Genomic DNA, 144179 nt, shown 5'->3' on the forward strand with positions numbered 1-144179 from the left:
TTGAATGATGCAAAAAGAAAATATTATGTTTATGATTAGGAAGTTTATGCTATAGTTCAAGCATTGAAGAAGTGGAGACACTATCTCCTTCCCAAGGAGTTTGTTTTGTATACTGATCATCAAGCTTTGCAATATTTGAATATTCAAGGAAAATTAAACCAAAGGCACTTAAAGTGGGTTGAGTTTTTGTAGAGTTATAATTTTTTTTTGAAACATAGGAGTGGAAGTTGAAAAAAGTTGCAGATGCTCTTAGTAGAAGACAACTTTTGCTGACAGAAATGTAGATAGAAGTGGTTGGGTTCAAGTAACTCAATACTTTGTATCTAGATGATCCTAATTTTGGTGAAGCGTGGAAGGCTTGTACAAAACCTATTACACTTGAGAGGACAAAGTGGTTGGATTTCATAATCTAGGATAAAATGTTGTTCAAAGGAAGCCAGTAGTGCATTTCCAAAAGTTCAATGAGAGAATCTCATCAAGGAGAAGCATAGTGGAGGATTGGTTGGAGATTTTGGTAGAGATAAAACCATAGCTTTGGTTACTAAAAAGTACTATTGGCCATAGTTACAGCAAGATGTGATGAAGTTTGTACAAAGTTGTAGAGTATGTTAGATGGCGAAAGGAGTGCAGCAGAATACAGGGTTGTCTCACCCATTACCTGTACCAAAGAAGTCATGGGAGGATATCAGCATGGATTTTGTTCTTGGAGTACCAAGGACACAGCATGGGCATGATTCTATTTTTGTGGTGGTTGACAGGTTTTCAAAGATGGCACATTTTATTCCTTGCAAGAAGACTAGTGATGTTGTTCATGTAGCAGAGTTGTTTTTCAGAGAAGTGGTGAGATTACATGGTCTACCAAAGAGTATGCTTTTAGATTGAGATACCAAATTTTTTGGGTATTTCTAGCATACATTGTGGAAAAAGTTGAAGAGAAATTTGAAGTTTAGTTCATCACACCATCCATAGACTGATAGATAGACAAAAGCTATGAATTGCAGTTTGGAAAATTTGCTAACATGTTTGGTTGGAGATAACCAAAAGGATGGGATATGATTTTACCACAAGTGAAATTTTCATATAATAATTCTATCAATAGGAGTACTAGTATATCACCATTCCATATTGTATATGGGAGTAGTCTCAAAAATTCTTCTGAACTGAGGCACTTAGATAAAGGAGAGATAAGTAGTGCTGAAGCAGAAGATTTTTTTGAACATTTGAAGAACATCCATGAGGAGGTGAGGAAGCACATCATAAAGATGAATACACAGTATAAGGCTAAGGAAACTATTAAAAGAAGATATAAGGAATTTCAAATTGGAGATGAAGCCATGGTTCATTTGAGAAAGGAGCATTTTCCAATGGGTACATATAATAACTTGAAGATGAAGAAGTTTGGACCATGCAAGATAGTGAATAGGCATGATTCTGGCAATGCGTATGAAGTGGAGTTTCCTACTAAATTGAATATTTAACTAGTATTTAATATTTTAGATTTGATGGAGTATTATGAAGGAGGTGATGGAGATGAAGTTGCAGAAGTACAGTGGAGCATTCCATCAGCTAGTTTGGTTACAAAGGAGATTGAGGAGATACTAGACAAGTGTGTTGGAAAAATTACCAAAAACAAAACCTATGAGGAATATCTAGTCAAATGGAAAGGGAGACTGGTTGAGAATTCATCATGGCTAGCAAAGGAGGACGTTAACCATCTTATTTTTTCTCTGAACACCTAATATGTGACAGGGTCACTTCTCAAATTACCTCGAATGTCTGATGCAGGAGCATCCTGGGTGTAAGAGCAATCTTGCATCACCCAAAAATATTTTAATTTCAGTCTTTTCTATTTTAATAAGGATTAGTAGACAAGGTGGTTACTATTTAAGGAAACTTACTATTTTTAGTAATGTTTTCATACAAGGTCAGAATGTTCTTATTTTCTATAGGAAGGTTCATTTTAGAGTTGTAAGCCTACCATAAAAATCTCATTTCTCAAGCATTAGTATCAAAGAAGTTATTACAGATTTTAGGTCAAAAAAATTGCAAAAAAATCTTGGCTCATCGTTGGAGGCCTTAGAGTGCCTAGATGAGGTCCAAAAACTTGACCAAAGGGCACTAGCGCAGTTCCAAGCCTATAGATCAAGAGTTGGCATTTCTAAAAAGTGGTTATAATAGCTAATCGGAGAAATGGTTCGTGAGTTATGGCCTTTCAAAGTTGGGCTACCCAAAATATCTAAAATAATTGTCAAAGATGTATTTAGCCGACTCTATATGTATTGTTAGGGTCTGTCAACCCTAGGTATTAAGTTTTAATGTCTAGAACCTTCTCGTGGGGCATAAAATTTCCTATTTAAGAAAGGCTTGAATATTGTCTAGGATAGCTCTGGGTGATAGTTTACAACACTGTCTTGTAGAGTACTATAATGAAGGTGCCCATTTGGGTTAGCGTATTGTAATTGAGAATTTTGTAATTCAGCATTTGTGGTGATAATAAGAAGTCCATATTTTGTTCTCACATTTTTTGTTGTTTCTTTGTTTCTATTATGAGTTTATAGTATTAAGGGGAATCCCCTACATCATAAGCCATGTTGCGAACCTCGAAGGGGGTGCTGACGACCAAGTTAACAATCTCCCCCTCAACACCAATGAAGAGTTCCACACTGATGGAATGAAGGAGACCTCCTGAGATTTGAACTCGTGACCCAAGGCTTTGATACCAATTGTTGGTATGTTTTCCATTGTGCCAAATGCTTGAGCTATCAATGAACATCACAAACACCAGACTTACCTAGATCTACGAGAGGTAGTTAAGCCATGTCATGAACCCCAAAGGAGGTGCTGACCACCAAGTCAACATGTTTAGTTGGAGATAAGTCAAGTAATTGGGAGATGGTATTAGCACAAGATGAGTTTGCTTATAATAATTTTGTGAATATGAGTACAAGAAAGACACCTTTTGAGGTTGTTACAAGAATGCATCCTAGAGGAGTATCAGATTTGAGGGATGTTGCCAAAGAAGAGAAGAGAAGTGTTGCAAGGGAAGAATTTGCTGATTTTATGGATTCTTTGCATATGAAAGTGAAGTTAAGGTTGGAACAAAGTGATCAAAAGTATAAGGAGAATGTTGATAAGTCTAGATGACATAATATTTTTGGAGTTGGTGATGAGGTGATGATTCATTTAAAGAAAGGAAGATTTCCTATTGGAACATATAGTAAGCTAAAAATGAAGAAATTTGGACCTTGTAAGATCTTGAGGAAGTTTGACAGTGGTAATGATTATGAAGTTGAGTTACCTGATTACATGGATATATCTCCTATAGTCAATGTTGTTGAATACAAATATCATGATTCAGAAGATGAAATGGATATATTAGATGAGTATCCTAAGAAGAAGGTTGAGAAAGTTGAACAGATATTGGAGCAAAGAGTTGGTAAGAGCATGAGGGGAAAAGACTACTATGAGTATTTGGTAAAATGGGAAAACAGACCTAGTGAAGATGCCACATGGATTTCTCAATCTGAGTTGAATTTAGCTCGGGTTGTGACACTTGAATGACTTAGGAGAATCATTTTTTCCAACCCCAGTTGTTTGATGCAAGAGCATCTTGGGCTGTAATGCTATCCTACATGTTTTTAGTTTTCTTAGTTTCTACCAAGTTTTAATTTCTTACATTGTTGAGTTCTTAGTGGATGCCAAGCGTTAGTGGATATCGAGCTTCTTGGTTGATGTCAAGTTCACGGTTGCTACCAAGTTTTCTTTGGTTTCTAAGTCATCCTTTGGATGTTGAGTTCATGTGGTTTCTGAGTTCATTTGGTTGCCAAGTTTGTTTGGATGCTAAGTTTGTGTGGATGTTGAGTTCATTTTGATGTTGAGTTCATGTGGATGCCGAGTTCATTTGGATGTCGATTTCGTGTGGATGTTGAGTTCATTTGGATGTTGGTTGTTAGTATTTTGTGGAGCCTTTGTTTGTTGGGTTTTCTATGTATGATTTCTTGTTGAGGTTGACCTTTGCATTTAATTTAGTGTTAGCTATCTGTTACAAGCTAACTTGTGGCTTAGCCTAGAATTTAATATGAGAGTTTATTTAGTTGGATTTTCAACAAGCTAACTTATGGTTGTGCATGTATTTAAGAGGTCTTGGTTTGAGTCTTAAGACAAGACTGAGAGAGAGAGAGAGAGAGAGAGAGAGAGAGAGAGAGAGAGAGAGAGAGAGAGAGAGAGAGAGAATAGTAGAATGCAAAGTAGGATAATTGAAGATGGTAATTGAGTTGATATATTTGTATGGTTACAACCTAGAAGGCCTTAAAGCTAGGCATGTAATAGATCTTTGGATGAATATATAAATGAAGTTATTTTCTTCCTCTATCTCCCATGTTGTTTTTTTTGTTGTTATTTCCATTGTGTTGACTCTATGTAGGTGGTTTGGATAGCTTGGTGTGTCTTTGGTCCTATTTATTTAGCCTCCCTGCATCATCTTTATAGGCATCTCCATTTCTTCCTTCATTGACCATATCAAATATAAGTGGATGTCCTTGTCCTTGGGCAAACTATCAAGGAATTTTTATAACATGCAAATAATTCTCTCTTAGCTTTTCAAATATGTTGGTCTATGATGCATATACACTCTCCCACTATACTGGTGTGTGCTACCTATGAGTATTCACATAGATTTCTATAAAAATTGATTATAGCTATGAGAAAACATGGGTACTTTTCAAGTACATATTATAATTGTAAAAAAACTATTCATCAATTTATTTATTATTGTCTAAAACCATTTGTAGGATGTAATCTAAGTATTGATAATCTTGATCTTTGTCAAATGTATATGTGATGACAATTCAATATTTAAAAATACTTAATATTATTTTTTAGTTTGAATCTAATATTTGTTATACCTTAACTCTAAGAGGTAGGGCATTAATTGATTTCAATGTCTTCTTTTGGGATCAAGTCTGCATTATACAAGGTTTGTGGAGACATGTCCCATAAGTGGACATGTCTCCACAAATTGAAGACATTCCCATTCATGAGATGTCCCATGAAAGTACCTTTTTTATTTTAGTTGTATGCCTAATCTTGCGCAAACAATTTAAATGTTTGATTTGAATATCATCACCAACCATAACGATCGAGTGGGATTTGATATGGAAAATCAAACAACACTAATCTCTAATTAATAATATCAAAATGTAGATGGATAATACACTTGGAATATATGGTGTTTCAATAAGATACAAGAATGATAATTGGTTCCTCAAAACATATACAAAATAATGGTGTAACTAAATACAATTAAATATGCATGTGTGTATGTATGTTGAAATACATAGAGTGTTGATATACATATACACACATATATCTACATTATTAAATCAATCACTATTCCTATATCTAACTAAAGCTATCATTTAATATTTAACATTTATGTCTTAAAGGAATATAAATTTTAGATCATGAATTGAGCTTTCGCTAATTTCAAACAATGAGACTTTCCATATTGCAACTACATATAGAGGCATTGACATCATCTATTTCAATTTTTACAACCTTTCAAAATTAGTTGGAATAATTTGGACACATATATAGTGTTGGTCCTAAATGGTACTGAGAGGGGGATGAATTAGTATAGACACTTAAACCAATTACTTCCTTAATAGCTCTAAAAAAATTGATTAATAACCACTTAACAACTAAATAAATGATAAATGTAGTGAGATAAAAACATATAAAGGTATTCATCAAATGGCATAGCAATTGATCTATGGAAACCCTTAGTTAGAGGATGAAAACCATGGTAGGGATAATATATCCACTTGTCTTTATAATGCATGTAAAGGGTTTCCTAGTTAAGAGCAACAATTGTTTCTTTTAGAAACACATCATGTTAAGAATATCTACAACCTATTAGGATTACACAAGCTTGTGAAAGATACCTTGTTAAAGGATTTAAAAATATTCTTCTAAGAGACACCTTTTTCAAGGATTTACAAAAGATTGTTAATGAGTCTTACACTATTAAGAGATACAACTAGATGCAATGGTAAGAAAATGATCAAATGTACGATATAAATATGTCATTGTCTTGCCTTATAGATCTTTATTGCATATCCTCAAAGATTGACTAATATCTTTGTTTATTCCATGAGCTTCTTTAGTCTTTCCTTTTCCCTCGATTGCTCAAAACAACTTATCACTATGTCACTCCCTCTCTATAACTACTTCTCTTGCTAGATTGAACTTCAAAAAAATCTATCGTATTACCCTTTTGGTAATCTCTCTTTCACAAAAATTGTGTTAGCAATAGTCTCTCTTCATTCTCCCATGCACTATCTTCTCTCTTCACTTCACACATTCAAAATGCAATCTGAGTGCCTATAAGCATTTTGTGATGTCAAGGAAAAATTACACATGAAAAAATATCCTACTTGATTTTAAATTCAATTTCTAACCTATTCATGAAAAATCATTTACCCCTACTCCTAGGGTCTAGACTAGTAGCCCTACCAATCCATCTGTGAGCCTACATATAGCCTTTGTCCTTGCATACTTCCATTGTTTCACTCTTTTCTTTAGTCACATCCATAGTGACTCACTTCATAGATGATCTATGATCAACTACCCTTTTCACTTGTCTGTTGGTGGTGGTGTGGCATATATGTGCATATCGGTTTACACTTCTACCCTTGACCATGTTACCTTGTAACTTCTCCTTCCTTCGACCATTTCTCAATCAATGACAACACCATTTCAAAATCTCCATGCAATAAGACTTATGGGATCAATATTTTCAAGGTTGAATCCATCATTGATTATAGTTGGGGATTGTGAAGAACATATTTTGGGAAATAAAACTTAATAACTATTAATATTTTCCCCCATTCATGACGATGATCTACATTTTCATTGGGAATGATGAATTGCTTCATTTTTTTACTAAAAAATAAGTAGATAAATTAATGTATCATCTGTTGAAATCAAAGAAGAAGAGATGATCAATTCCAAGAGGGATAGATGGTGATGGTTCATTTGAACAAAGATAGACTACCCAAGGGGAGTTACAATAAGTTGAAAATGACAAGGATAGGTCCTTGTAGGATAATCAATAAGTATGGAACCAATGCATACAAATTGTATTTACCATAAGATATAGCCCTATCCCCAATATTTAATGTAGCAAATTTGATACTCTTCAAAGGCTAAATACCTAATGCAGAGGATAATATTGAAGTAGAAGATGCAAAATAAAATTGGATTACAAAACTATCTATAACCATTGAACCTGTGCTGGAATGCATTATTGAGAGTAGGGAAGCCAAGAGGATGAGACAAAAGGTGTATAGGTAATACTTGGTAAAATGGAATGGCAATCCATCTCTAGAGGCAACATGGATGACTGAATAAAAATTGTGTAGAAGGGGGGTGATTTGGATTAGTTCATCTCTAAGAGGACTAAAGACTTTTATGCCTAGGGGAGTATGGTGTAGGACCACCTTGAAAAAGGAGCAAGGCCCTATTTAACAGGTGATACAATTTTGTATCTAATTAGTCTATAAGACCATATGGGTCATTGGATCTAAGCATATAATAAGAAATCTAAAATTGAAGTCAAGTTTTGGACCTAAATGACCTTTAGGGACATTTAGTGCCATATTGCTTAAATAAGTCCAATAAGTTCATTGGGATATAACTTGATGTAAAATGGTCTAATATAATAATTTGGAGGGTTTTGGATAGGTAGTTTTTTTAGTTTTTTTTGAGTAAATAAACACAATGTTGCAAAGTGGACAAAAAGAGTTATCAATGTTTTTCCAAGTTTTCTCTCCTAATGGATAAAAAATTAAAATATTGGTTGGAGTGGTTGTAATAATACCATATAAGACCTTTGGAGGCATCCTACATGTAGTGAAAGTATTTTAGAGATTGTGAAAGTAATAAAACTCAGAGATTTTCCTATTTCCCCTATTATGTATAAGTTCTTTGCATGAAAATAGATTGATCTTGAATTCATTGTAGTATGGTTAGATACTATATTTCTTTAACTTTCCATTCCTTTTATTTTGATTCAATTTGGTGAAGTTTGAAGCATTCTAGAAGAAATTTAATGAAACTAGCCTGAGAAATAGGATCAAACTAGGGTTAATATCAAAATGCCTCTAGTTTCGAGTTCAACAATTGAAAAATTATGGTCATGGGTGAAATTAAAGCCAATAGGATGTATTTTAAGTTTATTTTGGTTTTAGACTAGGTTGCATGGGTATACATACCCACACCCCTAGTACACATACTCATGCACCCAAGTAGCAAGTACACATATCCCAAGTATCAGGTACTCAGAGGAGACCATCATAGTTAAGGACCTTGATTAATATTTATAATTATATATTTTTTAAAAAAAAAATTTGTGTATCAACTTGTCATTCATCAAGCTTAATTCAATTCATAATCAGTTTGAAACTTTGATACAATACTAATTAAAACTAAACTTTATCACTATTCAACTCATAAGTTTATCATGAGCAATATATCATTATTATATGATTTATCATCTTCGTGTTCATGTTTTAAGTTTTCTTTCTTTTTAATACATCTAAAAATTTATCATATATTATTATTACAGATATATAGAAAATATGAAACTAAAAATAAAACATTACATTCACAAATTTCAACACTATTCTTGTTTTGAAAAATCATTATCATGACTCATAATTCAGATTTTGTATAAATATTAAATTATAATTTTAAAAAAGTTTGACATGCCCAATTACCCTTGTGCCCTATTTTGAAATATACTCACACTTACACCTGTATTAGTACCCTTGTGCTTATGCAACCTTGGTTTTAAACAAGAAGATTAAAGTAGTTGAAAAAATACTAAGCCCTAGCCCAACATATCTATGTGCTTGGGTTACAAAAGAGTAATAATCTAACTGTATAATGAAGTCTGGAGTGGTTTTAGTAAAAAAAATGATGACATTGGTGTTTGTACATGTCCCTTAAGGTGTTTAAATAGTTATATTAGTTGTAGAGTTTGAAAACAAGGTAGGTGCTTTGTAAAATATACCTAATTAGGCATATTTCCTATATTAACCCTACATGCATTAAGTGGTTCATTGAAGGAGTCAGAGACTAAGATTTTGGGGATTGATAGAAGTCCCAAAAGGATGTTAGGAAATGTGTTTTCTTGTAGGGACTTCGATGGGGTTTTCTATTTTTATTGCAGGGGAGTAGGCCAATATGATCTTAATGAGGTGAAAAGCTTTGCATTTGGCATTCATCTGGCTTCCCTCTACATGTGTGTCTCCCTTTTATCACTTCATTATAGACCAAATCTATCTGATCTGAGCCACAAATCTAAGCCTAAGCCATATTTTGTCTCTCCCTATGGTGCAATTGGTCAAGAGCTAGTTCGTATGTGGGGTTGGCTCATAGGGGAGTTTTCCACCCATAGTTATCACCCTACAAAATAATGGCAGTGTTCATGGGAATTATAGCTATAGTATTGGGTAGCCCTATTGCCTCCCACCACCCCAGGGGGGAAGGCAAGGTAGGGAGAGTTTTTTTTAGTCTAGCCTTATTGAATAGAATAGTTTAGAGTTAATTCCCTAAAATAGGGAAGAAAAACCTACTAAGATTAGACCTTCTTATTAGGTATCTTGAAGCCACATTTGTAATTGGAGAGTTTTAAGGGATAAAACTTATTCAAAGTGATTTGCATAGCTATAGAAAGGTGTGAGAGGACCATTCCACCCCTTCTAAGTGTTGAGAGCCCATAGTGATGATTTTCCATGTTTGATAGGGAAGAAGTCTTGTGGGAGTATGTTGATTTTATCGTGATCAGTGGGTGGGAAAAATTTGGAATCTATGGTGGTTTTGGATAACTTATATTAGATTCATGGAGTCTGTCTCTAGGCCATTGCTAAAACCTAGGTTCATTTACTCATTAGGAAATATTAGTTTTAATTGTCTATTTGACTCATCCAAACCAGATATTGTTGTGAATATTTTTAATTTATTGGTCTTTCCCCATAATATGGTCTATCAAAATATACAGATAGCATGTACATCTAGAAGAAAGTGGATTGAAAAAGTAACTATTTTAGAAGAGGAAAGTTGCAACATCTAGAGTTCTTATAAAATATAATATTTCTATTAGAAATTTATAACTATCTCTAACAAAACTTTAGTAAATTGATAAAATGGCATAATAAACCTCATATTAGGTGTTATAACATGTGCTCACAAGTTATTAAATATACCCATAAAATTTCTCTTAGTATAAACAATAGATTTGTGCTAGTTAAATAGAACAACAAAAACTCTCATGACATTTGTGTACATAAGTCAACTATGAAAAAATCACATTTGAAAGATAATCAGGGCATAGAGAAAAACAATTTTAAAAAAAACCCTGAGGGAGGTATGCATATCACTGAAATAGCTCTTACAAATATCACCAAGAATTCTACAACAAGTGATAAGATAAAGATGCCATGATGACAGTCACAAAGATAACAAATTTCACATGATATGGTGGATTAATTTATTTTTTAAAAATCATTCTCAAATATGCATGGTGAATACCTGAGATTCATCAAAATTCAAAAGAAAATGCCCTTTCTCATTCTTAGAAATACTTGGAGTTTCTATATAATTCTTTGTAATAAAGATGAATGTCATAAAGATTAGGTGCAAAAGGAATAAAGGGTACATGTGAAGAAAATATGATTGTAGAAACACTAAATAAGGAATGTGCAAGGAATTATCACACACAAAAACCCTTAGGAAGTCCATAATAGAGCATCTTAAACAAGAGATGCCCAATAGGGAAAAAAAAGTAGAGGGTCTATAAAAGAACCCCTATCCTGAGAAATCCTCACTGAATTCCATATGCCATCAAGGGGAAATGAAGGAGGTCTAGAGTATGTATTCATGTAGAGAAAAAATGGGAATATTTTGGAGACAACAAATCTATAGTCAATAGTAGCATAGTAAAAGGAAGACCCATATATATTGTTGCAGTGAAATACTCATAATGCATAAGAAGAATCCAAACAAACCCTAACCAAGACCCTTCAAGAGAAAATATGAGAATAATAAATAGATAGATAAATCCCTTGGCACCATTTTTTCTAGTTATGATGTAATGAGAGAAAGAGGTAACAAGAAAAGATTACAAAAATGTGTAGTTCCAACAAAAAGAGATTAATTATTTCAATAAGAGGACAAACACCCAGAAGGGTCTTTAAAAAATAAGTGAAACCCTTTGATCCAATAACCAACAAAATCACATCATAAAGATGGAAATGTATATAATTGAGAGATTTAAGAGGAAATGTATTAACCATGCAGTTTTACCCTTAGAACCCCTTACAAGAAGCCCTTGTAACCATTTTCTTGGGTTTGAGCCTCTATAGTTTTGTGCACTCCATTCTTTACTTCCATAAAAATGATTTGGGGTATTTTATTTATTTGTATTATGTTAGTTGACCCCATCATAAATGTGATGGGGTTGAAGATATACAATCAAAATTCTAACAAATGCTGGCTGAATTTTTTTTTAAACTACATTCACAAAATATGTCTCCACATCTAAAAATGTCATTGGGAAAATATCCCAAAATGTGTTAGTGTCTCCTTGTGACAAATTCATTTTCACCTCCCCTATAAACTAGTGGATATTCAAGCCACCTCACTTCATCAAGGGTGACCCATGGGATAAGTATACCAAGATTCCCCATGCAAATTGAGTGTCACTACCCTTCTTTCAAAGATCTTTGTGAGACGTGGCACATGTCTCTCCATTCTACATCAAAATCTTTTGTGTCAATGTAAGAGGAACTTAACCCTTATCCTTCTCTCACATTCCACTAACTTCCTCTTTTGTCTCCATTCCCCAACCAAGTCAGTCTCAACCCTCCAATTGTCCAACTTTCTCTCACAATTTTTGGAGTGTGCCACATAGAATAGGGTCTCCCAAAAGTCTATAAAAGGAGTCCCATTCCTCCCTTTTTGGGACAGTTAGAATTTGTACAATATTGGAGAAATTAGAAAACTTTGAGAAATCAAACAATTTTATAGAATAATAATATTTTTTATATTAAGTATAAATCTAGATGGCTTTTATATCACCATTAGGACCATTTTCCACCCATCATTTCATATTCATCATTCTAGTTTTGTATTAGATTCAACAAATCTCAAAACTCTTGAAGCATCTTGAAGGAGTTGGTTGAGTCTGAGAGCTCAATAATCAAAAAACTCAAAGGCAAGGAAGATAATATAGATAAGATGTATGTTGTAAATGAAGATGATTATGAGCTTGCATTCACTTTACATTTGTATTCTCCATTAGATGTGCATTTTAGGCTTGAGTTGAGTAATTTATAGATTTTATGCATCAACATGGTAAATTTGCATACAATTAGTATCTTTGATATCCTTTAAGTTTTATACATTCCTTTAGAACTTTTACCTAATGTAACTATCTTTTCTAAGTTCAACTTAATCTAACAACCACAATTATCAAACATAATCTCATAACCATTATCACAAATATTACTAACACTTAGGATATTGTACTTTAAGAATTAAACATAATACACACCATAGATAGGTATTATGTCATTTAGGATTAAAAATACCTAAGCCTTTAATATATCTAGAAGATTTATCACCAAAAATCACACAATCACCCTTATATATTACTATATTAGTGAATATTTTCTTATCACTTAGCATATGATTAGAGAAGCCAATATCTATATGGTAGCCCCAACTTATAATAATGAAGATAAGGGAGATAATGTATGAAGAGTCAAATCAGCTGTTACATTGCCATTGATGTCAAGCCTAAATTAGTAAGATAGTATGCTAATTTGATAAAGTGGAAAATATGTTAGAAAGTAAAATCTACCAAGATAATTGAGTTGGGGGGGGGGGGGGAGACGGTGAATCAATTATGCAATTAAAAAAATCTCATATCTTTATTAATTTGAAAACATGTAAATAATATATGCATTAACCATAGAAAGATCACCATACATAATAACATCAGATACATTAACTAGGGAAAACCTTCATTAGAGGGCAAACATTAGTGGGGATGGTACCCACAAAATGATTTACTAATACAAATGTTCCTTGTAAGAGGATGAACCCTATTAGGAGTCAATAAGATACATTCATTACATATTCGTCCCTATAAGGAGACTTTGAATCCCTGTTAGGAGATTCCAACCATGTTTGAAGTTGTGTTAACTCTGTTAGGAGTTATTTAAGGAAGATAGATGAACCCACTATCCAAAAAACTTTAGGGAAAGACCACTAAACTCATTGTCTAGTTAGGCTTAGTACTATCCTTCTTAGAATAATACAAGTATACACCTTTCTAACATTAACTTCTTGCCAATACAATCACTTAGTTTTTGTACTTTGCCTCACTACACGAAACACTTCTCTGATCAAAAATCTATCACAATCAAGGTTCATTAGATCTCTCATACAACTTTGCATACTTGTATTACACAAATTATCCACACTGGATGATTACAACCAAGGAAATCATTCTTTCTTTATACCAAGTCCTAAAAAAAATATTGAGTAAGCCTTGAGGCTTTCTCAATTTATAGTTTTAATATAGGACCAACTTAAGATGTTACATTTACTCATTACATTACATCTTTACACTTTTCACAAGTACAAATAGGTGTCAGCTCATAGTCTTCATAACTCTTCACTCAATGCTTATCTAAATGTGTGTGTTTGACCACTACATCTTCATCATGTCTTCTACCTCTATCCAAGTCTGAATTACTAGATTCCATATCTATTAGGAGATACAATCAAAAAAATAGTAACTACTGTAAGGGAACTCTATCTAAATGTTGCCTTCACTAAATCTTCAATAACTCTATACTATCTTCATCTTTATGTACATGCTATTAACTATAGCATAAAAAACTCTATAAAACATTATCCAAAGTTTGCATAAGATCAACTACATTCCTTAAACCTCATGAAGCCAAACTTTGTCTAGTGTACTTGTAGTCTTCACATAATAAATAGTATGTTGACATCAATGAGAAACTCTATCATGAATGCAATACAAAACTTGTGTATCATGTCTCCAACAATTCTAGGATACTCCCCCATAGGAATACCATCAACATTCAAGCTTAACAATCTCTCCCTTTTGCATTGATGGCCACATGAATGAAAAACATCTAAGTTCCATAAATACCAAATATTTCTGCTCCAAATGCTCCCCCATTCATGTTATCCATGAATGTCCATTATATTGTAACAATCATGCACAAGGAAGATGTTAATCTCCCCCATATATCAATATCTTTTCAAATCCTCTTGATCAATCAAATCTTTCTCTCAAGAACATCTCTCCCCCATTGTCATTAATCAATATACAAGGATTTTTTCATGCACTATTCTCTCCCCCATTAAAATCAATAACAAAGATAATATTATGTCAATTTACTTCATTAGATATGAAATAAGCTCAAGTGTCTAGAGACATTGTTAAGTACCAATACCAATAGTCTTCAATGACTTAGCTCAAACACATATACTTCCCCATAAAGGAAGCATCAAGAATCTAGTCCAGATAAAATAGTGTTATGTTATTACTATATTGATGCAATCTCTGCATCAACTACTCAAAAGTAGATTGGGGCATAAACCCAAGCATAACTCTCAAGTACTCAAAAGTATCATTTGGCAAAGGTTTCTTGAATATGTCTGTTATCTTCTCCTTTGTGCTAATATAATCTAATCTGGTCCCTTTCTCTACAACTTTCTCTCTCTAAAAGTGATACATAATAGATATATGCTTTGTCTTTGAATGTAAAATAGGATTCTTTGACATACTAACTGTACTTATGTTATCATAATGTATGATAATAGGCTCTATAAGCTCAATCCCAATATCTTTCAACATTTGTTTCATCCAAATTATTTGATTACAATTGTTTTCTTTTGCAACATACTTTTCTTCTATTATACTCTAAGATATACAATCCTATTTCTTTCTTAGAAAAGAAACCAATCTTCCTCCTAAGAAAAACTCTCCACCACTAGTGTTCTTTTTGTCATCTACACTTCCTGCCCAATGTGCATCAATGTATGCATGTAAGATAAAATCATTTGATATGTCATACCATAACCCAAAATTAGGTGTACCCTTCAAATATCTAAAAATTATCTTTATTGTTTTATAATGTCACTCTTTAGGATTAGCTTGAAATCTTGCCACACTACCAACTACATTAGATATATCAAGTCTAATGAGTGTTAGATATCCAATCATAGATCTATACTTTTTGTTGACAACTGGATGATACTAATATATAATTATTGTCATTTATGGCAACACATGATGTACATTTTCATAGGAAACCTCAAAAATAAAGATACTTAGTGTTTGGTAATCAGAAAATTGTCTAAGTATAGAATTTGGTTTACAATAGTTTATTATTATTTTTATAACTTTTTGCTACATCATATTATGACTAGAAAAGTTACATGGAGACAGTATACATGTTGGTGATGATGTGTATAACCTCAGAAGTAAATACAGACTATATGGAATAGAGATAATCATGTTTGAAGCAAAATAGGATAGTGGAATTGAAGGAAAGAATTGTTTAGTTTACAAAATAATTACTTTTCCAGTTAGAGCCAACATCCTAGATGTTTACCCTAGGTTGGAAAAGTGTATTGTGGTCTTAGTTGACCTAGCATCATTTTTTGTAAAGGCATGGTATTTATGCAAAGGACATCTTGCGATAAGAAGAGTAATTGTGATGTAAATTGTGTGAATATTGTGATGTGCAAACTTATTGTGAAAGTGATAAATGTGAAGCTTTATATGATCTATTTGGTGATCCAAGATCAATCTAAAGATCAAAGATCATTCAAGGAAGAGGATAATAATAAATTAATTGTTTGATTAGTGAGCTCTTCTTGTAGTTTAAATTACATGTTTGGGCAGTGGGCTCTTTTTGCATACATTGTACCACAACTCCTAACAGGGTTGGAATCTCCTAACTATTGGAAATGATTGAAAAGATCATGAATTAAGAATGATGGAATTGGTAAAGAATGTTTTCAATCATTATTTTTTCATTGATGTCAAACTTTCTACTTGCAAGAATGACAATTTCTTAAGTGATCCAAATACTATCAATTGGTTGATTGACAAGGAGGAGGCAATCAATTAGATGTAACTAGAGCACCTAGAGAAAGGTTGAAGTTATAATGTTGTAATGAAGTATAAAGATCAGCTAAGCCATTGATGAAATAGTGTATTGATGACATACTCTAACACACATCAAAGATGTAAGGTTTAACTAAGTCATTTGTAGAACCTAACTAAGTTCATTTGTAAATGCTGAGCAAGTTCAACTTTAGCGTGTGCCGAGCAATCCTTCAGGTGTCGAGCATAAGAAAAAGGTAATCGATGCTGAGAAAATTAAGAATCATTAAAGTACCAAGTGACCCAAAAAATTGTATATGCCATGTAATAGAGATGTTCATATGCTGAGCTATACAGAATTCAACATGTGCCGAGTAACTCAGGATCCAACAAGAGCTGAGCACTATGAAGTAAATAGAAGCTGAGTGATTCAAGAAAACAATAGAAGCCAAGCAATATAGGAAAGCTTCAAGTGTCGAGTAAATTAGAAACTATAGAGGATGCCAAGCAATCCAGAGCTAGATGGTGCCAAGCATCAGTAAATAGCAATAGAAGAAAAGCAAGCCAGTTAATGTCGAGCATCAGTAAACAAATGATGTCGAGTTGCTGCATTATTTGTTAAGTCAAAAGATTCACCAGATCAGTAATGATAAGTTTGTTACATTGAATTTTGTGAATTAGTTGGATGATAAGGATGATGAGTAGATGTCATAGAATTTTATGTAAACCATGCAAACCAATTCAAGGTGAATACTGATGGACATATCATGAAGTTTCTGAAAGAAACAATTTGGAGGGAAAACAATATCATTCTCTCAGATCAAATCAAAATAATGAGTGAGAAGATTTGAGTGGGAAATGAAGAACATAACTTCTTTATAAGGAGTTATGGGTTAGAGATTAAAATAATGAAAGAGTGAGTTAGTCACAAGTGTGGTCATACGAAGAAGCCAAGAGAAGGCTAGTGTGAAGTGTCAAAAGGAGGACACAGTGGGGAGTAAGTAAAGAGGATTAAGACTCTAAGTTGATCAAGTGACCATAGAGTGCATTGGAACAATAAGTCAAAGAACTCAAGGAGACAGATCTTGAAGGGTGAACAAGCTATCAGCACTGCAAGGAAGAAAAGCCAAGCAAAGAAAAGAACTGAAGAGTGATCTAAAATCTGCAAGGTTAGAGTTGCAATCTTTATCAGGTCAAAATCTGTCTAATACTTTCTTACCATTGTATTAGACATTGAAATCCTACATTGCTAGGTTAGCTTAACAGCTAGGTGGATAAGCCTCAGGAAAAGGATAAAAGATCCCCAGGAGAAGGATAAGAGATCCTCAAGAGAAGGATAGGAGATCCTTAAGAGAGGGATAAAAGATTCTTTTGAGAAGGTGACTTTAAATCCCATGGACTTGGGCGGGCCTAACAGTTCTATGTAAATCCTTTAACAGGGTAACATTGTAAGTTGAATGTTCTTTAGTCCTCTAACAGGGCACACTCCTAATAGGGTGTAGAAATCCTTTAACAGGGTCACATCTAACAGTGTGTAAAGCCTTTAATAGGGAAAACCTTCAAAAGTGGTTGAATTCTATTGCGTAGTAATTTTGTCGATATCATCCCCACCCCAATTTGACCTTCTTATTCCTGGAGGGTTTTTGGGTCACCAAAATCCTTAGTGTTATGTGGAGGTGCATGTTTACTTTTCATGAGTGTTTAATGTTTAATTGCATGCATGATAATTTCAATTATATGCCATTATGGATTTGAAAATTTGTATTGGACATTATTGGACCTTGAATAACTGATTCACCCCCCCCCCCCCCCCCCCCCCCCCCCGCCTCAGTTATTCTAAAAGAATTCTAAAAATTGGTATTAGAGCCCATTGCTGATTTGTTTCAAGGTACTAGCAACAGGAAGATCAAGATGTCCAAGAGAGAAGTTCCCAAGCTAAACAAAGACAACTTTGTTGCATGGAAAAGTCTGATGAAGTTGCACCTTGGATAAATAGGTGACTATGCATAGACCTCAATCATAGTTGATCATGTAGACCCTACAGGACCCCTCACTGCAGAAGACATGAGCAAGAAGAAAGAGCACAATCAAGCTATGTTAGATATTGCTTCAACACTAAGCTATGCTGAGTATGATGACATCAAAGAATGTGATACTACACATCAGATGTGGAAAACATTATCAAACATCTATGGAGGAGATGATAATGTCAAGAAAGCCAAAAGAGAGAGCCTAAGAGGAAAGTTTGATGACATGAAAATGGAAGGAGAGAATGTTGCTCAATACAGTGCAAGAATGAAAGAAGTGGTAAGTGCCATAAGAAGCCTAGGAGGATAGTTATCAGAAGAAATAGTATGTATCAAATACTTGAGAACTTTGCTTCCTATCTATGCTATAAGAGTATCAGCCATCTAGGAGCTAAGGTGTGTACCAAGCAACACATTGTCATTTGAAGGAATAATTGGAATACCCACTGCCTTTGAGCTATCCAACTTTGACAACTACAATTCAAAAAACTTTGAATTTGCATTAAAAGCCAAGATGATAGTAAAAGACAACGAGGAGGTGCAAACAAAGAAAAAGAGTGGAAAAGGAAAGTATGTATCTTGTGATAGTAGCACTGATGAAGATGATGTAGACCAATTGGAGGCATTACTAGCAAGAAGATTTCACATAGGAAGAGGCAAATTCAAAGGTAAGATGCCAATTATTTTTTTCAATTGTAATGAAGTTGGTCACATTGCAGCCAAATGCCCACAAAAGAAAAATTACAAGGATGGAGGCAACCTCAAGAACAAGAAAGAGGACAACAAGGACTACAAAGGTAAAGGCAAAAGATGCTACATTATTGAAGAAGACTCTGACGAGAATGATGATGAAGTAGTCTATGTGGCTATAAAAGATGAATCAGATGAAGATGAAGCAACTACCTTCATAACCTACATGAACAAGAATAACAAATGGATCATTGACAGTGGATGCTCTCATCACATGACTGGAGATAAAAGTAATTTCATTACCTTTATTCAATATGAAAGAAATAGTGTTAGATTTGGTAAAAATGCACCATGTCAGATCAAAGGGAAAGGTAGTATCAAGCTTACTAAAAAGATATCATGTGATAATGCATACTATGTTGAAGGCTTGAATTGTAACTTGTTAAGTGTCTCATAGTTAGGCAACATAAGATGCAAGGTTGAATTTGAAAATGGAGTTGCCAAGATCTATGATTCTCAAGGAAGTCTAATAGGAAAAGGTTATTAGACTAAGAGTAATTTGTTCTACCTAGACATGGATGATGCTTTTTGTCTCATTGTTTAAGCTGATGATGTATGGTTATGGCACAAGACGCTATGTCATGTAAATTTTGACAATCTGATAAGCATCAGCAAAATGAAGAAAGTCAGAGGTCTACCAAAGTTGAAGAAGCCTGATAAAACCATGTGCAAACAATGCAAACTAGGGAAGATGACCAAGTCAAATTTCAAAAGCAAGGCTTATACTTCTAATGAAGTATTAGAGCTAGTTCATACTGACTTATGTGGTCCTATTGGAGTACAAAGCTACAAAGGTGACAAATACATAATGATATTTGTGGATGACTATTCAAGGATGATGATAGTCATGTTCCTCAAACAAAAATTAGATTCATTCCAAATGTTCAAATGGTACTTGGCCAGAGTTGAGAAAGAGACTGGGAAGAGCCTAAAATGTCTCAGATCTAATAGAGGAGGTGAATTCACATGAAGAGAATTTGAAGAATTCTGTAATGAAAGAGGAATCAAAACGTAGACATTAGCACCTAGGACTCCACCTCAGAATGGTATAGCAAAAAGAAAGAATAGATTAGTTATTGACTATACCAAAACCTTAATGATGGAGAAAAATGTTGCACCCAAGTACTAGAGAGAAGCTATAAGTACTACAGTCTACACACTCAACAGAGTTCAAGTCAAGAAAGGTACAAATGCAACACCTTTTGAATTATGGTATGGGCATTCTCCTAATGCAAAGAGTGAGGAAGGCACATTTCTTGGTTATTCTACTAGAAGAAAAGCTTATAAGTGCTTGAATGTTAACACTAAAAAAAGTAGTAGAAAGCACAAATGTGAAATTTGATGAGCTTCTATAAGTTCAAAGTGTTGAGGGCACCAAGAAAGAAAAAGAATACAAGACCTTTGTATACTTTTATGAAGGTATACTTAATAATGGTGAAGTTGCAACTTAGAATGACAATCAACAACAAAATCCAGTATCTGTCGAGTCACAGGCAGTGAATGCTGAGCAGTAGACACATTCAAAAGTTGAGCTACAGAATATAGAGAATATTCATTCAGACTCTAAGAACTATCAAAATGAAGGAAATGAAGAAATATCTAATGAAAATACGCATGAAGATTTAGATTCTGAAAGAGACAACATGCAAACAAGGAAAGAACCAGTATTGGAAAAGTATGTAAGAAGACATCATCCTGCAGATCAAATTATTGGAAACAAAGAAGTAGGACCAATGACAAGGAATAGACTCAGAAGTGAGACATGTCTACTCAGCAAAATGGAACCAAAAATAGTAAGTGAAGTCATAAAAGATGATGACTAGTATAATGCTATGAAAGAAGAAATAGAACAAATTGAAAAGAACAAGACATGGACCTTAGTCTCAAGACCAGCTAAAAAGAATATAATTGGAACCAAGTGGGTGTTTAGAAACAAGTTAGATGAGAATGGTGAAATCATAAGGAACAAGGAAAGACTAGTCTGTAAAGGGTATGCACAAGAAGAAGGAATAGACTATAGAGAAACTTTTGCTCCAGTTGCTAGAATGGAAGGAGTAAGGACCTTACTAGCATATGTAGCCTTCAAAAGATTTAAAGTCTATCAAATGGATGTTAAGTCTGCATTTCTGAATGGTATACTTGAAGAGGAAGTCTACATAGAGCAACTAGAAGGATTTGTTGATGAAAATAACAAAAACAAGGTATGCAAATTACATAAGGCTCTATATGGATTAAAGCAAGCCCCTAGAGCTTGGTATGAGAGACTTCACAAGTATCTAGTGCAAATAGGATTTGAAAGAACTAATGATAATAGCAACATGTACATCAAATCAGAAGAAGGTAAGGATATCCTTGTTTTTGAAATCTTTGTGGATGACATAATTTTTGGAGGAAAGGAAGCGCCTTGCAAAAGTTTTGCTGACAAAATGAAACATGAGTTTGATATGTCTATGTTTGGAGAAATCAAGTTCTTTGTTGGATTGCAAGTAGATCAACTAAAACATGGTATATTCATGACACAATCAAAGTACATCAAAGAGATACTCAAGATGAATTAGCTGAAGTCAATCAAACAATGTACATATCCATGATTGGAAAATTACAATATGTTGTACATAGTAGACTAGACATAGCATTAGCAGTTGGAATAGTGGCTAGATTATCTATTAATCTTAGAGAAAATCATCTCATGGAAGTAAAAAGGATAATGAGGTATCTCAAAGGAACTGATGATTTTGGCCTATACTAAAAAAAGAATGAGAAGTTTGAGCTCAATGCATACATAGACATAGATTGGGGAGGCAACATTGATGACAGGAAAAGCACAAGTGGAGGAGCATTATTCTTAGCTAAAAGGCTAGTTACTTGGACTAGCAAGAAACAAACATGCACATCTCAGTCCAGCAATCAATTGCACAAACATTGTGTGGCTCAAACATCTATTGAAAGGAATGAAAGAAGAGGTAACCAAACCTATGATACTGTATTGCGATAATACAAGTCTTATAAACATATCCAAGAATCCAGTAATGCATGCAAAACCCAAGCATATTGCAATCAAGTATCACTATGTTAGAGAATTGGTGGAAGACAAACAAGTGAAGATGGAGTACATTCACACAAAGGAAAAAATTGTAGATATCTTCACCAAACCATTGCCCAAGGATACTTATGAATATCTTAGAGGCAAGTTGGGGGTAAAGCCCCTAACTGAAGAAATCTAAAGAAACAAAGAAGCTACCCTGCATCAACAGGAGTAGATCATTGAAATATCAGAAGAATGATGCAGAGGATGACAATAGGAATAGAAATTCCAAATCAATCACAAGCATGGTGACAGAATAAATAGACATAAGATGCAAAGCTTACACCAAGCATGTTGAAGATGCTACACCTTTGGCATTTATGTCAAAGAGGGAGATTTATAAGAAATTGATCAATAAAAGGTAAGAGGGAGATGTATGAGAATTTATGAGATGATGAAAGAGGGAGATTCAGAAGAGATAAGAAACAAATTAGCAAGCAGCTATGAAGGATCAAGAATACAGAGCAAGGATGCAGTAGTCAAGAGGGAGAAGCAGAACAAAGGACAAAACATGGAGACGTGATACAAAAAGGAAGATATGTAATGACAAGTTTTCTATTTGGTATATAATTTTGGTGGTAACTAAGTTGATCAGCTTAATCAATTGATCAGTTTGGTTTTCCATCAATGCCAAAAAGGGAGATTGTTGGAAATGATTGAAAAGATCATGAATAAAGAATGATGGAACTGGTAAATAATGATTTCAATCATTGTTTTGTCATTGATATCAAACTTGCTACTTGCAGGAATGACAATTTCTTAAGTGATCCAAATACTATCAATTGGTTGATTGACAAGGAGGAGGCAATCAATTAGATGTAACTAGAGCACCTAGAGAAAGGTTGAAGTTATAATTCTATAATGAAGTATAAAGATCAGCTAAGCCATTGATGAAATAGTGTATTGATGACGTACTCTAAGACACAAGGAATGGACACACTAAAACACATCAAAGATGTAAGGTTTAACTAAGTCATTTGTAGAACATGACTAAGTTAATTTGTAAGTGTCAAGTAAGTTAAACTTCAGTGTGTGTCGAGCAATCCTTTAGGTGCTGAGCATAAGAAAAAGGTAATGGATGCTGAGAAAATCAAGAATCATTCAGGTACCAAGTGATCCAGAAAATTGTATATGTCAAGTATAGATATGTTCATATGTTGAGAGATACAAAATTCAACATGTGTCGAGTAACTCAGGATCCAATAGGAGCTGAGCACTATGAAGTAAATAGAAGCCGAGTGATTCAAAAAAATAATAGAAGCTAAGAAATACAGGAAAGCTTCAAGTGCCGAGTAAAGCAAAAACTATAGAGGATGCCGAGCAATCCAGAGCTAGATGGTGTCGAGCAACCCAGTTAATGTCGAGCATTAGTAAACCAATGATGTTGAGTTGTTGAATTATTTATTAAGTCAAAATATTTTCCAAATCAGTAATGATAAGTTTGTTACATTTAATTTTGTGAATTAGTTGGATGATAAGGATGATGAGTAGATGTCATAGAACTTTATGTAAACCACGCAAACCAATTCAAGGAAAATATTGATGGACTTATCATGAAGTTTTTGGAAGAAATTTTTTGGAGGGAAAATAATATCGTTCTCTCAGATCAAATCAAATTGATGAACGAGAAGATTTGAGCAGGAAATGAAGAACATGGCTTCTTTATAAGGAGTTATAGGTCAAAGATCAAAAGAGTGAGAGAGTGAGTTGGTCACAAGTGTGGTCGTGTGAAGAAGCCAAGAGAAGGCTAGTGTGAAGTGTCAAAAGGAGGACATAGTGGGGAGTAAGTAAAGAGGATTAAGACTCTAAGTTGATCAAGTGACCATAGAGTGCATTGGAAAAATGAGTGGAAGAACCCAAGGAGACAAATCTTGAAGGGTGAACAAGCTATCAGCACTACAAGAAAGAAAATCCAAGCAAAGAAAAGAATTGAAGAGTGATATGAAATCTACAAGGTTAGAGTTGCAATCTTTATCAGGTCAAAACCTTTCTAATACTTTCTTACCATTGTATTAGACATTGAAATCCTATATTTCTAGGTTAGCTTAATAGCTAGGTGGATAAACCTGAAGAAAAGGATAGAAGATCCCCAGGAGAAGGATAAGAGATCCTCAGGAGAAGGATAAGAGATCCTTAGAGAGGGATAAAACATTCTTTTGAGAAGGTGACTTTAAATCCCATGGACTTGGGTGGGCCTAATAGCTCTATGTAAATCCTTTAATAGGGTGACATTGTAAGTTGAATGTTCTTTAGTTCTCCAATAGGGCACACTCCTAACAAGGTGTAGAAATCCTTTAACAGGGTCACATCTAACAGTGTGTAAAGCCTTTAACATGGCAGGCCTTTAATAGGGAAAACCATTAGAAGTGGTTGAAATCTATTGCACAATAATTTTGTGGGTATCATCCTAACCCCAATTTTACCTTCTTATTCCTCTAGGGTTTCTGGGTCACCAAAATCCTTAGTGTTATGTGGAGGTGCATGTTTACTTTTCATGATTGTTTAATGTTTAATTGCATGCATGATAATTTCAATTATATGCCATTAAGGATTTGAAAATTTGTATTAGACATTATTGGACCTTGAATAACTGATTCACCCCCCCTCTCAGTTATTCTAAAAGAATTCTAACACTAATAGGGACTGCTTACACTAAAATTTCTCATTGACTCCTAATAGGGTCCATCCTCTAACAAGGAACTTATATATCAGTATATTATCTAGTGGGTATCATCTCCATCGGGGTTTTCCCTTGGCCAGGGTTTCCCTAGTTAACAAAATATGGTGTAATGAGTTATCTTTGTGCATTGTTACTATTACTAATTAGCATTATTTTATTGCTTTTTTATGCATGGTTTAAAGTAAGTAATAATATCCAGTTGGTGACTAATGTTTGTAGATTATTTATTCACCCCTCCTCTTAGTAATCCCTATTTCTAATAATTGGTATTAGGGAACAGTTACTTTGAAGAGGCTTAACAGCTTGAGTAAGATCCCTATGCATATGGAACATTTGATGAAGAACCTTGAAGAAGCTCTTGAATAGATTGATATCCTTACTAAAGAAAGAGATAAGCTGAAGGATAGATATGAAGAATCCAAAGTATACATTGATCAATTGAAGGAAAAGACTGAACATCTAAAATCTAAGCCCGAATCTACTGAATCTGGAACAAGTGATCATGATTATTCAAAATTGAAGACAAAATACAATATCTTGAAGCATGAATTGAAGATTAAAATTTGAATTTGACTTTGAGAAATGATCCTAGCAAAGTTGAATCTGATTTGAAGACTGGAAATGTAGATCTAAGAGAAATTCTGGCAAAGAAAACATTTGAGTTTGAAACATTGAAAGAAGATCATGAAGAACTCCATAAGTATAATAATATTGAAAGGTGAATTAACATAGTGCAAGTAGCAACTTGAGAAGCTTTATTCTAGTAGAGAAAAGATTGATGACTCAATGTCAATGCAGAGACCTACTTATGATAAGACTAGTCTTGGTTATCTAATTAACATGTCTACAAAGAAACTTGAGATTAGATCAGATCAAAAGAAAAAGATAAATCTAATGATAAGATTGAATCCATTCAATCCTCTAAAAAATCCAAGTAAATTAAGCAAAACAAGGAAGTTGAAATCTTAGATGAACCAAAGCAAGTGGAATCTCCTAAGGCAATTAGGTACGAATTTAGAGGTAAGTGTTTTTTATGTAATAGTCATTTAATCATGTTAAGAAATTTTATTGTCATAATTGTCATGGTATGGGTCATAATGCAATTGATTGTAGAAAACCTTAGTATGATAATAATAGAAGAAATAATAGAATGTCTAGAAATATTAACCTTGTAGATAGGAGAAGATCTAATGAAAGGACATTGAGAGAAGGAATATCTTATGAAGATAGAAGAAAGATTGTGTGTTAAAAGTGTAACAACTTAGGATGCAATTCTCTAAATTTTCATGCACCTGATGATCAGCAAAATTTTAGAAGCCGAGCACCCGTATGTTAGATATGCAATAACTTTGGACACACAGCGAATTATTGTATAATGGACAGAAACTTTAGAGATAGAAGTAAAAATGGAAGAAAATTTGGGAACAAAAGGAATGATGGAAAGAATGTCAAAAAAGATAGAAGGAACCATGAAAGGAACTTCAAAACTAACAGAGACAATGAAGAAAATAGAAACATTGATAGTGAACTTCGAGAAGAACTTAATGAAGCATTTGTGAAAGGAATAGATATCTCAAAAGAAAAGTTAGATGATTATGAGATAGGAAGATCAAAGTCAGTTGTTGAGTTTGATTCAATTGAGTTGAATTAAGCTTTTTCATAGCATTAGAATTCAAGAACTTCAATCAAAAGCTAAACTAGAGGTAGCAAATTTGGGAAAAGGTGTATTGAGTTATGTTTAGATGGTACCTAAGCTTTCTTGTAATTTGGAGCTCATCTAAACAAGTTGTGAAGGAATTCAGAGTTACTACTATTACAAAAAAGGTTAATTCTATAGCAGAAGATGAAATGTATGTTTTTGCATAGAATTTCATGATGTGAAGTTTAGTAGATTTTTTTCATGATGAAAGGAGACCATAGTAAAACTCAAGTGACACTTGAAGATCAGATAGATGATCTTGAGCAGTTAATTGATTACAAAACACAATTAACAACTTTTCATATTTGCAAAGTACACAATTAATGCAAGTTCAAGTTGATGAAATAAATGGAGTACATAATTGATTTTCACTTCATTCCAAACACATATGAAGTGAAGAGCATTTAGAAGTAACTTGTCAAAGTGATTTTGAAGAAAACCCTATTTTTGGAAAGAGGTATTTTATCATTTTTTTGCAAATTTGTTTGGTAAAAGTTCTTGTTTGATAAAATCATGGATATGTTAGTAGTGCATAGTGTTGAGAATGAAGATAGAACTAAGTTAAAGATTAGTTTCGTAAAACCTACTAAAGGAAACCCTAACTCAACATTGTCTATCACTCCAAACAACATAGTATATCTTGGAGATGTGGGAAGTTATTTGAATAGTAAGTTTGATTCTATTGGTAGTGAATTCATGAACAAAGATATGGAATTGGTTTTCAACCACAATATGACTATGAAGCCTAGATTTGAACATCTGAAGGAATTAGACTCATTTAAGTATCACTTCTACCATGAGTTAGATGCAGATAAATGGACATAGATTATAATGAGTAGGATACATAATGGTAAATTATGGATGCAAGACAATGTATTTGATATTTTTGTCCACCTTATTTATGAGGTAACTAGTCTTAGTAAACAAGGTAGTGTACCTATAGGTGAGAAATTAGTCAAGAAGAAAGTTGAAAGTTATACTAAAGCTGTATACAACAAAAAGGCTATGGTGATCAGCACCATCAAGCAAGATGATGTGAGATTTTTAAGTAGAATTATTGCCTATTTTATTTGTGCAAGTTCTAAGATTGATTAACTCTCAGTAGGATTCATTTATGCAACATATAAGATATGTGTTGGGAAAGATCAAGTGAATCTTAGGGAAATTCTTAGAATGCAAATCCTAGAGAATCTAGAAAAGATCAAGAGGACAAAGAATGGTGTGTTTAGATTCTAGTCATTAATAAATCACATATTCTTTCATATAATTAAAATATTTCCTTATTAGTTACAAACATCATGAGTAGTGACAGATGCACAATGGAAAAGATTACAAAGGTATGTAGAAGGTACCCTGCAGACAAGATATTGGACAATGGCAACCTAATAATGACAACACTTTAGAATGAAATGAAACTAAGATTTAGAATTGCACCTACAATTGTGGATAGATTTAGGGAAGACATTTTTATTTTGGTTGATACATATCATACTTATATTCAAGCAGTGGAACCTCGAGAAACATTTCTTGATCCCTTGAGCTATGAACTAAATGATGATTTAGTAGTTGGTTATATTTATTTGTTGTTGAATTTAGACAAAGATAAAGCAGAATATAGATTTGGTACATATGATGAGATCACACAATCAATTCATCAAGCAACCTTAGAGAAGGCATCACACAAGAAAGTTGAGTCTATAATGAAGAAGGCACTATCAAAGGTTGGAATGACAAAGAGTGAATTTGAGGCTGTAAGACAAATGATGAAGCAAGGTATAGTGAATATTCAACCTTTGTTAGTATCAGTTGTAGAGACATCTTTGGAACAGAGCATTCCATATGCAGTAGTGTCTGATGTTCATCCTAGAGAATTGAAAAGAAAATCTAAGAGATTGGTGGAAGCAGTGTCTACTAAGATAGAGAGTCAAAAAATAGGCCACCAAACTAGGAAAAAGATAGAAAACATTGTTGACAATTGATTCTAGTGATGAAGAAGATGAGGAACAAGAAACCAATCAACCAGAAAAAGTGACTCCATCTAAGCAAGTAGCAAGAAAAGCTTGACAACCTTGGAAGTTGAAGATAGAGAAGATCAATGTAGTTATTGCTATTGAGGTAAACTTTTTTCAAATGAACAAGTTTTGTGATTTGTATAACAATTTTGAGGACCAGATCGATATATTGACTGTGAGATATATTATAGCAAACAATCTAAAATTGAAGGATCTTGAGAGCATAATAAACCAAAAATTCTATGAGAGACTCATTCAGAAGAAGGTTCCTACAAGGGAAGAAGATCTTGAACTTTAGAAGTCTATGCTTAGGACTATTTGCAAGAGTAATTATGAAGAAGAAATCAAGAGATTGTTGAATAACCTTGCACCATATTTGAGGAATAAATTAAGACCATTTCTATTTATGGTTGGTGAAAAGGACAAACTGAGGAATGAGACCACAACAACCATTAGTAAAATGATGTTAAGATCAAAGACAACATCTTCTTTAGCATCTAAAACCTCAAAAGTGTCAATGAGTAGTGACACTATGCAAATTGATCAAACCAATGTTACCATTTACATTGATGATACCAATCCATTTGGTGGTTCTGAACCTAATGAACCATACACTAAGGATATTGAGGACAAGTTGAGACAAATTGAAGAAGAGAAGAGGCTACTTGAAGTAGAGATGAAGAAAATAGAGGAAGCTAAGTAGAATTGCTTAAGGGAGAAAAGAGAAGAATGTTAGAAGAATAGATGAGAAAGAGAACTAAGGAAGATGAAAAGAAGAGATTAGAAGAGAAGAGAGAAAGAGAGGAAAGAGAAAAGAAAGAAGAGGAAGAGAGAAGAACAAAAGAAATAGCAAAGAAAAAAAAGGGAGGATGATACTAAACCATCTAGTTCATCCACTCCACTCTCTTGCCAATTTATCTATTGATGATGATGATCAAATAGATCTGATCTCATCCTTGACAAACCTTATTGAGAAGAACAGGAAAGTGAAAAGCTTACAAAGAACTTTGATGGAAGTTATAGATGGACTGCATAGTACCTTGGCAGTATAGCACAAAGAACCAAATCCTGAACAAAGGGCACAAGTAGTGATGAAATCATTTGATGAAGATTTACCAATTTGTTGAATGTTGCAAAGGCAGAGACACATATTTTCCATTATGCTAACTTGTTTAGTACCATCTATTAGAATATCAAGAATGACTTGGTTAATCTTGATACTTGTATAAAAGAACTTCAAAAATGCCAAGAAGATGGGAAAACTTTGTATGTTAAATGTACCTTATCATACAAACTGACTAAAGATATTGATAGTTAGATAGAGATAAAGATGAGTGACCTAGAGGCTTTATCCAACCATATCCAACATCCATCTTGCAAAGTAGATGATTTTGAAGGACAAGTGGCCAGTACTCACAGTGACATCAGGAAACTGGAACTTTGGAAGGAATAGATTTTGGAAAGGATATCTAATTTTGGAGAATCTATTGCTCTAAAATTATCTTTTGTTGAGAAGTAGTTATAGGAATTTTTCAAGGCCAAAGACACATTTTCCAACTTTTTGTATTCATATCTTAATGCAGTTGAGATTGCGTCATGTGCTTTATGTGCAATTCTTACATCAATTGAATCTACCAAGGAAACATGGACTAAGTTTATGGATGGTTTGAAGGTTAATTTGTATGATTGCATGTAGATCATATCAACATAAGGAAGAACAACATTTTTGGACAATTTTTGGACAGGTTCTTGACATTTTGACCTTTTTCATTGATGTCAAAGGGGGAGTAGTAGTTGCAAAAAATTGGAAAGAATTGGAAAGTAGAAAATTTTGGAATAGTAAAAGGGGAGAGATACAATGTGAAAATTGTAAATCAGGTAAAGAGAAGATAAAAGTGTAAAGTATATTGTAAGGGGGAGCATATATAAAGATGAACAAGTTGTAATAGATGAAATGTCTATATGTTGTCACTTGGCCAATTTTCCCTATTTTGTTACCATCAATGCCAAAGGGGGACATTATTGACAATTGGCTAATTTAGTGATATTTAATTATTTTCATTTATGGAAAAACATGATTTACATGTTCACAAGAAACCTTAGAAATAAAGATACTTAGCGTTTGGTAATCAAAAAATTGTCTAAGTATAGAATTTGGTTTACAACAGTGTATTGTTTTGTTCTTGTTACTGATGTCATATTATGACTAGAAAAGTTACATGGAGATAGTATACATGTTGGTGATGACATGTTTAACCTTGGAAGTTAGTACGGACTGTATGGAACAAAGATAATCATTTTTGAAGTGAAACAAGATGGTAGAATTGAAGGAAATAATTGTTTTGTTTACAAAATAATTACTTGTCCAATTAGGGCCAATATCCTAGATGTTTACCCTATGTAGGAAAAGTGGATTGTGGTCTTAGCCCACCTAGGAAAAATTTGTGTAAAGGCATGGTATTTATGCAAAGGACATCTTGAGATAAGAAGAGCAATTGTGATGTAAATTGTACAAATATTGTTATGTGTGAACTTATTGTGAAAGTGATATATGCAAAGTTTTATATGAGCTATTTGGTTATTTGAGATTGAGCTAAAGATTAGATATCATTCAAGGAAGAAGATAATAGTAAATTACTTTTTTGAGTCGTGAGCTCTTCTTTTAGTCGAAATTACATGTTTGGGCAGTGGACTCTTCTTGCATACATTGTACCACAACTCATAATAGGGTTAGAATCTCTGAATAGGGATTCAAAGTCTCCTAATAGGGACTTCTTATATTTAATTTTCTCATTGACTTCGAACAAGGTCCATGCTTTAACAAGGAACTTATATATCAGTATATTATCTAGTGGGTATCATCCCCACCAGAGTTTTCCCTTGGCCAAGGTTTCCTTAGTTAACAAAATATGGTGTTATGGATTATCTTTGTGCATTGTTACTATTACTATTCAACATTACTTTATTGCTTTTTTATGCATGGTTTAAAGTAAGTAATAATATCTAGTTGGAGACTAAATTTTGTAGATTACTTATTCACACCCCCACCCTTCAATAAACCCTACTTCTAACACTTTATTTGTTCAATGATAGGTGTTTCATCTTTTCTAGACAACTTACATCTAGTTATTACAGGTGTTCCAAAATGTTTATAACTTTCTAAACCAAATAATTTTAATAATTATTTGAGATAATTAGATTGTGCTATGAAGATATCATCTTTGTTCTGAACAATATGCAATCCCAAGAAATACTTCATCTCACTAGTCATACTCGTCTCAAATTCCTTCTTCATTTCTGCTACAAATGCTGTACTTGCTTCATTACCATTTCCACAAATTATGTCATCCATAAATACCTCAATAATTAGTAAAATATTATCAATATTCAAATATAAATTACTATCAAAATTACATTTTACAAATCCCAAACTTATCAAATACTTATCCAATTTTGCATACCAAGCTATAGGTGCTTGTTTTAATCCATATAATGCTTTCTTCAACTTACAACCATATCTCCTTGATCTTTTTGAGAGATTTTTGGAAACATGAATGTTGATGATATTTCTATGGTAGAGTATTGTAGATATATTACTATGATGATAGGTTACATTCATGACTGAGTTTGTCATTAGTGTCAACATAGCAATCTTCTATGGTATTTCACAAAAGAACAATGGAAAGATCAAGTGGGTATGGATGGCTAGTTGAATATTCTCACTATTTGAGCTTATGAGAGATACTTATGAGTATCTAGTATATGCAATTAATGTCAAATGAAGAAATGATAAGTCTAGAAGAAGTTATGTAAGTTATGGTGATGTTTGTTCTGGGATAGAGTTTACAAAGGTATGTTCTGGTAAACTTTTTATATCTCTTAGCAAAATTATTATCCTAAGAATCGAGTTTGAGGATATGAAGAAGACATGTTGATGATGACATGGCTAAGTTTTTTCATCATAATATTGTGTGTACAAAAATTTATTCAAGTTGCAAGGTGGAAGATTGATGTTATTGATAAGTGTAACATATTCTTAATGTGGACCCATAATGATTAATTGAGAAGGTCTAACAGCTGACTCAGGGAATTCGTTTATGAACTCTGTATAAAGGAAGGACATTTTACTTTATTAGGTGCATTAATGGGAAGTGATTGTAAGAATTAAAGAGAGTGGAATGCAAAGTTGAGAAGAGAAGAGTGGAAATGAAGGAAACTTAACTTTTGAGGTTCTATTATCTGATATGAGGTTTTATATTTGGATCTAAGGTTTGTGACCTAGTCTACAAGGTTTGAAAATTTTTGGTTTGGTTAATCAAACAAAGAAAAAAAAACATAATGGTAAATTGCATGTTTGAGTTGTGAGCTCTTCCTATAGTTGAAATTGCATGTTGGGGCAGTGGGTCTTCTTGCATACATTGTACTACAACTCCTAACAAGGTTGGAAAAACTCCTAATAGGGTTGGAATCTCCTAACAGGGATTTAAATTCTCCTAACAAGGACTCTATGCACTAAATGTTGTAATAGACTCCTAACAGGTTCCATCCTCTAACAAGGAATATTTATATTAGTACATCATCTTGTGAGCATCATTCTCATCGAGGTTTTCCCTCTGATCAAGGGTTTCCCTAGTTAACATATCTAGTGTAGTTGTCTATGTGCATCTTATTATGGTTTCTATTTACTTTGGTTGAATGGTTAAGTTTATTTAAAGAAGATAAATTTTTTAATTCTCAGATAATTGACTCACCCCCCTATTATCTTGGTGGACTATTGTTTCTAAAAATTGGTATCAGAGTATTAGGTCCTTGAAGATAAAGTTAAAAAACTTTGAGAGAACCATGGTGAGCATGTTTAGGAAAAATAGTCCAAATTTTGATGGAACAGATTATGACAGCTGGAAGGAAAAGATGAAGACACATCTACTGTGTATGGGTCTAGGATATTCAATCTTGACAAAATCAGTGAAGAAAATCATTGTTGAAAAGGATTTGGAAAATTGTACCAAGGATGAAAGAGATCCTTCTATGTGTGACAAGAGAGCTAGAGAAGCACTATTGACTGCACTTCCTAAAATTGAATATAATCAGGTAAAATCACTTGCTACTTCACATTTGATTTGGAAAGCTTTGGAAACCAATTTTGAAGGTGATGCACATTCTAAGAAGTTGAGGTTAAAAAGTTAGATTTGTGCATTTCAAGATGCTAAAATGATGGAAGATGACTTTGTAAGAACATATGTACGCAGGATATCAAAAATTACGACAGGTCTCAAGGAGGAACCAAAGATGATGATGAGGTTATATGGAAGATATTGAAGACTTTAACACCACCATTTAAGTCAGTAGTTCAAATGATATAGTTGTGATATCTTGTACCAAATATTTCACAAAGGAGACATTTCTTGGAAGACTTGAAGCAGTTGAGAATGAGTTTAGACAATCTGGAGAATTGACAAGAATAGAGACATCTTTTAGTGCCTTGAATATTCAACATACTTTATCAAGTAGCACAAGTGCTAGAGGATATTTTTCGAGCAACAACAAAGCTGATTAGGATAGAAAGATTAAAGAAGGAGTAACCCTTCTGATAAGAAGAGAAAAAGATGGTAAGAAAATATTTAAATGTTGGACTTGTGATGAATATGGTCATTATGCATCTAAATATCCTAAAAGAGAGAAAAAGTATAAAGGAAATTATAAACCTAGAAGAAATAGAGAGTGTTTTTATGCAAAAGAAGAAAATGATTCTGATGAACAAGTAGTATGTGCTAGTGATGATGAAATTGGATTTGTATCAATTAAAGAAGAAAGTCTAGAGAAAGTAGCTTTGGTGTCATAGGTTGAAAAGAAATCTAATTGGATAATTGATAGTGGTTGTTCACATCATATGATAGGTGATATGAACAAATTTGTTGACTTCAAAAGTCAAGATGGAGGCATTGTCAGAGTTGGAAATAATGCAGCATTCCAAGTTAAAGGTATTGGATCTATAACTCTTGATGGTAAAACTAATACTAAGGATGTATATTTTTTTGGTGGTTTGAAGCACAATCTTTTGAGTGTTGGAAAACTAGTGGACAAAGGTTATTAGTTGTAGTTCACATAAAAGACATGCATGATCAAAGATAAATATGGAAAGGTAATTGGAATCAGAACTAGATCTAGAGGTAATTTATTTCAGTTGAATCCTACTAAAATGACATGTTTGGTTGCTAAGGTAGATGATAGTTGGTTATGCACTAGAAATTTTTTCATATAAACTTTGACAGTATTGTGAAGACTAGTAGTATGTTTGCAATCAAAGATTTGGAAGGAGTGTGTTTTGGCAAAGCATAACAAAACTTCTTGTCCCTGGAAGAAGTAGTCTACTACCGTAAAATTGGAGATTGTACACACTGATCTTAGTGGTCCTACAAAGATTAAATAATTCTATGGTGAAAGGTATTTTATGATTCTAGTTGATGAATTTTCTAGAATGATGTGGGTTGCATTTATTAAAGAGAAATCTAAGGCATTTGATAAGTTCAAGATATTCAAGAATAGAGTTGAGAATGAATCTAGTATGAAGATTAAATGTTTAAGATCAGATAGAGGGGGAGAATTTACTTCAAATGAGTTTAATATGTTTTGTGAGTAAAATGGAATCAAAAGACAATTATTAGCTCTGAGAACCCCTAAACAGAATGGCATTGCAGAGAGGACGAACGGGTCAGTTACAGAAGCAACAAGAGCTATGTTAGTTGAGAATGATTTATCCAAGATGTTTTGGAGAGAAGCTATGAATATAACAATCTGCACTATGAACAAAGTGCAAGTTAGGAAAGACACAAACAAGACCCCTTATGAATTGTGGTTTGGTCACTCACTTACAGTTAAGTATTTCAAAAAATTTGGTAGTAAGTGTTATATCAAAAGAGATGATGATATTGGTAAGTTTGATGCTAGAAGTGATGAAGGTATGTTTCTTGGTTATTCATTGAGAAGAAAGGCTTATAGATGCTATAATTTGAGAACTAAGACTATTATGGAAAGTGCAAATGTGAGAATTGATGAAAAATTTAGGATACAAGAGAGAATGGTTGATTACACTTTAGATGATGATTTTGTTACTAAACTAAGGGATGATGAAGTATTTTTTGACACTAACAATGATTTGTAGAATAAGGAGAGCCAAGGCAAGAACCAAGCTCAAAACCTTTAGTAGAGCCAAGAGTTGAGATAACAACACCTTCTTTGGGAAAGAATATGATAAAGAATCACCCATCTGAACATATCATCAGAAGAAAAGATAAAGGTGTGATGAAAAGAAGAAGAGTCAATGAAGAACTATCCTTGATATCTCAAGTTGAACCTAAGAATGCAAATGAAGCATGTAAAGATTATTATTGGAAACAAGCTACGAAAGAGGAATTGGGTTAAATTGTAAAGAATGAGACATGGGAATTGGTCCCTAGACCCATAGACAAGAATGTGATAGGAACTAAATGGGTATTCAGGAACAAAATGAATGACCAAGGTGAATTTGTAAGGAACAAGGCAAGATTGGTATGTAAAGGTTACTCACAGTAAGAAGGAATAGACTATGATGAGACCTATGTTGCAGTGGCTAGAATAGAAGAAATAAGATTATTCTTAGCCTATGCAACACAAAATAAATTCAAAGTATATCAGATGGATGCCAAGTCAGCATTTTTTAATGGAGAACTTGAAGAAAAGACATGGTATGGAAATTGAAGAAAGCATTGAATGGCTTGAAGCAAGCACCTAAAACCTAGTATGCAAGGTTGGACAAGAATTTGACAAAGCTTGGATATAGAAAAGGTGTTGCAGATAGTAATCTATATTGGAAAGAAATTAATGATGATTTGATGATTTTGGTGATATTTGTTAATGATATCATATTTGGAGGAAATGATGAAGAAAGTGAAAAGTTTGCTAAAGAGATGAAGAAAGAATTTGAGATGAGTATGATAGGAGAAATGAAATATTTTATAGGATTACAAATTGTATAGAATAAAGAAGGGATATTTATTTTTTAGACTAATTATTTAAAGGATTTATTGAAAAGGTTTGGTTTGGAAACATGTAAACCCATTGGAACACCTATGGTAATTGGACATAAGTTATCTAAAAAAAGATGAGACACCTACTATTGAGTAGAAGAAGTACAAATATGTCATTGGAGGTTTGTAATATCTCACTCACACAAGGCCAGATATAGAAACTGTAGTTGGAATTTTTGCAAGATTACAAGTTAATTTTAGAGAAGCACATTATGCAACAGTCAAAAGGATACTTAGATATCTAAAAGGAACATCAGAGTTTGGATTATGGTATGATAGATCTAATGATTTTACTTTAAGTGCTTATACTGATGTTGATTGGGTAAGCAGTATGGATGACAGAAAGAGCACCATTGGTGGAGCCTTCTTTCCTAGAGGAAGATTGGTGTCTTGGCTAAGCAAGAAGTAGGATTGTACCTCACAAAGTATAGAAAAAGTAGAATATGTTGCAGCAGCAAACAATTATAATCAAGTTGTTTGGATAAAATAGATGTTGAAGGATATAAGGATAGAAATTAGTGAACCTATTTTCATACATTGTGACAACAAAAGAATAATAAATATGTCTAAGAATCCAGTGTTGCATTTAAGGACTAAGCACATTTCTATTAAGTATCACATGTTGAGAGAGAAAGCTATAGAAAAAGAAATTAGCTTGGAGTATGTGAGCACTAAAGATCATATTGCAGATATATTCACTAAGCCTCTTCCCAGAGAGACTTTAGAGTATTTGTGAGGTATGCTAGGGGTTATGCCCCTTTCTACATTAGAGTAGATGATGCAAGAGTGCATTAGTCCAGTGTAACAGAGCACCATTGTTTGTCTAGACTAAATGTTGATGCTTCCTGTATGGGGGAGTATTTGTGATGGACAAAGTCATCTAGGACTCTTATTGGATGTTGTTTTTGAATAGTCCCTTTGGACACTTGATCTAAGCAAGAGTCATTTGTTGCAGAGTTTGATGTAGTGAAGTTGGTTGTTGAAACCATTGACATTAATGTCAATGGGGGAGAAGTATGGCATGAAAAACATAATAAGGAAAAACATCATGGGGAGAAAGCAAGAAAAGCAAGAAGAAGTATGGTATGAAATGATAGATTGATGGAAAGTACATTGAGGTATATCAATGGGGGAGAATGACTGATGAAGAGGATTTGAAAAGAGAGATTAAGAGTCTTTTGTTGGTATTCTTAGAACTAGACGTTTTTCATCTATGTTGCCATCAATGCCAAAGGGGGAGATTATTGAGAGATTTTTAGAAGCATGAATGTTGATGATATTCCTATGGGGGAGTATTTTAGATATGTTACTATGATGATATGTTACATTCATGATTGAGTTTGCATTGATGTCAACATAGCAGTCTTCTATGGTATCTGACAGAAGAATAGTGGAAAGATCAAATTGGTACAGATGGCTAGTTGAGTATTCTCAATATCCAAGGTTATGAGAGATACTTCTGAGTATCTAGTATATGAATTTAATGTCAAATGAAGAAATGATAAGTCTAGAAGAAGTTATGTATGTTTTTGGCGATGTTTTTTCTAAGGTAGATTTTAGAGAGGCATGTTTTGGTAAACTTGTTATAAATCTTAGTAGAATTGTTATTCTAAGAATCAAGGTTGAGGATATAAAGAAGACATGTTGGTGACAATGTGGCTAAGTTTTCTCATCATAATATTTGTGTTTATGGAAAGTTATTCAAGTTGCAAGGAAAAATATTTATGTTATCGCTAAGTGTAACGTGTTCTTAATGTTGTTCTATAATGATTAATTGAGAAGGTCTAACAACCAACTCAAGGAATTATTTTATGGACTCAATATAAAGGAAGGATATTTGCCTTTATTAGGTGTATTGATGAGAAGTGATTTTAAGCAATAGAGAGAGTGGAATGCGAAGTTGAGCAGAGCATAGTGGTAGTGAAGGAAACTTCATTGTTGAGGTTCTATTGTGTGATCCAAGGTTTGATATTTGGATTCGAGATTTGTGACCTGGTTTACAAGGTCTGAAATTGTTTGGTTTGATTAATAGAACAAAGGAAAGACAAACATAATAGTAAATTGCATGTTTGAGTAGTGAGCTCTTCTTATAGTTGAAAATTACATGTTTGGGCAGTGGGCTCTATTGGACTAACCGCCAACCTTCCCCTTTGGTATTCATGACACGGCTTAACCACCTCCTATCTTCTATAACTCTAGTGCTTGTATTGGGCATTAATAGGTTGATCTTTTTGTGCAACAACAACTCTAGCTTGTAACATGTGGTAAACAAAGGTTGGTCATAGGTTTGAATCTCCTCAAGTAATGTTGAGGGGGGAATTGTTGGGCTAACTGCCAGCCTTCCCCATTGGGATTCATGACATGGCTTAACCACCTCCTATGTTCTATAAGTCTAGTGGTTGTATTGGGCATTAACAAGTCGATCTTTTGGTGCAACGGTAACTCTAGCTTGTAACAGGCTCTTCTTGCATACATTGTACTACAACTCCTAACAAGGTTGGCACAACTCCTAACAAGGATGGAATCTCCTAATAGAGATTTAAAGTCTCCTAATAGGGACTCTATTTATTAAATGTTGTAATAGACTCCTAATAGGGTCCATCCTCTAACAAGGAATATTTATATTAGTACATCATCTTGTGTGCATCATTCCCACCAGGGTTTTCCCTCTCATCAAAGGTTTCCCTAGTTAACATATCTAGTGTAATTGTCTATGTACATCCTATTATGGTTGTTTTTTACTTTGGTTGAATGGTTAATTTTGTTTAAAGAAGATAAATTTTTTAATTATTGGATAGTTAATTCACCCCCCACCAACCACCCCCCTCGCCTTTTATTTATCTTGGATGACTATTGTTTCTAGCATATTTATCAAAGAGAAACCTTAAGGATGCTCAATGTATACCTCTTCTTCTAGTTCTCCATTTAGAAAAATTGATTTAACATCCATCATATAAACTTTGAAATTTGTGTTAGTTGCATATGCCAAAAACATTCTTACTTCCTCTATTCTAGCAACAGGTGCAAATGTTTCCTCAAAATTAATAACTTCTACTATGAATGACCTTTACATACCATTTTTTCTTTATTCCTCACAACTTCACCTTGTTCATTCATCTTTTTTTTAATACACACTTAGGTCCAATAACATTCTTTTTCTTAGGTCTAGGAACCAATTCTCATGTATTGTTCTTTTCATTTTGCTCTAGTTCTTCTTTCATAACTTTAATCCAAAAATCATCTGTACTAGCTTAATTAGTATTTTTAGGTTCAATTTGAGAAATCAAACATAATTTTTCTTGTACCTTATTTCTTTTCATAACTCCTTTGTCCTTGCTTCCAATAATCTAATCAGTTGGGTGATTCTTTATTAAGTTTATGTAAGGTGTTACCACTTCAATTTTGTCTTCAACTCTAGGTTCAAATCTTGGTGCTCTTATTTTTTCTTTTCTCTCTTCTTATTTCCAAATTTCATTTTGCAAATCAGTTCTAGTCTCATAGAATAGTTCTTGATCAACATTCTCTCTATTGGGCCTTGGATTAGTCTCTTCATCAAGTTTAATAGATCCTTTTTTTATATATTACAGGTTTCATTATTTCCAACTCTAAAAATTCCTCCATCATAGAAATTTAATTCATAAAAATTATTCATATCTCCAGTCATGTGATGGTAACAACCACTGTTAATAATCTAGTCAAATTTATTCTTTTCAACTTGTGATGCTAATGATTTTTCCTCTCTAATTTCTTCTTTTTCAAGGATTTCTTCCTTAATAGAAATAAATCCTATTTCATCATCACTTTTAGTAAAAATTTCTTCTACCTTAGCATTTAGATCCTCCTCATCATTTGCAAAAAGGAATTCTTTAAGTTTTCTTGATTTGAAGTGATTTCTAGTCTTTCTTAATCTCTTAGGAAACTTAGAAGAATAATGACCATGTTCATTACAAGTCCAATATTTAAATATTTTGTTACTATTAGATTATCTCTTCATAAGAAAGGCAAGTCCATTCTCAATCTTATTTTCTTCTTCCACTTGTATTCAGTTGTTACTATCTTAATCTCCACTAGTGCTTGCACTCCTTGATCTTTGCACACAAGAAAAGAACTCTAAATTGGGAAATTTGATGTTTTGTTCTGCACATAATTTAGAAAACTCAAAAAGGTACTTCTATTGAAAGCATGAATGCTAATGATATTCTTATGGGGGAGTATTATAGATATGTTACTATGATGATATGTTACATTCATGACTAAGTTTGTCATTGATGTCAACATAGCAGTTTTCTGTGGTATTTCACAAAAGAACAACGAAAAAATCAAGTTGGTATGGATGGCTAGTTGAGTATTATAACTATCCAAGGTTATGGGAGACACTTCTGAGTATTTGGTATATGTAGTTAGCATTAGAAGAACAAATGATAAGTCCAGAAGAAGTTATGTAAGTTTTGGTGATGTTTGTTTTGAGATAGAGCTTACAAAGGCATGTTTTGGTAAACTTGTTATATCTCTTAGTAGAGTTGATATTCTAAGGATTGAGGTTGAGGACATGAAGAAGACATGTTGATGATGATGTGGCTAAGTTCTCTTGTCATAATATTGTGTGTATAGAAATTTATTCAAGTTACAAGGTGGAAGATTAATGTCATCGCTAGGTGTAACGTGTTCTTAATGTGGTCCTATAATAATTAATTGTGAAGATCTAACAGTCAACTCATGGAATTATTTTATGGACTTAGTATAAAGGAGAGACATTTTCCTTTATCAAGGATGACACATGAATGACATGAATAGTATTGATGAGAAGTAATTGTAAGAAAAGAGAGAGCTAAATGTGAAGTTGAGAAGAGTAGTACGAAAGTGAAGGAAACTACATTGCTAAGCTTTTTTTGAGTGAACTGAGGTTTGATATTTATATCCAAGGTTCATAACCTAGTCTACAAGGTCGGACAGTGATTGGTTCATTTGACATAAAAAAGGAAAGAAGAACATAATAGTAAATTGCATGTTTGAATTGTGGGCTCTTCTTGTAGTTGAAATTGCATATTTGGTCAATGGGCTTATCTTGCATACATTATACTACAATTCCTAACATAGTTGGCACAACTCCTAATAGGGTTGGAATCTCCTAATAGGGATTCAAAGTCTCTTAATAGAGAATCTATGTACTAAATGTTGTAATAGACTCCTAATAGGGTCCATCCTCTAACAAGGAATATTTAAATTAGTACATCATCTTGAGGACATCATTCCCACTAGAGTTTTCCCTCTGATCAATGGTTTCCCTAATTAACATATCTAGTGTAATTGTCTATGTACATCTTATTATGGTTTTTATTTACTTTGGTGGAATGGTTAATCTTTTTTAAAGAAGATAAATGTTTTAATTCTCAGATAACTAATTCACCCCTCTCTCTCTCCCCCCCCCCCCCCCTCTTAGTTATCTTGGTGGACTGTTGTTTCTAACAATTGGTATCAGAACATTAGGTCCTTGAAGATATAGTTTAACAACTTTGGGAGATCCATGGTGAACATGTTCAAGAAAGATAGTCTAAAGTTTGATGGAACAAATTATGGAAGCTGGAAGAAAAAGATGAAGACACATCTATTGTGTATGGGTCTGGGATATTGGATCTTGACAAAATTAGTGAAGAAAATCATTACTAAAAAGGATTTGGAAACTTGTACTGATGTAGAAAGAGATATTTTTATGTGCAAAATGAGAGCTAGAGAAGCACTATTGATTGCACTTCCTAGAATTGAATACAATTAGGTAAAATCACTTGCTACTTCACATTTCATTTGGAAAGCTATGGAAACTAGTTTTGAAGGTGACACATGTTGTAAGAAGTTGAGGCTACATAGTTGGATTTGTGAATTTCAAGATGCTAAAATGATGGAAGATGAATCTATAAGAACATATATATGTAGGATATCAGAAATTACTATAGGTATTAAATCTCAAGGAGGAACCAAACAAGATGATGAGGTTATATGGAAGATATTGAAGATATCAACAATTCAGATGATACAGTTGTTGATATCTTGTACCAAATATTTCTCAAAGGAATCATTGTTTGGAAGACTTGAAGTAGTTGAGAATGAGCATAAATAGTTTGGAGAATTGACGAGAATAGAGACAACTTTTAGTGCCCTAAATATTCAACCTAGTCTATCAAGGAGCACAAGTGTTGGAGGGGATTTTTCTAGTAGCAGCAGATCTAAGGAGGATAGAAAGATTGAAGAAAGAGTAGCGCTTTTAGTAAAAAGAGAAAAAGGAGGTAAGAAAATCTTTAAATGTTGGACTTATGATGAATATGGTCATTATGCATCTAAGTGTCCTAAAAGAGAGAAAAAGTATAAGGGAAATTACAAATCTAGAAAAGATAGAGAGTGTTTGTATGCAAAAGAAGATAATGATTCTAATGAACAATCAGTAAGTGCTAGTGATGATGAAATAAGATTTGTGGCAATTAAAGAAGAAAGTCTAGAGAAAGTAGCTTTGGTGTCATAGGTTGAGAAGAAATCTAATTTGATAATTGATAGTGGTTGTTCACATCATATGACTAGTGATATGAACAGGTTTGTTGACTTCAAAATTTAGGATGGAGGCATTGTTAGAGTTAGAAATAATGCAGCATGCCAAGTTAAAGGTATTGGATCTATAACTCTTGAAGGTAAAACTAACACTGAGGATGAATACTTTTTTGATGGTTTGAAACACAATCTTTTGAGTGTTGGAAAACTAGTGGACAAAGGTTATTAGTTGCATTTCATAGAGAAGACATGCATGATCAAAGACAAAGATGGAAAGGTAATTGAAATAGGAACTAGATCTAGAGGTAATGTGTTTCAATTGAATCCTAATAAAATGACATGTTTGATTACAAAGGTAGATGATAGTTGGTTATGGAATTAGAGATTTTGTCATATAAACTTTGACAACATTGTGAAGACTAGTATTATGTTTGCACTTAGAGATTTGCCAAAGATTTTAAATCCTACTAACACAATTTGTAAGGAGTGTGTTTTCACAAAGCATAACATAACTTCATTTCCAAGCAAGAAGTTTACCACTACAACAAAGTTGGAGATTGTACACACAGATCTCAATAGTTCTCCAAAGACTAAAGGATTCTACGGTGAAAGGTATTTTATGATTCTAGCTGATGACTTTTCTAGAATGATGTGGGTTGCATTCCTTAAAGAGAAATCTAAGGTAGTTGATAAGTTTAAGATATTCAAGAATAGAGTTGACAATGAATCTGGTATGAAGATTAAATCTTTAAGATTAGATAGAGGAAGAGAATTTACTTCAAATGAGCTTAACATATTTTGTGAAGAAAATGGAATCAAAAAGTAGTTATCAACTTCAAGAACCCTTGAATAGAATGGCATTGCAGAGAGAAGGAACGAGTTAGTTACACAAGTTGCAAAAGATATGTTAGCAGAGAATAATGTTTCCAAGATGTTTTGGAGAGAACCTATGAATACAATCGTCTATAGTATGAAAATAATGCAAGTTAGGAAAGACACAAACAAGACCCCTTATGTACTATGGTTTGGTCACTCACCTACAGTTAAGTATTTCAAAAATTTTGGGAGTAAATGTTATATCAAGGGAGATGATGATATTGGTAAGTTTGATGCTAGAAGTGATGAAGGTATGTTTCTTGGTTATTCATTGAAAAGAAAGGCTTATAGATGTTATAATCATAGAACTAAAATTATTATGGAAAGTGAAAAAGTGAGAATTGATGAGAAATGTAGGATACAAGAGAGAATAGTTGATTACAATTTAGATGATGATGTTGTTACTAAGCCAAGAAATGATGAGGTATTTCTTGAGACTAACAATGATTTGTAGACTGAAAGAGAGACAAGGTAGGAACAAAGCTCAAAACCTTCAGTACAACCAAGAGTTGAGATAGAAACTACTTTAGGAAAGAAGATGATAAAAAATCACCCGTCTGAGCAGATCATTGGAAGCAAAGACAAAGGTGTGATGACAAGAAGCAGAGTCAATGAAGAACTATCCTTGATATCTCAAGTTGAGCCTAAGAATGTAGATGAAGCATGTAAAGCTGATTATTGGAAATAAGCTATGAAAGAGGAATTGAATCTGATAGTAAAGGATGAGACATAGGAATTGGTTCCTTGTCTAGTAGGCAAGAATGTAATAGGAACTAAATGGGTATTCAGAGACAAGATGAATGAACAAGGCGAAGTTGTAAGAAAAAAAGAAAGATTATTATGTAAATTTTACTCACAGCAAGAAGTAATAGATTATGATGAGATTTATGCTCCAATGGCTAGAATAGAAGTAGTAAGATTATTCTTAACCTATGCAGCATAGAAGAAATTCAAAGTGTATCAGATGGATGTCAAAGCAGCATTTTTGAATGAAGAACTTGAAGAAGAAGTATACATTGAGCAACCTGAAGAATGTCCTTTGATAGATGACAAGGACATAGTATGCAAATTTAGGAAAGCATTGTATGGCTTGAAGCAAGCACCTAGAACCTAGTATGCAACGTTGGACAAGAATTTTAAAAATCTTGGATATAGAAAAGGTATGGTAGATAGTAATCTCTATTGGAAAGAAATTAATAATGTTTTGATGATTATGGTAATATTTGTTGATGATATCATTTTTGGGGAAAGTTGATGAAGAAAGTGATAAGTTTGCTGAGGAGATGAAGAAAGAATTTGAAATGAGTATGATAGGAGAGACGAAATATTTTCTAGGATTGCAGATTGTACAGAATAAAGAAGGAATTTTTATTTCTTAGACTAAGTACTCCAAGGATTTACTAAAAAGGTTCGGTTTGGAAACATGCAAACCCATTGGAACACCTATGATAACTAGACACGGGTTATCTACAAAGGATGAGACACCTACAATTGAGCAAAAAATGTACAGATCTATGATTGGAGGATTGCAATATCTGACTCACAAAAGATGGGATATAGCAAACATGGTTGGAATTGTTGCAAGATTCCAAGCTAATCCTAGAGAAGCACATTATGTAGCAATCTAAAGGATATTTAGATATTTGAAGGCAACATCTGAGTTTGGATTATGGTATGATAGATCTAATGATTTCACTCTAAGTGCTTATACTAATGCAAATTGGGCAGGCACTATGGATGATAGAAAGAGCACCAATGGTCGAGCCTTCTTTCTTGGAGGAAGATTGGTTTCTTGGCTAAGCAAGAAGTAGGATTGCACATCACAAAGTATAATGGAAGCAGATTATGTTGTAGTAGTAAAAAATTACAATCAAGTCATTTGGATGAAGCAAATGTTGAAGGATATAAGGATAGAAATTAATGAACCTATTGTTATGCATTGTGACAACTCAAGCATGGTAAATATGTCTAAGAATCTAGTATTGCATTATAATACCAACACATTTCTATTAAGTATCATATGTTGAGAGAGAAAGTTGCAATAAAGGAAATTAGATTGGAGTATGTGAGCACTAAAGAGAAGATTGTAGATATATTCACTAAGCCTCTTCCCAAAGAGACTTTTTAGTATTTTTGAGGTCTGCTTGGGGTTATGCCCCTTCCTACATTAGAGTAGAAGATGCAAGAGTGCATTAGTCTAGTGTGACAGAGCACAATTTTTGTCTAGACTTAATGTTGATGCTTCTTGTATGGGGAGTATCTGTGATGGATAGAGTCATCTAGGACTCTTGTTGGATATCATTTTGAACAATGTCTTTAGATACTTGAGCAAAGTAAGAATCAGTTGTAAATTTTGACGCAATAAAATTAGTTGTTGAAACCTTTGACATTAATGTCAATGGGCGAGAAGTTTGGCATGAAAAATAGTATGCATAATAGTTGGAGAAGTTTAGCATGAGTACAATATGTTCAAAAGAAGTAAATCATGGAATGATAGTTTGATAGAAAGCACATTGAGGTATATCAATGGGGGAGAATGTTTGATGAAGAGTATTTGAAAAGATAAATAGTCTTTTGTTGATGTTTGTTCTAAGATAGAGTTTACAAATGCATGTTCTAGTAAACTTGTTATTTCTCTTAGTAGAGTTGATAGTCTAAGAATCAAGGTTGAGGACATGAAGAAGACATGTTTATGATGATGTGACTATTTTTTTTCATCATAATATTGCATGTATAGAAAGTTATTCAAGTTGCAAGGCAGAAGCTTAATGTTATCACTAAGTATAATGTGTTCTTAATGTGGTCCTATAATAATTAATTGAGAAGGTCTAATAGCTGAAAAAAGGAACTGATTTATGGACTCTATTTAAAGGAAGGACATTTTCTTTTATCAATGATGACACATGAATGACATGAATTATATTGATGTGAAGTAATTGTAAGAAGAGAGAGTTGACTGAAAAGTTGAGAAGAGCAATGTAGAAGTGAAGGAAACTTCATTGCCGAGGTGTTGTTGAGTGATCTGAGGTTTGATAGTTGGATTTGAGGTTTGTGACTTGGTATAAAAGGTCTAACAGTGATTGGTTCAGTTGACATAATAGAGGAAAGAAGAACATAACAATAAATTGCATGTTTGAGCAGTGAGATCTTCTTGTAGTTGAAATTTCACATTTGGGCATTGGGCTCATCTTGCATACATTATACTACAACTCCAAATAGGGTTAGCACAACTCCTAATAGGGTTTGAATCTCCTAATAGGGATTCAAAGTCTCCTAATAGGGACTCTATTTACTAAATGTTGTAATAGACTCCTAAAAGGGTCCATCCTCTAATAAGGAATATTTATATTAGTACATCATCTTGTGGGCATCATTCCCACTAGGGTTTTCCCTCTGATCAAGGGTTTCCCTAGTTAACATATCTGGAGTAATCGTCTATGTGCATCTTATTATAGTTTCTATTTACTTTGGTTGAATAGTTAAGTTTTTTTAAAGAAGATAAATGTTTTAATTCTCAGATAATTGACTCACCCCCCCCTCCCCCCCTTAGTTATCTTGGTAGGCTATTGTTTCTAATAACTCCACCTCCATTCTCTTACTAACTATATCAAACTTTAGATTCTCTTTCCTAAACTAAGCCATAGATCTCTTTATGTTGTTAAGCTTTTTCTCCAAGGACCTAATACTCTGATACCAATTATTAGAAAGTAAAGTCCACCAAGATAACTGAGAGTGGGGGAGGGGTGAATCATTTATGCAATTGAAAGAACTCTCAATATCCTTATTACCAAAACATGTAAATAGTACATGTAACAATCATAGAAATATTCCTAATGTTTTATCTCCTTCTACTATTTGGGGAGCTATGTAGGGAGCTAAAAATATTTTAATTAAAGGTTGTTCTTGGAAAGTGGGCAATGGGAAAAATATTAGGTTCTAGGATGATGTTTGGATTCTGGATCATCCTCTAATTGAGGATTTTGAGGATAGAACTTAGATTGATAGATTTAAACAAATGTTTGGTACTCTTGTGGAACATTACTAGATTAATAAAAAATGGGTAAACCTTACTGAAAGTAATTAGGCTTTTCATAATACTCAGCTAATCTTGAATGCCTTTAGCCTTTATCCCCATATTGAAGATAAAATAATTTGGGGTGTTAATGCAAGTGGTTGTTTTAAAGTCTCCTCTATTTTTAGAACTAAGGAAAAATGTCCTCAACCTTTGTGGAAAAAAGCTTGGATAAAAGGTCTCACTCCAAAAATTAATATTTTCTTCTGGACCTTGCTTCAAAACAAAATTCTAACCTTGGATAATTTGCCAAAAAGAGGAATCAATGTGGTAAATAGATTTAGCTTATGCAAAGAGGGCTATGAAGATAGAAATCATCTATTCTTAAATTGTAGCTACAGCCAAAAAGTGTGGAGTTACATTCTACACTATTGGAATTTAGATTGGGTTCAACACAACAAAATTGATCATTGCTTCCAGAGCTAGACATGTCCGTCTAAGGAATGCAATACTGGTTTTTTGTGGAAAACAACCTTGCCCCATCTTTGGTGGGGAATCTAGAAAGAAATAAATAATAGAATATTTAGAGACAAAGAAATGCCTAATTGGGTTCTTGGTCATAACATAATCAGGGCTATCAATGAAAACTTCAATTCTCATGGGAAATTAAGTGATGAATTCCAAATTAATAATCCTATGCAAACTAAAGGCTTTAAAATTAAGATAGATGATCAAAGACAGAATGTCAAATGGAAGTCTCCACCTATGGGATGGATTAAAGGAAAGTTTGACAGTACTACTAAAGGTAATCCTCGCAAAGCTAGTTGTGAATGGGTGTTGAGGAATGAGACTTGTAGAATTGTTGATGCTATTACTATTCCTATTGGGATCTCTACTAGCCATAAAGCCGAGGCAATGGCAGCATTGTATATTATGAGGCTGGTTGTGGAAATTGGTTATTGAAACCTTTTTATGGAAGGAGATTCACTAAATATCATGAATATGCTCAATAACAAGAGCCCGATCACTTGGCCTATTGAAGACAGTTGAACAGAAATCAAAAACTTAATGAAGGAATTTGATAATGTTATATTTTCCCATATTTTTTGAGAGGGAAATTCTATTGCTAACTAGATTGCTAACCAAGTTGTATATCAAGAAAGTAATTTGACATGGCATGCTAATCTAAGCAAGAGTGTGGAGCTGACAGTGATTGTTAATAATGATAGGACACACGCGAGAGAAGGAAATATTTTCTAAGATTGGAAAATTTATGAAGAAGAGTGGTGGGTTTACGAAGGGCAGAGTGTTTGGCATGTAAGTATAGTTATTAGCTCCTCAGTAATATTCAATACTTTACTTCATTTTCTAGGTTGTGCTACTTTGGTTCTCTACAGAGATTTTCAAGTTTTTGAGATGGGTAGAGAACCAAGGAAGCAAGAGCCGAGCAATTGCAGGGCTTGGAAGGCCAAGGCTTTTATATGGAAAATTTTACAAAAAGGTAATGTGACAACCTATCTAGAGCATCTCCATGGTTATAAACCTCATATTATGAAAGCATTCTTCAAAAATTGGCTTGAAGACTAGGTAACTTTGCATGGGGTCACGGTGAATTTGACTAAAGATTTTATTACTAAGGTTATGGGGCTACCAAATGAAAGGTTGAAATTCAGTAAGGAGGTAGCATTTCCAATGCAACCTTCAAGAAATTTCCAAAGACAGAAGCTAAAGAGAAGAATCTAGAGAAAAATGGGCATTTCTGTGAACTAAAACAAATTAAAGTGATCTAGAGGGATGTGCTATCTTGTATCCATGAGTATTTTATTCTTGATGGTAGGGCTAAAAGGGTCCATAAATTTCACTTTATTTTCCTAAATCATTTTAGGCACAAAGATAGGATTTCCTTCCCATTTTTTCTAAAATACTCTCTGCTTCTTAGCATTTATGCACATAGAAAAAAAAGAGTATCATCCTCTGTTGCATGAAGGTTTAATTTTACTTATTGAAAACTATTGTAAAAGTAAGGCTATAAAGCCCTCTCTGGTCTATGAGAAAAGAAAGGGATGGGAAGTAATTAAGGTTGAAGAAGGGGCAAGTGTTAACAAAAAGGTTTTAAAATAGGAAAGGACTAAGAAACATGTTGAGGAAACCATAGAGTTTGAGAATTTAGACAATAATGAGAAGAAGGATACATACAATGATGAGAAAATGGAAATGGGCGATTTTAGCTCTAAACTAGATGGGTACTTGGGGAGTAAAGGGGTAGATTATGTGGAGGGAAGTCATGATAGAAATATGGGGTCGAATACCCATGGAGAGGAGGATGATAAACTGGGTGATCACCCTTCACATAATGCCAATGAGGAGAAAATGGAGGAGGAAATGGGAATGGAGAATGAAGACAAAGACCTTGTTGGTAAGGATGATAGCTAGAGTAAAGGGGTGAAAGAGGAAAGTATGGAGAATATGGACATAAACATTGATACCCAGATTAACACTATTACTTCCTTGCAGCCCAAGAATGTGGATGATGCTAAGCTCTCCTTTCTTCACACTGCAAAGCTCAAGGTAGAGACTTCTCTTTAGGGTGATTCATGGATGTATAATGAATTAATGGCTCTCAAAAAGAAAATGGGGATAATACAAAGAGATTTGGATGATGAACAGACTAAGATTACCTAGCTAGAAGTGCATATCGGTAACATTCCTAATAAGCTAAAAGATTATGAATAGGAACTTCATCAACTTATTAAGGAAAGTGGTCTAAAAATGGAACAAGTTACTTCTAGTCTTTTTGTAGTGGTGACTAGCCTAGGAAAGAAAAGCAATGAAGAAATTATGTCACCTAGTAATACTAGAGTGAGGAGTCCTAGTGGGCCTAATAAGAGAACAAGGTAGAGCACAAGGAAAAAGGTTGCTCAAGCTCTTGGGGCTCTTGTTCCTTTGACTACTAATATCATCCAGAGTACTACAAAACTAGGTAAAGAGGTGGCAAATATAATCAAGGAGCTATTGTAGGTACGAGTTGTAGATTGGGTGTGTTGGTTTTTAGTGGGGGTGGTTTTGCTAGTTTTTTCCTTTTTCTTTCCCGTTTGTTTTAAAACTTTAGGTTCTAGGTTTGTGTAAAACCTGGTTGTTTTGTTTGGTTTAAACTCTTGATTTCAGGTCCTTGTAAAACTTGGTTTGTATGTTTTTCTTTTAACTTTAAGTTTCAAGTCCTTGTAAAACCTGGTAGTGCTTTAATTGTTTACCTTTAGTTTTTTGTAAAGGGTTCCAAGTCCCTTCAAAACTACTTTTATCATAATCTAAAACAACCATAGAAATATCTCCATATACAATATCACTAGATATGTTAACTAGGGAAACCCTTGATCAGAGGGAAACCCTTGCTAGTGATGGTACCCACAAAATGATGCACTAATATAAATGTTCCTTGTAAGAGGATGAGCCCTGTAAGGAGTCAATGAAATACATTTAGTATATATAAGTCCCTTTTAGGAGACTTTGAATCCTTGTTAGGAGATTCCAACCCTATTAGGAGTTGTGCCAATCTTGTTAGGAGTTGTTTAAGGAAGACAGATGGACCCACTATCCAAACATCTTTAAGGAAAGACCACCAAACTCATTGTACAACTAGTCTTAGTACTATCCTTCTCAAAATAATACAAGTATACTATTTTCCAACAACAACTTCTTTCCAAATATAATCACTTAGTTTTCTCTTCATGCCTCATTACACTAAACACTTCTCTAATCAAAATATATTCACTATCAGGTTCACTGGATCTTTCATATGAGTTTTCATACTCACATTACAAAAATTATCCACTTTGGATTATTAGAACCAAGGAAATAATTCTTCCTTTATACTAAGTCCTAAAATAAAATATTGATTTATCCTTGAGCCTTTCTCGATATGCAATTATAATATAGGACCAACTTAAAATATTATAGTTACATGTTATATTATATATTTATACTTTTCACAATTACAAATAACTTTTGGCTCATAGTGTTCATAACACTCCACTTGATGACCATCTAGATGTGCACATTTTCCCACTATATATTCATCATGTCTTCTACCTCTGTCCAAGTCTGCATGACTAGATTCCATCTCTGTTAGGAGATACAATCCAAACAACTATAATTGCTACATAAGAACTCTGTATGAATGTTGCCTCACTAAATCTTCAATAACTTTTTATTATCTTCATGTTTATGTATGTGCTCTTAATTGTAGCATCAAAAAATCTCTATAGAAGAACTAAACACTCAGTTGATACTATGACTTCTTCATTGCCTAAGCACTTAGTCAATATTAATCTCCTTTGATGCCTGACCATGCGATCAATACAGATCTCCTTTAATGCTCAACCACTTGGTCAATACTACAAGAAAATATCCTTTTATTAACCAACTACTCAGTTAATACTGAAAAGTCTTCATTACCTGACTACTTGGTTAATACTAAGATATACAAGCTTAATACTTCAAACTTTGTGTTGCTTGGTTAATACTAATATTTGTGTAAACATCAATGACAATATACAATTGAAGAATTATTTCCAACAAACACCCTCTTTGGCACTGATGGTAGCACATGTTAACATAAGTTGATAAAAGTATGAGAAATTTTATAATATCCTTAGTTTCATTTTGATTCACATCCATACTAGCTCCCTCTAAGATTCTACTAGGATTTGTCTTTGTTGCTTTCCTACCACTACTCTTCTATCATTTTCTCCCTCTTAGTTGTACACTTCATCATCAAGAATTTCCCTCAATATCATTAATATTGAACTATTCAAAATCTTCCATGTTGACACTAAAATCTCCCTCTTTGACATCAATTTCCAAAGGATACAGACATTTGAAATTAGAATGTACCTTTTGTACTACTAATTCATATACAATATTATATGCATTTCATTGCATCAATTTGATTGATCTTCAATGGGCTTGGTAATTGTCACACTATATTTTTCTTAAGTGAGCATCAGATAGGGGAATAACCCCTAGTTTACCTCATAGATACATAAATGCATCCTTAGTTAAAGATTTGGTAAATATTTGTTATTTTCTCCTTGGTGTTCACATAATCAAATCTCACCTCTTTTTCTTGAACCAATTCCCTTAGGAAATGATATTTTATTGCAATGTGTTTTGTCTTTGAGTGCATCACTGGGTTTTTGGATATAGTGGTTGCACTTGTGTTATCACAATAGATAACCATTGCCCCCTTGATTTCTTCCTTTATTCCTAACATTAATTGTTTTATCCACATTATGTTAGAACAATTAAATATTGCATCAACATACTTTGCTTCTACTGTGGATTGAGAAATACAATTCTACTTACTTTTCCAAGACATTAGCCTCTTTATAAGAAAGAATTCTCCTCCACTAGTACTTTTTCTATCACCAATGCTTCCTACCCAATCTGCATCAGTAAAGGCTCTTAACTCAAGATTCCCTCCTTTCTTGTGCCATAACTCATAGTCTTTAGTTCCTTTTAGATATCTCAAAATTCTTTTGACTGTCATCATGTGATTTTCTTTAGGGTTAGAAGAAAATCTTGCAACTATGCCAACTACCAATGCAATTTCAAGTCTTGTGTGAACCACATGCTAAATTTTCCCAATCGTTGATTTATAAGTAGTCTTATTTACCTCCTTTGAATCATGATTCTTTGAGAGCTTATGTCTAGTAGACATAGTTGTTCCAACTGGTTTAGAATCTTCCATTCCAAATATTTTCAATGTTTCCCTAATGTATTTTGATTGAGTGATGAATATCCCATCCTTCATATGATTAACTTGTAGACCCACAAAAAAAAATATTTTTCCAGTCATAGACATTTCAAATTCTTTCATCATTTATTCAAAGAATGATTTAAATAAGTTATCATGTCTTGTAATTAAGATATCATCAACAAATATTTTTTTAAGAAATATCTTGTCTTGTGGCCCTTCCTTGATACACAAATTGCTATTATCATTTGTCTTCTCAAAACCAATTTTTACTAGATATCCACGAAGTCTTTCATACCATGCTCTAGGATAGCTTTAATCCATATAAGGCTTTATGAAGTTTACATACCATGTTTCTTTGGCTTGGATATATGAAACCTTCAAGTTGTTCAATATAAACGTATACCTCTAGGACTCTATTCAAGAAATCTGATTTGGCATCCATCTAATATACTTTGAATCCCTTTTGTGCTACATATGATAGAAGTGTTTTGACTCCTTCAAGTTTTACAACAGGGGGAAATGTTTCCCCATAATCAATACCTCCTTCTTGAGCATAACCTTTTCATACAAGTCTTTCTTGTTCCTTGTCACTTCTCCTTTCTCATTCATTTTATTTCTGAATATCCATTTTGTACCAATCACATTTTTATCCTTGGGTCTAGGAACAAAAGACCAGGTTTTATTCTTTTCTATTTTCTCAACCTCTTCATTGATAGCTTCTATCCAACTTTCATTTTCTAAAGAATCTTTTATAGATCTAGGCTCAACTTCACTTCATAAACATGTACCTTTTAATTTGTTCCTTGTCAATATGCCTTCTATCTCTCCTCCAATTACTTGATTAGGAGTATGATCCCTTTTGAAAAATTTTGCAAGCCTTGGATCTTTCTTACTTGATTCTGAACTTGGTTCACTTGATTTTTCAAGGTCTTCATAATTTAGCTTGGGTTCCTTTGGTTGATCTAGTTGTAACTTCAGTAGTACTACTTGTGACTTGGGTGCCTTTGTCTAGGACTTGAGCTAAATTGTAGTGAATTGCTAGGTGCACTTGGTTGCTGATTGGTTTCAACCTTCTGAGGTAAGGTTTTAGGTTCCTCTTCATAATATACAAACTTTTTGTAATCTTCGGGCTCTTTCTTGCTTTGTTCTTCACTTCTTTCTATAAACTCATAAATTTTCATATGTTCGCTTTCTATGACTTTATGAGTAGTAAGATTCAGACATTTGTATGCCTTACTTTTATTGGAGTACACTAGGAATATTTCGTCATCACTTTTTGCATCAAGATTTCCTTTCGTTACATATTTTAAGATATAGCATTTGCTTCCAAATACTCTAAGATAAAAAAACATTAGGGTTATACCCATGCCACAATTCATATGGTGTTTTTTTGTACCTTTCTTCAATTAAACCCAGTTTAGTGTATGAATTATTGTGTTGATTACTTCTCTCCAGTATTTTGGTGCAATATTCTTCTCTATCAATAATGTTATTGCAAATTCCATGATGGATCTATTCCTTCTCTCTGCCATTTCATTACGTTCTAGAGTTCTAGGTGTTGAAACATGTCTTATGATTCCTCTTTCATTGTAGAATTCATTGAATTCATTTGAGATTAACTCTCATCCTCTATCTAATCTTAGGCTTTCCAGATTCTTCCATATTTCTTTCTCAACTCTAGCCAAATACCATTTGAACTTTTAAAAATCATCATATTTATCCTTCAAAAATATTACAGTCACCCTTCTAGAATAATCATCAACAAATAAAATGAAATATATATCTCCACGGTAACTTTCAACACCAACTGGCCCACAAAGATCTATGTGAACTAGTTCCAAAACTTCTTCAGAATTGTAGGACTTGATTTTAAAACTCCTTTCATCGATTTTGCCAATTTGTCACTATTTGTACATGCCCACCTCAAGTTTCTTCAAATAAGGTATGCCTCTTACTCTGTTGTTCTTTCTTATGGTGATGAGGTTATCAAAGTTAACATGATACATGATTTTGTTCCATAGCCAAATTTCTTCAACTTTTTCCACATGTTTAAATTGAAGTAGGACAATCCTTGCCTTCATCAAATTTAGAATAGTTCATAGAGGATTCAATATCAATCATCATAATATTGCAATCCTTTGCTTCTTTTATTTTCTCCATAGTCATAGGCTTGGGTGGTGACACATATTTGTTCTCTAGGTAGAATACACAAACATCATTGATGCTTGATATATGAAGCTTCATCAACTCCTGCCATGCTAAAAAAAAATCTCTGTTAAGTTTAGGAATCTTTCTTCTATAAGATATCTTGATCTTTAGCTTAGGTCTTTGAAACCTTTTTCTACAAGCACCAGCTGCTCTGATACCAATTATTAGAAATGTGAGAGGAGTAATTAAGATGGGAGGGGTGAATCAGTTACCAAAAAAACAAATCATTTTCCCTTAGATGTCAATACAAACTTTCACTGATTATATAAAATTGGATAGCTGGGTTAACACTATAATAATATTGATGCTCATTTACCAAAGAAATCTTAAGATTTATTAAACTATTTTATCCTTTAGTAACTTGGTTGAAGAAACATAAAGCACAAGTAAATTGAAAGAAAATAGATAACACCAAGATTTAACGTGGAAACCTAATTTGGTAAAATCCACCTTGCAACTAGTGACAATAATTTTAACTCTTATGAAGTGAGCCTTGATAGAAGCCAACCCTATTAAAGGTTTAAAAACATATTGTTAAGTATGACCCTATTAGAGGATTTAGATCATCATGTTAGGAATGGCGGGGTTAGAGGTCTTCAAACACTTCAATTATGAAATGTTAGCTTGTTGAAGGATTTTACAAAATGACTATTAAGTCAACTCTATTAAGAGATTTCTTTACTACTACAAGGGTTAGAAAGAAACAAAAAATTGACATGATTTATGAACCAATTATTTTTTCAGATTCAAATCTCTATTCTAGCTTGATCTCTAGATCCTTTCTAATCAAATGTTTCTTTGCAGCTTATCTTCCACACTTTCCTGCTCTACCTTTTTCCTTTGCTCACATATCCATCTTTTTCATATTCTTCTTATTACACTTTATCCTCACAACTTGACCTTGTTTATATATCATAAGCTAGGAAAATTCATCTTGAATACCCTTTCAAAACATCAATAAAAATGAAATAGTTGGCCTTAAATAATAAAACATTTTATAATTTCAATTCATTGCCACTTGATCAACACTAGAATTGAACACTCTATTGACACTATGACTTCTTCATTGCCTGACCACTCAATCAATACTAATCTCCTTTGATGCTCGACCACTTGGTCAATACTAAAAGCAAGTATCCTTTCATTAACCAACTACTCACCTAATACTAGAAAGTCTTCATTACCTGACTGCTTAATTAATACTACAAACTCTATATTGCTCAGTTAATACTAACATTTTTGTAAACATCAATGATAATATATAATTGAAGAATTTTTTCTAATAGATATTTGGTGAAAATCCCCTAACAAGGTCACATTACAATGTGTATGTAACCTTTAACCAGGTTGGATCCTAACCAAGCTCATTTCAAAAGAGTGAAAAATATGGGTTGTTGGTTCTCGGGTAGTTTTTCCCTTTATAGGGTTCCCACATTGAAAATACTTGTGTCAACATCTATGGATGTTGATTGTGTTGCATGGTTATTGTTTCATTCTACAACTTAGTATACAAATGAAGTTTACTTTGATATGCAGTATGTAAGTTGGTAGTTTACTAACAAAGATTGAATAAGTTATAATTGTGAATTTTGATCTATTTGTCGAGCTTGTTTATTGGAAAGTAAAATTTATAAGTTCTTGAAAAGTGTATTAAGGACCGATGGATAAGTGATCCCCCCTCTACTCAATTATCAAAAAATTGGTATCAATTCTTGTAGGAGAAAGTTTAAAGGGACTTAAGCTAAAGATCCAAAAAGCTATAAGAGAGAGGTTCCTAAGTTGAACAAAGAGAAATTTGCATCATGGAAAAGAAGGATGATATTTTAGCTATTAGGAATTAGAGAGTATGTATTGTAATATCTATGTGACTAGCATAGTTCACCACCACTTACAGTTGAGCGGATGAAATAAAAGCAAGAATACATTATCCTAGTGATAGATATTGTTTCCTCTCTGAATGATGTTGAATTTGATGATGTCAAGGACTATACTACTACTAAAGAGATGTGGGATAAGCTTTCACTTGTTTATGGAGGAGATAAAAATATGCTAAGGGAAAAACATGAGAGTCTAAGAGGAAACTTTGATGACATGAGGATGAAAGAAGGATAGAACATTACACAATACAACAACCGAATGAAGGAGGTTAGTGTCATCAAAGCTATTCGATGAATCATAAGTGATGAAGATGTTGTAATTAAAGTACTAAGAAATTTTTTGCCTATTTATGCTATTAGATTTTTAGCTATTCAAGAATTTGAAGATATTCATGGTAATATCCTTACTCTTGATGCTTTGGTCAGTAGATTGACTACTTTTGAGTTGAGTAACTTTGATAATAGTTTACCTAAGGCATAAAATTATTTCAATATATCACTAATTATTAGAGGTTAAAGGAAAGATAAGAGTAGAAAAGATGAAAGTGACTAATTCAGATGAGAGAGAACAAGATGAGCTAAGAGCACTATTGGTTAGGAGGCTACCAAGAGGAAAAGGAGATTTCAAAGGTAAAATAGTCCTAATTTTTTTCAAATGTAATGAAGTTGGTCATATTGCATCTATATGTCCTAACAAGAGAAAGTATATCAATAATGACAAAATAAATAACAAATAGCCAAGGAATAAAGACTATAAGGACAAGGGAAAGAAGCTAGTAGAGGAAGAACACTACAAGTTAGAATATGATGATGAAAATAAAGGTGAGGAAGTTGTATATGTTTTGAAAGAAAACTCTAAGGAGGAAAGGTATAAAGAAAAAAAAGCCCTAATATCTCATGTTAGTAAGAATTATTCTTGGATTACTGATAGTGCTTATTGACATCACATGATCGGTGATATTGATAAGTTTGATAAATGAGAAGAGTATGATGGTGGATTTGTTAAGATTGGAAATGATGTTCCATGTCTTGTGAAAGGAAGAGATTCACTAATGTTTAATGATAAGATTATATGTGGTGTTTCTTATTGGGTTCAAGGTTTGAAATACAATTTTTTGGTAGTGCACAACTAAATAATGTAGGCCACCGACTAGAGTTTCATAATAGAAAGGAGAAAATCCTTGATGTTGATGGAGAATTGATTGGAACTAGTGAACAAGCAAGAGGTAAACTATTTTATAACCTAGATCCTACTATAATTATATGAATGTTGGCTAAATTTGAAGATGTTTGGCTATGGAATAAGAGACTTTATCATGTAAACTTTGATAATATGGTTAAAGTGAGTAGGAAGAAGAAAGTGAAAGGTTTACTGAATTTTGAGAAGCCTAATAATGTTATGAGTAAAGAATGTCAAATCGGTAAGATGAAAAAGTCAAGTTTCTCAAGAAAATCACATTCACCTAATGGTATATTGGAGTTGGTTCCTATTGATCTTTGTGGTCCTATGAAAGTTGAAAGTTATTATGGTGATAAATACTTCATTCTATTTGTTGATGATTATTCAAGAATGATGACTGTGATATTTCTAAAGTTTAAATCATATGCATTTGATATATTAAAATGGTACAAGGAAAGAGTTGAAAAGGAAACTAGTAAGTAATTGAAATATTTGAGATCTAATAGAGGAGGTGAATTCATGTCTGATGAGTTCACTAACTTTTGTATTCAGCATGGAATTAAAAGCCAAGTATATGCACCTAGAACATCACAACAGAATAACATTGCATAAAGGAGGAACAATTCCATTGTTAATTATACTAAAACATTGTTGATTGAGATAGGAGTTGCACAAATATTTTGGAGACAAACTATCAGTACTTTTATTTACACTCTTAACTGAGTACATTTAAAGAAAGGTACCAACAAAAAACCTTATGAACTCTAGTATGGACATACATCGAATGTAAGTTATTTGAAAATATTTGGAAGTGGGTTTTATATTCATTAGGATGCTAGAAACAAAAAGTTTGAATCAAAAGGAGATGAAGGAATATTCCTAGGTTACTCTATTAGGAATAAAGCATATAAGTGTATGAATAAAGTGACTCACACTATGGTTGAAAGTGAAAATGAGAGAATTTATGAGTTGATAGATAAGAATGATGAGGAAAGAAAAAAAGAACCTAAAGACTATAATAGATTTGTCTATGTACAAGAAGGAGCACATGACACTTTACCCGAGAAACAAACTAAGTCACAACAAATGATTATCAAACAACAACAAAAAACCATTAAGCCACAACCAGAGTACACTGAGAAAAATGTTGAAGAATGAAAAATTGAGTCTGTCTTAGCAAAATATGTCAGAAGGCACCATTCATAGAATCGGGTGATTGGAGATAAGAATGTTGGATTTGTGACAAGAAGTAAGTTAAAAGATAATACATGCTTGATTTCTAAGTTTGAGCCTAGAATAGTAAAATATTCACTTGAAGATGATAATTGGATAAATGCAATGAATGAAGAGATAGATCATAGTAAAAATAATAACACATGGACACTAGTACTGAGACCTAAGAACAAGAATGTGATTGGAATAAAATAGATTTTTAGGAACAAGTTGAATGGAAAAGGAGAAGTTGTGGGGAAAAAAGTAAGAATGGTATGTGAAGGTTATGCACATGAAGAAGGAATTGACTATGGTATGTAAACTACACAAAGCTTTGTGTGGATTGAAGTGGGTGCCCTGAGCATGGTATGAAAGACTACATTCTTATTTGATCATAATTGGTTTTGTTAGAACTAGTGACAAAAATAATCTATACTTGAAGAGTGAAGTTGAAGATGAGGTCCTAATTGTAGAGATATTTGTTAATGATATTAAATTAGGAGGAAATGAGTTGTTGTGCAAGTCATTTTCTAATCAGATGAGTAAAAAGTTTGAAATGTCTATGTTTGGTGAGATAAAATTCTTTATTGGTCTATAAGTTCATCAAGCTAAATGGGGAATATATGTTACTCAGTCCAAATACATAAAGGAGATACTGAAAATATTTGGTATGGATGAGTTAAGACCAACATCTACACCTATGGTTACTAGATGTAAATTTTCTAAGGAAGACAACTTGGCATAAGTGAATGAGACATTGTACAAATCCATGATTAGAAAGTTGCAATATATAGTTGATAGTAGAGTTGATATTGCACATGTAGTTGGAGTAGTAGCAAGATTTTCAGCCAATCCTAAGGGGACACATATGATTGTAGTGAAAAAAATCTTTAGATATCTAAAGTTAACTGAAGATAATGGGCTACGATATAAGAAAGATGGAGATTTTGAGTTAAGAGTCCACACCGATGCTGACTAAGAAAGAAATTTTATTGACAAAAAGAGTACAAGTGGAGGAGCTTTATTTTTAGGAGAAATATTGGTGACATGAATTAGTAATAAGTAGAGTTGTATATCACAGTCTATTGTTCAAGTTGAGTATGTAGCTATTGCAATCAATTGTTCAAATATTGTATGGATCAAACAACTATTGGAAGGTATGCAAGAGGAAGTCACATAACCTATAACTATCTATTGTGACAATACTACTGCTATTAACAAATCAAAAAATCCAATGATGTATGCAAAAACAAAGAACATATCTATTAAGTATCATTGCTTGAGAGATAAAGTTCAAGAAAAATAAGTGAGATTGAGTATGTGAAGTCTAAAGAGAAAATAGTAGATGTATTCACCAAGCCTAAGGATGATTTTAAGTATCTAAGAGGTAAATTAGGGGTCCTTCCCCTATCCAATGTTCACTAAGTGAAGATGCATGTTGCATTAAATTATGGTTGATCTAAATATATTTATGGAGTTGATGTAGGAGTTCACTCTTTAGGAACTGTCCTAGAGTTGTGAAAATGATTGTGATGCAAATAATGTAATCAATATATGAAAGGTACAATGTATAACTACAAGGTTTTATAAGTTTCTAATTGAAGCTTATAATTACCTTTGGCTTTGCTGTCAAAGTGGGAATGATATAGTGAATGAGAAAAATGGGAGAGTACTGAATGCGAGTGATGTAGAGAATTAGTAAGAAGGAGATGATGTATGATGATGATCATAGAATATGTGTACAACCAAAGGGGGGAGATGAGTAAAGGAGAATGAGTGTGATGAAGTTAGATATTGCTAAATAGTGAAGTATGTCCCAATGGGGAGCATACAAAGAATACGAATGGAGTAAGTTGTTGAATTTGTAGAGAACTTGAGGGAGTCAGAACTGAAGATGTTGAACTCTAGTATTAGATGGTTTTTTTAATAATGTGATAATATGTTTCCATAAATGCTAAAGTGGGAGATTGTTAGCCCCAAAAAATAATTTTGAAGATAAGGGAGATAATGTATGTGGAAGAGTCATAATAATTGTTATGTTGGCATTGATGTCAAGCTTGAATTGGTAAGACATTATGCTAATTCAATAAAGTTCTAAATCATATGAACGATGTAGTGTTGATTGATGAAGAGGATTTGAAGAAAGTAGAAAGGAAGAAAGTATTGATAATGTGGATTTCAATAGGTAATTGGTGAGTTAGACTTTGAAAATATAATTTTGATTTTTTTTGTTTTCATGATTTGATTAAGTGTTGAGATCGTGTATAAGCAAGATATGTTGGTTGAAAAAGAATAAAAGAAGTCATGAAGTGCAAAGATAAAGAAATAATAAGATGCACCAAGCTAGTCAATAAGGTTGGTAATTGAAGGACTAATGGTTAGCGAGCTATAATAGTAGTCATCAAGTGTAGATAAACAAAATGAACAATGAACAATGTTAACTGAGCAATAATAGTTTTAACCAAGCTTAATATTGATAGAGTGAATGTAGTGTTAACTAAGCACATAAAAGAAGAAGAATTTTGAGAATATTCAATTGAAAGCCAATATTCGATGAAAATATGGATTTTTAGAGAAGTTTCTAAGACGAGGATGACATTTTTTTATGAGATATATAGCTAGAGAAATTCAAAGAAGATCTGATGATGGAGATTTAATGATTTGAAGTGAAGCTCAAATTTTAAGGAGAAAGTGTGATACTTGAGAGTCTAGATTCAATGTATCTAAGTTGGATAATGATCAGACGATTATGATTAAGAAACAAAAATGTTGGAGAATCTGGTGAAGTGGTAATAACATGTCTATTATGAGACAAGTGAGATGTTCATTATTGTTGATCAATTCATTTGTGAAGGAGAAGATAGAAGGTGAAATCGAGAAAAACAATATTATAAAATTTATCAAGTAAAGTGAGAAGTTGATGTGTATGTGAGTGGATTAGCTAGAAGGAAGAAAGAGGAATGATAAAGAAGATGGAATGAGAAAAATGGAGATCTTAAATAATAAAAGTAGTTGCAGTTCTTGATTAGATCATTTCACTGTTACTTCATTGTAGCAAAAAATCTCTTAATTTAGTGGACTTAACAATCTTATTTGTAAATCCTTTTATGGTGACATTCTTTTGAATTTTTGTAAGTCCTTTAGAGGAATCCACTCAAATTGAGGAGTGATAAGGTCTAGATGATCTTTGGTAAAAATTCCCTAACATCGTCACATTAACAATGTGTATGTATTGTTAACTAAGTTGTCTCCTAATTGAGCTCACTTTAGAAGAGTGAAATATTTTGGTTGTTGGTTCCCAGATGGATTTTCCCTTTATAGGGTTTCCGCATTAAAATACTAGTATCTAAATGTTTGGATTTTGATTGTGTTGCATGTTTATTTCATGTTTACTATTTGATGTTGCAATGCAATATACATATGAAGTTTACTCTAATACTCTTTATATAAGTTAATAGTTTACTAGAAATTATTGAATAAGTTATAATTGTGAAGTTTGATCTATTTACCAAGTTTTTTTATTGGAAGGTGAATTTTCTAAGTGTTGAAAAATGTATTAAGGACATTTTGATAACTCATTTATCCACCATCCCCCCCCCCCACCCCAACTCCTTAGTTATCTAACACTATGTTCCACAAGTATTTATTTTCTAAATGTAAAGACACTAGCACAAACATAGATTTAATTTATAAAGTTTCTTACTAATTTTAGGCTTCCATTCCTTAACCAATTTGAATTCTTATTTTTATAATTGTTTATTTCTATTTGGATTTGGATCAACATATGATTTATTTATTTGAAAGTGCATAGTTCTCAAATTTTCCTTGATATGACCAAAAATATTACATTTATAATATCTTATAAATTTCATTCTAGGAAGAGTATAACTAAATTGAAATTGTAGGAAATATGGCTAAGTTAATAAGGTTAAGGGTTGTCATTTATGGCAACATATAATTTTGGAATAGAAGGCTGAACTTTCAGCTAAAGATTCCATGATTAGAGACAGGAATTTGTTTAAGTGTTAGACAATTTTGATATCAGTTCAGAGGTAACTTCAGTATTGTAAAGTTTACAATGAGAAATAGTAAAGTTTACAATGACAAATAGCAGTTCAGAGGTAACTTCAGTATTATAAAGTTTACAATGACAAATAGCATGTGTGCACTTAAGGATAGGTAGAACAGAGTGTCATGATGACATATCTAAGTGCACAGAGCACTACATACAAAATTATAGGCTAAACACTAGTAAAGGCAAAAACAAGATAGAATAGAGTATATCAGAAAAGGGTTAATTATAGGTTAAGGAATTATTTTATTCACAAAATAATTACTTAATTATGTAGGAATGACATCCTAGATGTTTACCCTAAGTTAGCATAATGTGTGAAAGCATCAAGCCGACTGTACAAGAGTTTTTGTGAAAGAAAAGGGTATAAGTAAAAGGATCACTACTTGCAAAGTATGCAAAGTGTATGTTATGTGAATGCAAAGTATATGGTGTATATGTGAACTAAGTATGTGACATGCAAAATTATGTGAGATACCTATGATGTGAATTCTGATGTAAGATTAGAGATATGTGAAGTATGACAATTAGTAGATAAGAGGTTATTATATCTATCTTATTTTGTTTAAGGCACTGAATTGTATAATTGCTTTTCTTGGGTAGTGGGCTCTTCTTGAATACATATGTATTTTTAATACCAACTCCTAATAGGGTTGAGTCTTTTAATAGGGCCCAGCCCTCTAACAAGGACCAAGACACTATATTTAATTCATAGATATTAACAAGATTATTTTGTTTAGTGGATCATTTTTTGGGTACCATCCCCACTAGGGTTTTCCCTTGGCTAGGGTTACCCTATTTAACAAAATATGTTGTTATGAGTTCTTGTGTATGAATTTATTTATTTTTTAGCATTGTTGGTTTACTTTCATATGCATTTTGTAAAGTAATTAATAATATATAGTTGTGGGAAAAAGTTTGTAGAATATTGGTTCCCCCCCCCCCCCCCCCATCCCCTCTCAATATTATATATTTCTAACAATTGATATCAAAGCCCAATTACTCAGAAGAGGCTTAATAACTTGAGTAAGATCCCTATAGATATGGAATATTTGAAGAGGAATCTTGAAGAAGCCCTTGAGAAAATTAATCTTCTTACAGAAGAAAGAGACAACCTAAAAGAAAGGTATGAAGATGAAAATGATTACATTGGTAAACTAAAAGATAAGATTGATTATCTCAAATCTAGAAAAGATCCTAAAGAGAAGACTAGTGATAGTGATGAGGTACCAACCCTTAAGAAAGAAAATGAGATTTTGCAATATGATTTAAAGATTGTTGAACTAAAGTTGAGTCTAAATAAAGATGTGTTGAAAATAGATTGATACAAGTATGAGAGTGTATTTCAATCATTAATTTTATCATTGATGTGAAACCTACTACTTGTTGGTAAGAAAACTACTTAATTTATTTGAGTACTATCATTTTTTTTATTGATGAGAAGGATTTGATCAAATGAGATAACAAATGCACCTAGAGAAAAGGTTGAGTTATGGTATGAAAAAAAAGAGTACAAAGATAAGTTAAGACAGTGATAATATAATGTAGTGATTATCTACTTAAGGTTGCAAAGGTTGGATACACTAACAAAGTCTAGAAGAACAAGTAAGAAGAATTGAGTCTGCCAAGCTCAACCAAGTAGATAGTAGGTGTCGAGCAAAGTTAGTGTAATCTGAGTAGAAAAATTTGTTGGAGCCAAGAAAAGTCAAATTTCAATATTTTTCGAGTGATACAGTGTAAGCCGAGTAAAGTTTAGTTGATGTTGAGCACCAGTAAAGATGTAGTGTCTGCCCCTGGTTCAAATTTTGCTAACATTGTCAAACTCTTTTGGGGCTAGTTTTATGTTGATGGTTAGTAGAATTGTTTTGAGACTATCAGATATTGTGCTATGGATTCAGTGGATATGTGATGAGATTACTTAGACTTTATATTTCATGGTTGCATGGTGATTATTGAGTGATTTAATTTATTGAAGATGATTAGTTAGATAATTTATTATCACATGTGTTTTCTTATGGATACTTACCCCATACTTGCATGTGTATGGTGTGCGTGTTTGCTCTTATGTATGGCATGTCTGATGTGGTTAAGGAAGGGAATCGTAGTCACCTGCTAGTCGGGATCTACATGATGCACCACTTCATGCCATTGCCTATTTAGTTTAGTATATATTGTGCTTGTACATGCATAGTTTTTATGCAAGTTGCAAGTACTGGGTATTGACTTTTCTGAATTGCCAAGATGATCCCACCCTATCACATTATCTCAATGGTAAGAGAGGAGAGATAAATTCTCAAGTCCAAATCCCAACCCTTTAAGCCATAGTTGAGTTGAGTATCCTCTGAATACATTGGATGATGTAATTCATGATATTAACCCTTTTGGTTTGATTTTGTATGTGTTTTGTTATAGTGGGTTTTTCGTATTTTATTTTATGAGTCTTTGGGGTTTATTTTCTATTAATTAAGCCTAATTAAAAGATTTAATTAATGGTTTAATTTAATGGAAATTAATATGATATTTTAATATTTATTTTATTTAATTAATTAGGAAATTAATTAAATAAAATAATTAAATTTGAAGATAAAAGTTATAATTTTAAAGTTGGAATGTGATAATATTTATTTAAGTTAATAAATATTTTAGCAATTAAGTTTTCGAAATGAATTTAAAAGTGGAAAAGATATTAAATTATTAAAAGATTCTAAATTGCATGATGTGTACATGTGATTAAAATATAAATATATTAAGAAAAAACAAGTGGAATTATTAAAGTTAGTGCATGAGATTTAATAAATAAATAAATTAAATTGAAAATAAATAAAGTGAATATTAAATTAATTATTGTGCATTATTTTAATATTTGATCACGCAGGAGTTTGCACTCTAAGTATGCACAAGTTGTCTACACTTAGGAGTTAGCATATTATTTGAGCACATGGTGTCTACAACCTTATGACTCATCTAGAAGGTTGGAGTAGACTCATGCTTAGTTGTCATGCTTATCTTCTAGTTGTTTCTAGACACATTCTAGATGCATCCTAGAGGCCTTTAAATAGAGGCTCTCCTAGTGTTTTTGGACAAGCTTCAAAGCTTACATGCATTTGAGAAGCTCATATGCTTCTATGTACTCATATGTTTCTACATGCTCTTACGCTTCTTCAAGCACTTCTAGTCATGTGGGAATTTCGGTTGGCTTGGATCTTGGAGGAATTGTGAATGTTGGAGAAGGAAGGGATTATTTTCTATGGACTTTTGAGGCATGACAAATTAGCATCAGTGTCCAGGTGCACTCGTGATTTTTGCTTATTCTGTTTGCACTCTTTCTCTTCATGTCTTCATCGTGTCTGTTATATGTGTCTGAATATAGTCCATGAATGAATCTTCAATCTTGAAATTGGAATCTAGATGTGTATGTTAATTCTTATTTGGTTGCAAAGAAACATTAGGAGACCCTAGTTTTATTTATAAAATAAATTCATCATAAACTGCCCTATCCCTGCCCCTTACATAGACCCAAACTCAGACATTCATAACTTTTTATCTAAACTAAATTTATTCAATCGCTCCAGTCAGCTCTGACACAACTTGGCCCTCTCCAACATATTTCAAATTCGGCTCGATCCAATGGTTCATTAGGGAGATATGGCTCCCATACCGGGACTATTTTATTCAATGACAATCAATCCTCTATTTTCCATAACCAAGAGTTCTTTGTGCTTAAACTTCACAAAAATAATTGATCAAAGCATGGAATGAATTAAAAACTAAACCAACATAGATCTAAGACATTTATAATCAAGATTTAGAAATTGATTCGGGTTTGAGTTTGAATTAAAATAGAATCTTATTATTATGCATTAGTTTTATATGATTTATTAACTAATCTAATTTAATTAAATTTAATTAAATTTAATTAAGATTAGTTAATAGTAGAAGAAGTGTAATTAATTATTAATCAATTTAAGTAAATGGATTTTTAAATGAGGGCAAAAAAAAGAGATATTAATAAGTATTTAGTAAAATTAAATAATTATTGAATTATTAATGAGATTGATTTTGCTTAAAATCAATGAAGATTATTTTAAATTAATGCTTGTCTTTGAAGTGTTTTAAGGAAATTGTAAACTAATTATTTGAAAGTTGATAAGTATTATTTTTATTATTTAAATAATGGGAGACGCTTCTTGGAATTATTAGTAACATTGATTTTTAATGAAATAATGCAAATAATTTTATCTAAAAGCCAATGGGAACTAGTTCAATAATTTAAATAAGTAAATAATTATCTTATGATTATTTTAGAGAATTGTTTTAAAATAATGGAGGGATAATTCTATGCTTTATTCAAAGAAATAAATGGGTTGACTTGTAGAAGAATCTTATACTCTTGAAATATACTTGAAACAAACTCGGAAACTTCATATTTGGCTTAATCATGTGATTGCAAAAGCAAACCAAAACATGTGTTTGTATCTTGTTTCTCTATGCTATATGTGTTTTGGGGTTTTGATGGGGACACAACCCAAGCACAAAATGGACACAACAGGAAAAGGGAAATTGTATTAACTATGAAAATAAGCTAGTACATTCAGTATAGAGAAAATAGACTTCAAAACATGCCCTAAGGGCTTACAATAGCACAAAACTGGAGATAATTTCTCCTTTTGGTACCTCCTCTCAATTTCCACTCCGAACTACCTTTTACAATGCCAAAAATGTCCTTAAATAGACCCCGAAGGGTTAAGGACTGGGAGTACATTCTAAAAAGTGCTAGTAGACATCCACCGACCAAGTAGAAGGCTCCAGAAGCCGCGTTAGAAGTTGGTCCAAATCTAGAAGAATCTAAAAACGGTAATCAAACTTCCAAGAGGCATAACTTTTGAACCGTAGCTCCGATTGACAAATCGTTTACATTTATGGAAAGCTCTCGAAGTGCTCTATAGCCCTATGGACCGACTTTTCCCATCCCCCATTTTTCAGCTTTTTTTGAGGTCATTTAATGCCCCTAACCTAACTTTGAAGCATTCTTAGGAGGTTTACAAAAATTGAAAAACTGCAATAACTTTCAAATTGTGGAGCCTTTTGATCTGATTCTTTTTTTGGAATGCTCTAAATTGCAATTACATTCATCTGACCAATTTACACCTCCTAGTTCACCAAAATGATGGCTCAATTACATACTCCTTTTTTTTTTTGCATTTACACGTATCCCAAGGTGTTCAAATACTCTATCCTAGAACACTGATAGTGGAACTGTGAGAGTTGGAACCTTTATTTGACCCAAATGGGTATCCAAAAATGAAAACACATGAAATAGAAACTAAGTCTAAGTACATTTTTTTTGGGTGACACAGGATTGCCCTTATACCTCTGGATGCTCCTGCATCAAACACCCAGGGTAGATTGAAAAGTGACCCTGTCACTTTATGAATGGTAGAGGAAATCCCAAATGGGAAACCTTAGCTACTGAAATCGAGGTTGAGTCCTCTATCAACCATCCTTTCCACTTGACCAAATACTCTTCATACTGCCTATTTCTAGTGCTCCTACCCACACGATGATCTAGAAAGTCTTCTATCTCCTCCTTCTTAGAAGCAGGAATTGGACATGGCTCTAACATCAGTTCCTCATCTGCACCATCATCATGATACTCCGTTAAGTCTACAATGTTGAAAATAGGAGAAATGTGAATACCATCTGGAAACTCCACCTCATATGCATTTCCTGAGTCATGTTTCTTCAGAATTTTGCAAGGGCCTAATTTCTTCATTTTTAGCTTGTTGTAAGTACCGGTTGCAAATCTTTCTTTTCGTAAGTGTACCATGACTAGATCCCCTACTTGGAATTCCTTATGTCTTCTCCTTTGATCAGCCCTAGCTTTATACTCTTGATTCATCTTAGTAGTGTGTGCTTGAACCTCCTCATGTAGACACTTCATATGTTAAGCAATTTTTTTAGCTTCAGCACTTGTCCTTTCCCCTTGCTCTATCTTCCTCAATTCTGGCGCAATCCTTGGGCTGCTTCCATATACAATGTGGAATGGTGATCTACCAGTACTCCTATTTATAGAGTTATTGTAAGAAAACTCGGCTTGTGGTAGAATCAAATCCCACCCCTTGGGCTTATCCCCAACTAAACATCTCAACAAATTGCCCAGACTTTTTTTTACCACTTCTGTTTGGCCGTCAATCTATGGGTGATGTGTGGAACTAAATTTCAAGTCTGTTCTCAACTTTTTCCACAATGCTCTCTAGAAATACCCCACAAATTTAGTGTCTCTGTCAGAAACTATACTCCTTGGAAGACCATGTAGTCTTACCACTTCTCTGAAAAACAAGTCTGCAATATGGACAACATCATGAGTTTTGTGGCATGGAATGAAATGTGCCATTTTGGAGAACCTATCAACCACCACAAATACTGAGTCATTACCCCTTGGTGTCCTTGGCAATCCAAGAAAAAAATCCATACTTATGTCATCCCATGGCTTTGATGGAATGGGCAATGGCTGATATAGTCCAGTATTGTGGCTAAATCCCTTGGCAACTTGACAAACCTGGAAACTATGTACAAACTTCTTCACATCTTGTGAAATATGAGGCAAAAAATAATGTTCTCTAAGAATGGAAATAGTCTTATCTCGACCAAAATGTCCTACCATCCCTCCACTGTGTTTCTCTTTAATCAAATTTTCCCTCACGGAACTCCTTGGAATGCACAATTGGCTACCCTTGAATAATATACCATCCTGAATCAGATAGTCTAACCACCTAGTTCTATCTACAACAACAGGCTCTTTACAAGCCTTCCACACTTCAGCAAAATCAGGATCTTCAGGGTACAGATTCTTGAGATCATCAAACCCAACTACTTCAACCTGCATTACTGTAAGAAACAACTATCTCCTACTCAGTGCATCTACAACCCTATTAAATTTTCCACTTCTATGTTTCAACACAAATGTATAGCTCTGTAAGAACTCTACCCACTTCATATGCCTCTGATTCAATTTACCTTGGCTATTTAGGTATTGTAATGCATGGTGATTAGTATACAAAACAAATTCCTTTGGCAATAAAAAATGCCTCCATTAAGGCCTGAACTATTGCATAGAACTCTTGATCATATACAGAATACTTCTTCTTTGCATCATTCAATTTTTCACTAAAATATGCAATAGGCTTAACTTCTTGGCTCAATACAGCCCCAATAGCACTGCCAATAGCATCACAATCCACCTGGAACACCTTTCTAAAATCTAGAAGTGCCAACACAGGTTGTTCTATCACCTTCTTCTTCAGCAATTCAAAATTTCTCACAGCTACTGCAGTCCATTTGAACTCTTTACTATCCCCTCTTATTGTGTCAGTTAGGGGTGCACATATGCCACTAAAATTCTTAATAAACTTCCTGTAGAAACTAACCAAACCATGAAATGATCTTACCTCAGTAGCAGACCTTGGAGTAGGCCATTCCAAGATGGCTTTTACCTTCTCTGGATCCATTTTGAGACCTTCAGGTGATATAACAAACCCCAAATAGAATAACTCCCTTTTTGCAAAGATACATTTCTTCAAATTAATTAACAGTTTCTCTTCCCTTAACCTTTCAAAGACACTACGAATATGCAATAAATGTTCTTCCAAAGTCTTGCTGAAAATTAAAATATCATCCAAATAGACAATAACAATTTTTTCCAAGAAATTCTTAAGTACCTCATTCATAAGCCACATGAAGGTGCTTGGGGTGTTCGTCAATCCAAAGGGCATGACTAACCACTCATAAAAACCCTCCTTAGCCTTGAAGTTTGTTTTCCACTCATCTCCTTCTCGAATCTGTATCTGGTGATAACCACTCTTGAGATCTATCTTTGTGAATTACTAAGCTCCACTCAAGCAGTCCATAAGATCATCCATTCTTGGCAAAGGAAACCAATATTTGATGGTTATCGTATTTATAGCTCGAGAGTCTATACACATCCTCCACTCTCCATCCTTCTTTGGTGCCAATACTATAGGTACTACACATGGATTCAGGCTCTCCTGAATCAGGCCCTTCCTCAATAGCTCATGAACCCATCTATTTAGCTCCTCTGTTTCAGTAGGAGTCATCCTGTGAGCAGCCTTGTTAGGCAAACTAGCTCCTGGAATTAGATCTATCTAATGACTAATTTGCCTTACTTGTGGCAATCCTTCTGGAACATTATCAGAGATAATATCTCCAAAGTCACCTAGTAAATTTGAAACTTCAAGTGGTATTTCACTACTACCTTCTTTATCTTTCCTAGGAATCAAAGCATAGCACATACGCTGATGTTTCATTTCATCTAAAAACTTTCTTCCATCAATAAGACAAATCCTAGCACTACTACATACCTTTTCACCTTCCTTTTTCATGGGCTTCAGTTTGTAGCGAACTCCATTCTTTGTTAGAGAGTATGTGTTTGCATGACCATCATGTACTGCATGTCTATCAAACTGCCATGGTCTACCCAACAATAGATGGCAAACATCCATTGGAATAACATCATAGAGAACTTCATCATGGTAACTCCCAATTTTGAATTTCACAAGACATTGTTCACTTACTAGGACCTTATGATCATCTTTCACCCAAGCAATCCGATAGGGATGGGGATGTTTCTCCCTCTTGAGCTTAAGCTTAGAGACCATCTCCTCTGACACCAAGTTGTCAGTGCTACCACCATCAATGATCACATCACAACATTTTTCCTCACATTTGCACCTGGTACGAAACAAACTCCTTCTTTGTCCTGGTTCAATCTCACCACTTAATAGGACCCTTTCATTTACCAAGCTCTCTCTTCTTTCTGCATCCTCTAAATGTGATGACTGTGCATCCTCATCCACATGAGCAACCCTAGCTTGACCCTTAGCTCTCCTATCTGTCCTTCCTTGTCATGGAGGGAATTCAAAGGCACGATGACCTTCTTCATTGCAATGGAAATAGGTCCCACAGAAGCCTCCTCTTCCTCTCTGATTTCCAAAGTCTTGATCACGGGAGCGGTTGAAACCCTCATTCCTCTGGTTCTTGCTAGTACCCATATCTTCATTTTTCTTTTGGGTTTCATTTCGACCTCCAAATGACCTACGACTTCCCCTTCCTTCTTGACCACACCCTCTTTGTCTCCCTTCAAACCTCTTATTCAGCTTCTCTTCAATGTGTAGGGCAAACTGGTATGCCTCTTCAATGCTGGTCATTCTTACCAAACTTAATTCCTCCTGGATGCTAGGTCGCAACCCACTAATATAACGAGCAACCTTCTCCTTATTTGCTTCTACATGCCCTACTCTAATCAAAAGTCGATAAAAATCCTCTGTATATTCTTGGACTGATCTTCCTGCTTGCTTTAGCCCATGCATCTTCTTAAACAAATCAAGCTCGTAGTCCACAAGAATGAACTACTTCTTTAATTTGTCCACCATTCGATCCCACCTTGTGATCTTCTCCTTTCCTCTTATGGTTCTTTCCAATTGAACCTCTTGCCACCAAATTTTTGCATGGCGTTTCAGTTTGGCCTTTACAAACTTAACCCTATCTGGGTCCTTGATATCCTCATACTCAAATTATTCTTCTAGTTCATTGATCCAGTCAATCAACTCATCTGGTTTCAGATTTCCTGAAAATTCACCCACATCAATTGTAGGTCTTTTCCCAAATTTAGTAATGGCCCTAAAAAGCCTTTCCTCTGCCTGATTCAAAACTTCCCCATCAAGTTCCCCTTCTAGTCCAATTTCTTCTTCTTCATTGTCATCCTCACTGTCGTCACCTGCGGCAACATTTGTTCCTCTACGGAGCTCCTCCTACAATGCTTGTACCTGCCTTTAGAGGGCTCTAACCTCCTCAGGATTAATAGCTTTGGCCCTTCCACCATGCTCTCTTCATGGAGGTATTTTCTTAACTCAAACCCACAACCACACAGTCCTGGTGCAAACTGCCTCACAGTTGGTGATTTGTCTACACACTCAAGAAAACTAGCTCTGATACCACTTGATGGGGACACAACCCAAGCACAGAATGGACACAATAGGAAAAGATAAATTGTATTAACTGTGAAAATAAGCTAGTACATTCAGTACAGAGAAAATAGACTTCAAAACATGCCCGAAGGGCTTACAATAGCACAAAACTAGAGATAATTTCTCCTTTTGGTACCTCCTCTTAATTTCCACTCCGAACTGCCTTTTACAATGCCAAAAATGTCCTTAAATAGACCCTGAAGGGTTAAGGACTAGGAGTACATTCTAGAAAGTGCTAGTAGGCATCCACCGACCAAGTAGAAGGCTCCAAAAGCTGCGTTAGAAGTTGGTGCAAATATAGAAGAATCCAAAAATGGTAACCGAACTTCTAGGAGGCATAACTTTTGAACCATAGCTCCGATTGACGAACTGTTTACATTTTTGAAAAGCTCTCGAAGCACTCTATAGTCCTATGGACTAGATTCACTTGTCTTCCATTTTTTGGCCCTTTTTGATGTCATTTAATGCCCCTAACCTAACTTTGAAGCATTCTTAGGAGGTCTCCAAAAATTGAAAAACTACGATAACTTTCAAACCGTGGGGCCTTTTGACCTGATTCTTTTTTTGGAATGCTCTAAATTGCAATTACATTCATCTGGCCAATTTACACCTCCTAGTTTACCAAAATGATGGCTCAATTACATACTCCTTTTTTTTGACATTTACACATATCCCAAATTGTTCAAATACTCTATCCTAGAACACTAATAGTGGAACTATGAGAGTTGAAACTTTTATTTGACCCAAATGGGTATCCAAAAATGAAAACACATGAAACAGAAACTAAGTCTATGTACATTTTTTTTTGGGTGACACAGGATTGCCCTTATACCTCTGGATGCTCTTGCATCAAGTTTGTCTTAGCTTTGACCAGTCCTAGGTTGTTACCAGAGGCTCAGGGGTTTATGAGATGTGATGGCATGATGATCTTATTTGGTCTCGATCTTTCTAAACCCAACCATGGTTATGTGATGGTATGCTCTATGAGATGTTTGTATTTACTAATTGTTATTGCTCATGAGTGGAGCTGAGATGTATTTGTATGAGACACTTGACTTAACCATTTTTGAGTCATCGATCAGTTATCCTTGGATTATTTTTCGGTCGCCATGATGGGACTGAAATGTTGATTTATTTCTTAATGATGTCATGTTGTGACATGTTTTGACTCAACCATTTTGGAGTCTTTGATTAGTATGTTCTTGAGATATATTTTGGTTATTGAGAACCAATAGATACTTTTAATTATCAGTGATACCTTCAGTTGCCAATAGAGAACTGTTGTGGTCATGATTAATTATGGATGCTTTTTAGTTGCTCATGGAGATTTGATTTTTTTTTATCATGGAGATTTGATGCTTTTATTATGGATATTTGATGATTCTTATTGTGGATTATCTTTTGGTATTTCTTTCCAGTCGCTTGTATAGGACTGGGGTGATTTATGATTCCATGAGCTTAGGGTAGGTTATCTTCTTGTAGTGTCAGGAAGTGGCTTGCAATGGGGGCCAGGGCCCTAAGTGGCTTCCAGGGTAACTCATTGTAAGTTTTGTTAATAAGTGATAACATTTACACTAAATGGGGATTAAATAAACCTAAAAAGATAATTGTTTTGGTTCTCGCCCATGCCTTGAGTGCTAGTACAGACTAGGATGGGAGTAGAGAGAATGCTTGGTTGCGACCTTGCATTCCATAATATGCCTTGTCAGTATGAGAGGATACTAGTGGCCGCATGAGGATTAGTAGGGACCCGTAGAGTTTAGCTAACTGCCAGGGTAACTTCTACATGATATATGTGATGACACTTTTCCACTTGCATAGTAGGTTCCTACTTGTCATTGTTGTGCCCCTAGGATTAGATGTCAGTTTGTGATTGGAATCTTTGAGTTAGTATACTTTTAGGATTCCTAGACTTAGAGAGTATTTATGTTATGTGTTTTGGATAGCCTATTTAGGACTTGAGATTATCTCCTCAGCACAGTGGGAGTGGATCACTTAGGTTCCACACGGTCGGGTGGTAGTGTTTTTTTCCACTCTTATCATTTGAGATCCGTTCGAGACATCGTGGCTGGAGCATTCTTGATTGGTATTCATCTTCATTCTATTCTTGGATCATTATGATAGATGATATAGCTTATGATAGATGTGTTTACTAGTATGTTTCTTACATTGATGATTTGCATATGTTAGATGATGATATCTTATGCATTACTTTGTATGTTAAATTAGTTTTTGCATATGATGTAGTATGACTTAGGAGTGACATTCCTACTATGTTAATACCGATGATCTCTTTGGTGATTTGGAATATTACGCACGGAGGGATGGCTAGGATCCACGATGGTCTAATGATGCTATTTACGGTTGGGAGGAACCATGCATTTAGATTAGATGTGTTTTATGATCATGGCTATCTTTTATGATGGATGTTTATATCTTTTGTGATGATGTATCATGTATGATATGTGGTTTTATTTACTTTAATTGCATCATGGATTAATATTGGATGATGATGTACTTTATTTACATGGATGTTTACTCTTTTAAGCCTTTCATACCCTGTGTCATGTACAGTGGATGATTGAGCAATCTAAAATGTAATCACTTATAGGACACTTGTATATTGTTTAAGAATGTAGGACTTTTCATTATGTGGATGTAGTATTAGATGGAAACATAATTAGTTATGATTAGATGTGATTCAACGTTAAGGGATCTTTAAAGAATGCAACCTGTTAAGTATGTTATGTTTACTTATATTTGGATTGTTGCTATTGCTTCCGTTATTAAGTATAAATTGTAAATGGTTTATCTTTCTTGTTAAATTTTTTTTTTTTTAAATGCTACCAAACTTAGTGAAATTATAGATTAATTCTTTGGATCCCTTGGCAAGGCATTACAAAACTTTAGTGTTTGCTGAGTAATCTAGTTGATGACAAGTGGAAGAATGGTATGGATGTTGAGTGATAGCATATTGATGCCAAATACCAATATTCATGTTAAATTATAGATTTGACAAATCTGAGTCAACTATTTTTTTCTTGAATTTTGTGAAGCATGTGGAAGATAACTATGATGAGTTGGTGGCATAGAAGTCATTGTAAACCATTTTGAGGATAATGCAAAGAGGATTAAAGGAGAAGTTTCTAGAAGGGACTAAAATAAAAAGATGGGTAGATTCATTGAATCCTACCTAATCCTGTCTAACCCTAAAATGGATGATAGAGGATGAATGACAAAATATCTTAATTTTCTATTTATAGAGATGGTTGGTTAGAAGCAAGGTTGATCAATGTTGGAGAACCTAAGCTAGACAAGAGATCTAAGGTATTGCTTCATTCAAAGACCGAACAGAAGAGACTCCTATTGGAAAGCAAAGCAAGAAAGCTTAAGGGTATGGATGCTTGAAGGGTGAACAAGTTATCAAAGTTGAAGTGTGTGAAAGACAAGCAGAATGGAGGACTAAAACAAAGATCTTTAATCTACAAGTGAGTTATAACTTGTTATCAAATCAAGCCATATTGTTACTTTTTAATCCTTATACCAGTCTAGGGTAAATCCTTTTACTTAAGATTGACCTGATAGTCATTTATAAATCCTTTAATTTGGTGACATTCCAAGTGAATGATCTAAAGTCCTCTAATAAGGATCACTCCTAATAGGGTGATTGAAAACCTCTAACCAAGTCACATTTAATAGTGTGTATTGTAATATTTAATAGGGTTGGTCTTTAGCAAGGCATCACTTTAAAAGAGTGAGAATTAGTAGCATGTTACAGGTGGTTTTTTTCCAAATTGGGTTTCTACATAAAATCATTGTGTCAAATGTGTTATTGAATCTGTTATGTTTCATTCTTACATTTTTACAAAGTTGATTTGATAGTAACCTAAGAAGTTTAAGTGATTGTATGATCTAATGGATGCATGCATGATGAATATGTTTTATAAATATGGGTTCACTAAGCTGTGAAAAGTTTTATTTGTACATCTAGACCTTGGATAGCTGATTCAGCCCCCCCCCCCCTCTCAATTATTCTAAAGAATTCCAATAAGATGATGGCAAGTTTGATTCAAATGTGAAATCTAAGAATGCAGATCTAAGATCTCATCTGATGAAAGTGACATCAAAACTAGATTCTATCAAAATAGAGTATGCAAAATTAGAAAAGTACAATATCATTATGAAAGCATAATTAACCCATACTAAGAAATAATTAGAGAAACTTTATTCCAGTATTGAGAAAACTAATGAACAGTTATTCTATCAAAGATCTTAGAATAAGACAAGTCTTGGATATCTTATTGGAGAAAAATCACCCAAGAAACTAAAGTTAGGAAGGAACTAGATCTAATTATTGAAACTCCTGAACCTAAAGAAATTTTGAACCAAGCAAGTCTACCAAAGAAGTTGAGCAAGAAAATCAACCTAAGAAATGTGATGAACCAAAACAAACAGAGAAAGTAGAACCATCTAAGGAGGCTAGACATGAATTCAAAGTTAGATGTTTTATATGCACTGAAGTTGGTCATATGAAGAAAGATTGCATATGTAATTATTTTAAACCTATTACTAATTTCTATTGTTATAATTGTCATGGTTTTGGACATAAAGTAGTAGATTGTAAGAAACCTAAGTTTGATAGTAATAATAGAAATAGTAGGATGTTAAGGGATACTAACCCTGTAGGTAATGAAAGAAGGAGATCACAAAGAAAATCCAATTATGGAGAAAGACCTAATGGATAAAGGAACTAGATTGTATGTTACAAGTGTAACAACCTTAGACACATTGCAAGGAACTACAGAGCACCAAACAATCAGAATGGACCTAATCAAAGAAGGAATACACATGTATACCAGTTATGCAATGACTTTGGACACTTAACAAGATTTTGTAGAATGGATAGAAGTTACTTCAATAGGAATCCAAACTATAGAAGGAATAATAATAGAAATGATAGAAGAAATGATAACATGCTACAAGGAGGAAAATAAATAAATAGGGCCAAGGGCACACCCAGCTATTCCAACCACCTTACAGAGTAAAAAAAATGGAAGCAAACAATAGGGGACAACATCAATGAGAGAGAGAACAAAATATTTTATTGATTCATTAATTAATCAATATACATTTCTAGCTTCTAGATCCATGATCCAGCTTCAAATTTGCATTTCCAGACACATGCATTCCCCTTTCAAAACCCTCTAATTTTCCCTCTTTTTTAACCTAAGCCTAAGCACTCTATTTATACTTGTCAAAATGGCTTACAAAAGATTCTAGAACATTACATAATAGAAAGGCCAACCTCAAAATAGTCAACACTTATCCCTAAATAAGATCCTATCATTAAATTCATGTCCGAAATTAAATATGCAAGTTGACTCCCAAAATATAGACAACTCGACAAAATGTTGTCACTCAGCATCAAAAATTTCACTCATCACCTAAAGGATCACTTGGCACATGAAGGATCACTCAGCACATATTGTGGAACCTGGAACATACTATAGAATTACTAGTACTTGGCAATTGTTGCAACTCGGCAATGACTAGAACTCGGCAACAACTGGCATAATGAACACAAATGAGCAAGATAACACGTCAACCCAAGATGCTCCTGCATCATAACAGTAGCAATAGTAGTTAGAAGGAGGAACTTAAAGAGCATGTTGAAGAATTTAAGGAAGTATTAGTGAAATAAAATGATCCAGAAAGTTCACATACTATTTTAGAAGAATAATTTTTCAATGCACCTGATGGAAGATTGAAATCAGATTTAGTATGTGTTTCATCTTATTTGAATTAATCACCTTTTTATTGAAGGTAGACTATCAAAAAAGTGGAACAGAAGTTATATATCAAATTAGACGTTGTAAAATTATCTTAAATTAGAATAGATCATAAGAAATTTGTGGTTAAGAGTGTAAGTCATTTGGTAATCGCATGAAGGAGAATGAAAGCAATTAAGTTTATTAATTAATAGGGAAAAAATTTGCAAATTTTGATGGATGCATAATTAATGTGAAGTTAAATTTAAAATATTTAATGGATGCGAACAATATTTTGAGTACCATTTGATCGCTTGAAGAATTAAGAAGCAATTGAAATTTGATATCAAGTAAAGGTAGATTTGAAGTGTTCATAGTGCAAAGTGAGAAAAGCCCTAGTTATGCAGAATTCAGGTATTTTACAAAGCTTTTGAAGTATTTGAATCTATTGAGATGGAGAATCCCACTGTTAGTGATGTTAGTGAGATGCCAAGTTATGTGTTTAAGAAGCACCCATTCATATCTCAAGTAGATGATCTTCTAGGATCATTTTCACGAGTTTTAGAAAACATTTTGTGCATGGAAGATATTAGGACATACATGCATTACAAATTTGAGAGTATTGGAGATAATGACATTCACAAGGAATTAGACCTAGTGTGCCATAGATACTTATCATTGAAAGAAGAGTTTGAACACTTGAAAGAATTGAATATAGTAAATTATATGTTATATATGGATTTTGACAACCATGAATGGAACATAATCAATCTAAGCCAAATTCATGAAGAAATGTTTTAATTTGGAGATATGCCTATCATGATTGATAGTGACATGATTCATAAGTTAATAAGATTGTGCAATGAAGGAAGAAATCCTATCAATGAGAAAAATGTGAAGAAGCTGGTAGAGACCAATCTAAAGACCAAATTAGATGGTAGGAATATGAGGATTGACCTCATAAACAAAATTGATGTGAGAGTGATCAACAAGATCATTGGGTACAAAATGAATCATAGTTCAAGGTTGAACTCAATACCTATTGGATTTTTACATGTAGCATACTTGATGAGAACAAAGAAGGAGAAGGTTAATATGTGTCACATTGTGAGGCATCAACTATTGGGCAACATAGAGAAACTAAAGAAAACAAGAAGTGCGGTGTTCGGGTTTGACGCACTACTAATATGCCTATTTTTCCAAGTTATTAGGAAATTTCTTGGAATTCCTAGTAGGGAATGGGATATTGATCAGTGCACCATGAACTTGGTGACATACTACTATAGAAAAAAGTCTGAGGAGAGGATTATAGAGGATATAAACAAAATGATGAAAATATTTCAAACTACAATTAAACAAAGATATCAAATTCCACCCTCATTGGTGAAGAAGTATAAAGAGGACATATTTTTCATGGTTGAAACAAATGTAACCTATATGGAGGAAGTTGTGCCAAGGGTTAAGTTCATATACCATATGGGCTATAAAATGAGTGAAGATATAATTGAAGGGTATGCAAAGATCATATTAGAATCTAAGAAGGACAAAGACAATCCCATATGGGGAACCTATGTAGAGAAGATCAGAGAAGTAGAGAGAAAGCTCTACAGCAAGGAAATAAAGAAAGATGTTGAAAAGAAAATTGAAACAATTCTCAGGGAATTTGGCATGACAAGACATCAATATGAAGAAGTGAAGGGCATAGCCTTGGAGATGAAGAGTAGTGGACAAAAAGAAGTATTCATGGCCACATCTGTAGAAGTAGAAGGACCCTCTAAGGGATTCGCCATAGCATATTCATCTTCAAAAATACATGTTGTTCCCTATGCCATAGTTGTACAAGTGCAACCTACTCAAGTCAAAAGGAAGAAGTTTAAAGAAGAAGTCTAAATTGATGAGGATATATCTGTTACTCCTCCAAGCACAAGAAAGTCAGAGAGACTCACAAAGGTCAAATTTGAACCTAAATAGTGCCCAAGAAGGAAGCGAGTCAAGCAGCAAGCAAGTGGACCTAGTAAGAGAATAAAATCTCTTAAAATAGTTGAAACAGAATCAAAAGAATCAAAAGAAAAAGAGGAAACTAAGGACAAGCCTATAGAGTAGGTGGTAGGTGAAGCCAGAACTTTGGTAGGAAAGAAGACCTGGAAAACTAAGGTAGAAAACTTAAATGTATAGATTATTGATAGTAACAATTTCATTCACTTGAATAAGTATTACAGTATGTATATCAATATGGATGGATTACAACTAGAGAATGTAGTTGTGAGAAACATGATTTTGGAGAATAAAAGGTTTAAAGATGTACAAAGACATATAACAGAGGACTTGTATAATAGATTGATAAATAGAAGAAGAAGCGTCATAGATGAAGATTAGAAAATAAGGAAAAATATTATAGCGAAGTTAATACTAATGATGAGATAATTAAAATAATGAATGGCATTAAGCCCTTGTTAAGAAATAAAAGAAGAGAAATTATTTTGATGGGCGATGACTACAAAGAGGTTAACAAGGAAATAGATAGAACCATCATTATGTTCATGCCTCTATGCCTAAGGTCACAGACCAAAGCACAAAGATAGGGGGAGAAATCTCAATAACTATTGAATAAACTACTTTGATAACAATAGAAGAAAAAGTTAAGGACACCAAGATGACATATCTATCTTCACATATGTCAATTGGGCCCAACACCATGAAAATTGGTGCCACGAAAGTAACAACAAACATTGTAGAAGATCCTGTCAAGGATCTTGGGCTAAACATTATTGGTAATATTATTAATTATACCAACTCTGATGAAGAAAAGGAGAAAAGAAAAAGTGAATTTGAAGAAAAGAAGAAGAAAGGAGGAAGAAGGAAAAAGCATAAATTCAAAAGAAACAAAGAGAAGAGGAAAGAAAGAAGAAAGAAGAAGAAGAGAAAAATAAAAGAGAAGAGGAAGAAAAGCAAAGCAAAGAAGAGGCAGAAAAGAAGCAAAAAGAGGAGGAAGAAAAGAAAAGGAAAGAAGAGGGAGAAAAGAAGCAAAGAGAAGAAGAAGAAAATAAGAAGAGAGAAGAGGAAGAGAAGAGAAAGAAGGAAGAAGAAGAGGAAAAGAGAAAAGAGGAAGAAGAAAAGATAGAATAAGAGAAGAAGGTAAAAGAAGAGGAACAAGGAAAGAAGACAGAAACAAGTGCACCTAGCACTGCTCTTACCCTTGTAGCACTCACTGGCGTAGATTATCATGATCAATCCTAATTGGTATCATCACTTAGCAAAATTATTAGCAAGAACAGACAAGTAAAGAGTTTGCAAAAAACTCTCATGGATGTAACTGATAAGATACAAGGAGATTTGACTATGAAGTCACTTGATTCTAACCCTAAAGTTAGAGCCAAAGATGTGATTCAAGCATTTGATGTTGAATTCAAAATTTTGTCAGAAGTTGTAGCAGCACAAGCTTAGGCCAAGCATGATATGTAGATGTTTGACACTGTCTATTAGAACATCAAAAATGATTTATTGACTCTTGATACTTGTATCAAGATAATAAGGAAATATGAGCTTGAAGGCAAAAGCATGTATGAAAAGTGTGCAATATCTTTCATTTTTACAAAAGACATTGATGATGAAATCAAGAATAAGAATGTAGAAGTAAAAGCACTAAAAAATTAGGTATGTCAACCTGGTGTAATGATTAAAAAAATTGAAGCATAGGTTAGCAAGGCATATGATGAAATCAGTCTATTGGAAGATAGGAAGACACGGATTACAAAGAGGTTCTCACTTTCAAGAAAACACCTATCAGTAAAGTTCAACACAATTGAACATTAGTTGGAAGAATTTTTGTTAGCCAAGACATCCTTTGACAACTTTATTTACCCATATTTGAATGTGGTGGAGATTGCATCGTATGGATTATGCTCTTTCCTCAACATCTCAAAAGGAGTAAAGGATTCATGGGAGAAGAACATGAAGAGTCTAACAGTTAGCTTTGGAGACAGTATTTCTTGCCTATTAGCCTAATAAGGATGTAATTCACTAAAATTTTGACATGTAAATAAATTTTGACACCTTTTTCATTGATGTCAAAGGGGGAGAAGTATATAGGAAAATTGTATAAAGTATAATGAAAGGGGGAGTAGCATTATTAAGAGGTATATGAAAAAGATGGTAATATGTAATGATCCACAATTTTGTAATTTTAATTTTAAAGGCCAACTTTGAGGGAAAAAAAATAAAAAATGAAGTAATATTTTGGGAACTTAGCTATTTTCCCCATATGTTGTCATCAATGCCAAAGGGGGAAATTTTTGGAAATATGACTAAGTTATTAAGGTTAAGGGTTGTCATTTATGACAACATATAATTCTAGAATAGAAAGCAGAACTTACAGCTAAAGATTCCATGATTAGAGACAAAAAAAAATTGTCTAAGTGTTAGACAGTTTTGGTATTAGTTTAGAGGTAACTTCAGTATTGTGAAGCTTACAGTGACAACTAGCATGTGCAAAGTTAAGGATAGGTATAACAGAGTGTCATGATGATGTACCTAAGTGCACAAATCAATACGATTAGTACAAATGAAGTTACGAGTTAAACACTAGTAAAGGTAGAGAACATAATAGAACATAGTTAATCAAAAAAGGGTTAATTACAAGTTAAGGATTTATTTTGGTCATGAAATAATTACTTAATTATGTAGGGATGGCATCCTATATGTTTACCCTAAGTTAGCATAATGTGTGAAAGCATCAAGCCGACTGCACAAGATGGTATAAGTAAAAGGATAACTACTTACAAAGTATGTGAAGTGTATGTTATGTGAATGTGAAGTATATGGTGAATATATTTAAACTAAGTATGTGACATGCAAAATTATGTGAGATACCTATGATGTGAATCTTGATATAAGATCATAGATATGCGAAGTACAACTGTCTATAGATAAGAGGTTATCATATCTATCTTATTTTGTTTAAGGCACTAAATTATATAATTACTTATTTAGGTAGTGGGCTCTTCTTGCATACATATGTATTTGTAATACCAACTCCTAATAGGGTTGAGGCTTTTAACATGGCCTGTTCCTCTAACAAGGACTGAGACATTATATGTAATTCATAGAGTCCTAATAGGGTCAATATCCTTAACATGATTATTTTGTTTAGTGGATCATTTTGTGGGTACCAACCCCACCAGTGTTTTTCCTTGGCCAGGGTTTCCCTATTTAAAAAATATGGTATTATGAGTTCTCTTTGTGTATGGATTTATTTACTATTCAACATTTTTGGTTTACTTTCATATGCATGTTTTAAAGTAAGTAATAATATCTAGTTGTGGGCAAAAGTTTGTAGAATATTGATTCACCCCCTCCCCCCACCTTCCTCTCTCAGTATTATCTATTTCTAATAGAAATATAGAATTTCTTCTTGATGCAAATATGCAATTACTTAGTCTATGTCCATATTGATCACATAAGAAACATTATCCATCAAAGAGAAAAGTAAATATGATTTGAGATATTTACCCAAGAATGAAGAGCTTGTAACACTTGTTTGTTACCCTTATCGATTTGACTTAAATATTCACTTTTAGGATTTTATTTGGAACCATGATGAAGAATATTATTATCCATAATTTTTCCATTTGTTTATGTACTTTTATTTCAGATTTAAACACATCATAAAGAGACTTATTATTTTTGTTATTAGAACATTGTCCAAGCTCATATCCTAATCCAGTTAGATTGTTAGACCTTCTTTATTTTCTCAACATGTCTTTCAAAAGTACTATTCTTATATCTTCCAAGATTATTTTTATACATTACTACTCTACATTCTAACTTTTTACATTTCTCATATTTTGAACTTAATTCACTCTTAGTAACAAATACAATCCTCTTTTGTTTCTTTGCTTGCAACTTTAAATCAACAAGTTGTTTTTCTAAGCTCTTAGTTTAATTGTGAAGAATTTATTTATCCTTTAATGATTGTTCTTTTTTAAAGTGTAAATATTTTTTCAATTCCTTAATCTTTTAAGTGCATACAACAAACTCACACTAAAGATCAACATCTAAAAATTCTATATAATTATCCAACTCACTTTCAGATTATTGACAAGTAGTTTAAATATCCATAAAAAAAAACCTCGCTATCATCGCAATCTAAACTACTTGATTCTCTATATGATATATCAACAAATAAAATTTTCTTCTTTTTAGACACAAACATCCTTTTATCATAAAACTTCTTCTTACTAGGTTTTTCATTATCATCACTTTCTTCATTATGATTGCCAAAAGGACATTTAGATGCAAAGTGACCTATATTACCATAATTAATGTATTTTGAAGGAAGTTTACCTTTATATTTATCTAAGCCCTTTCTCATCCTTCATGAAATATGTGCATCAAAGCTTCAAGATCCTTCGATTTTGATGATGTTGTTTTGAATTTCTTTTCAGCCTTAAATACACCTTTTCTTGAAGATTTGTACTTTTTAGACTTCCTCACTTTGTATGCTAAGAGTTATCCATTAACATCTTCCATAGCATACTTGTCAATATATGTGGCCTCTTTTATAACAAATATCTTTGAGTCAAAATCTTCTAGCAATGATCTTAAACATTTCTTCACAACTTGAATTCCATCAACCTCTTCTCCAATTCCTTGTTTACTATTTTCTGTTTCATTTATCTTGAGTAGATAGTCTTATACCTTTTCATTATTACCTATTTTCAATTCTTCAAGCCTTTCTTTTATTTTTTATTATTTTTCTTTTTTTATCTATGTGATTTTCATGATACACATTCTTTAACTTGTCCCACATTTATATGGTTGAAGACTTACAATGCATTACATTTACAAAACCATCTTTAGAAAAACTGTTAAGAGTTATAAATTTTCCCTTCATATCAGCTTCATATTCCTTCTTATGATTAAGGTCTTTAGGTAATGTATTAGGAACATTATAACCATTAAAAATCAAAATTCAAACATCAACATTGATTGACAAGAAATATGTTTTCATCACAACTTCCAAAAAAGCATAATTTAATTCATTAAATATGGGTTCCTTATTGAACCATTATAAATAAGTATTCCACCGATAAAGACCTACCCAATGTTATTAAACATGACATAGGGAAGCTTTCTCTGATAACACTTGTTGGAAGACAAGATCCACTATAGGGGATGGGGGGGTGAATCAATGGTACATAGAAAATTAGATTACTTGAACCAATTATAATATGGAAAATATTTTGAAGTAATAAAATGGACAAGATACACAGTCCACAATAATATGACACATGTTTTATGGTGGAAAATCCCGTAGGATAAAATACCACTTTCAATCATGTCTTTAAATATTCCTTCAAGGCAATCAATTTTAGAGCTATGACTCTGTGAAGCACTAACACCCTTTACATTTAAGATCATCAACCCCAAGGAACACCCTTCCCTTACATCTAAAGCACCCACTTTAGAAAAGAATAAATAGAAGAATGCACTTCCCTTATACAACACAAAGAATATTATGATCAAAAGGTTTCTCTATGATAATTCAAAACATTGAATACAACTTTGATTCACAAATAATCCATCCAAATATTTTGCATATGTCATCTTCATAGTTTTTGTAGAAAGAAAAGTTTCATAGTAAATTATTTGCAATAATAAACATCAACAATTCCAAATCTACATATGAACTCAATTCCGGTCAACGTGCAATTTTGTTAATAATCATTACCAAATCTATACCAATTAGCAATGTCAAATATAAACAAGTAACCACAGACATTATTTATGCAAAACTAATTGTTTCTTTTCTCTAAATTATAATAAGCAGTCTTCAATATGGCATTTCAAAATAATGAAAGCATCAAATTTCCAAATGATATGTATTACAAAATGTTTAAAAATAGAATCTCGTAATATAGTAATTAAGAATGATGAATTGGAATAAATTTATACTATTACTGATCAATGTTGAATCTTTTTTACAAGTCCTATTATAGTCCCCTATCTTTGGAATGAGACTCCTCTATTAATCTCTTTAACACTTTATAAAATGATTAAATGAGAGATGCTCACACTATGAAATAATCTTTACACGGTATAGCATGTACTTAGTAACATTTTTCAATCTTCATATAATAAAGAGAACTTTAATGTTCTTTAAATTAATTGATATAACAATTCTAATGCCATTCATTTCCAGATAAACAACCTTTTTATACAAAGAAGATAACTTTTATAAGCAACCATATAAATTGGTTTCTTGATAACTATAATCTGAATCTAATAAACATTATACACGATGTCTTACTTGAATTGGTTCTTTACAATTATTAACAAGAGCTTTGGTTGAGCTAGAGTCTTTGCCTTTTGTTCAAGAATAATAATATATCTAGGAGACACATTTTCTATAGTTTATGATGTAAAATAAAACCATTGTTCATAATTTGATTTGTGTGCTCCATGAGAACACTAATTTAGAACATACCTTGCACCATGATCTCACTCTATGTTTCCAGATGTTTGGTATATTTTTAGGTCTATGAACACTTATGCTTCTATATAGCTAATGAGGTAGAGAGAATATTATTTCATTGAAGCAACTTGGAAGTTGATGTAGGAGCATCTAGAGGCATAAGGGCTATCCTGTGTCACCCAAAAAAAATGTACTTAGACTTAGTTTATGTTTCATGTGTTTTCATTTTTGGATACCCATTTGGGTCAAATAAAGGTTCCAACTCTCACAGTTCAACTATTAGTGTTCTTAGTTAGAGTTTTTAATCACCTTGGGATACGTGTAAATGTCAAAAAAATAGGAGTATGTAATTGAGCCATCATTTTGGTGAACTAGAAGGTGTAAATTGGTCAGATGATGGTAATTGTAATTTAGAGCATTCCAAAAAAAGAATCAGGTCAAAAGGCCCCACGGTTTGAAAGTTATTGCAATTTTTCAATTTTTGGAGACCTCCTAAGAATGCTTCAAAGTTACGTTAGGGCATTAAATGACCTCGAACAAGGCCAAAAAATGGGGGACGAGCGAAGTGCTACGGTTCAAAAGTTATGCCTCCCAAAAGTTTGGTTACTATTTTTGGATTTTTCTAGATTTGCGTCGACTTCTAATGCGACTTCTAGAGCCTTCTATTTGGTCGTTGGATGCCAACTAGCACTTTCTAGAATGTATTCCTAATCCTTAACCCTCTGGGGTCTATTTAAGAACATTTCTGGCATTGTAAAAGGTAGTTTGGAGTGGAGTTTGAGAGAAGGTACTGGGAGAAGAAATTATCTCGAGTTTTATGGTATTGTAAGCCCTTAGGGCATGTTTTGGAGTCTGTTTCTCTGCACTAAGTGTACTAGCATATTTTTACAGTAAATAAAATTTTCCCTTTCCTATTGTGTCCATTCTGTACTTGGGTTGTGTCCCCATCAAGTGGTATTAGAGCTAGTTTTCCTGAGTGTGTAGACAGAGCGCCGACTGTGAGGCAGTTTGCACCAGGACTGTGTGGTTGTGGGTTTGAGTTAAGAAGATGCCTCCACGAAGAGAGCGTGGTGGAAGGGTTAGAGCTATTAATCTTGAGGAGGTTAGAGCCCTCCAAAGGAAGGTACAAGCATTGCAGGACGAGCTCCATAGAGGAACAAATGTTGCCGCAGGCGACAAAAGTGAGGATGACAATGAACAAGAAGAAATTGGACCAGAAGGGGAATTTGACGAGGAAGTTTTTAATCAGGCAAAGGAAAGGCTTTTTAGGGCCATTACTAAGTTTGGGAAAAGACCTACAATTGATGTGGGTGTATTTTCAGGAAATTTGAAACCAGATGAGTTGATCAATTGGATTAATGAACTGGAAGAATACTTTGAGTATGAGGATATCAGGGACCCAGATAGGGTTAAGTTTGCAAAGGCCAAACTGAAAGGACATGCAAACATCTGGTGGCAAGAGGTTCAATCGGAAAGAAATAGAAGAGGAAAGAATAAGATCACAAGGTGGGATCACATGGTAGACAAACTAAAGAAGCAGTTCATTCCTGTTGATTATGAGCTTGATTTGTTTAAGAAGATGCATGGGTTAAAGCAAGCAGGAAAATCAGTCCAAGAATATACAGAGGAGTTTTACCGACTTCTTATTAGAGCAGGGCATGCAGAAGAAAATAAGGAGAAGGTTGCTCATTATATCAATGGGTTGCAACCTAGCATCCAGGAGGAATTAAGTCTGGTAAGAATGACCAGCGTTGAAGAGGCATACCAGTTTTCCCTACAAGTTGAAGAGAAGCTAAATAAGAGGTTTGAAGGGAGACAAAGAGGGTGTGGTCAAGGAGGAAGGGGTTGTGGTAGGTCATCTGGAGGCCGAAATGAAACCCAAAAGAAAAATGAAGATATGGGTACTAGCAGGAACCAGAGGAACGAGGGTTTCAACCGCTCTCGTGATCAAGAGTTTGGAAATCAGAGAGGAAGAGGTAGAGGACATGGACAAGGAAGAGGAGGCTTTCATGGTACCTATTTCCATTGCAATGAAGAAGGTCATTGTGCATTTTAATGCCCTCAATGACAAGGAAGGACAGATAGGAGAGCTGAGGGTCAAGCTAGGGTTGCTCATGTGGATGAGGATGCATAATCATCACATTCAGAGGATGCAGAAAGATGAGAGACTTTAGTGAATGAAAGGGTCCTACTAAGTGGTGAGATTGAACCAAGACAAAGGAGGAGTTTATTCCGTACTAGGTGCAAGTGTGAGGATAAGTGTTGTGATGTAATCATTGATGGTGGTAGCACTGATAACTTGGTATCAGAGGAGATGGTTTCTAAGCTGAAGCTCAAGAGGGAGAAACACCCCCAGCCCTATCGGATTGCTTGGGTGAAAGATGATCATAAGGTCCTGGTAAGTGAACAATGTTTAGTGAAGTTCAAAATTGGGATTTACCATGATGAAGTTCTCTATGATGTTATTCCAATGGATGTTTTCCATCTATTGTTGGGTAGACCGTGGTAGTTTGATAGGTATGTAGTACATGATGGTCATGCAAACACATACTCTTTAACAAAGGATGGAGTCGCCACAAATTGAAGCCCATGAAAAAGGAAGGTGAAAAGGTATGTAGCAGTGCTAGGATTTGTCTTGTTGATGGAAGGACGTTTTTAGATGGCATGAAACATCAATGTATGTGCTATGCTTTGATCCCTAGGAAAGATAAAGAAGATAGTAGTGAAATACCACTTGAAGTTTTAGATTTACTAGGTGATTTTGGAGATATCATCTTTGACAATGTTTCAGAAGGATTGCCACCAGTAAGGCAAATTAGTCATCAAATAGATTTAATTCTAGGAGCTAGTTTTTCTAACAAGGTTGTTCACAGGATGACTCCTATTGAAACTGAGGAGCTAAATAGACATGTTCAGGAGCTATTGAGGAAGGGCTTGATTTAGGAGAGCCTCAGTCCATGTGCAGTACCTGCAGTACTTGCACCAAAGAAGGATGGAGAGTGGAGGATGTGTACAGACTCTCGAGCTATAAATAGGATAACCATCAAGTATCGATTTCCTTTTCCAAGAATGGATGATCTTATGGACTGCTTGAGTGGAGCTCAGTACTTCACAAAGATAGATCTTAAGAGTGGCTATCATCAGATATGGATACGAGAAGGAGATGAGTGGAAAACAACCTTCAAGACCAAGGAAGGTCTTTATGAGTGGTTAGTCATGCCCTTTGGATTGATGAATGCCCCAAGCACCTTCATGTGGCTTATGAATGAGGTACTTAAGAAGTTCTTGGGAAAATTTGTTATTGTCTATTTGGATGATATTTTAATTTTCAGCAAGACTTTGGAAGAACATTTATTGCATATTCGTAGTGTCCTTGAAAGATTAAGGGAAGAGAAACTATTAATTAATCTAAAGAAGTGTATCTTTGCAAAAGGGAGTTAGTCTACTTGGGGTTTGTTATATCACCTGAAGGTCTCAAAATGGATCCAGAGAAGGTAAAAGCCATCTTGGAATGGCCTACTCCAAGGTCTGCTATTGAGGTAAGATCATTTCATGTTTTGGTTAGTTTTTATAGGAAGTTCATTAAGAATTTCAGTGGCATATGTGCACCCCTAATTGACACAATAAGAGGGGATAGAAAAGAGTTCAAATGGACTACGGCAGCTGTGAGAAGTTTTGAATTGTTGAAGAAGAAAGTGATAGAACAACCTGTGTTGGTACTTCCAGATTTTAGAAAGGTGTTCCAGGTGGATTGTGATGCTAGTGGTAGTGCTATTGGGGCTGTATTAAGCCAAGAAGGTAAGCCTATTGCATATTTTAGTGAAAAATTGAATGATGCGAAAAAGAAGTATTATGTTTATGATCAAGAGTTCTATGCAATAGTTCAAGCCTTAAAGAAATGGAGGCATTATTTATTGCCAAAGGAATTTGTTTTATATACTGATCACCAGGCATTACAGTACCTAAATAGCCAAGGTAAATTGAATCAAAGGCATATGAAGTGGGTAGAGTTCTTCCAGAGCTATACATTTGTGTTGAAGCATAGAAGTGGAAAATCTAACAGGGTTGCAGATGCACTAAGTAGGAAACAGATGTTGCTTACAGTAATGCAGGTTGAATTAGTTGGGTTTGATGAACTCAAGAATCTGTACCCTAAAGATCCTAATTTTGCTGAAGCGTGGAAAGCTTGTAAAGAGCATGTTATTGTAGAAAGAACTAAGTGGTTAGACTATCTGATTCAGGATGGTATGTTATTCAAGGGAAGTCAATTATGCATTCCAAGGAGTTCCATGAGGGAAAATTTGATTAAGGAGAAACACCGTGGAGGGATGGCAGGACATTTTGTTCAAGATAAGACCATTACCATTCTTAGAGACATTATTTTTCGCCTCAGATTTCACAGGATGTGAAGAAGTTTGTATAGAGTTTTCAGATTTGTCAAGTTGCCAAGGGATTTAGTCACAATACTGGACTATATCAGCCATTGCATGTTCCATCAAAGCCATGGGAGGACATAAGTATGGATTTTGTTCTTGGATTGTTGAGAACACAAAGGGGTAATGACTCAGTATTTGTGGTGGTTGATAGGTTCTCCAAAATGACACATTTCATTCCATGCCACAAAACTCATGATGCTATCCATATTGCAAACTTGTTTTTCAAAGAGGTGGTAAGACTACATGGTCTCCCAAGGAGTATAGTTTCTGACAGAGATACTAAATTTATGGGGTATTTTTGGAGAACATTGTGGAAGAAGTTGAGAACAGACTTGAAATTTAGTTCCACACATCACCCGTAGACTGACGGCCAAACAGAAGTGGTAAATAGAAGTCTGGGCAATTTGCTGAGATGTTTATTTGGGGATAAGCCCAAGGGATGGGATTTGATTCTACCACAAGCAAAATTTGCTTACAGTAACTCTATAAACAGGAGTACTGGTAGATCACCATTCCAAATTGTATATGGAAGTAGCCCAAGGACTGCACTAGAATTGACGAAGATAGAGCAAGGGGAGAGGACAAGTGTTGAAGCTGAAGAATTTGCTGAACATATCAAGCATCCACATGAGGAGGTCCAGGCACACATTACCAAGATGAATCAAGAGTATAAAGCTAGGGCTGATCAAAGGAGAAGACATAAAGAATTCCAAGTAGGGGATCTAGTCATGGTACACTTATGAAAAGAAATATTTCCAACCGGTACTTACAACAAGCTAAAAATGAAGAAATTTGGCCCCTTCAAAATTCTGAAGAAACATGACTCGAGAAATGCATATGAGGTGGAGTTGCCAGATGGTATTCACATTTCTCCTATTTTCAACATTGCAGACTTAACAGAGTATCATGATGATGGTGCAGATGAGGAGCCGATGTTAGAGCCATGTCCAATTCCTGCTTCTAAGAAGGAGGAGATAGAAGACATTCTAGATCATCGTGTGGGCAGGAGTACCAGAAATAGGCAGTATGAAGAGTATCTGGTCAAGTGGAAAGGACGGCTAATAGAGGACTCAACTTGGATTTGAGCAGCTGAGGTTTCCCATTTGGGATTTTCTCTACCATTCATAAAGTGACAGGGTCACTTTTCAATCTACCCTGGGTGTTTGATGCAAGAGCATCCAGAGGCATAAGGGCAATCCTATGTCACCCAAAAAAAATGTACTTAGACTTAGTTTATGTTTCATGTGTTTTCATTTTTGGATACCCATTTGGGTCAAATAAAGGTTCCAACTCTCACAGTTCCACTATTAGTGTTCTGGGTTAGAGTTTTTAATCACCTTGGGATACGTGTAAATGCCAAAAAAATAGGAGTATGTAATTGAGCCATCATTTTGGTGAACTAGAAGGTGTAAATTGGTCGGATGATGGTAATTGTAATTTAGAGCATTCCAGAAAAAGAATTAGGTCAAAATGCCCCACGGTTTGAAAGTTATTGCAATTTTTCAATTTTTGGAGACCTCTTAAGAATGCTTCAAAGTCAGGTTAGGGGCATTAAATGACCTCGAACAGGGCCAAAAAATGGGGGACGAGCAAAGTGCTACGGTTCAAAAGTTATGCCTCCCAGAAGTTCGGTTATTGTTTTTGGATTCTTCTAGATTTGCGTCGACTTCTAATGCGACTTCTAGAGCCTTCTATTTGGTCGGTGGATGCCAACTAGCACTTTCTAGAATGAATTCCTAATCCTTAACCCTCTGGGGTCTATTTAAGAACATTTTTGGCATTGTAAAAGGAAGTTTGGAGTGGAGTTTGAGAGAAAGTACTGGGAGAAGAAATTATCTCCAATTTTATGCTATTGTAAGCCCTTAGGGCATGTTTTGGAGTCTGTTTCTCTGCACTAAGTGTATTAGTATATTTTTACAGTTAATAAAATTTTCCCTTTCCTATTGTGTCCATTTTGTACTTGGGTTGTGTCCCCATCAGAAGTAATAAAATAACTTTAGACAAACACATTCATAATTTGAATTATGTGTTCCATGGTAATAGTAATTGAGAAGGTACCTTGCACCATGATATCACTCTATGTTTCTAGATGTTTGGTATATTATTAGTTCTATGAACAGATATGCTTCTATATAACTAATGATATAGAGAAAATACCATTTCATTGAAGCAACCTAAGAAAATAATTATGGACAAACAAAAATCTCATATAACAAAAGGTGCTTTATAAAACAAGACAAGAGCACATGAGTTGTTTATTACAACATATAGTATAAAATAAATGGAAAATATCTTATTAAATTTTAGTAAACTAAAATTTAAAATTAGAGAAAATTGTTGAGTCCACTATCTCTAGAGATGTGGAAGAATGGGAACTTGAGAGGAAATTTATTGGAAAAGGAGGGTAATGGAACACCACCTTTTCCACAAACTCGTGCCAGCTTGGGAGATGCATATTTTGGATCGTATTGTGTGTCATATTTTTGCATCAATGTTTTGAATCACACTCCATAATCCATCATTGGGATGAGAAGAGTTAAAGGAGATAGATGATCAGTTGCAAACCAGTTAGATAATATATATACCCATGTCAAGATGTGAGAAGAAAAAGCTCACAAAGATCGAGGCAACACAAGGTCAACCAAGAGAAAGAAGAAAGGTCAACACCAAGGGAAAAAAAAGAGGTTAGAAGTTGGTGGGACCACAACAAAAAAAAAGGGGATAAAAAATTAGATAGCCAAAAAGAAAAATGATGATAAAGAAAAAGATAAGAAGATAATAATAAAAATAAAATGCTAATAATAATAAAAATAAGAATAATAACAAAATGATAATAATAAAGGAGAACCAAGATAACAAAGAAATACAAGAGGAAGTAAGGAGAGAAGGATAAAAATATTTTTAAATATTTTTAAAATGATAGATGAAAAGAAAGAAAGATGAAAGAACCAATCATTTAAAAAATAAAAATAAAAATTAGAAATAAATAAATAAATAATAATTTATAAAAAAATAAAATTTTAAAAATAAATAAATTAAAATTAAAATTAAATAATAAATAATAAATAATATATATAATAAAAATAATGAAAATTAATTAATTAATTAATTAAATAAATAAAGAGAAGGCCAAAAAAGAATTATAAGGAATAACGTTATTTTTTCGCCTTCTCTTTATTTATTTATTTGTTTTTATTTATTTATTTATTATGTTTGTTTATTTTTATTTTCATTATTATATTATTATTTATTTATTATTTTTTTTATTTTTATTTTTATTAAAATAAATAAATTATTATTTATTTATTTATTTCTTTTTTTTTTTTTTTTTAAATTATTGGTTCTTTCATCTTTCTTTCTTTTCATCTTTTTATATTTTTTAAATATTTTTATTCTTCTCTCCTTCCCCTTTGGGTTCTCTCATTCACTTATTTTCATCTTTTTTATATTTCAATCCCTCTCCTTCCTTCCTCTTGTATTTCTTTGATATCTCAATTCTCCTGTATTATTATCATTTTATTATTATTCTTATTTTTATTATTATTAGCATTTTATTTTTTATTATTATCTTCTTATCTTTTTCCTTGCCATTATTTTTCTTTTTGGCTATCCAAATTTTTATCCCCTTTTTCTTTTTTTTGTTGCGGTCCTGCCAACTTCTAACCTCTCCTTTTTTTCCTTGGTGTTGACCTTTCTTCTTTCTCTTGGTTGACCTCGTGTTGCCTCGATTTTTGTGACCTTTTTCTTCTCACATCTTGACATGGGTATATGTATTGTTTGACTAGTCTGCAACTAATAGTTTATCTCCTTTAGCTCTTCTCATCTTGATGACGCATCACAGAGTGTGATTCAAAATGTTGATGCAAAAATATGGCACACAATTGAATCCAAAATATGCATCTCTCTACTATGAACGATTATGGAAATTTGTTCTTGTTAATCATGCTAGCTTGTTAGAATAGGAGTTATATTTCCTCCTTGATTTTCAGAAATCTCTAGTTGACTTCTTTGAAATTTAAAATTTACAATGTTGAAAAGGATAAATACACTAGAACATTAGACAATATTATTCAAAATCTCTTATCTATAATAGAAAATTGATTTTATTGTGTGGCTGGAAATCTATGAAAGTGTTGGCAGCTTGTTTGTTGATGTATTACTCTTGTCTTAACAATTCATTCAAACTTTGGAACATGATCTCATTTGAAAATTATTTTAGATGAATGATTACTCATCGTACTTATTTATATATGGATTTATTGCAAATTTTCTATCTTTATACAATGTCATGTTCAAAAGGCTGATTCAAATCACCTTGATTTAACTTTTACGATAAAAAGTATTGTACTGTTAAGTAAAATATGGTGGATAATCACAATTTTCTCATCAATGAAGTCAGAAGTATATCAAAGAACTAAATATTAGCTGAAATTTATCAATGCATATATAATATGTAAACTAACAAACACTAATATGAAGTCGAGTCTTAATAACAAAATTAAATAATTATTTTAGTAAAATATCTATTGATTTAAAGATGAAATGGATAATAATTCATAAAGAAGATGAAATATTTCCAAAGATGTGATCAAATAGTTTGAAACAATAGCTTCCTTTGATGAATTGATTAAATCATTCAATAACTTCCATTCATTTATTTAATATATCCTTATCCAACTAACACCATTTACCCTATTCCATTATATTTTAGATACATTCCAATTAATCTATATTGAAATATTTAATTTATATAAATAGTCTTATATAAGACATTACTAAAATCTCATCACATAATTTTCAACTAATATTTATTTAATTTTTTAATCTAATTGTCCAACAATAAACAATTGAAATTTTAAAAAAATACAACACAATTACATTTTAGATTTAGACATTTCTAAAGAAAAATGAAATACCTATTTAATTATAATTAATAGATCATTGCACTTTCCTAATTACCACATTGTGATTGAAAAAAGGAAAAATTTATTATAATTACTCACCTCCACATATTTACTTCTCACTACAATGCAATAAAAATAAAAATAAAAACAAGCCCCAATCCTCAATTCGAATCCAACGACCATGTTATTAAAACATTTGTAATGGTGGCGTTTAGATTTCTAGGGCTTCTCAAAACGAGTTGACAGATTCACCCGATGTAGAATATCTTAATAGAGAATCTCGATAATATTGAAAAATGTTATTTTGTGTAAATCTAGCAAAAATAAATATGTGTAAATCCAGTTGAGTTTAGTGCAAGCTTAAATCATGCTACTATTTCACTTGCTTCCAAAAAAACCTTAGCTAACTGATTTGTAGATTAAAATTGTGTACTTGCATAGGGAGACATGTCAAACTACTAACAACTATTATAGATATAATAAATGCATTTAATGATGTATATCTTTTTTTCTTATTTTTCAAATCAAGAAAATAATTTAAACCCTAGCAAAAATGGAAAGGGCCAGTTAAAAAAAAAAAAATTAATGAACATAAATTAATTTTAAATTTTAAAAAACCTTTCAAACTTAAGAAATTAAGATTTTTATGGTTGCACAAATTAATAGAGTAGAGCAACTGAAAATATTAGTTCCCTGCCTATATATAGGCGGGGACTAGTAAAAACATATTGATATCTATATGTTTTTTTAATTTTAAATAGAATTGATTTATGATAGTTGATATCAATTTTTGTTGTTCAAATCTCTTACAAAAGAGATTATAAAGATTTCATCCTATAAAAAATAATTACTATGAACTAATTTGGATATTCTTCTTCATTCAAACAATATCTTTCAACATTTTCTTATGGATGGGTTATGGTAAAAAAATGCCATTATGTATATTGTATGTATGTATGTATGCATGCATGTATGGGTTCTAATTAAGAAATTGATATCTTCATGGTGTTAAACCATTTTAATCACAATTTTCATCTTTTACAAGTTAGTTGTAAACATTATAATCATATTTATTATCTAAAATTGTAATCTCTAAGTTCTTCTTTGTAAATAGTATTCTTATGGGTGACATGAAGTATACCAACCTCCTATAGCAATTGATGAAACAAAAATGTGATAATATATTAATCATATAAAGGTCAAATTCAAAGAAACCATATAATCAATTCAGTTTGCAAACAAACACCAATATATCATCAATGACAAATACCAAAACCAACAATTCAACAAAACATACATCATTGATGAAAGTATTTCTAGAAAAAAAAACCATCTCAATGCTACCCACCCTTATAGACATATTTTTTCATCCACCAAAAGACTTTGAAGACAATCCATCAACCACCCAACTGTAACCATGCTACCATCAATCCGTTCTACAATTACATAATATTTTAATTTATAATTCATACGCTTTCAAAAACCCAATAAGAATTTATATATACATCATTACATTCACTATAGTGTGACCAATCATTACAACAACAAAATAAAATTCAAAAATTTACAACAAAGAGCATCAGAAACATTTGGATTTTCTATACTTTCCTCTTTAATCTATGTCTCCTTTGTTTACCTCTTCCACCACTACCTATTCATGGCCCCTAGATTTTGTGTCCTCTTATTCCTCACCCTCCTTTTCTTTGGCACCCTTGTGTCACATTTTTGTCACCTTCTCCAACCTCAACAACTCTCCTTCAATGTGGACACATTGTCCCTCTCAAAGCCCTAACAACATTAAGTCTTTCCACTTGCTCAAAGCCACAATTTTCCTAGCTAACTGATTTTTTTATCACCACACACAACACAACCACCCATCTCACTTTTGCTTCATTTAACCTCATGCCTCTTCCTAGCCTCAAACTTCCTTAGAAAGGGCATAAACTTTGTGTCATCAATAAATTCTTCATTTATAGGCTCATCCACAAAATTCATTCCAAACACTGGAGTCACTCTAGCTAGTAGCATTTCTAAACCCCCAAGAAATCCTCTGACATGATCTCTGGCATCACTTGTCTTACCACCTCCAATGAAAACCCCAACTACAAACCTCATGTCATTATCATGGAATAAATATCTATGTTCATGTAGTAATTTTTCTTTATCTAGTTAAAGGTACTCCCTAGTAGAATTAACACACTTTCACTCAATCTCAAATCGTTAATTCTGAACAAACATAAAGGCTAGCCTCATAAACGAGTTCTACTACTTTGTGGTTGTCAATGTAAAATATTTCTCTATCTAATTATGCCACAACTCCTACACAAAATAGTTACCCCTAATTCAAAAAATGAATTCAACAAGTAAATTTTGGAGAATAAATCCTATTTAAAGCCCACTCAATCAACCACCATCCTATGTTTCCAAAATTCTCTCTACATTTATTGAACTCCATCATACTACAATGCCACCCTTCTTTCCACCTTATTTCTTTTTCATTTTAATTTTCTTTAAATTTACTCAATGAGGGTAGATAAATTCAATTCTTCATCAATTTAGGTTGATAAATCTCTAAAATCTTCAAACTTAATTTCGTCAATTCTAAAAGAAAGAGCCCAATTAGATAGAATATCCACCTCCTTATTCTCTTGTCTTTGTTAATCAGTGCTTTAAACTTTGACCCTTAATATATTCACCACACATCCATCTCATATATTCAATAAGTAAACTTTGACCCTTAAAATATTCACCACACATCAGTACATCTAAAGCATGTAAACAACTAAACATTCACACATATATGAAATAGATATGATTACTCAGAAATCCTCCAATGAGAAGGTAAAACTGGGGTGGATATGACACCCACAAATCTTCACTATTGTAGTAATAAAGTGTATCCAATGAAAGTTACAATGTTTGATCATGAAACATGATCTACCATGTTAAAGGCTTACAAAGATTGTTAAGTCTTACCATGTTAAAGGATTTCAACACCCTGTTAAAAGTGTGCCTTGTTAAAGGAATTTAGATCACAATTAAGTAAGCACCTTGTTAGAAGATTTCAATACACCTTGTTAGGACTACTCTATTAAGAGATTTAATTGATTCGCTTGTTAGAATGTCTCTGCATTGATCCTTTGATTTGGCACTTTGTTGCCTGATGATAGATCACCTCTAAAATAATGTATACTTGATCCTTCTTCATTAGATGTCTCTCTGTTGTTCACTATTTCCTTCCTGTATTCTCCTTTAACTGATTTAGCAATACAATTCAGATCGAAATACCTTGGTCACCATGAATGTCCTAGTTTGCACATGCAAAACTCTCCTTGACCATTCATTCATTTCATTCACTCTCATAGAAAATTTAGGGTTTGTCCTCCTTAAGAAGACCTAGATGACTTAGGGTTAGGTATGAATCAACGACTGTGATTCACCCATATTGCTGCTTAAACCTTCCCTTTACCTGATTGGATGCATGTAATGCATAGGGATTCCAACTTAAGATTCATCCTTATCACCAAAATATCATAATTCAATCTATAAGTTGGCTCAAGAATGGTTTGCATAGTAGTTTGTGCCAATATAAACAACTATGACAAAACTATGTTACTCAACATATGAAGTCCCTGGTGCTTGGCACATACTGACTTCAATATTGTCACTCAGTATCTAAATGACTCAGCATGCACTACTTTCTCAGTTCCTAAATCACTTGGCATATATTTTCTACTCAACACTTGAGTGACTCGGTACATAAGTGACAAGGCACTCACTATTGACTCGGCATGCTCTAACTTATACATGTTGTGCTTAGCATATAATACTTGTTTGGCATGAACTAAGTAAATGATTTAAGTGTATAAACACTCACTTGTCAAAACCAATCTGAGATCAAAAAAATCCTCATTGACTAATTCTATGTTACTTTGTAGGTGTCAGGCTTTCATTTCTATCCTTTTATGCATTAACTATAATATTTGAATCACCTTCTACATGTAGTTTTTGCACCTCTAATTGCTTTGTAATAACTACTAGTAGAGATTCTTCGATCTCAGCTACATTATTAGTTCCATCTATCAATTTTTTTCATCACATGCAACCACAGTTCTCTCCCAATTTCATATGATGGATCTTACTCCTGAAGGTCTAGGATTGCCCTTGGATGCTCCATCAAAATTGTATTTTCACCATCCCTCATTGGGTTTTTTCCACCTTACATCATCCACATTAGTAGAAAATGGATTCACCCAACTCAACCCATTTACAAGCTAATTAAGTTTATATTTATTAAGTATTGAATATTAGTTAATATTTATCAAATTAAGATAGTTTTGGTTTATGGATTATTTTTAATATTTAATGAATAGTAAATATTAATTTACTACATTTGGCATGTGAGTAATATTTGGGAAATATTAATAGTATTTAATAAGAAGTCAGGTTTTTATATTTGATATTAATTTTTAAAATAAAATTTATGGATACAAATAATAATTATATTTGGGAAATTATTGTCATTATTTTATTAAGTGTGGTTTTTAGTTATGTGTGTGATTTTATATGAATGTATTATGGTCAAATTGGACTCAAAAAATGCAATGATTGCTTAAAACAAATGAGACTTGTATTCTGAATTGGTTGCATTTGTCCGCTTTAATTCATTATTTGATGATACTTAATTGGGGGAATTATGTTGGGTCTAGGAGTAGTTAACTAGAGGTTTGAGGGTACTTGTCACCTTTCCAACATTTGTATTTTCAATGTTTATGTGATGTTGATTTTGTTAGAAATAGGAATTACTACAAGGGGGTGAATCACTAATTTACAAACTTTAGTGACCAACTGAATATTATTTATTACTTTGAACCATACATAAGAAAGTAAACAAGTAATTTTGAATAGTAACAATAACCATGCACAAAGATAATTCATAACACCATACTTTGTTAACTAGGGAAACCCTGGCCAAGGGAAAACCCCAGTGGGGATGATACACACTAGATAATATACTGATATATATGTTCCTTGTTAGAGGATGGACCCTTTTAGGAGCCAATGAGAAAATTCAGTATAGAGAGCCCCTATTAGGAGACTTTAAAACCCTATTAGGAGATTCCAACCTTGTTAGGAGTTGTAGTATAGTAGATGCAAGATGAGTCCACTACCCAAACATGCACTTCCAATTACAAGAAGAGCTCACTGCCCAAACAAGTAATTAGTCCTCTAGTATATACGTGTTGTAACTTCTTTCTTGATTGATCTCTAACCTCAGCTAGATCTTGGATCACAAAATCAACTTCACATATATTGTTTCACAAAAGTTTGCACATCATTTATCTCAATACAATTGCACAACACAACACATCATGTCACATTTGAATTCACAAGATGTCCTTTGCATAAATACCATGCCTTTTCATAAATTTTTGCCAGGTCGGCTAAGACCATAATATACTTTTCCAACTTAGAGTAAACATCTAGGATGTCGGCCCTAATTGGTCAAGTAATTATTTTGTAAACAAAATAATTTATTTCCTTTAATTATGTTGTCCTATTTCACTGGTAGAATGTGGATACCTCTTTTTCCATAAAGTTTATACTAATGTCTAGGGTTATACATGTCATCATAAACATGTATACTATCTCCATCTAACTTCACTAGTCATAATATAATGTTAGTAACAAGTTACATACAAAACAATACACTGTTGTAAACCAATTTCATACTTAGACAATTTTATGGGTACCAAAAGCTAAATATCTTTATTCATGAGGTTTTCTACAAGCATGTACATCATGTGTTGTCATAAATGACAACAATTACATATCATCATTAGCTAATTTTCAACAATCTACCCCTTTCACATTGATGGCAACAAAATAGGGAAAAGTGGTTAAGTATCAAAAACTTGTCAAAACAGTACAGTATCAATACATTAATATCTTTTACAACTTATCCATCTTACATATGCTCTCCCTTTCAATATGGTTTCATACCTTACCTTAAAATTTTCTTATGCATCTTCTCCCCCTTTGACATCAATGGCAAAGGTTGGAATTTTTGATCTTAGATTGGTTTTGACAAGTGAATGTCAACACACTTAAGCCATTTACTTAGTCCATGCCAAACTAGTAATACATGCCAAGCACAACATGTAAATATTAGACCATGTCGATCTGTAGTGAGTGTTGAGTCACTCATGTGCCGAGTAGATAGACCATGTCGAGTGATTCAGGAGTCGAGTAAATAGTGGATCTCGAGCAATGCAGGTGTCGAGTCACAGTATAAAGAACAGTGTATGCCAAGCAGTAGAAACTTCATATGCCGAGTAAGACAGTTTTGACATATTTGTTTGTAATGGCACAAACAACTATGGAAACTATTTTTGAGCCAACTTAAGATTTTATTTTGATATTTCAAAAATAGGGACGAATCTCTAGGTGGATTCCCTATGCAATTATATGCAGCCAATAAAAAAATGAGAAGGATTAAGTAGAAAAATTGATGAATCTTAGCCATAGATTCATACCTAACCCTAAGCTACCAAAGTCTTCTTAAGGAGGATGAAACTCTAAACTCTTTAGGTGAGTTTGTAAGGAATTAAAGGAGCAAAGAAGATAGTTTGCATGTGCAAATAGAGCATTCATGGTGACTTAAAAGTTATGAAGAAAGATTGAATTGCAAAATCTATTAGAGAAGAATAGAGGATAGAGAAAAGAATACAGCATTGATCTATGCTAAGACATTTTAACAAGTGATTTCAGTCAAATCTCTTAACAGAGTAGTACTAAAAAACTATACGACATTCTTTAAGAGGAGTTGTAAGTTAAAGTCCTCTAACAAGGCACACTTCTAACATGGTGTTGAAATCCTCTAACAAGGTGAGACCTAATAGTCGTTGTAAGCCTTTAATAGGGAAGATCTTTCACAAGATAAATCATGTATCATGGTCAAAACATTGTAACCTTCATTGGATACACTTTATTACTGCAGCAGTGAAGATTTTTGGGTGTCATCCCCACCCCAATTTTACCTTCTCACTTGGAGGGTTTCTAGGTAATCATATCTGGTGTTATGTGTGTGAATGCTTACATGTTTACATGATTTAGATGTATATGCTTTACATGTTATTTTAGTTTACTTATTTAATGCATGAGATGGATGTGTGGTGAAAGTTTTATGGGTCCAAGGTTAAACTACTAATTCACTCCCCCCCCCCCAACCCGCTCAAAAGTTTTACCTTTCCTATAGTAATTCCAACAATTGGTATAAGAGCTTTGTTCTTTGAAAGAGAAGCTTTGTATCTTTTAAAAAAGATCTTGAAATGGAAGTCTACAAGTTGGGAAAGACTATTGAGAACTAGAAAATTGAAATAAATCTCATACTACATCAACTGAATCAAGTAAGAGAAGACCTAAAATTCCTTAAAGAGAAGGAAAGAAATTGCTATTGTGGAGAATGACACACAATACAAAGAGATAGACACTCCCAAGCTATTTTAAAATGGATATTCCAATGAATTTGATGTAATAGTTGCAGGTCTAATGGAAAAGAATAGTATTCAAGCTAAGCAAATCAGAAATCTCAAGTTAGAGCAAGAATCACAAGCTATAGTGCTATCTAAGGTAACTAAAAAAAAGAAGAAAGCTATGGAAGACAAAGCAATGATAGAAGAAGACAAAAGAATTCTAGCCAATAGACTAGAAGAGAAGTCAACAGAGCTAACCAAGATTTCCAACATACAATTGGATACTCTAAGTCAAATTGTGAATGCCAACTATGAATTGAATGTCAAGGACATTGAGATAACTACATTGAAGTCGTAGAATGAACAATTGCAGAGTGACCTAAAGAGAGAAAAGGAATTTCCTAAAAGTTTGAACAAACCAAATGAAGCCATCAAATACTTTGAGTAATTATTGAGATCCTTTAGATCCAAGAATTATATGTTAGGACTGGGCTACACAAGCATTGAAGAAGGAGAATCATTTGAAAGTGCAAAAGAAAGGAACAACAAAGGTAAAAACTCCAAACCTACTTGTCATAATTGTGGTAAGAAAGGACATACTACTAATGTGTGCAAGAGCAAGATTACAAATCAAAATGTCAAGCTTAAGAATATGATTCATTGTCATAAGTACAATAAGCAAGGTCATCAAGCACATGAATGTAGAACTAGGACCATGCATACAAAAAGATTTGAAGGATATTACTACAATTGTTAGAAGTATTGCCACAAAGCTTTTGAATGCAGATCCAATTCCATGTGGTCATCAAAAAGGAAAGAAAAGGTAAGAAACAATTGCAACTCTTATAATTGGGATTATAATACAAGATATAGTTTTCATTACTGTCAAGAATATGGATATGTTCCTTGAGAATTGTATTAGGACTCACTTCAGTGGTAATTACAAAAGATGGTTAAGTCAAACTACATGTTTTAGTTGTTTGAGATTGGTCACATCAGTAAGTATTGTCCAACTAGGTTAAAGGCACTAAGTTATGAATTTGATAAAGGCAAAGGCAAAGCAGATGTTGAATACATCAAAGATGAGATGAACAAGACATGGAAGAGAAAAGATGTTTGAAGCACATCAAATGGAGAAGGGATCACTTCACCCAATGAAAAAAGATGCAAGATGTTGTTAAAAATGCAAGATAAGTCTTTAAGTTTTCCATTTTGTTTCTGAGCATGAAAAGTTTCCTATATGTGTCAAGTGGAATGTTGGAAGATGTCGAGCTATTAGACTAGGTAGTTGATAATAAGCTTGTAGTGGCTACCGAGCGATGTAAATGTTAATGGATGTCGAGTGAACCTAAAATTGGTTGATGCTGAGCTTACAGTTGTTTAAGCACTCAACATTAAATGCAAGGTTTTCAAAAGGTATATGATCAATTTTTTCTCATTTTTTATCATTCCAAATTTGAGAAAGAGCAAGTAGAGTAGAAAGTGATCTAGAAATCTGTTCAAAGTAGTTGTAAGAGAATTTAGCAGCGATCTCAAGCCAATTCATTAGATTTCACAAAGTATTTATTAAGAGCCGAGCTACATAGTTTTAATTTTCATAAACCCTAGTTTGACACAATGGCATCGAGTTTGAAAAATGTTGAAGGGAAGGAATTTTTAAACATTCAATTAGTGAGCAATGAAGTTAAATAGCCCATGTTTAAGGCCAATCCTGACATCACATATAAACAAGACCCTTCTGGTACATTGTCAATGATCTCGCCAAATGTGATCATGGTACAAGATGTGAGGAAATGCTACAATTTTAATATAGGAAGTATTGATGACATGGAAACCAAAGGTGCATACAATAGGTTGGTGAAACTAGTGTTTTGAAAGAAGAGTGAAAAATTGTTGAGAAAAAGGGTTTAACACAAGCCCTAGATTTTCCTAATGTGTTTAAGACAAAGTGGATATGAATAGTGTTTAACCAAATTCATGACGGTTCCTTATGGCTGGAGAGTGGACCTATCAAAATTACTAAGAGAATAATTCATAGGGCTATTGGCTACCCAACCCTAGATCATCCTAAGACACTAAGAAGTGATTCCAAAGAGATGATTGAAAAAAATATTGGAGCAGTCTTGAATAAGAGAGGTATGACCATAGATACAATCACAAATCCTCTTATTAACTTTGTTGTATGGGTAATCTCACACAAATTATATCAATCTAGTAGATTGAATAGTGTACCCTATATAGTTGTGGATGTTGGTTACAAGATTGTTAAGAAAGATCATACATATGATCTAGCAGAACTACAATTACAACAACTGATGAAGAACCTTAGAGCAATTAGGAAAACCAAGAGTGCACACTAAATATTTGGTTCTATATTGATTTGTATATTCTTCTATGTACAAAACACATTCCCCTCATTTGGTATTGTGGGATGGAAGACTAGCAGATCAGTTGCAGTATAGATTGGTGAGTACATTTAGTAGCTAGGAGAAAATTTTGAATCCTTAATGACTAGCTACTTTGAAGATTTCAAAAAGTTAATCAAGGAGAGGCTAAGAATACCAATATCTTTCGTTGAGAAACATTATAATGATGTATGTTTTATTGTTGATGCTAACTACATATTTGTACAATTTGCGCACACCAAGGGTAAGATGGTTGAGACCCTTAGGGTATGAGGTAAATGTAGATGAAGCCTCTACAGCTATAATAGCTCTACTAGCAAAAGAAGTAGAGAAGACTACAAAAGTCTTTGGAAATTATGAAGTGGAAAAGTCCAAGATTACTATGGAACTAAAAAATGCATCAGTTATTAAGAAGAAGGACAAGCTAGTAAAGAAATTGAAAGCAAAATTTGGAGAGGATGCTGAGGAGGAAGAGGAAGAAGAAGAAGAGGATGAAGACGAAGAAGGAACTCAAGTACAAGATGTATACGTGAAAATGTGACCTCAGATCTTTCACCTACACTTCAACATGGTCATTGTATGTGGATTCATCTTAGAATAAACATGGAATTGTTCATCCAAGAGAACCAACAATGCGACCTGTTGCCTTCTAACTAGAAGGATTTTGCCTATTGTGCTCTCAGATCAAGATGCAGGCAACCAGACCTTTCTAGAACGAAGGATTTTATGTAGAATATGATTATGTAATTAATGTAAATTAAAATGCAAGTATTAGTCTAAGAAATAAAATGCATTAAGCTACATGTATGCATTCTTATTCTAAAATGACATTAAAGTATTTAAGCAAATATGAAAGCTAGAATGTGTGATTATTTCGACAAAAATTCAATACAATCAAATTCCCCCCACTGTAATGAGGGATTGAGAGTCCCTTAAATAGAATCCAAGAATTGATCAATGGTCAAGATCAATTTAGATGGAGGGTTAAGATTAGAGAGAAGATTCAGTTAAAATGGAAACCTCCTTGTGTAGGTGAAGTTAATTGTTTCATATATGAGTGTGATGAGTAGTTAACTGAGCTTTTCATGAGTGTGAGAACAAGTTAACTAAATTAATTCCAATTCAAGAGATAGTTCACTCAGATTTTCCATTTTGGAACTAAAGAGAAGATTTTGAAGAGATTATTTAATTTAACAAAGTGAGATATGACCTCATAAATGCCTTTTTCATTTAATTGAATACCCTCATTCAATTAATTAAAATGAGCATAGTTATTAAATTAAATATTTTTAATTCCTTAGTACATTAGCCTTAGGATGTAATTTAATTTAATTAAAGTATAAACACTTCAAATTGAATTAAATCTTAATCAATAGGTTTAATGTGACTAATTCGAGTTAATACTTTAGGAATTAAATAGGTAGCCTGATTAATGTAGATTTAGGGTTTTTTGCATTCGACAATTAAGTCAAGTAACGAAATCAAAATAAGAATTGCCTAGTAGAATAGGGCTTTAGAATTGATCAGAATAGACCAGAATTGGTAATCATGGCAATGAGCCAATTTTGGGGTATTACATTTTTCCCCTTTGAATGAATGTGCGAACAGCACATTCAATTCAAACAAAATCAAAAAGCATGATGCGAAGATCAAGAAATGAGATTAATTCCGAAATTGATGATATGAAGACCAATTGATAAGCTTTTAAAGACTATCTCCAGAATGGAGCTTAACCTTAAGGGAACCAAGTAGATGACTTAGATACCTAAATTGACAAGCTTTTAAAGATTATCTCCAGAATAGAGCCTAATCTTAAGGGATCCAAGCAAAACACTTAAATACCTAAATTGATGGGCTTTTAAAGATTATCTCCAGAACAGAGCTTAATCTTAAGGAATCCAAATAAAATAGCTAGATACCTAAGTTGACAAGCTTTTAAAGATTATCTCCAAAATGAAGCTGAATTTTAAGGAATCTAGATAGAACACCTAGATACCTGAATTAACAAGCTTTTAAAGATTATCTCCAGAACAGAGCTTAATCTTAAGGAATCCAAATAGAACACCTAGATACCTGAATTGACAAGCTTTTAAAGATTATCTCCAGAATGGAGCTTAATCTTAAGGAATCTAGATAGAACACCTAGATACCTGAATTGAAAAGCTTTTAAAGATCATCTCTAGAACGGAGCTTAATCTTAAGGAATCCATATAGAACACCTAGATACCTAAGTTGAATAAGCTATTAAAGATTATCTCCAGAACAAAGCTTAACCTTAAGGGATCTAGATAGAACACCTAGATACCTAAGCATAAAAGATAACAAGATCCCATCATGAGTCGTAGAATCATCCCTAGAACGAGGCTTGATCCTCAGGAGTTGAGGTTTAGACTGTCCTGATACCTATCCATCAAACTCTGATAAAGACAGCTATAAAATGTGATCAGGTAATGAAAAGATGAGATAGATGGAAAGTGATACCAAATAGAGGGGAATAAGATGCCCCTAGTGATGAGATGCCCCTAGTGATGATGACATAAGATTTAGATTGAGTTGAAATTCAGATTCAATGATATAATCATCCTAGCCCCTCAAGAGCAAAATCAAAAGATGACACACCAAAAATATGATATAGAGTGGTATAGTGAGAGATACATAAGTAATTGAAGAGGCAACAAAATATAGAAGAGATCAGAACAATCAGAAGAAAATTTGGAGTCATTTCAGCATGATTTCGAGGTTTAGAAGAGCAAGTTTGACCAAAAGTTGACCAAATTTGACTATAGTTGACTTTTTCTAGAATTTTTGAAAATTTTGAAGGAAATGTGATTTGAAAAGATTCCAAGATTCACAAAGTATCAAAAAATTTGAATGCACAAGCATTTGATCACATTGGTCCCAAAATTTTAAAATGTGTTTTTGAGCCACCTAAGTGTGTCAGATTTCAAATTTGATCCCAAAAATGGATTCAAAGCCATCAAATTAGCCAGGGGGTGATTTTTGTACAAATCGGAGCACTTTGAAAAATTAGGTCAAAACCTATATAAGGGCCCAAAGGGTCATTTTCAAATCATTTGTGCATTTTTTTTTTAGTGAAGAAGTGAGCTTTGAGAGGAAGATGGCAATTCCAGTGCGTACACACCATTTTGAGCGCTCCTGACGACACAACCGGCAAGGAAACTATGGACCTCCCGTGAGTAGTCAACAATCCCTCTTCGCATTTAATTTTTCATGCATTTTGAGATGTTTTTAATGCATTTTTAGCATGTTTTTAAGGTAGGTCAGTCAGTTCTCACGTAGGGGTTTCTTTCCTCACACAAACTTGATCCTTCTTCGCGCGAAGATCCACCAACCCAATGTTTCTTCGTGTGCACTGGTGAGGAATCTCGCATAGGAGATATCCACCTTTTGCACGAGATACATGGGAATTTTGGGTGCATCTCGCTCAAAGGCTCATCATTCCTCATGTGAGGACTTGTTTTCTCACATGAAGATACAAGATCTTGTGCGAGAAAATGCATTCTTGCGCGAAAATCTGGTGAGCTAGGTGAAATTAAAATTTTCATTTTTTATGTTCTGTCAAAAATTTGCATTCGTTTTATCATTTTTTTGACTTGTCGGGTGAGTACTGATTCTTTGCATATTGTTCTTTCTCATGTGTGCAGGACATCTTTGATGACATCGTGTTCAGGTCCCACTATCCACCTTATGGAGCTATGTTGTAGAGTTTAGATGATGCCAACATGGCACATATCGATAGATTGGGTTTAGCATATCTATGCTGGATCCCAGCAATGTTGGTGAATCACAACCTATTGACTTCCTTGGTGGAGCGTTTCCATTTGGAGACAAACACCTTTCATCTTCCACAGGGGGAGATGACTATTACGCCAGAGGATATTTATAGGATACTATGGATACCCTTCCATGGGCCATGAATAGTTTACGACACAATGCCCTGAGCAGGCACAAAAGCAATGAGGACCATCTTCCAAAGGGACTTGGTGATAGGGCAAGCCATCACATGGGATGAGCTCATCCACACATATGGGACTACTCACAGGTTGGCCTCAGTTTTAGCCATTTTCATCAATTGCTTCCTGGTACCTGATAGAGGACAACATGGACTAGAGTTTCGTTTAGGTGTTATGCTACAGACGATGCTTGGTGCTCCTTAGAGGTTTGGGTGGGGCCAATGCATGCTCGCCCATATGTTTAATGAGATGCATGAGATTGTCTATCATGGGCGGAAGAGTATGGCCATCGACATCTACGTTCTTCAAATCTAGGCATGGGAGCACTTGCTTGTAACATGACCTATTTTTGAGGATGCCTAAGAGCCTATGGAGCCATTTAAATGTAGATATAAGGGGAAACTTACCTAGGTAGGTCTAGGTAAGACAGAGCACTTGAGGACACGTCTTGATGATCTAGTCTTTGTCATATGGTGACCATGGAGAGAGACTGAGGATTGGGATGATGCTCCTCGAGAGATGAGTTGGATGTTCTCCTCATAGCCACTATTAGGATGAGCCATGTACATCATAGAGAGATTCCCCATTACATGGTCTGGCAACAATATGGGCAGCCCTAGGACATCTCACAGGAGTACTATTCATATGCCTGGGTAGCAAGAGATCTGGATCAAGGGTGGTCTGCAAGGTTAGATCCCAGGAGATTGATGATAGATGTGCGCAACCTAGTTGCGTCACATTGGGATTACCTTCTAGAGGTATCAGATGTTGGGATGATGCCTACTTACCAGGCATATTTTATCAGCCACCCCTTCCCATAGTTCATAGATCCATTGGGGATGGCAGCATAGGGACCATAGTAGGCACCCGTATAGGGTCTATTCCAATAGCCAACATAGCACCTAGTGTAGCACCTATGAAAGAGACTAGTTAAGTAGGTCAGACATCAAGTACAGTAGGTACAGATCCCCCCCAATAGATGGGATCAAATCCAAGTGTTGGTGGTAGTGGGGTAGAGCAGGGTTAGTAGTAGAGACCATGTACGAAGGAGAAGGCGCTGGCAGAGCAGTAGGCAGAGATGTTGGATGAGGAGATGCAAGATCAACCTGCTGACGAACCTAAGAATGCTCTGAAGAGAATGAGAGAGCGGATATAGCAAACCTCTCAGTGATTAGGAGAGCTCTAGATATAGGTGGTCATGTGGGACACATAGATAGCAGAATAGGATTATGAGATCTAGCAGCCACAAGAGGAGGTGCAGGCAACTGAGCAGAGAGCAAAGATGCTACAAGATGAGGTCAGACTATAGGCAGCCCAAGCAACCTACTATTTTGCAACATACTCCACAGTGGTGCTCGATGAGGCTCAGCAGGTGCCATGATTTTCCCAGTATGCTCAAGAGTAAGGGGGTGCATGACTGCCAACTAGGCCAGATATGTCGCCACCTCCTCCTCCTCCACCTCCTCTAGAAGGGGAGGGTGCTGGACAGAGTTAGTCATGAGACATTTTGCCTCTGAGTTTTGATTTTGGCTATGTATTGATTGGTGTGCCAACACCATTTTGTATCATTTTTTACTGACAGTGCTCGAGTAACACCCATTTTTTTGGACTATCACATTCATTGATATCGATATATATATATATATATATGAAATTTTGACCTTAGCATCTTGTGTACATATCATTGTCAATGTCCATATTTTAATTTGATTTACATGAGATATTTTATGCTATGATTATGAGATGAAAAACATGAGTTGATGTATGGATGCATGTTTGATTTGATTTGTACATGTAGATGAAATGAATTTATGGATTTATGAATGAAATACACAGGTAAATGGACTAACATCTCATGTAGTGTTCCATGTTTTTGCTTGATAGTAACAAGAAGCTCATCGAAGAGCACAAGAGGATGAACCAAAGCATCAAATGCTTGTGCAGCCATGAAGAATCATGATAGGTTGAAGAGACTAATAATTCCTCATTACAAAGGATAGAAGTAGATTTTCCATCGAACCACGTACTCATGTAGTGCAACCCTAAGCTAGATGCAACCCTAGGTTTGGTTACCAAGCTTCTTCAATTTTCATCATTGAGCATATAGCAAAAACCCTAGATGTCATATAATTCTTATTGACATTGCAATTATGAGAATATGAATAGGACATCTGTTCTAATTTTTTCAGGATGAAATGTAAGCATTCGAGGCACAAGAAGCTAGAATGACCAAAACATTTATCCCTTTTGATATATCAAGTTAACATAAGCATCAAAACACAAACATTAGGATGACCAGAATGTTGCTTTCATGGCAGACACACCAAAAACACAAGAGATCCATCTTATGCTATGTATTTAGTAAGTATTATGTTTGCAATGACCCTTGCATTCATAACCTAAGACAAAAGTGTGCTAGATATACTCACAGTAACCCATACGTTCACTTAGCAGGACAAGCATTAGTATATACTATAGCATGAAGAGTTCATTCCAACAAGCAAGGAGAAGAAACAACATCATTGATGTGTCCATATAAAAGGAGTTGAGGTACACCCAGCCATCCAATAAGAGACGGAGGCTCTCATAGAGGACACTCCTCTGATATGAATGTTTCAAATTATTGGAGCTAAACCACAAATAGAAAGCAAAGAAAAGATCATGCCCCCAATCATTACTTCTCTAGTCAGAATGACATCATCGAGTTGCTCGAGGAGACATGATGAAGTGAAAGTGAAACAAACAAAGAAAATGTTCAACATATCCAAATAGGTATATTGTTTTGAGTTTTGTGTTATAGGATTGATGTCAAGTGTCAATGTCTAGAACATGGATGAAAGAAATATCTTCAATAGGGTGACAACAGTAGACAGGCACAGCCAAAATGACTGGTGACTAAGGTCAAAGAGGAATCTTCAAGGTGAAGAACCTAAAGAGGACTGAGCGATAGTAGACAGACATAGCCAGAATGACTGGTGATTGATGCAAGAGAGATCTTCCATTAAGGAATCTCAAAAAGTGACACAAGCGACTATAGGCAAATGCAATTAGGACAACTGGTGACTATCACGAAAGAGATTCTATGAGGAGAATATTGAAAAGAGTGACACTAGTGATAGTAGGAAGACACAATTAGGACAACTAGTGATTATTGCAAAAGAAATTCTATGAGGAGAATCTTGAAAAGTGTGACATAGCGATAGTAGGCAGACATAGTTAGGAAAACTAGTGACTATCACAAAAGAGATTCTATGACACATAAGGGCAGTTCCCTCGAGTTGTGGCAAAACTCAATCTGTGGATACATGAGCAAAAGTAGAAATATAAAGCAAGAAAGCAACTATATAGGAAGCCAGAAGATGCGCTACAAGATGGAGCATTGGGAACAAGATGCGCCTGTTTGCTAGGTTTTCACCTTCTTGGCAGAGCTTTTTAGTTTTTTGCTACCACGATGCCTATTTCTAGGTTTTCATCAATGACACTTTTTTTCTTGTTTTTCAATTTTTTTATATTTTTTGATTTTTTTGTATTTTTCAATTTTTCAATTTTTTTGGTATTACCAAGGTGCCTATTGCTAGGTTTTCACCAGGGTAATTTTTTTTTTAGGACTTTAAAATTTTTAGATTTTTTCAGGATATTTAGATATGTACAAAGAGCTTCTAAAATCATATCAGCTGTAAAACTGCTTCAGGTGGAGAGTGTTGGCAGGCTCCTTGAGAACTTCTCCCTCGACTGTAGAAAGCTAGTAAGCACTAGATCCATACACTACAATGATTATGTAAGGACCAAGCTAGTTTGGTTTGAACTTCCCTTTTTGGACTCGTTGTTGCTAATTCTTAGGATTCTCTCTCAAAATGAGATCACCCAGTTGGAAGTCATGTGGCTTTACTTTTTTATTGTAGCTTATGGACATTCATTGTTTATAAGCTCACAAATGATCACATGCCACTTGTTGATGTTCATCTAGTAGTACTAGCTCTTGAAGTCAAGCTATTTTGTAATCTTCATCAATAATAAGGCCTTTCATAAAGATTCTCAAGGTAGGAATCTCAACCTCTATTGGGAGCATAGTATTTGCTCCATAAACCAAAGCAAAGGGCATTGTACCCATTGGAGTCCTGATGCTTGTCCTATATGCCCATAGAGCTGGATTGATTTGGAGGTACCCGTCCCTCCCAGATTTGCTGACTGTGCAATGGAGGATCTTGAGTATTGCCTTGTTGGATGCCTCTACCTAGCCATTACCTTGTGGGTAATAGATAGAAGACCAATGTTGCGTGATTTTGAATTTCTTGCATAGCTCCTTGGGGTCTTTGTTTTTAAACTATCCTCCATTATTAGCAATGATGGAGGATGGTACACCATACCTGCATATGATGTAGTTTGTCATAAATAGAGCTATAGTTTTTCCATTTGCTATGGTGAGAGGTACTGCCTCTACCCACTTTGTAAAGTAGTCTGTAGCTGTAATGATGAACTTATGTCCATTAGAAGAAGATGGGTGAATCTGACCCACCAAGTCGAAGGCCCATTGTTGAAATGGCCACATTGTAGTAGATGGAATTAGCTCCCTAGCTGGAGTGTGAATCAGATTCCCATGGAGTTGGCACTGCTTGCAAGACTTGGTGTACTTGATTGCCTCTTGCTCCATTTTAGGCCAATAGTAACCAGCTCTAATGAGTTTGTGAGCTAGTGTCAAGCCATTTGAGTGAGATCTACAAATGCCCTTGTAAAAATTAATTAATGTAAATTTAAACTCTTCAAGTTCTAGACACCTAAGGATTGTTTTGTTGAGAACTCTCCTAAACAAGTCGTCAGCAATAATGACATATCATGAAGCATTACGAATAAGGTAATGTTTTTCATTCTGGGTTAGACCATCCAAAATGGTTTGGTTATAGAGATAGGAGTAGATTTGATGGTCGCAAGATGAGTCTTGTCCTACAATAGAATAGATCATCCTAGAGTCAGGAGTATCATAGGCAGGGTAGAGTAACGCTTTCACCAGGAACTCATGTCGGAGATCATTTTTGGGCATCTATAATAGGGAGGCCAAAGTAGCCATGGCATCAACTGCTTTGTTATCTGCTCGAGGAATTTGTTGGAAGGTGGTGTGGATGAAGTATTTCTTCATGTCATCAACCATGCATTTGTAAGGGATTAATTTCTCATACTTTGTTTGATACACATCATTAACCTGGTTGATTATGAGCTGAGAGTCCCCAAAGATATCTAACTGATCCACTCTCCATTCAACTGCAATCTTCATGCCATTAATCAAAGCCTCGTATTCAACAATGTTGTTTGTACAAGGAAACATAATCTTTTATTCTTTGGGTAATGAATATCTTTGTGGCATTATGAAGAGTAATCCAGCACCAAATCCCTATTGCATGAAGGACCTGTCGAAGAACATCACCCATGTTTGGTTTGTGAGTGTCTGAATTGACTCGTCAAGGAAATCAATGTTCATTGGGAGAAGACTCTGCATAGGTGCATCTGCTAGCTAATCCGCAATTGCTTGTCCCTTGATAGCCTTTCATTTGATGTACTGAATGTCAAACTCACTGAGTATCATGACCCATTTAGCCAATCTTCCTATGAGAGCCGCCTTACTAAGAAATTACTTTAGTGGATCTATTTTAGCCACCAGCTGTGTAGTGTGAGCAAGCATGTAGTGTCTCAACTTTTAGGAAGCAAAGCCAATTGCCAAACAAGCTTTCTCAATGATGATGCAATTCATCTCATAAGAGATCAATGTGCGACTCAAGTAGTAAATAGCTCTTTCCTTGTTATTGTCATCCTCTTGAGCTAATAAGATTCCCAAAGATGTTTCAGTTGCTAAAATGTACAAAATCAAAGGCTTCCCATAGATAGGAGACATCAAGATTGGCAGATTAGTAAGATATTTTTTTATCTGTGTCAAGCTTTGCTCACAATCTTGACTCTAGTTATATTTCACACCCTTATGTAGAGTCTTTGTAAAGGGTTTTCACCTATCTACCAACTACGAGATGAACCTATGGATAGATTGGAGTATTCCTTGTAGACCTCTCATCTGGCTAATGTTATGGGGTGGAGGCATATCCATAATTGCTTGAACTTTCTCTAGATCCACCTCAATTCCTTTTGTAGACATAATGTATCCTAGTAGTTTCCTAGATGTGATGCCAAATGCGCATTTCTTAGGATTGAGCCTAAGACTAAAATTTTCCATGTGATCTAGAATGGGTCTCAAATCTTGCAGATGAGTATTATGTTTTGCACTTTTGACCAAGGTATCATCTACGTAGTCCTCCATGGTCTTATGCATCATATCATGAAATTTTGTAGTGACTACCCTCTGATAGGTCGCACTAGCATTTTTCAAGCCAAATGGCATTACATTCCAATAGAAGGTTCCCCATACACATGTAAAAGAAATCTTTTCCTAATCTTCTGGTGCAATTTTAATTTGATTATAACCAGAAAACTTGTCCATGAGTGAGTACATCTCATATCCTGTTGTCATGTCCACTATCATATCAATGTTTGGAAGTGGAAAATCATCCTTAGGACATGCTAAGTTGAGATCATGAAAGTCAATACAAACTCTGATATATTTATTGTGTTTGGAGACTGGAACAATGTTGGATATCCATTTAGCATAATTGATAGCATGGATGAAACCAGCTTTCAGAAGCTTCTCTAGTTCAACTTTGACAAGTAATGCAACATGAGGATGCATTTTCCAAAGTTTTTGTTTAACTGTTTTAATGACTGGTGTGATGGACAGATGATGCATAGTGAGATCAGGATCTAGTCCTGGCATGTCAAAATATGTCTAAGCAAAATTTATCTTCTTCTCTCGAAAGAAGGAAATGAATTCCTCCCTTTCTTCTGGAGACAATGATTGTGCTAGATGTATCATATGAGGATGTTCTTCTGTGCTCAGGTTGATCAACTGTGTCGGATCTATCAACACTAATGATCTCTCTTGAAAGTGACTTGGATGTGCATCAAATATCTCATCCGCAGGCATCTCAGAGAGGTTTTCACTCTTGGATACATCTTTTGTTTTTAATTTTTTGGGTTTTGACACTATCACAATGTGGTTTTCACCATCGGACCTTCTATGTTTTTTTCTTTTCAATTGTATGACTGAGATATTTTATGTCAGCTTCAGTCATGTTGATGCTTTGTTTTCTGGTGGAAGACATTACTAGTTTGACAACGTTCAAGTAGCAAGAAAGAGCATAGTCATTCTGGAATGTGGGAACTTCACTAGATGCATTAGGATTCCAATCTATAAGCTTGGGATATGTGAGTGAAAGAGTAGTGGTAGGTTCAATTGCGTTCACGGTATAGTCATTGAATGCTTGGACCATCAATTTGAGACCTAGAGCGGCTTTGTCCACAAGTGTGTTCAAATGCCTTTGATTACTAACATCAACAACTGATGACTCAAGGACACTAGTTGGATTAGACCCATCTGACCTAACCCTAGACATTTTACCCACTTCGAGTTGGTTTTCATAAACATGAACTTGGTCAATGTCTTTATCTATAGTTGCTTTTGAAAGGGAGTCAAACTCATATTCCTTAGAATTAGTCCTGCATGGTGATAGCCTGTAGAATTCCCCAATAGTAATAGGGACATACTCCCCTTCATCATCTAGATTTTTACTTAAGTACTCAACCCATAATTCTTGGCTAGACTCTCCCTACTCTGAATGAGCACTGTGTGGATCAGTATCGTCCTTTGAAGAATCACTAGTACCATCCATAGTGTTGACATGTAGCAAAAACTCATTTGGTTCAGCAAAGAATTTAGCAAGATCATGAGGAATGGGATAAGGATAAGGATCCTCATTGTTTGAATTATCTTCTTGAGTATCTAACTCAGCTTGAGACTCATTTTCAGATGAACGCTCAAACTCTGGTATGAATTTATTAGCCCCTAAATGGAAAGGAATCTTCTTAAAGCCTAGACTAGATGTATCTCTATTTCTTTGAGCTATTGCTTTGATAGGATCAACTAGACCATTGTTATTGCATCCAATAGGACCAGTTCCCTTATAGCCAAAGTGCTTCATGAGTCTAAGATCGGGGCATATTTCTCAAGAGTGATCTCATGAGCTTGTTCTATTAGGTCTATTGGAGTCTCTTCTTTGTAAAGCCACACATCAATGGCTCTATTTTCACTTTCATCCTCTAAGGGGATTGTAGCCTTGACAAAGGTGCCATTATACTTAGTTTGAGGTGTCAACACAAATGGCTTCTTTTCTTCAGATGGTCTCCCATAATGACGAGGAGACTCAGGAAGAGATGTTAATGACAGCACTGGTTCGATATTGTATTCACCCATGCTAGTCTCTTTCAGCTTGAATGACTACTCAATTTGTTTCAACTTGTTGTCATGATAATTAATAGATTCCCTATTAGCGGGGACAAAATTCTCAGCATCTTTAAGCATATTGCAGGTGTAGCTAGTACTGGCAGGTATAGTGATTTCGGAGCCATGAAATAGGAATTTGATGCATTGATGATATGTGGAGGGCACAGCATGCATCTCATGTATCCATGGCCATCCCAAAAAAAATTTATAAGCCAAGGGAATGTCGAGGACCTAACAAGTGACATCCCTTTCTATAGGACCAACGCAAAGGGGCAAGACCACAAGACCTAGAGACTTTCACTCAACTTCATCATATGCTTTGATAGTGATCTTGTGGTGAGGATCAATAGAGTCCTCGAAATAATTTAATTATCTAAGTAGAGTAGTAGAGACAATGTTTAGCCCAACGCCATTATAAATGAGTACCTGATGGACATGTGTCTGATGTATCATGACCTCAATGTGTAGAGGTTGATTGTGTGGGTGACTCAATGAGTTATCATCCTCCTTAGAGAATGACATAAAGTAAGGTGAGGCCAAGTGACCTACCATAGATTGAAATCACTCAAGATCAAGATCTTGAGGAACATTTGCCGCAGTCAAGGCTTTGTCCAGAACCTACTTATGAGTAGGCAAGATTTTAAGCAACTTAAAGATTGTGATTTGAGCATTAGTTCATTTTAATTGATCAAGAACACTATAGCTTGTGGCTACTAAATTTGTTGTGATTTTTGCACCTTTACCAGATGGACCAACAAGGGTTTTATCTTTATTTTGTTCAAGATCAGGAGTACAAGGCGCAGGGCCTTTGATCACCAACTTGGCATGAGAGTGTGTAATAGCATTGGCACAGTATTGTGAAGATGTGTTATCTTTTGTATGGGAAGTAGGGCCCCTCAAGACAAATGGTTTCTTGGGTTTATTGTTATCTTGCTTTCCCTTAATGGTAATGACATCATAGTACTCAAAATCCATAGGTTCAACCATGTTGATCACATTGTTGTCATTAGAGTATGTATAGTTTACCATGTTTTTAGGTTTTGGTTTTGAACTCTCTCCTTTTTCATAAGCCAGGAAGGGCTCTTTGAAGGCCTTGTGATCTGAGTTTTTCTTGTGTCCATCTACCACAATGTCACCATCATCGATCATGTCCTAGACTTTGTGACGTAGGTTTATGTAGTTACTAGTTTTGTGCCCCTTATTTTGATGGTACTCATTGAATGCAGTTTTGTTCCACCATGGTGGGTGTGGTTGCATGTCATAGGGGTGAGAGTTGTCCGATGTTGAAATAATCTTGTTTGTAGCAAGTTCTTGTAAACCACATCCAAAGGTTCACCCAGAGGTGTATACTCTCATTTAGGGCAGGTAGCCCATGAGTTTCTCAGTCTATTCTCGAGTGTCTTATTGTCAGGAGGAGTTTTCTCAGCATTCTTGGCTGCATTGAGACTTTTTATGAGATTAAAGGTTTCCTTAGTAGGTTTAGGAGTGATGTTGTCAACAACCCCATCATGTACAATTTCTTGGTTCTTGTCGACGTACTTGGGTTTATTCTTGTTAGAGGTGGATCCTTGTTTTGTGTCCTTCTGAAGGGTAAGTTCGCCCCTCTTGACCATGAATTCCTCTATGCAGATAGCTTGTGTGACCATGTCTTTGAAGGTGTATGGACCTTGAAGTTGGACTCTATACCCAAAATTGGGTAGGAGATTATCAGTGAAGATGTCAAGCTTTTCTATTTCAGGAATTTTGCATGAATATTTAGTGTAAATTTGTCTCCACCTCTGAAGGAATGTGAGGAAAGGTTCCCCAGCCTTCTGCTTAAGGTTACATAAATCTCAAATATTAACAGGGTGTTGAATGTTATGAGAATATTGCTGGACAAAAAAGTTGGCAATTTAATCAAATGTCTTGATACTAGGAGGCAAGTGTGAAAACCACTTCGTAGCTTGACCACCTAGACTTCTTGGGAATAAAAACATGAGATGTGTTTGATTATGCATAAATTCCATAGACAAGGCACCAAATTCCTAGAAGTGATCTTGGGGATCGGTGGTTCCAAAGTATTTATCATACTTTGGTAGCTCTACTCCTCTTTGAAAAGGAGGCATGTCTATGCTCTTGTCAAATGGAAATGGACAAAGAGCATCTAAGGTGTATGTTTTTGCAGGTTTGTCTTTCTCATGCATCATCTGAGCCAGTTGGTCTTACATGATTTTTAGTTGTTTTTGGAGCTTGGAAGTCTCAGTTTCCTCTTAAGGCATGATGATGGTTTCCACATTGAAATGATGGGGTAGCTTACCTCCCTCTTGGGAAAGTTTGAGAAAGTATTTTTCTTTCTCCTTGTTGAGTAGGATTTCCATGACCTTTTGAAATTTTTTGTCTTTATGGCACTTTTCTATGTGTTTAGGAAGTATTTTCACCTCTTCCTATTCCTCATCAGTGTCATGGTCTTTTTCTTCGTCATTTTGAGGTTGATCTTGTTGTCTATTGTGATTACCATGTTCAAGTTTGTAATCAGCCATTGTAGAAAGGTGTTCAATTTCAGTATGTTGTGATTGGAAAGGGCCTTTGAAAAAGAATTTAGACATTTTGTTTAGAGATGTGGGACCTTTTCTAGTCTCAAGATCCTCTTAATACAAGGGGTTCTTGGCTTGTTGTAAGTTTATGGAGAACATTCGTTGGACTTAAGGTGATCTGATGGGTGAAGGAAATCGTGAAGATTCCTCACTAGACAAACTAGACATAGACCATGTATAAAATGGAAGGTGACCTCTACTACAATTATGATCCCTAGCTTGACCTCACCTAAGTCTAAGGGGATAAAAGACATTCCCACTTCTTGTTGTGATAGTCATAGATAAGGACAAGAAGCAAAAACCAAGACAAGGATCACACTACAACGTAGTCTTAAAAAGCAAAGAAAGAGTGTTGCATACTAAGGTACTAGTAGTCTACGTAGAGGCTAGGACAACCAAAGATTATGACTATCATGACACAAAGTATAACGAACACTAGAGGATGAGAACAAGATAACTGAGAGATGAGACTAGTTAAAGTATAGATCGCAAGTCATTAGCCAAGAAAAATGCCATTGTTTGGGACTATTTATAGACAAAGAAGAGGTAACCTGATGTAGGAAATAGACTAGACACAGAGTGCAAATAGCTCGAATAGATCAATTGCATAGTTTTGACTCAAGATCTCATGCAAAGATACTTTGAAAGGTGCACGAGAATGTACATAAGCAGAGGCAAAATCTCATAACAACAATCTAAACTCGTGCGAAGATGTATTACAAGTCACGTGAAGAAGTGCTAGGTTTTTGGCAAACAAAATAGGAGGCTATCAGCAAGATCTCATGTAGAGATATGCAAGTTCTTGCGTGAGGATCTAGATAGAGCTACACAAAGAAGTGACAGGACAAAAGGAACTTGTGTGAAATGTTGCAAACTATACGTGAATATGGAAACCAAACTGACAACTAGATTGGATTTTGAATAGATTTTGATGATTTTAGACTATTCCAGACAGATTTTTGGTTAGTTTGACATATAACAGATAGATTGTAGAGTTGATCTTTAGATCATGAAATAGCATTGAGTTTCAAGTAAGACAAAGCGTTTTCAACAAGATATGGGAAGCAAGCAGTAGTCGAATACAATCCAACTGAGGGTAAAGCAACATAGAGGGATAGGGGAGTCTTGACCTTTAGTTAGTTTAGACAGGTTTGGACATATTTAAGACTCAATAACAAACATGCTTTATCCCTAAAAACAAAAATGGTAGAGAAGGAAAAACCTTTGTCCCACAACTTATGTGCATGTGTGCACCTCACACAACTGTGTCACCCCCTAGAGGGTGCTCATGTTTTTGGTGTATTCGAAGGGCTTAATAATATATATGTTGAATGAACACCCTTGTGGCAGGGGTCAAGCATGTATACCACCTTCCAACACCTAGTATCATGCCTATGGTGAGTTCTACAGGAGAGATTCTTCCCCCTACTTGCACAAAGATTATGTCTCCTTTCAGAGGTGAACCAGGTAGCCTCTAACTAAAGGTTTTTACTTGGCTTCCATTCATAGTAATCCTCGGTGGCTCCAGAAGTAGAGTTGAGGCCAGCAGCCCACACCAACATCTAAAAGTGCACACACTTTCTTAGCAAAACTAGGGTTGATGCCAATCAATGCAACAAACAAAGTCTCCCCTTGATATGTGATATCAAGAATCAAGAGGAAGAAATTAATATGACTTTGGAGTCTTTCGCTCTACAAAGCTTCTTTATTATAGTGAGTTGAAATCTCCAACGTAAGGAGTGTGCTCACTTGGGTCATTCCTGGAGGTTGGATCACTCCAGTAGGCCCTCTAAAGGATTGACTCAGATTGGTGGTTTGAACATAAGGGTTAAAGTTTATGATTTACCTCAAGGGGAAAGAGCATACTCCACTACCTTATTTTCTCACCCAAATATGTAGAACACGTTAATCACCAACTTAGCTTAATCAATCTAGACTCATTCTTTCTAAAGATTTTGATCCCCTAAAAGGAAATCATTATCTCATCATAGAAGAGGACTCACACTAAAGAACCACTAAGTTGATTGCCTCCCTTGAATGTCATCTTTTAGAGGCTTCTAGGTTTCTGATTCACCCTTGTTCATGACCTCCAAGTGGTGAAGAGCATAGTCCCCTATTCCTCTATCTTGCACCCTACAACGTTCACAAGCCCTAATTAGACTATGTTTGGAAAGCAAGAAAAAGACACATTATTATAGTGGATTTTAGGATTGGTCTTCAACAATCATATCTTTGACAATGTCCTACAAACACACAGTCAATTCATGTTTTGGAAAGTTTGTATAAAGGAATCTTCATCAAACATCCTGCAGACAATTGTTAGGCTATAGAAAATTAAAAAAATTGAAATAAAGATGCTTCAGAGAAAATATGTTAGTGAAAAATGATAAAAAGCATACAAAAAAATTGCATCTTAATTGTGTTGTTTCAAGATTTTGCGTGAAATCTTGCACTGGTCTGCACGAAGTCTTTCACTGTCACGCACGAGAAAATGAGGTGATGTGCAAGAAACCATGTAATAGGGCACTTTTTTGTATGAGAAAGTGGAGAGCAATGGGTGAAACCCTCAAATCTTCGTGCGAAAATGATATTTTCCACACAAAAATCTAGAAGACTATATAGACAAGTACGATAGAATGATAAAAATGTTAGAAAACCAGATAGATGAGGCCAAAAAAAAATATTTTTCTCTACCCCATGGTGGGTGCCAAAAATGTATACATGAAAATGTGACCTTAGATCTTTCACCTACACTTTAACATGGTCATTGTATGTGGATTCATCCTAGAATAAACATGGAATCATTCATCCAAGAGGACCGAGAATGCGACCTATTGCCTTCTAACTAGAAGGATTTTGCCTATTGTACTCTCAAATCAAGATGTGGGCAACCAAACCTTTCTAAAATGAAGGATTTTATGCAGAATATGATTATGCAATTAATCTATATGAAAATGCAAGTATTAGTCTAATAAATAAAAGACATTAAGCTAAATGTATGCATTCTTATTCTAAAATGACATTAAAGTATTTAAGAAAATATGAAAGCTAGAATGCGTGATTATTTTTATAGCAATTCAATACGATCAAATTCCTCCCACTATAATGAGAAATTGAGAGTCCTTTAAATAGAATCCAAGAATTTATCAACGATCAAGATCAATTTGGATGAACAGTTGAGATTAGAGAGAAGATTCAATTAAAATGGAAACTTCCTTGTGCAAGTGAAGTTAACTGTTTCAAATTTGAGTGTGATGAGTAGTTAACTGAGCTTCTCATGAGTGTGAGAACAAGTTAACTAAATTAATTCCAATTTGAGTAATAGTTCACTCAGAGTTTCCATTTTGGAACTGAAGAGAAGATTTTGAAGAGATTATTTAATTTAAAAAACTGAGATATGACCTCATAAATGCCTTTTTCATTTAATTGAATATTCTCATTCAATTAATTAAAATGAGCATAGTTATTAAATTAAATATTTATAATTCATTAGTACATTAGCCTTAGGATGTAATTTAATTTAATTAAAGTATAAACACTTCAAATTGAATTAAATCTTAAACAATAGGTTTAATATCACTAATTCGAGTCAATACTTTAGGAATTAAATAGGTAGGCTTATTAATGCAGATTTAGGGTTTTCTACATTTGACAATTAATTCAAGTAGCAAAAATTAGAATAAGAATTGCCAAGTAGAATAGGACTTTAGAATTGATTTGAATAGACCAAAATTGGTAATCATGGCAATGAGCCAATTTTGGGGTATTACACAAGAACCTTTAGCATTGACACAGGGCATGGGAGAAGATAAGGAAAAGGAGGAAATTGAAGGTGCCAAGGGAGAAGAAGCCAAGGAAGCACCTACTCCTACCGAGAAAAAGAAGAGGAATGCAAAGGCACAACTTGTGGAAAGGACAAAGAAAATTGGCAAACCAAGTCAGCCAAAGCCCATTACACCTACAACAAGAGCCAACACACGTGCTACAACACAAAAGATAAAGGAAAAGATAAAGAGACCAGAACAAGGAGGTAAAGAGAAAAAGAGACCTAGAAGGAAGTATGTGGCACAACCAAATTCTGATGAAGAGAAGACAAAGTTAGATGAAAACAACCAATTTAAGGTGGTGAGTCACAATCCTCTCTCAAATCTTGACAATTTATGTGAGAATCTAAAGAATAATGTATATTTATCAGGTTTTAGTCATGTCAATTTTGACAAATCAGGTAAAGTGGAGAAAAACCGAGCGGAATAAGACATATATGCCATGATGTCAAAGTTCAAGACAACACCACTAGAATTTGCCAACTCAATACCTAAGAGTCTATATGACATAGTTGAGCAAAAATGGCATTATTGTCTAAATTTGGAAAGACAAATTAGGGAGACCACACTAGACCAAGTAATTCTTAAATTGACTAAAGGAAAAATTGCTAAGGTTGTAAAGAAATATGTAGTTAGGTTCACACCTAAATACAGAGCCTTTAGCATTCTACAGAATAATATTGAAGATGTTGTCAAGAAATCAACTCAAATATGGAAACTCATTTATGGGTTAACCACAGTGAAGAAAGGAGAAACTGACCCTTTAGAGGTTAAAGATAATGACAAAGAAGATGATGACAAAGATAACATAGTTGGATGAGAGACAGAAATAACAGAATATGACAAGATGATAGCTGAGTTTGAGCAGCAAGAAGAATAGAGTGTGCATGACACACAATTGTCGAGTGTCAATCCTCCCCATGACACAACCAAGACAACTAAAACTATAACTATTAAGGATATCTCTAATCTATTAGCTCAAAACATCAATCCTCTTATTGTAGAAGATTTGAAGAAAATCTTAGATCAATCTACATTTCAAGCCAAACTTAGTGGCAAACCTATTTTGGTTAGTGTAGATGAACTAAAAAAGTCAGTAATTGATGTTACAAGGGAAAAGGTGAATCCACAAGAACCACCTTCTATCATCCCTTTAGTTACTCATGTACAACCTTTGGTCCAAATACCAAAAGATACATCTATCAAGGTTGATACAATCATCAAGGTTGATACTATTAAGAAGAAAATAGTAGAAGAGAAAGACACCATTGTAGGACAATAGAAGAAAATAGGTCAAATAGACTTATATGCACCTATAGCACAAGGACAAGGTGCTAGTCAAGACATAGTTATAGACAAAGGAAATTCTGAAGAGAGTGAGCTAACACTAAAAGTGAAGGAACAAGTTGTCATCCAAGCATTGGTAGCTTTACCAGCATCTGGCACTCCTTCCACACAAACTCTTTAGAAGTTGAGCATAGATGCTACTCCATTACAGATCTCAGTACGAAGCCCAATTTCATCAAAGGCTAAAAATATAACTCTTGATGAATAAATTCTTATACCAAAATATGATTATGATACTATGACACTAGAAAAAATAGGCATACTATAGTAGGCCTTAGAAAGGAAGAAGCATCAAGAAATGCTTAGGAGAGAACATAGGTAGAAGCAAGTACTTCAAGATATTAAGGACATCTTTATGAATGCATTTAATCTGCCAACTCCTAAAGAGACCAAACCACTCATGGAACAACTGACAAAAATAGCGGAGAAGGTTAGTAATGAAGACCTTGATACAAATTCCAAACTTTTAGAATGGTTAGAAAAGAAATTCCAAAATAAGGTGAATGAGAAAATATCCAGTGACATAGCACTTACACAAGTTGCATTGGCAACTAAGGTTGAGGATGTGAAGAAGGTACTTGAGAATATATTCTCATTGTACACAAAACTAAGTAATCCTACACTTTTCACGCAAGAGACTAGAAGTCACATTCTGAATTTGGAAAGCCAAATATCTACATCAGGTGCAAGATTACCAACAAATCCAACTCAGAGTGAGAAGCATTTTAGGACATTGCTTCAATCACAGAGTTAGTTAGTTGTATTGATAGCAAATGAGGCTAACATAAGAGCCAAACTAACAAGCATACAAGCAACCCTCACCCACACATGGAAATATTGAAAAAGGAGCCAGGCTATGCTGAAACACTGCTGAAGAAAGACCCCAATCTTTCTACTTTAGATGGTCTAGTACACCTTGCTATTGAGCTTGCAATCCAAATCAGGTCATTGGATGTTACATGTGATCGTTGGGATGCCTCCCTCAATATCATAATGGATGTCCATAAATCTTTCTAGATAAACACACAATAAGTGTATAGCCCATTTGACATAAGTGTCAAAAAGGGGGAGAATAAGATAGGGGCAAAAAAATAATATGGGGGAGTATAAGCAAAGGGAGATAATAAGAAAGGGGGAGCATAGTAGTAGGGAGAAATATTTTTTCGGGAGAATAAGAGAAAAATGGGAGAGATATCAGCTAAGGAAGAGCAGGTATACAAGAAGTATCATAAAATAGAGCATTAAATTCAAAGTGTATCAACAAAGACACATTTACTCATAAAGGAGCATAGAATTTTGGTTACAAAATAGACATATTAACTCAAGGGGAGTTATCAAATTTTGAGGTACACAAGTTATTGCAAAATTTTGAAATTTTGAAGTTTTGTATATAAGTTGAGTCATGATTATGTTATGCTCGAGAAATTAAGGATAATAATGTATATTTAAGTGTTTTTGACACTCATGTCAAAGGGGGAGATTGTTGATCTCAAACTGGTTTTGACAATTGAGTGTCAACACACTTAATCCATTTACTTAGTTCATGTCAAACTAATAATACATGCCAAGCACACTATGTAAATATTAGACCATGCCGAGCTATAGTAAGTGTCGAGTCACTCAAGTGCTGAGAAGATAGACCATGCCAAGTAAATAGTGGATGCCAAGCAATGCAGGTGCAGTATAAAGAACAGTGTATGTCGAGCATCAAAGACTTCATATGCTGAGTAAGATAGTTTTGACATATTTGTTTGTAATGACACAAACAACTATGTAAACCATTTTTGAGCTGACTTAAGATTATATTTTGATATTTTGAAAATAAGGATGAATCTCTAGTTGGATTCCCTATGCAATTACATGCAGCCAATCATAAAATGATAATGATTAAGCCAAAAAATGGATGAATCTCAGCCATAGATTCATACCTAACCCTAAGCCACCAAAGTCTTCTTAAGGAGGAAAAAACTCTAAACTCTTTGAGTGAGTGTGTTAGGAATTGAATGAGTGAAGAAGATAGTTTGCATGTGAAAATAAAGCACTAATGGTGACTTAGAAGTTATGAAGAAAGATTGAATTATAGAATCAGTTAGAGTAGAATAGAGGATAGAGAAAAGGATACAACATTGAGACATCTAATTGAGAAGGATCAAGAAGACATCATTTAGAGGTGATCTATTATCAAGAAAGCAAGTGCCAACTGTAGGATCTATGCTGAGACATTTTAACAGGTAATTTCAATCAAATCTCTTAATAGAGTAGTCCTAATAGACTGTATGAAATCCTTTAACAAGGTTCTTACTTAGTTGTAAGTTGAAGTCCTCTAACAAGGCACACTTCTAACAGGGTGTTGAAATCCTTTAATAAGGTGAGACCTAACAATCTTTGTAAGCCTTTAACGGGGCAGACCTTTCATGGGGTATATCATGTTTCATGGTCAAAACATTGTAACCTTCATTGGATACACTTTATTACTATAGTAGTGAAGATTTGTGGGTGTCATCCCCACCCCAATTTTACCTTCTCACTTGGAGGGTTTCTGGGGTAATCATATCTAGTGTTATATGTGTGAATGCTTACATGTTTACATGATTTAGATGTATATGCTTTACATGTTATTTTAGTTTACTTATTGAATGTATGAGATGGATGTGTGGTGAAAGTTTTCCTATTGTAATTCCAAAAGGAATTTCAAAAACTATCCATTTGTTGTCAAAAACTCTGTTCATCTGCCTTAAGCTGACAATATCTTCATGCAATCATCAAAACTTGCCTTGAGCCTATTTAAACCTTTTATCCATGTATCCTTGGTTGTTTCAGAAAAAGTGAGAATTGCACCAAGGGCATATGATACAACCTCAATTGCATTGAGATCAGAGTATAAGAAGTTTGAATAGGTATCCTTGGCTTTGACACACTCCTCCAACTATCTCTCAGTAGTAGATATCTTTAGAGTAATAGACTCTCTAAATTCCAATAATCTCTTCAAAATGTGTTCTTTCTTAAGTTCTAGTTTCTTGATATCACTATGAACACTGGTCACTTGTCCTTTAAAGTCACCAACTTTATTGGAAGGTTGTTGTATCTGGTTTGATAAAGCTTCTAGCTCACTCAACTTTCCTTCAATCTTACTATCAAAATCCTTGGTCAACTTATGAGATAAGGTACACTTAATTTACAATACATTTCCATCTTGTTGACATTTCTGAAGTTCCTTGATACAAATATCAAGACTTAGCAAATCATTCTTGATATTCTAAAAAATGATGCTAAATAGATTAGCATCATGTGAAATTTGGGTTTTTGACTCTGCAACATTCAAAAAAATTGTAAATTCTTCATCAAAATATTTTATCACTACTTGTGCCCTCTATTCAAGATCTACCTCTATATGCTTGACTGTCAAAGTACTATGTAATCTGCCAGTTACCTCCATTAAGGTTCTTTATAGGCTCTTTACTTTCTTGTTCTTCTCAATAATTTTTGTCAAAGATGAGATCAAGTCAGTTTGATCATCATCATCACTTGTTAGGCTAGCAAGTGAAAGTGGAGTAGATGAACTAGATGGTTTGGATTCATCTTCCCTTTGCTTCTTCTTGCTACCTCTTTAACTTTTCTCCCTTCTTTCTCTTTCTCTTCCTTTTCTTTTCTTTCCTTCTCTCTCTTTTCCTCTTCCTCCATTCTCTTATTCTTTTCTTCCTCTACTTTCCTTTTCTTTTCTTCCTCAACTCTACTTTTCATTTCTTCTTCAAGCAATTTCTATTTGGATTCTTTGAATTTTCTCTTTCCTACCTCTACTAGTCTGTTTTCCTCTTCAATTAGTTTCAATTGATCTTGAATAACCTCAGCCTTAGATTTGCGCTATTCAAAACTCAAAAAGGGTTAGTGTCATCAATGTTAATAGTAATATTGATCTAGTCAATTTGCATAGTATCACCACTTACTAACACTTCTAAAGTTCTAGGTGCTAGTGAAGGTGGTTTCAATTGTCTCACCTTGTATCTCAAGAAAGGTGCCAGATTGTTCAACAAATTCTTGACTTCTTCATCATCATAAATCTTGCATATAGTCCTTATCATATATTTCTAAAGTTCTATATCCTCTTCTCAAGTTGGTGCTTTCTTCTTTATAAGTTTGTCATAGACTTTTTGATCTACTATGCCTTCAATATCCTTAAGTTTCATATTTTTAGCAATTATATATCTCACAGTAGAGATATCAATCTTATTTTTCTCAATATCATTATATAAATCATTAAAAAAATTATCTAAACAAAGTTCCCTTCATTTACAATGGCTAAGTTTATTTTCTCAATCTTCAACTTCCAAGGTTGCCTTGCTTTTCCTGTTTTTTGTTTAGAAATAATTAATTTTTTTGCCTATTTTGCTTCTTGGTCTTCTTCATCTTCTTCACTAGATTCCACAATTTTCAACAATGTTTTATGTCTTTTACCTAGTCTAGTAGCCTGGTACTTGACTCTTTTAGTCTCGATGGTCACATCTTCCACTAATCTTTTTGATTTTTTCTTTGGCTCACTTGGCTATTCGGCTGATACTGTAGCATATGGAATGCTTTGTCTAGAAGATGTCTCTGCAATAGACACTAATAAAGGTTGCACATACATTATTCCTTATTTCATGGTCTACCTAACTACCTGTGACTCACTTTCTATCATACCGGTCTTAGTTAGAGCTTTCTTCATTATTGTCTCAATCTTCTTGTGAGATTCTTTCTCTAAAGATGCTTGATGGGCTGATTGGGTAATTTCCTCATATGTCCCAAATCTATACTCATCTTGGTCCTTCTTGGAGTTCAACAATATATCCAATTGCTACATCATCACTTAATTCATAACCTAAGGGATCAAGGAATGTTTCCCGAGGTTTTACTGCTTGAATATGAGTTAAATTTGTATCAACCCTAACACATATATCTTTTTTGAATCTTTCTGCAGTTGCAAGTGTTATTCTGAATATTTTTTTATCCCATTCTGAAATGTTTTCATGATCAAATTTTTTCTATCAAAGATTTAATTTATTGGATGTCTTCTACATACATCTATAATCTTCTCCATGGTACACTTCTCACTACTCTTAATTTTAGTAACTGATAAGTATGGAAATCTCTTAAGTACATGAAAGAATATATGATTGATCAATGAATGAAATCTAAACACACCATTCTTGGTCCTCTTGATTTTCTCCAAGTTTTCAAGAAGTTACATTCTTAGAATTTTACTTAGGTTAATTTGTTTCTTCTCAACAAAAATCTTATAGGCTACATAGATGAATCCTGCTAACAATTCATCAATCTTAGAACTTGCACAAATAGAATAGGCAATGATTCTGCTCAGGAATCTTACATCATCTTGTTTAATGGTGTTGATAACCATGGCCTTCCCATTATAAACTACTTTTGTGTAGCTCTCAACCTTCTTCTTAACTAGTTTCTCACCTATAGGTACACTTCCTTGTTTGCTAAGACCAGTTACCTCATGAATAAGGTTAGCTAAAATGTTAACTAAATTTTCTTTCATCTTCAATTTTCCATAATGAATTATACTTAGTATGATCTGAGTCCATTCTTTGATGTCCAATTCTAAGTAGAAGTGATATTTGAAAAGGTCTAGTTCTTTCAAACATTCAAATCTGGGTTCTTTACTCACATCATGATTAAATAAAATTTCCATATCTTTGTTCATATACTCACTCCTAATAGTTTCAAACTTGTTGTTGAGATAACTTCCTACATTTTCCAAATACACTACATTGTTCGGAGTAATGGATAATGTTGAATTAGGGTTTTCTTTCTACAAGTTTCATAGAAACAACCTTGAATTTTAGTCTCTCCTCATTCTCAACATTATGAACTTTTGACATATCCATGATTCTATCAAATATAAACTTTATCAAAGAAATTATGCAGAGAAACGATAAAATACCTCTTTCTAAAAATAGGGTTTAGTTCGAAATCGCCTTGTCAAGTCGCTTTTGAGTGCTCTATGCTTCTAATATAATCACAATGAAGTGGTAATCAAGTTTTTACTCCATTTTATTCATTCAATTTGAACTTGCATTAATTGCATACTTTACAAACATGAAAAAGTTGTCAAATACATTCTAAAATCAAATATTTGCTCAAAACCTTTGTTCGATCTTCAAATGCTACCCAAGGTTTACCATAGCTTCCTTCCATTGTAGCAGTGCTCCAAGAATATTCACTCCATGAAATTCTCTGTAAAAACATATTTTTTATCTTTTGCTATAGAATTAACTTTCTCTGTAATAACAGTAACTCTTAATTCCTTTGTAACAAGTTTTGATAAGCTCCAAACTTCTAGCAAGCTTAGACACCATCTAAACTTATCTCGATACACCTTTTCCCAACTTCCTTTCCCATAGTTTGATCTCTAAATGAAGTTTCAAATTTTGGTGCTATGAAGAGGCTTAATTCAACTTATTTGAATCAAACTTGATTACTGACTTCGATCTTCCTATCTCACCATCTTCTAACTTTTCTTCTAAGATGTCTACTCCTTTTAGGAATGCTTCATTAAGTTTTTCTCAAAGTTCATTGACTACATTTCTTTGTTCCTCATTGTCTTTCTTAGTTCCAAAGTTCCTTTCATGGTTCCTTCTATCATTCCTAACATTTCTTCATCATTCCTTCTATTTCTGAAGTTTCTTCCATTATTCCTTCTATCTCTAAAATTTTTGTCCATTCTACAATACTTTTGTTGTATGTCTGAAGTTGTTGCATAATTGACATACTGGAGTTCTACTTCTAGGATTTTTTTGATTATCAAGTGCATGATAATTTTGGGCTATGTGTTCAAAGTTGTTAGACTTATAACACACAATTTGTCTTCTTTCTTCATAAGGTGTTCCTTCTCTTGATGTCCTCTCATTAGATCTTATTCTATTTGCTAGTTTAGTATTTCCAGACATTTTACTATTCCTTCTATCATTATCATATTTAGGTTTCCTACAATCAATTGCTTCATGACCCATACCATGATAATTATGACAATAAAGTCCATAACATGACTAAATGATTTATTTGTACAATCTCTTTTCATATGATCTATTTGATTACAAGAAAAGCACTTACCTCTAAATTCATACCTAGTTTCTTTAGGAGATTCCACTTGCTTTGGTTCATCCAATATCTCAACTTCCTTGTCTTGTCCAACTTCTTTAGGTTTATGAGAAGATTAACTGGATTCAATCTTATTATCAGATTTATCTTTCTCTTTCAGATCTTATCTATTTTTAGGTTTCTTTATAGACATGTTAAATAGATAACCAAGACCAATCTTATCATAGGTAGGTCTTTGTATAGACATTGAATCATAAATCTTTTCTCTGCTAGAATAAAGCTTTTCAAGTTCTTTCTTGCACTAAGTTAGTTCACCTTTCACAATAGTGTTGTATTGATGAAGTTCTTCATGATCTTCTTTCAATGTTTCAAATGTCTTGTTCGTCAGACTCACTCTAAGATCTATATTTTCACTCTTCAAATCAAATTCAACTTTGCTAGGATCATTCTTCAAAGTCAACTTTAGATTGGTAATCTTCAATTCATGCTTCAAGATCTTTTACTCTGTCTTCAGTTTTGAATAATCATCATCACTAGTTTAAAATTCAATAGATTCAGGCTTGGATTTGAGATGTTCAATCTTGTCCTTCAATTTTCCAATATATACTTTGTAGTCTTCATATTTATCCTTTAGCTTATCTCTTTCTTTAGTAAGGAGATCAATTTGTTCAAATGCCCCTTCAAGGTTCTTCATCATCTGTTCCATATCCATAGGGATCTTACTCAAGTTGTTAAGCCTCTTCTATGTGGTTGTACTCTAATAAAAATTGTTAGAAATAGGAATTACTGAGAGGGGGGGGGGGGGTGAATCATTAATTTACAAACATTAGTCACCAACTGCATATTATTCATTACTTTGAACCATACATAAGAAAGTAAACAACTAATGTTGAACAGTAACAATAACCATGCACAAAGATAACTCATAAATATTGGATACAATTGATTAATTGTTTATTGTCTTTGATGTTACACAAATTTCATATCATTATCAGTCCATGCATGTCAAAATCACTCGGGCAATGAAGACAATTTTCTGTGTCTATCAAGTGTTCTGATGTTTGCCTAGTTTAGAAGGTACTATCTACTAAGTTCACTTGGGTGCCAAAGGAAAGTTTATAGAAGATGAGTGTTAACCAAGCTCACTCGGTTAATAAAGGAAATGTTGGATGGAACCAGTGTTAATCAAGCTCACTCAATTACAAAAGGAACTTTGTGAATATTCAGTGTTAATCAAGTTTACTTGGTTAACCTAGGAAAATTGTTTCTATGTTAGTGTCTATCGAACAGGGTTGCCTAACAAAGAATTTTCTTGTTTTGGCATATTGAGTCTAATTGATTTATCTATTGGTTCTAGTTGACTGAGAAGATGAATATTAGTTATTGTAAGTTGTATTCTAGTTGACTTGACAATGTAAAAGATATAAATATAAGGTCAAATTGTGGGTTAAAATGTGTGAGAGTATGGAAGATTTGATGATGCTAAGAAGAAGCAAATCATAAGGATAATGTAATGTCCCCCACTAATAGGGTTAGTTGAGGACAAGTAATACCTGCAAGAGTAAACATTAGAAACATGATACTAATAAACTAATAATATTATTCTACCCTCTAAGTTAAAACTTGATCTCAAGGATGTCTCCAGATCGAGCTTCATAACTCATAGCTACTTCATTGTCATCCTGAGAGCGCACCCCTTAACTCATAACTCATAGCTACTTTCCTTTCTTCCTTGGTTCTACATTTTTTTGCCTTTCTTCTTTGGTTCAACATTTTTCTACTTTTTCTTTCGGTTCCATGCTTTTCTACCTTTTTTCCCTTATCTGCTTTTGTTTTAAAACTGCCTTCTTTTCCTCCCTTTGATGTTGTCTGTGGCTTGTCCTTTATATGAACTTGGAATGTTCTGTCCCAAGGTATACCACCCAGACTTAATGATTAATATGCCGATACTAGCAACATTAATTGATTTATTAAAGTTTAACATAATATTAATTCTAATGTCAATTGATATGTACAACAATATGATTTATAATAATATGATTTTTTATTGATAAAAATTATGATATGCAATTATTAACAATGGATCTGATTCAATTATTCTTATAAGTAAGATTAATAAAAATATTTATAATAATTGATCCAATTAGACACTCAATTATTTTATAAATAATAATAAGAATATTAATCAAGGTCCATTGCAATCCCTCAATCCCGATTTTACTTGTCCTCAAGCAACTTCAAGATTCCTACATTCTCCCAAGTGGCATCTAACTCTGGTAAGTTTTTCCATTTAACTAGGAATTCTATAATAGTTCTATTCCTAAGATTACATTCTCGTGTATCTAGAATACACTCATGTACTAAGGTAAGTTTTCCTTCATCATCTAAAGGAGGTAGGGTGGTACATGGATCTACTTGTGGTCCCAAAACTTTCTTGAGTCGTGATACATGAAATATATTGTGAATTCTACTATTTGGTGGAAGTTCCAACTCATATGCCACTTCTCCTATTCTTCTTATAATCATGTAAGGTCCATAGAATTGAGGTTTGAGTTTTTCTACTCCATTGTTCTTGATTGCAGTTTGTCTATAAGGTTGTAGTTGTAAGAATACTAAATCACCAATGATGAATGATCTTTCTGTACGCTTCGTATCTGTGTATATCTTTTGTTGGCTCTAAGCTTGTTGCAAATTATTTTTAAGGGATTTGAGTATGTTTGCACTTTTCTTGACAAAATCTTGTACACCCGAAACTTTTCTCTCTTAGTTTATCAACTCTCCAAATGATGAGGCATCATAATCATATAGTGTCTTAAAAGGGCTCATTTTGATAGACATATGATGAGTGGTGTTATATGAATACTCACCTAGGTGTAGCCACTTAATCCATGGATTATGTTGTTCGGTGATGTAATTTCTTAGGTATCCTTCTAACCATTTGTTCACCACCTTAGCTTGCCCATCAATTTGGGGGTGATAACTGGTACTTGGAGTTAGCATTGTCCCTGCCAGGTGGAAAAGTTCTTGCTAGAACTTGCTAAGGAATTTACTATCTCTATCACTAACAATATTCCAGGGAAGCCCATGGAGTCTATAAATCTCTTTGAAAAATAACTTGGCTATCTGGTGTACTTTATATTCTATGGAGATAGAAAAGAAATGAGCATATTTTGTAAGTCTTTCCACTACTACAAAGATGTTGTCCTTCCCTTGTACTTTTGGAGAACTCATTAGAAATCCATATATATACTTTCCCATTTTTGGTTTGGGATTGGTAAGGGTTGTAGTATTCCTATTGGGTGTGTCAATTCGATTTTATTCCATTGAGACATCATACATTCTTGTACATGTTTCTGCACATCTTTTTTTAAGCCCTTCCATGAATATTTTTCCCTGATATGTTTATGTCTTATAGTATCCCTGGTGACCTGCTAAGGGACCGTCATGATATTCTTTAAGAATTTTTTCCTTAACCTTTGAGTGTGGAGCCAGAAATACTTATCCTTTATACAAAATGATGTCATTACATATTTTGAAATCTTCATTGGGAAAGTTTCCTTCTAATATGTCCCTTGTTTGAGAGTCCTTGGCATATTCTACTGAGATGCCCCATTTCCAATCTTGTGCAACACTGGTAATGCTATTGATATGTGGACGTCAAGAGAGTGCATTTGTGACTTCATTGTTTATTCCTTTTACATATTCAATATCAAAGTTTTAAGCTTGAATCTTGCTCACCCATTTTTGTTGCTTGTCATTAAGATCTTTTTGATTTAAAAAGAATCTTAGACTATTATGATCTATCTTTACCATAAATCTTTTGCAAACTAGATATTGTCAAAATTTTGCTAGAGCGTGCATGATAGCTAACATTTCCTTATCATATATAGAGTAATGTTTTTCTAAATTATTGAGCTTGCAACTTTCAAAGGCAAGCGGTCTCTTTCCTTGCATGAGTACTACTCCTATCCCTTCTCCCAATGCATCACATTGCAATTCAAATGGCTTGGTGAAATCTGGGATGGCTAATACTAGACAAGAACTCATGATTTCTTTAAGTTTATCAAAATCATGTTGTACTTCTTTGCTCCATGTAAAGGCTCCTTTCTTTGTCAAATCAATAAGGGAGGATGCTAATTTGGAGAATCCCTTGACAAATCATCTATAGTAATTGCATAAACCCACAAATCCTCTGAGTTGGGTTAGTGATTTGGGTTTTGGCCAACTTTTTATGGCACAAATTTTTTCCTCGTCCACACTTACTCCCTTGATACTAATTTTATGCCCTAAATATAGAATTTCTTCTAAACCAAATTCACATTTTGAAAATTTGGCGTATAAAGAATTTTCTCCCAAGATTTTCAGATCTTCCTCAATATGGTGAAGGTGTTCTTCCCACGTTTTGTTGTAGATGAGTATGTCATCAAAAAATATAAGCAGAAACTTCCTCAACTACTGCCTAAAGATGTGATTCATACATGACTAGAATGTTGCTGGGGCATTACTAAGACCAAAAGGAAGGATGAGAAATTCAAAGTGTCCATAGTGACACCTAAAAGCCATCTTGGGTATGTCCTCTTTCCTCATTCTTATTTGATGGTAACCTGAGCATAGGTCATTTTTTGATAAGTATCATGCTCCATGTAGCTCATCCATTAATTCATCAATTCTGGGGATGGGATATCTATTTTTTATCATTTTTTATTTAGTGCATGATAATCAATACACACTCTCATAGTAACATCTTTCTTTTTTACTAGTACTATAGAGGAAGCAAAAGGACTACTAGTAGGTTGAATATATCCCATTTCCATTAGTTCAGTAATGGTCTTTTCAATCTCTTCTTTGTACTTTCAGGGATGCCTGTAAGGAGTAGTTATTATAGGTTTAGCTCCTTCTTCTAATTCTATGGGATGTTCAAAACCTCTCTTTGAGGGAAGACCAGGAGGGATCTCTTCAAAAACCTTTTTATATTTGTTTAATATAGGTTGAATATCAACATGAATTGTTTTTCCTGGGGAAGCTAATTTATCTAGAATCATGTATTGTGCTAACTATTCGCATTGGTTATGACTGAGTATCTTTTCCATTTTCTTGTAGGTTACTACTTTTGGGGACCCGTCAGATAATCCTTTTAATGTAATTTCCCTCCCCTTGTGATTAAAACAAATTTCTAAGTTAGGGCCATCCATATTGAATCTCCCTAAAGAGTTTATCCAAGGCATCCCTAGGATAATATCATTCTGAATGTTTGCCGCATAGAAGTTTCTTTTGATTGTAGGTCCTCTGAGGGTAACTTCTAATTCTAGTAAATCTTGGTACATTGTTCGATGGATCCATTCCTGAATGCCACTTTGAATCCACTGAATTCATTGGTTTGCAATTGCCTTCTAGAGACAATGTGTTTCCTGATAAAATCATGTGAGGCATATGTATCAACTAAGGCAATAATTCCTTGCCTGGGACTTCTCCTTTGACTCAAATGGTTCTATTCTCGTTCCCTTCTAAGATGACTGTGAGAATGCCTTGTTCACTTTCACCAATTTTTGTCTTTTTATTGGTTTCCTCTCTTTCCAAAACTTCTTCAATTAGGTTCATTTAGCCCCTTTTTCATTGGTGACCTTGATCCCATGGTTCTTTGCATTTGAAACAAAAAAAAAAAACTGATGAAATTCTTCCTTCTTGCATTGGTGATCTCTGTTTTAGGGTTTGTTGCAAATATAGCAGGGTTTTTTTCTATCATTTTTTCTAGGTCCCTCATTCTGATAGGATGATTTTAATGGAATATTTCTATACCCTTCTTTTGGTGCATTTGATTCAATTTTCTTGGTTTTTTGAATAGCTTCCTCAAGGTTTTGAGGTTCAAAGGGTTTTACTTGGTTTTTTATAGATTCGTTAAGTCCTTCTATAATAATGAATGTGAGTTTCCCTTGAGACAAGTTTGGGACCATTATGTTAAGATCTTGAAATTTACTTGCAAATTCTTCTACTGACCCTGTTTGTTTGAGATGAGTGAGTTCTTGGTAATACCATTTAGGATCCCTTAGGTCAAATCTATTCATCAACTTTTGAGTAAATTCACTATAGGATGTTTTTTTTTAAGCCCTAGGGAGTTTTGGCCATAGTGCCACCAATTGTGGGTTGAACCTCTTAAATGAAGTATGGAAAATTTAATAGCACCTTTTTCTATCATTGGACTATAAGATAGGTATGTGTCTAGTTTTTGAACCCAAGTTTGAGCAGTTTCTTCTCCCGAGCCATCAAAACATGGTAGTTTTACTTTATTTAATTTCTCTTGGAGCTTCTTATCTACATGATTTCTCTTCCTAATTTCTAGGAGCTTAGATTCATAATACTCTTTAAAAGGGATGATTTGTCTCAAATTGGGATCTAGGTTAGCATACATTTGTCCTATCTCCTCCACATTATATGTTATTGGTTCTTCTTCTTCCATCGGTTCTTCTATTGGAATAAAGGTTGGGAAGGTTTCCTATGGGACTGAGATTTGTGATGAAGGTTAATTTGGTGTGTTTTCTTCATGAGTAGAGTGATGGTCCCTTTGTGGATTTGATCTTACATTTTGGTTATTATTATTACTTAATTTTTGGATAGCTTCTAGTATTACTTTATTGGAGTTTTCTGTTCTTTCAAATCTTTCATTAGTTTGTTCTATGAAAGTCCTTAGCTCTTGAGCTATTTGTTTGGCCATCGTTTCTAGTCTTTTTCTTTAGGGTGGTAGGATTAGGGTTAGTAGTTGAGGACAAGTAATACCTGCAAGAGTAAACATTAGAAACATGATAATAATAAACTAATTATGTAATTCTACCCTCTAAGTTAAAACTTGATCTTAAGGATGTCTCCAGATTGGGCTTCATAACTCATAGCTACTTCATCATCATCTCGGGAGCACACCCCTTAAGACCCTTCTTGGATGGGCATCCTCTATCCAAGGCTAATGACATATGCATATGTTTGACAACATCAAATTATTCTGGCAACATGGAGAATTCTCGACCATGGGGGTCGATTCAAGGTGTTAATACCTTGGTACCCCCATGCTTCAAGTCTTATAATTCTCCTAACATTATTATTTAATTATCACTATTTTCCATACAAAGAATTTCTTAATACATCTATATACATAGAATTATTTATTTTTTAAAATAGTAGAAATTCTTATAACATATAATTGATTTCATTCCATAACCATAACCTTATATCTTAATAAACTCAACTAAGTCTTAATGTATATGGCATGGCAATTCATAATACTTGTACCTCTCAAAGTGGATTAGCATATATTGACTAATGGTACGGCTGAAACTATGTGAAGGACGTATTGTCCTTACCAATGTGCTCGTAGATCCTCGTTGGTGTATGATTGAGGGGTTGTTTCATCCTTCCTTTGTTGAATGTTTTCCTTTCTTCCTTGGTTCCACATTTTTCTACATTTCTTATTTGGCTCAACGTTTTTCTACTTTTTCTTTTGGTTCAATGCTTCTCTACCTCTTTTCCCTTCTCTGCTTTTGTTTTAAAACCGCCTTATTTTCCTCCCTTTGATGTTGTCTGTGGCTTGTCCTTTATACGAACATGGAATGTTGTATCCCAAGGTGTACCGCCCAGACTTAATGATTAATATGTCGATAATAGCAACATTAATCAATTTATTAAATTTTAACATAATATTAATTCTAGTGTCAATTTATATCTAAAACAATATGATTTATAATAATATGATTTTTTATTTATAAAAATATGATATGCAATTATTAACAATGGATCCGATTCGATTATTCTTATAAGTAAGATTAATAAAAATATTTATAACAATTGATCCAATTAGACATTCAATTATTTTATAAATAATAATAAGAATATTAATCAAGGTCTATTGCAGATAAGCAAAATATCCTTGTGGAGCAGAAGAGATATATTTGATCAGGATGGATCAAGTATAAGCTAGAATAGAGATCTATTATTAGCAATTCAGATGCATTAGAAATTAGGTCATCTCATTTTTACTCTCTAACCATTATAGCAATGATCTAAATCTCTTAATAGAGTTGGTTTAACAGCTATTTGTAAATCCTCTAACAAGGTGATAGTTCTATTGAATTGTCTAAAGACCTTTAACAAGGCCACTCCTAACAAGATGATTAAATCCTTTAACAAGGTCACACATAAAAAAAAATTTTGTAACCTTTAATAGGGTTGGCTCCTAACAGAGCTCACTTTAGAAGAGTAAAAATAGTAACTAGTTGCAATTGGTGGTTTTTTCAAAATTGGGTTTCCACGTTAAATCCTAGTGTCAAATGTGTTCATGCCAATTTTCATTCATGTGTTTAAGTTAAAGTAATGGTAATAATAAATAACATCTAAAGATTTGTATGTTAAGTACTTACTGATAATATTAAGTATTTACCGAGTTACAACATTTTATGTGTGTTTGTCAATCATCAACAACATTCAATTTTCAGAGTTTATTTTGTACTGAAATCTAAGGGATCTAAGATTTATTTTTGTGGTAACTGATTCACCCCTCCCCTCTCAATTACTTCTCTTATATTTCCAAAAATTGGTATCAAAGCTTTTGATGCTTGCAAAGAAGGTTTCAAGGACCTAAGCTAGAGATTAGGATGTCTTACAGAAGAGAGATTCCCAAGCTAAATAGAGACAATTTTGCAACATGGCAAGGACTTATGAGGTTACATTTGGCTATCATCGGTGACTCAAGTTGTAAATATCTTGATGTTGAATACAAGACTCTCACTGGAACATTATTAGTTGAAGATATTTCTGAAAAGAAGAATCATAACATCATGATGATTGATATTGCATCTGCTCTTAGTTATGTTGAATTTGATGAAGTAAAAGATTGCAAAATTGCTCATGAAATGTGGACCAAACTAAAAGACATTTATGGAGGAGATGATAATGTAAGAAGAGATAAGGTTAAAAGTCTTAGAGGTCATTTTGATTAGATGAAAATGAGAAAAGATGAGAACATTGCAAAATATGTGGAAAGAATCAAAGTAGGTGCGAGCGCAACCAAAGCATCTGGAGGAGACATTGAAGACAAAAAAGTTGTAAGCAAGGTACTTGGAACTCTTCTTCCTATTTATGCAATTACAATGTCTACTATTCAAGAGATGAGATGTGATCCAAATAATAAAATATCTTTGGATTCTCTAGTTGGAAGATTGATAGCTTTTGAG

This window comes from Cupressus sempervirens, chromosome 10 (genome assembly GCF_028749045.1).
Source record: "Cupressus sempervirens isolate cs-2001-9-10 chromosome 10, ASM2874904v1, whole genome shotgun sequence".
Lineage (NCBI taxonomy): Eukaryota > Viridiplantae > Streptophyta > Pinopsida > Cupressales > Cupressaceae > Cupressus > Cupressus sempervirens.